General features: G+C 39.3%; 2 pseudogenes; one reads left to right on the forward strand and one right to left on the reverse strand.

The window, feature by feature from the left end:
• Positions 1 to 50376: 50376 nt before the first annotated feature.
• On the reverse strand, positions 50377 to 52384 carry LOC149139639 (nibrin homolog; annotated as a pseudogene).
• Positions 52385 to 52669: 285 nt separating this feature from the next.
• Positions 52670 to 101283, forward strand: LOC149139640 (nibrin homolog; annotated as a pseudogene).
• Positions 101284 to 144179: the final 42896 nt, after the last annotated feature.

Genomic DNA, 144179 nt, shown 5'->3' on the forward strand with positions numbered 1-144179 from the left:
CCACTTAACGCACCCTGGTAGTGCATTTAGGTGCGTTGCAACGCACCTAGCTAGTGGATTTAGGTGCTATGCAATGCACTTAGCTAGTGGAGCAGCTGAAATGATCCTGTCTTGACTTATTCTGAGCAGTTTCTGGTGGAGAACTTCTGGGAGAAGCTGTAATTTGTTGACCTTGTTCCTTTAGGGGTTAGAAAAACACTTTTAGGGACTTAGGAGCCCTTGGTTTATGGACATTTCATGCTTGGAGCTGCAAGGCACAAAAATGTCTATAACACTAGGGTCAAGAGCGGATGACTAAAGATCTTTGGTTATGGGGCTTTGGTCGTGAGTTTTGGCCTGGAGATGGTTCCTATGCTGATCCCACAACACCTTACTATTGGAGTTGGGCTTCCTCGAGAGCCCACACTGATGCGATGGGTCGCAGTCATGGCCCGTCACCTGGACGAGAGGACAGAGGTTGCTCGGTTCAAACCTAAGTATTTCCAATGGTTGGAAAACCAGGTCTTTTCCATTCAGGATTTCCCTTACGCTGGGATAGATTTTCGTGGTGACCCAGACATGGCTCTTCCACTAGGAGAGCAGTGGGACGAGTCAGGTAAAATCCTTTTCAACTTTTTCCTATTTTTTATTTTTTATTTTTCCATCGTCTCAAAACTTATAGTAAAAATTTTAAATCCAGATGTGGGTCCACAGCGACCAGCCGCTCTCCGGCCTTTCAATAGGAAGCAACCAGTCGCGACCGTGCCAGCCCTGCAGGATGAATTAGCAGAGGTTTTGGCCGAGTTGGAGGGTCATCTTGAGCGCTTGACAGGGGATATTCCTGAGACCACTATAGACGACATTCCTCGTCGACTTTAGCGCTATGTGATTGGAGTCCCGGGACCTTTTAGGAGCTTCCTTTGCAAGGTGGCCCGGGCAGTGGTTTCTTATAGAGATCATCACCAGTGATAGGATGATCACCCATTGTGGGCACATGTGACATTTTTGTTTTTTGTACCTATCATTTTTGCCGATCATAAGGTGTTTTTCAACCTATGATCGAGGACGATGTATTTTTTGACACACTCCTATATATATATCACTATTACCGGCTTATCTTGTAAATCATGTTATGAAATGGTTTTAAATTTACATGTATGATTATTGCAAATGTCTATTTAACATTCGAGAAGTAATTACATCTGCTAATGTATTTAAAGACCTTGGAATATGCTGATATTCAATGTAATCAAGTTCATGTTCCAAGAGATGCACTCTCAAAAATAATCTCAATAACATTGGATTTCTAATGGCATACTCTCTATTAAGCTGTAATACAACGAGTTCAAAATCTAACCTCACTATCAAACTCCGAATCCCAAATGAAATAGATTCAGATAATAACTCAATCACTGCACTATACTCTGCAATGTTGTTTGTTGTTTGACCAAGGCTTACCCCATGCATAGAAACTAACTCGTCAGAGGGCGAATAGATAACCCAAGCTGTGGAAGAGATGTTCCGTGTATTACGACAAGCACCATCAGCAAATCCAATGTATGTTTGGAGAGGCATCGACATCTGCAATATCAAGAGTAAAACCAAGATAAGCAAGAATAATGACAGAAAAATACTCTCTAAGCTAAGCACACTTTTTAAACTAAAACACACTAGCTAGAAAGAAAAACTAACCTAACTAACAAATCTCCATACCCATTGTTTTAAGCATAATACCTCTTCAGGTAAAGACCATTTTTGGGTTTACCTAAAGAGTCCCCGTCAAAGTCTACCAATTCATAGGCCCCTTTTGCTAGCTTTCGCTTGACAATATAGGGACCATGCCACATAGGAACGAATTTTCCAGCGCCTAATTTATCATTGGCTTCATCATATAATAACACTAGGTCTCCTTCCGAAAAATTTCGAGGGGTCACATCTCGATCATACTGAGCTTTCATACGTTTTGCGTGAGTCTCAATTGCCAATGCAGCATCACATCGATTCTCATCTAATTGAGCTAAGTATAACAAACGCTTTTCCTCTTCGGAAGTGGCTGGAAGTAACTCGATGGCCATTTTCAATGACGGGATTTCGCATTCAATGGGTAACACAGCTTCCAAACCATAGACTAGTTGGAAAGGAGTGAACCCTGTTGATGTTTTTACTGAAGTTCGGTACGCCCAAAGCGCTGAAAATAGCATGTTGTGCCAATTCGACCGATGAATCCGAATGATTCGTCGGATCATGATAACTAAAACTTTGTTGATGGATTCAACCAGACCATTCGCTTGTGGATAATAAGGGGTTGAACTACCGTGACGTAAACCAAGCTGGCTTGTAAGTTCGGTCATCATAACGTTTCGAAAATGATGCCCATGATCAGTGATTATCGCTTGTGGGACACCAAACCTAGCAATTATATGATTGAACACGAAAATTGCAGCTATTTTGTCGTCTGCCTCAAATGTAGGCATCGCCTCGGCCCACTTAGTAAAATAATCTACCGCAAGGATGATATACGCATGCCCCCCGGCCAAGTGAGGGTTACATGTAATAAAATCGATACCCCATTTGGCAAAAGGACCAATGGCAATTATAGGGTGGAGAGGAGCAGGTGGAGCACGCATCTTACGATCAAAAATCTGGCAGTTGTGGCATTTTCAGACCACCGTAATATAATCTTTAAACAAGGACGGCCAGAAATAGCCAGCGTGCAATATCTTTTGGGCTGTGGCATACCCAGACCTATGACCGCCACACGCTCCAGAGTGACTTTCATTTAGAACCCTTTCAACCTCTTCGTGAGTTAAGCAACGTCGAAAAATAGAGTCGCCCCACGGCGATAAAGAGTATCTCCAATAATTTTGAATTGTTGGGACTGGAATCGAATTTTCCGACGTTCCAACCTTGAAATTTCTAGCGAAAGGATTGGGTCTAGAGATAGATGATGATATCCCCATACCACGGATCTAAAGTGATGATTAGAAACAAAGATTCGTCCGCAATGGGCTCCTCTGCCACAGTTTCCGTGTCAGCACGCGGGAAGTCACACATTAACTCCACAAAAACTAAAGATTTCTTAGACTTCGATTTCTCAAACTCCAAGTCGAACTCATGCAGGATAACGATCCATTTAGAGTACTTGCCCCCTAGCAATTGCTTGGTCAAAATGTAGATCATAGGGTTGCAATCCGAAATTACCGTAGTTTTACGTAGTAAAATGTAGTGATGAAAACGTTGGATAGCTTGAACGGCTGCCAATGCCAATTTCTCCACATGTGAGTATTTTAGTTCAATTGGATTTAACATTCGACTAAGGTAATATATCACATGTTCCGTTCCGAATTCATCTTCCTGAACTAAGACCATTCCAATGGTGGAATGGGAGGCGGCGAGATACAAGAATTAATCCTGGTTGTAGTTGGGAGGATGCAACAACGGTGCATGGGTCAACGCGTGTTTGAGTGCATCAAAAGATTTCTGAGCTATCTCATCCCAAGAGAATTGAGTGTTTTGCTTCAACAACCGGGTAAAACCCTTTGTAACCTTGGCATAGTTTGGAATGAATCGTCATAAAAAGTTTGCTTTCCCCTGCAAGCTTTGGAGTTGGCGAAGAATCGAAGGAGGAGGCAATTTGATGATAGCTTCGACCTTTGAGGGATTGACGTGAATGCCGGCTTTCGAAACTACAAATCCCAACAATCGACCCATTTCTATACAGAAGACACATTTGTGTGGGTTCAACTAAATACGACAATGCCTACACCTCATAAAGATTGCTCGTAAATGGACAAGGTGATCAACTCGATGTAAAGAGTAAGCAGGAAAATCATCGAGATACGGTTGCACAATGTGTTTGATGTCATGAAACGCATAAGACATCGCCCTTTGAAAAGTTGCTCCGGCATTCTTAAGCCCAAAAGGCAATTTGCAATAAGAAAATGTCCCCCATGGACAAATGAAAGCCGTTTTTGGTTGATCGGCAGGTAGAAAGTTGATTTGATCATATCCGGAAAAACTGTCCATAAAGGAAAATATTTCACTGTCGGCACAATCATCAATGATTTGATCGATATAGGGAGTTGGGTAATTGTCCTTTGGACAGGCTCGATTAATGTCCCTATAATCGATGCATATTCTTATTGTTCCCTGCTTTTTGTTAACCGGAACAATATTCGATACCCAATCCGTTAACGGGATCGGATAAATGAAACCTGCTTTCAACAGTTTTTCAACTTCTGCTTTAATTGCAACAGCTTTTCGTTGGTGAATCTAACACAAACGTTGTCGGATGGGTTTAGCATCCGGGTAAGTCGTGATCTCATGAACAACAATCACGGGATCAATTCCTGGCATTTCCTCATAGGACCAGGCAAACACATTGCGAAATTCTTGAAATAGGGCCTTATATAATTGAATTTCGTCATCTGTACACGAGGCACCTATATGAATGTTTTCAACAATTCCGGGCTTAACCGAAATGTCAATAGGAATAGTTCGAGAGATGTTTCCCAAATTTAACTCTGAATCGGGATGTTTCATTGGATTCTGAGGTTCCTTGACATATTCAGTTGTAAAAATTGATGAGAAATCATTTTCAAAATGATCATCCTCAAGTAAAAACGAAGATCTGTGATGGAGATCTTCCCATGGTAAATCATCTACACATAGGATTTCACGAATTTTCTCATCAGAGTGAACAAGTTCAGAAAACGTAGTTAGATCCGAGGTTGATGTGAAAAGTGATTCCTCACGGACCACATTCATTAAGTCAATTTCGGTTGAACCCAGGTCGGCAAAAGACTGCACGGATTCATAGGAAATTTCATATGGACTCAAAGGCATGGAATCACCCAATGAGTCTATCTCAGATTCAGAAGGGATGATCCAAGGATCATCATAAACAATGGTATCTAATATAATCATATGAATGGTCGCAAATGAAGATGATGCGTTGATTGGAGGAAAAGGAAAAGTTCCCAGTAAACCTGCATCTTTAACTAATCCTACTCCAACATCCTTATATGGGATAGTCGTTTTACGAACATGCTGAATACTCTTCGAAGAGGCTGGGTCGGATGAAAAGTAAGCTAGTTGGTCTATTGTTATGATCTTTCCATTATGTGGAAACTTTATTACTCGAAAGACCGATGAAACGACCGCTGTCATAGCGTAAGACCAACTTCGACCCAAGAGAAGGTTGTAGTCTAGAGGGGCATCAACCACCTCCACATCTAGACTAACGGTTTTTCCTTCAACCCCTATAGGCAAATCCTGTAGAATGCCAAAAGGATGAAACCCACGGCCATCAAAGGCCTTAAGAATCATCGGGGATTGATTTAGTGAAGGAGAACCAAGCGATCTCCAACACTGTATCGACATAATACACGTTGAGGCTCCCTCATCAACTACAATCCGATGAATAGGCCTGTTTTTTACTATCACTGGGATCTGGAAAGCCATTTGATGAGGGAGACATGGTGTACTATTTTCTAGATCAAAAATTATTAGGTTCGGGTCCTGAACATCAACAGCTCCTATAGCCGACAAAAGTAATTTACGATGTGCTGGACATGATTACAGCACTTCCAAAGCCGACATTGTCGAGGGTGAAATAGGTAAATCCTCAACAATGTTATAGTTCTGAGCCGCTCTCGCATGTGGATTGAAACTTGACTTTCGAAGTATACCCTTGGCGGGCGGTTTGATTACCAAGTCCGGGTTAGGTTTCTCGATCTGTAGTGGATCGGAACCGGGAGCTGAGGTTGATGGATTAGAATGAGAAGATTCTGCTTCTTTGCCATCAACAAGACTTTTACTACCACAATCTTGCGATCGAGTCACAATCCTAACATGGGACAGCATCAATATGGGTTCTTCATTGGCACTCGAGGAAGAACCTATCATTTTGTTGTCTTGACTTGGAAATGGATCCTTCAAAATAGCAGGAGTTTGGGAACCTTTGACGATCTTCGCAACCTCTGCACGATGAGGGTAGTCTCTTGTAAAATGTTCTTCGTCACAAATGAGACATGGATAATGAGTTTTACGCTTTTCATCATTAGATTCCCTTTTCAGGTTTCTCCTTTGAACTAATGTCCATTTTATTCTTCTTCTTTCCTTTCTTCTTCCCACCGGATTTTGATTTAGCTGTAGATGACTCTACAACGTGAATATCAGCGGAAATCTCTGCAGAAGAATCTCCTGTTGGAGAATGAAGCAAGGTTATAATAAGAGAAGAATGCTTGGAGGATTTCTTCTTACCTTTAGTGTTAACCGTGCCAATCATACCATCAGCGGCATGAGATCCTGAAAGAGCTGCAGCGATTTGGTTTGACTTGGGAAGATCGGGGATTTTTTCGTGTAATGTACCTGACTGAGTATAAACTAAGTCAAGGTACTATGCTTGATCAATGACTTGCTCCTCAGTAACCACTCCGGCTTTAGCAACATTTTCTGTGATCTTTGGCAACGAAGATTTTACAAACCACTCACCAAGATTTGATCTGGAATAAATACCTTCACTAAACGACGTCGATGTCTCCACTCATGAATATGATTTGAAATGTATGTGGATGTCGACTGTTTTAGCGAAGTTAAAAATTTCGTGCCATTGTCATATCAGAGTGGCAACTGGAAATGAGTTAAAAACGAGGTAGCTAACTGACTAAAATTATAAAAAGTGCCTCGCGGTAACTCAATGTACCACTTGGCCGCGAGACCGACTAGAGTGCGCTGGAAAAGTCTAAGACAGATCGAATCATCTGTGATGGAGTTAGACACACACCAGAGGTGGTAATTCATCACATGGTTCGACGGGTCCTCTCCTGATTTACCTTCGAACTTGGGAATGTCACTTGGCAATTTATTCGACATTGGCGGCCAAAACGGAAGATAATTAATGGGATCATTCGTTAGGCGCGACAAGTCTGGTAAGTCCAAAGTTATGATAAACGGTAACTACCGATTAGGATCCCTAAAACTCTGGGTCATGAGACCAGCCCCAGGAGGAGGATATCCGGGATAACTAGGAATAGGAATCGCGTTCGGGATATTGTATCCTCCTGGAAAACCAGGATTAACCGGACCGTACTGGGGTTGTTGAGGTTGTTGATAAGTGTACCGAGGATACGGTTGATACTGATAAACTCGCTGCTGGACAGCAGGACCGAATTGGTACTGTCCCTGGTACAGTTGATAGGTGAATTGTGGTTGACTTGTGACAATCGTAATTAAACCAGGTTGTCCTACAGGCATCTGAACCGTAGTTTGAATCGTGGATCTAGACGGTGTTAAAGATGTCTGAGGAGTAGATACAGGAACAGTAGAAACCGGAGCTGTCGATACTATAGAAGTAGGTGGGGTAGATTGAACAGATGTTGCGGCAGTTGTAGCAGTCGTTTGAGATGGAGTACGAGGCGTAGTAGGCCCTGACTGAGAAACTACCGAAGGTACAGAAGTTTGAATGTTAGACTGGATTGGTTGCTGGGGTGTACCAGAAACTAAGGGTTGTCTAGTTTGAGATGAAAACTGTACACTTGGCTGCAACACCTGTTGGCTTTGCGATGGATCCCACACTATGTTCATTCCGGGGTACTGACCCATAACAGGTTGGGAATATTGTGGACCATAACCGGGTTGAGGGTAGGATTGATAATTGAAAGGTACATTTCTCATTCCTTGAACATAAGATTGACCTTGGGGTGGTTGGAAACCTTGGTTTGAGTACTGACCTTGGGGTAGATACCCTTGAGGCACGTACTGATATTGGGGTTGACCTTGAGGGATAAATTGATACTGGGGTTGACCTTGGGGTAAAATTGAGTCTGGGGTTGACCTTGAGGAACGTACTGTACCGTAGGTACGTACTGTCCTTGAGGTTACCCCCCAGATGCAAATTGTGTACTTTGAGGTTGCCCCCAGGCGGTAACTGGCCACCCTGAGGTTGAGAATTGGGAATAGAACCTGACATCATGAGAATGTCTTCTACGCTCAACAGCTTTGTACCATTTCTTCCAATTAATAACCCTTGCTCAATGGGTTGAGGAGATGCTCCCGAAAAAGTACCAGAAAGTGACTGATACCCAGAGGGAACAGAAGGAACGCCGTACAAAACAGATTTAGGCGATTGAGTAAACATGGACGACTGACCTAACATATTTACGAGAGTATAAAAACCTCTAGGATGATAAGGAGCACGAGGTGGTGAAAAACTTAACCCTGGGTTTTCTAAATAATTAGTCGAAGAAAGATACCAAGTAGTACTCCTAGGCGGATTGTAAAAAATTGATTCACGCTCCCTTAGATCAAGAACAGGCTGATTTTCAGGGATAGGGATGCCTACTTCTTCTTCCGGAGCAAATTCTTCAATAGCAATAAGTCCAGAAGGAAGATCTTGGGTAATTACTCTTTCTACCCTAGGTGAATCAGGACCACTAGAAGTTGGAGAGACAAACCCCGATGTTGAAGTAACAGGTTCATATATCTCAGGTTCTTCACCTATATCACTAGTAGATGAAAAGATACCAGCAAGTTCGGAAACTAAAATCGATTGCGGATCGCAACCTGTTACTAGAGTTTGGTAATCAGGATGTGCAACCAGTGAAGACTCTCCTTCTTCAGGTGACCCAACTTTACTACCACTAGGAGTTACGAGGACTTTCAAGCCTTCAAGCTGGCTCGGGACTTCTTTAGGAGCTTGGCCCCGAAGTCTACGGGACTTCCTCTGTAAATCAGCCACGGTTACAAACTCAGGAGACTGGCCCCGAAGTCTACGGGACTGTCTTGGTAATTCAGCCATAGTTAAAAACTTTTAACTACTTCACACGCAAACAAAGTAAAATCTCAATGAAAAAGACCTAAAGCCTCTAAAGAACCAAACAAATTCGAATCACACGCCTAAAGAATCTAGAGATCAAACACACACAAACAGTAACTTTCCGGACCGAAAACACTAGTTGGTGATGAAATCCAACGTCGCAAATTTCAGTACAGAAATGGCGGTTGTAACAGTTACCCCGACAACCTGCTTAATGAATAGACTGGACCAAGTTCCTCCACTTAACTGTCTCGAGTGAAGTGAACCCCCCAGAAAATCCAAGTGAGTCTAGCCGACGTCTGCTCCAGGTACAGTGGGATCTTCCCACCACTGTCACCTCAGGAAGAATCCTAAAGAATATGGCCACTAAGGTTACCAACTGAGATAAATACACCTGGGGTAACAGTCTACGATCTGATATGCACGCAAGGGCAGAGTAGCAAGCTCAATCCCCTTGAAGGCTCCTTGACATAATCCAAGGTTTACCAACAAGTGACCCCAGGCTCCTCGACAATGGTTAGTCCGAGGTTTACCGTTTTTAATACGTGAATATCTGGCGTCGTTCCCAATGAGGAAGGATTGATTCCCACACTGGTTCAGACACGATCTCGTGCTTCTCATTTAAGAGGAGCTTTGCTAGAGCATAAATGCAACAATTGGATTTCTTCCTACCACAAGATACAACTACTTGTTTGTTTTTACTGTCTTGGAGAGTTAATTACTCTCCTACTCCAAGACACTAGCCTAAGCTAAGTTGGTGTATCAGAGCCCTAGAAATAAAATGTTACTAGGTGAATTTTACTTTAAGCATTAATTTTAGTGGTTGTTGTTTAAGTCAAGAGATGGCGGAGATGAAACTCGTGGTGTAAAGACTCGACTCGAAATCACTAAAAAGATGCACCTAAGATGATTTAAACAATCTTTTCTCTTCGATGAACTTCTAAAGTAAGAAAGAGTTTGAGAATGCAAATACTTTGTAAACACAAATCTTTCTCAATTAAACAAATTAAAAGAAGAGCTTTTTCCTTTCCAAAGCACTCAAAACGAGACAACTAGTTATTTCACAAAAAATTCCCTTTTCTTTTCAAAGCACTCAACCACTACAAAAAAAACTTTTTCCAAAAGAGATTTTTTTTTATTTTTCTTATGACACTCAAAACTATGAAAATGACTAATCTTGAGTTCTACAAACTAGAAAAACCTATTTGAAGTTAAAGCTTACAAAGTGTCTTTTTGAGGATGTTTTACTTAGCTAAATGTGAGCTAAGGACTAATTTATGCAGAATCACAATTAGTAAAAAAACAACCAATCTTTCGTTTTCTTTTTAAAAATGAAAAATCCAAACTTTCAAATGAAAGTTTTTTGAAATTTTGAAATGAGAAAACACAAAGCGGATTCCTCAACAAGGGGAGATTTCATAAATGGTCAGACTCATAAGAAGACTGGTAGACACCAATGTGATCTGAGGTCCCTACAGCTTCTAAGCTTAGAGCCACTACACAACCAAATTGAAAAAAAAACCCAACAAGCAAAACTCCTAGGAATTCCACCTAAAACCCTAACACTAATGAAATTAAAATGAAATTAAACCAAGGAAAGTTTTTGACAGGGCACAAGTAGGTCTGGGCAATGGCTAAAACCTATAAACAAATTCTAAACTGATAAAAAAGAAAAAATTTAAAATTTCTCAAATTTTTGACAGGGTACGCAGGCAACCTGTTTACACAGGTACGTCCACGCTCTGTGTACAAAGAAAAAGTGCGTACAGGTACGCACTGTGCCTAACTCAGAGGGTGCGTACTTCTCCCAAAACTATGAAAAATAAAAACTGACTCAAAATTAACTAAATTCACCCAATCCCAAAATCATCAAGTCAGAAACAGAAACAGAAATACAGTTTCTCAGGTCAAAGTATAAACAAGGAAAATAATCAAGTCCCCAGTATGGTCGCCATTTTGTCGCACGGAATGAGTCGATCTTGCGGACAAGATAGACCTTCCTAGAATCTAACGAAAACCTAATGACAAGCAAACCAACCAGACACTATCTTTCTCTAAATATGCTTTAATAAACAATATCAAACAAGTGTTTTTAGGGCCTACCTTTGGTCCAGCGCAAGCCTGTGGATGCCCTCGCTCCTTTGCTCCAAATGAGCTCCTTTTCGCGAATCTGCAAACACAAACAAGGCAAAGAAATTAAATAGCACCTGAAAAACCAATTGCATAAAACATATTTAACATGAAAGTCAAGGAGTCCATGAAACAAATAACATAAGGTACTTGTTGAGAAAAATGAGTTTGATTGTATTCATTCAAAAGAAGAAGAACCTTACAACCTTTGCCTTGACGTTGTACAAGCTCCTCCCAGGGTCCAACAAGAAGTCTCCTCTACTTTGACAAGTTTCACTCACTCCCTAATGAAGCCAAAAAGGTATGTGATCTCTCCTCTTAAGCTCAACTAGGAAGTCTTAATTTCACCAGCATTTACCCTCAAAATGTTCAGCTTCTAACCTCTCTAGTCCTCACCCCAATGCTTGTATTTATAGTGCAATGGAGATAGGTTACTAGGTCCTCCTCCAAAGGGATAAAGCCCTCCTTCAAAGGGATAGCTCCTTTAGTCAAGGGATTAGCTCCTTCTCTTTTGGGATGCATGAACCACCTCAGAGCGAACAATCCACGTCAAAATTCCTTCTAGAAAACTCTAGAATTAATCCAAAGTGAGTTTTTTAAGATAAAACTTGCGCCTTTTGACTTTCACAGGGGTCCGCACCTACACTGTTAGGGACAGAGCGGGTAGGTACGCAGCTTTTGTACACAGAAGGTGCGGGACCGCAGGTGACCATGAGAGAAAGTGTGGAACCAGAGTTACATTGATTTTTAATGTCTTTCTCCCATTTCCAAAGCTTGATTTGGAGAGCTGAGGTCTTAGACTTACTTAGGAGGATAGTACAAGTGATGATAGACCCATACTGAATGCAAATAATCATGGTGATGATATTTTTGTGTAACATTTACTCCAAACTTAATTAGCACTAGCACAACATTAACACTTCAACACTAACACTAGCCTGTGCTTGGGAAAAAGGGATGTTTATATAGCATGAATGGATGGGAGATGTTTCCTCTTTTCATGGGAGAAGGTCTTATCTCTTGAGGTAGTTACATCCTTATAGGGAAAGGAGCCGAAACTGACATCCTCGACTCCATCCAGCTCAACCATTTACCATAATTCCGTTACGAAGCTTCTAGAGTTGTAAGCTTCAGCTCCTTATTTAAAAAACCTTCCAAAATAGGATCGGCGTGACTGGAATAGGGCTTAGTTTCTCTGGTCGGTGCTAGGGATAGTGTTAATCCCTGCATATCGATACGAGGAGGAAAAAGGTCATTAGCACTGTTCTTGTAAACTAGGAAAAACATAAGATTCTTGGGAAATGGTGTAAAAGGGAATCATTCTACTCATGAAGAGGGACACAATGGGAGTTTCTTCATGAAGGGAAAGCATATAGGGTTCACTGTAGAGGTCCTTCAGGATCAAGGAACGGGGATTACAGGGATAGTGACAAAATGTTGTGTAACACCAATGCATAGACATTGTTGTTGTGGACATACCGGAAGTGTATGGCTTACTACTCAGCAGAGACTGGTCTAGCAACGTGAACAAATAATTTTCTACAGACTGGTCACACATGTGGCTTCCATACAAAGGAAAAAGAAATCAGTTTTGGGTGTTATTCGAGAGATACATGAGGCACAATGTCACTCCCATCAATGGCAATCACAAACCATTGGCCTTTACAGAGCTCATGTTCAGAAACTACCTCTTGGAAAGAATATTGGGATGTTATCTCGCATACACAACTCTGACCCCCCCATACACCCAGTTGGATCTCCTCCACTACCTAACTAATGGAAATAAAACCTGCACAGTGCATTGTAACATTAGTACCAGTAGCAGTAGAAACAACAGTAGCAGTAGTACAAGCGTGTCGAACGGTCCATGTATAGATGATTTGTTGACCACATACTTCAATAGATCAAATACATAGGATGGATCTGGAGCTACGTGTGTCTAGGTCAACCCAAGAAAAAGGAAACATTTGATTTCAAACCTCTTGGAGTTTGAGTGCACAAACAATATTGTTGAATATGAAGCACTCATGTTGGGCTTGCAAAAATCCATTAGCCTCGATGTGGTCGCGCTCAAAGTGGTAGGTGATTCGAAAATAGTGTTACACATGTACATAACACCATGCAATGTTTATCACCTCATCTCAAAAGTTATCGGCAAGAGGTATGATGATTGATCTCTAACTTCCAAGATGCGCTCAAAGTGGTAGGTGATTCGAAAATAGTGGTACGACACATACATAACACCATACAATGTTTATCACCTCATCTCAAAAGTTACTGGAAATAGGTGGGACAACTGATCTCTAACTTCCAAGCAATTAATATCACTATTGTACCAAGAACGCGTAATGTCGTTGCCAATGCTTTAGCAAACACAACTTCTAGAATGTCATCGCTTAGGGATAGATTTGCTGTTAAAATTTTTTATAGGCCTTCTATCCCGGATAACATAACTAATTTATGGATGTTTGATGATGATCAATAGATACTGCATTTCATGGCCAACAATGATGTCTTTAAAGATGCAACGATTGATGAAGACGAGCACGAACAATCTCTGCAAGCCAGGGATGATGATAAGAAATGCAACCTCATCCCCAAGGGTGTGGTATCTTTGGAAGAGCTCTATGACTTGCAAGAACTCTTTCAGGGGTCAAGGAACAACAAAAGATAGAGCTCTACCATGATGGATGAACTGATTAACTTTGGAAGAGAACAAGATTTTAAGTTTGTCAATATCGGTATGTGTTGCACGGAGCAAGAGCGGCAAGCCTTTATCTACTTGTTCAAACAATACCGAGATGTGTTCGCGTGGACATAAGATGATCTAAAAAATTACGACACGTGAATACTCCAACACATCATTCAGATCAAATAAGGGTTCAAGCCATATCAACAAAAGCTGAGGAAATTACATTCATCACTTGAACCCATCATACAGAAAGAGCTCACTAAGCTATTGGATGCACAGATCATATACGGAGTTTGTCATTCAACATGGGTTTCAAATCTTGTTCCTGTATGCAATAAGTCCAGGGAAATCCACTCGTGTGTTGATTTCCAAAACTTAAACTGTGCCTCGGACAAAGATAATTACCTCATGCCATCTATGGAGCACATTTTGCAAACAGTATCTGGGGCACAAATTTTTTCCTTACTTGATGGGTTTTCAAGATATAATCAGGTCCTGGTAGCGAAACCTAATCGACTCAAAAATACCTTCCATACCAAGTGGGGTATGTTTGCATGTAGAGAAATGTCGCTTGGGCTTGTGAATGTAGGCATAACCTTTCAGTGTGCCATGTACATCACCTTCCGTGGACTCATTGGACAGAGTGTAGTGGTGTACCTCAATGATGTGACTATGTTTTAAAGAAAACGGGAAGACCACATACGCCATTTGAAGAAAATTTTGACCGATGAGGGAAATATGGGATATCCTTGAATCCAAAAAAGAGCATCTTTTCAGTGTCTTAGGGGAACATCCTTGGGCACATCCTTTCGAAAACCGAGATCAAGGTTGATCCAGACCAGGTAGAGACTATTACAGAGATCCCTCACTTATCCAACAAGAAAGCAATGCAATCCTTCTTGGGAAAGATAAACTTCCTCCCGAAGTTCATCTTGGACTATGCAGAGATAGTAAAACCAATGCAAGACATGATCAAGAAGGATGCTGCATACAGTTGGGGCAAGAGGGAAAAGTATGCATTCACCCATATCAAGTAGGATATTGCAGAAGTGCCTACACTCTATCGGCTAGATTTTAACAAAGACTTCCTCGTATACACCTTTGCCTTCATCAACTCGCTTGCTCTAGTAATCACTTAAAAGGATGAACAGAATGAAGAACGTCCCATATCCTTCATGAGCGCTAGCATGGAGGGGCCCAAACTCAAACTCCCCATCATTGACAAACAAGCATATGCAGTATACAAGGAGGTCAAACACTTCAACCCCTACTTGTTGAAGAACCATTGCATAGTGTATGTGCCTCACCCAACAGTCCACTCATTGTTCATACAACAAGAGCTGGGTGAACGATGTGTAGATCGGATGACAGGCTTGCAAGAGTATGATCTTGACATCAAGCCAGTTGACACTGTCAAGGGTCATGGTCTCTTCGAATTCGCAGCTGAGATAGTACATGCACAGGAGGAAGAAGCAGAGCTCGTCGACTAGGAGTAGGAAATTAAAATGTATCATCTAGTGTGAGCACCACCCACTACAAGAGGAAACTCTTGGTACAAATATGTGCACTAGTACGTTGAGTATAACACCATACCCTCTCACTTCTCCATTAGACACAAGAGGGCACTCCACCTTAAAGCTTTAGCCTATCAGTTCATGCACAAAGTTCTTTAGAGAAAGGATAGTAATGAAATCTTTCTCAGGTGCCCGGAGGCACATGAATCAGAGAAGGTTTTTCAAGATTTGCATCACAGACCAGCCGGGGGTCACTTTATGGGAAATACCATTGAACACAAAGTTATCCGAGTTGGATTCTACTGGTCCACATTATTCAGGGACACACATGCTTAAACCCACAAGTGCTCGATCTGTCAATGATGCGCCAGCAGAACGCAAAGGTCAGCGGCCCCATTGCACCCTGTTGTAGTGACTGAACTATTCCAACAATCAGGCCTGGACGTTGTCAATGAAATTTTTCCACATTCTTCAAAACAACACCACTACATTTTGATAGCAACTGATTACTTCATGCATTGGACATAAGCAGTTCTGCTCAAGTAAGTGAATGACCAGGAGGTCATCAGCTTCCTCCAACAGAACATCATCTCACACTTTGGCATCTTGATATCACTTTTGTTTTACAATGTAACTTACTTTTCATCTTTAAGCTTTATTATTTTGTGTTGCATTATGGTATTGTGTTGAAATACTCATCTAACTACTACCTATAGGGAAATGTTCTTGTAGAATCCACGAACAAAAACCTTATCCATATAATGAAAAAGATCGTTTACTCTGAGCAGCGTAACTGGCACTTTAGCTTCACGAATGCCTTATGGGCTGACCACGCAACACCCAAAACCTCTCTGAATACCTCACCATACTTCCTAGTCTACGAGAAAGAAGAAATCCTACTGCCCAACATCTACTTGCCTGCGCTTCAATTGTCTCAAGAATCCCAAGGAAATCCTTGTCTGCTAGTTCAGCATAGGACGGATACATTACACAAATTACACGAAGAAAGGATGAAAGAAAAAGAAAAGTTTACACTCCACTAGAAGTGTATGAAGAGATGGTTCAACAAGAAGTCTGCAGGGAAATCTAACTTCAATGTTGGTGACTTAGTATTCAAATGGGATAGACCCCATGAAGACAAAGGAAAGCATACAAAGTTCCAGTCCCTATGGATTGGTCTGTACATAGTCCACGAGAATATTTTTGCTTACACTTACCATCTGCAATCACTTGACGAGAGGATTTTCAATCTTCCTATCAACGACCAAGATATAAACATTATTTTCAGTAAGTTGGGGTTGTGTTTCGCGCTATGTACATAGTTGGTTTATTGCTTATTGTTTTTCTTTTTCACTTTTGTTTACTATTTTTTTTTTTTAGTTTTGTTTTTTCTCTTTAGTATCCTTATATTTTTGGTTTTTGTAAATAAGTGTTGCCATTACTGAGTTTTGGATTATCAATGAGTATGTGCTTGAGATCTAAAGAATCTTGTGACATTGCAGCACTTGGCCTGTCCTATGTCTATCTTCTCTTTGCATGGTTTTAATCTTTGGTTGATGAAGTCTTGAAGAAAAATACGAGCCCCCTTTAAGGGAAGCTTGGGTCCAACCATGAACCTATTTCCAAACTAGGAAACCCCATGCCTGTACTCATCGTTCTACTCTATGTGTTCAGGCTCATCCAACTAGTAGAAATGGAGAAGGGGAAAATCTAAATGACAAAACCTATGTCAGATGTCTTACATTCTTCTCTGAAGGAACAACCTCTTCTGCTCTCAATAAGTCAGGATGCCCCTTCCACACCAAAAATAAATAAGTGCCTATGCATAGACCTCTTAAAAAATACAAAGGAAAAAGAAGAGAAGAGCTTCCTATGCAGAGAGGTGAAGCATGCAACTCCATCAGGATACTGATCAGGCTCACTCGCAGTGGAGTAATGTGTGTGTTTTTGCATGACTCCATTGGAGTATTTTCCAGGCCTACTGGTAGGGGAGCAACAGTAGTAATGAAAACTTGTACTCTGAAATTTTTTAACTCGCGAGCGAAACTAGCCTTCCCGATTTAGAAACACTGTGATGAAGCTAAAACTTGTTGTTGTGTTCGACTGAATTGGAAAAAGGTGAACTGTGTATGTCCATGCGATAAGTGGGGAAGCTGAAGTAACCTAAACAATGATTCAATACTCCTTGAAAGACCAAGGGCTTGTGCTGTCAATGGACCAAAACAAAGAATCTAGAATTCAAACAGTGTGTCGGCAAGTGTTGTAGCAGCCAAAACATCCTCCAAAATTTTGGCCTACATTCAATTTTGGGGTGTTCCTTAGATTTATCTGTTATGTTTACAAGCCCTTGGGCTCATCCTGTGAGCTCTTAGTGAGCCTTTTCACCCTCCTCGCTTGACCGTTCAATGAACATATATTTTTCATGTTGGTCACAATTGCATGCCTGCAGTCATGTTCTGGCCACACAAAAGGTCCCACTTCATGTGGACAAGTTGTATTCGATATGTAAACATACATCACACTCACACACAAAGTTGTATGCAATATCATGAAAACATCATCGCGATCGTTCAAAGATCTATCAAAAGTGTCGCGCTTGTTTTTTGCATCGTTGGTCAGTCACACTGAGTATATGTTGTCTTGATGGTTTGAGGCATCATGTCATTGAGTCATGTTGAGTGTGTGTTCACAAGGTTGCGTATGCACAATCTCACTCGCTCACACACTTAGTCATTTTGTTGAAATTCTGCCAAATGGATCACCTTCCAACAACTAGCCTTCCACCCTAGAATTGAATCAACCGACTGCCACCTAGAACAACACGGAAGTGTCCCAACAAGCCATTCCAATATGCACTGCCCACAAGCACATCAACGAAGCCTCCAACTGGTCAACCAGAGAGTTTGATGAAGGAGTGACCACGGGAATCACTCCCCTAAAATTTGCACAAAATATGCCAAGCATGCCCACTTTGATGACTAAAGAAACTGCATAGACATGTCGGTCAGACACCTAGTGTCTTTCACTGTCTCCTTAAAACAATTACGCAGTTTTTCCAGCTATTCACCTAGTTAGCCGGCCTGCTGCTTACCCAGAAAATTGTGCAGATTTCATGAGTAGTCCCCAAGCTGCTCAACATTCATCTTAGCCTAGAAACTGCACAAGGATTTTCAGCAGGCCATCCTCCCAACAATTGCGCATTTTTTGTCACCAGCACTCTCGCAGGCTACTACCAAATCCTTGAAAAAAAAGTCCATTTTTTCCGGGAAAGCCTCCTGTAGCCTGCTACCAGCTTGATCTGAAATCACCCGTAAATGACCTCAGAGAATTAATGAAGGTATTACAGACTCATGTGCTGGGATGGCCAATGTTATTTTATGCAACAGATCGATAGGATTGCGAAATACACAGACATTGAAATAGTAAGAGAAACATAGTAAGAAAACACATAAAACACAACAAGCTTAATAAGGAGTTCACCCAATCCTCCTGGGCTATGTCTCCTAGTCCAGCCTTCAGTGGTGGCCTGTCTATTGTGACTTAAAAATAATGAGCTCAATTTCAGTCTCACTTAACAGATGATGATCCGTAGGATTGTATTTGGATCCCCCAAGTCTCTAGAGTACACAGACTCCCCTTACTGAATCTCAACCTCAACTGGTTTCAGTGGTATGAGTCCCATCTGGTACTCAATACCTAATAGGTATACACAGAAGAGTTGCTTGAACCTATCAAGCCTTCTCTGGAGTTCACAGACTCTTGGACTCTCTCTGTGTCTATATACTCGATGCTTCTTTTGCTCTGCAGGTTAGCTCAGATTCTCTGTTCTCTGCAATTTTGCTTCTCTCTCTTTCTGCCTCCTCTGTGTTAATCTTTGTCTGTTCATGGCTTAAAGCCAATCCACTCTCCGACTATTCGTTTCCGCTTCCCAACTCTCTGGACCTCTTGCCTATGTCTGCTTGACTTCCCCTGCTAAGCGTCATCATCACTGTGTAACGCTTCATAGAGAGGTGGCCATCTGTTTCCTCACGAAATAAGTGTCAGTTCTCTTTCAATGGCCATTATTTTCATTGCTCCAAGATTTCCCATGAAACTGATTCCTCTTCCAACTCATCGATCATACCTTACCTCAAATCTCATATGACTTAGCCTATTTCCCTGTCGAATCCAGTCATCCATTAGATCATTTCTCCACCATTGATCTGGAGCCTCCAGATCCTATGGTCTCTGTCCATATCGGGTGGGTAAGTAGCATGACCTTTACCCATCCGATGTGAGTGGTTTTATCTCTCATTCACCGGACACATGTCACCCAGTGTATGGCATCGGGCGAGACTCGGTCGAACTTTCTTATCACTTGAAGCCCTTCTGATATCCTACCGATTTTAGCGTGTGACCCGCCTTCTAACATAATCAATGATTTCTGTATGGTTTTCTGCTTTCCTCATGACCGAGCGCTTGGGGGCTTTCCTTCACTGAGGGGGATTCCCTACTATACACGATTAGCGCTAATCACATATCATAAACTACCTTTGTTTCTAGATTTGACCTCCCATTTGTCAATTTGTGCCAGCGCGTGGTTACCATGGGCCAATTGTCTGCGCACTTTGACTGAGGGTCCTTATTGCTCTGTGTTGAACAAAAATCACCATTGTTTAGAGGTTATTTATGATAATCTTGACATCCATAAGACTTTGAAACTTCAGCATGAGTTTTTATAGAGTTCGGGAAACTTTAAGAGAGTTTAAGGATCCAATTTGGATCACGGCCTTCCCACTGAAAAAGCTTTTGGACCACCAAAAGTTGGTTTTCAAGCATCGACTAAGTGAGGGTATAGCTATCTCACTTGTCCAATCTCTATCCACTTTGCACTTCTTGGCTTTGAACCCTTGAGTCCAATCCTGAGGTACTCAACATCTCCCCTACGCATCGTCCGCACCTTCCTGTCCAAAATTATGTCTTTCCGCAATTCATTGAGATATTCAGGTAACAGATCATCAATAGAAGGCAATTGACTCTACTCTTTGGGATATTCAATTAATGAAGGTTCGAATAGTCTCAAGCTGTCTGCATTAATGACTAAGTAGATGTGCATGTAAGGTGGTAAATCAAGGCGAAAAACATTCTCACCAATTTTCTCAAGTATCTTGAAATTTCCATACCTTATTGGCTTTAGCTTTTTACCTTCACCTTGCATTCTATCTTTGCTGATATACAGCTAGACTTGATCACCTACTTGGGAGCTATGCTCCATCCGATGCTTGTCATGCCTTGCCTTGTATTTTGCTTGGCTCTTTTCCAGTTGTTCTTGTACTGCCTGGTGAATCTCTTGGATTTGTTCAATAAACTTGGTTGCCTTGCCAACATCACTGTGTCCATCAATTGCTATGTCATTACCAAATAAAAAATCCAAGGGAGACCTTGGTGTGAAACCAAAATAGGTCTCAAAAGGAGATCTTTGTGTAGAAGAATGTTTAGCTCGGTTGTAAGCATGTTGTACATAACATAAATGTTCATCCCAAAGTTTGGGATGTTTGCTGCAATAGCCTCTGAGCAACTGGATCACTGTCCTTTTGACCACTTTTGTTTGGCCATTTGTATGTGGATGAAGGTTGTGCTCTGCTTCAGTTTGGTGTCCATCAATTCCCACAAACTCAACAAAAACTTCCCAACAAATATGGTGTCTCGATCAAATATAATGGAAGTGGGTAGTCTGAAATGAACCCATACATGCTGAAAGAACAAATTTGCAGTTTGTTCAACTGTAATCTATTTTTTACAAGGTATAAAAATACACATTTTGTTTAACCTATCCACAACAACATATAAATAATCATGACCATTCCTAGATTTAGGCAGTCCTCCAACAAAGTCCATGGAAACACTTTCCCAAGGATGTGAAGGAACTGGTAGTGGAGTGTACAAGCCTAGTTTTTTATTGTTGGGCTTGCTTTTAGCACACATGGTACATCCTCTTACATATCTAGAAACTTTCTCATTCATTTTTGGCCAATAAAAAAATATTTGCAGCTGTGCAATTGTTTTACTTACACCAAAGTGACCAAATATTAGAGAATTATGTGCTTCTCGAACTATCTTTACTCTTTCAGTTTGTGGAATGCATAGCTTCCCAAAATGATACAGGAGTCGGTCCTTAACATGATAATCCAATTCTTCTACTCATTTGCCTTGACTTAAAGTTGCTTATACATCTTTAAAATCTATATCTTGAGCATATTGTTCAATGTAGCTCTCATGCAATACTAAATTATGCTTAGGTATAGCAGATGCATTTATAATTAGTCTAGACAACATATCTGCAACTTTAGTGTGTATGCCCTTTTTATATCTGATGACTAAATGAAACTGTTGTAGAAAACCCATCCGTCTATAATGTCTTGATTTTTGCAACTTAGTTTGGGAGTGTAGATATTGAAGTGGTTGATGATCAATATGTATAACTGTCTCTTTTCCCATTAAATAATGTTTCCACTTTTTCACACTCTGTACTAATGCATACAATTCTTTATCATACATGGGATAGTTAACTACTGCAGAATTAAATGTCTCAGAATGATAACATATGGGTTTACCGTGTTGTGTCAACACTACTCCCATGGCATAGTCACTGGCATCCATTTGAATCTCAAATGGTATTTGAAGATCAGGAAGGGCTAGTACAGGTGCTGTACTCATATTTTCTTTCAAGGTGTCGAAAGCTTTCTGTTATTTGCCTCCCCACTGAAACACCTTGTTCAATCCTGTTAAAGCATGTAAGGGAGCTGCAATTGAGGAAATGTTAGAAATGAACTTTCTCCAATATTTTGCTACTCCTAAGAAGCTCCTAACTTCTATAGCATATTTGGGTTTAGGCCAGTTTACAATGACTACAACCTTAGAGGGATCTATCTTCAACTCACCACCCCCTACTATTTGTCCCAAATAATTCAAAGATGTTTTACCAAATTCAGATTTCGAGAGTTTAACATAAAGAATTTCTCTTTTAAAAATATCTACGGTATGCTTAATATGCTTTAAATGTTCTTCCCATGTTTTGATGAATATAAGAATGTCATCAAAATATACAATAACAAAATCATCAAGAAAAGGTCTGAGTACATCATTCATTACTCTCATTAAAGTAGCAGGAGCATTAGTTAAGCCAAAAGGCATAACCAGCCACTCTTACAATCCCTGCTTTGTTTTGAAAGCAGTCTTCCAAGCATCTTACTCTGCAAATCTGACCTGATGATATCCACTATTCAAGTCTAACTTGGAAAAATAAACAACTTCTTTCAATTGATCTAATAGATCATTTATGCGAGGAAGAGGATAACAATTTTTTATCGTTATCTTATTCAGTGCTCGGTAATCAATGCACATTCTCCACGAGCCATCTTTCTTTCTCACCAAGACAATTGGAGACCCACATGGTGATGTGCTAGGTCTGATGAACCACTTCTTGAGCAACTGCTATACTTGCTATTTGATTTCTGCATTCTCTAAAGTGGGCAATTTGTACATTCTGATGTTAGGCAATGGAGCATCTTGCTGCAAATTAATATCATGCACTATTTCCTTTTTGGGTAGCAGACCTTTAGGTTCTTGAAACAAGATATCATATTCTGAAACAACTTTTTCTAAATAAGCTTCTTGTTTAGCATCATAGCCCTCAAATACATTGGTTTTATCAGGTTTCTTTTTCTTTACAACCATTAGTAAAAAAAATTTGCATGAATTTACAATTCGTTTCATCTGCCCTGAGTTTATGAGATTATAATTATTCTTGAGCTTATGAGCCCTTATAATATATTCGATTCCATCTTTAACGAGTAGATATTTGTTCTCATCTCTATAGAAAATATCTTTTCTATCATACAAGTAAGGACTTCCTAAAACAATTCCACATATATCCAGAGGAACTATATCTATCTCAACCTCATCTACAAATGCTGACCCAAAAGAAAACTTAAGTTTACATTGTCTAGTCACTTGTAGTTGTGCTTTATCACATAACCAACCTAATGGATATGGCTTCTTGTGAGGTGTAGTCAGTAATACCAACTTCTTTACAATTGCTTCAAAAATTAAATTTACTTGTGAGCCACTATCAAACAAAGTATCTATCTTTTGATGCTTGGAAATGACTCGAATATGGAAAAGCTCATGTCTTTTTCTCTCATTTTCACCATTATCAGTAGGTTGTGCAACATTACTAGTAGACACTTCAGAATTTTTACCTTTTATACCTGTGGCTGCGGTTGTTGCTTCATCTCCTGAGTCTGACCCCAAATGTTTTTGAATAGCTACTGTAGTCTTCTTCTTCTTGCCCTCGAACTTCTTAGGTCTCAGGTCTAGATGCAAAATCCAAAAATGCTCATCATCATGCCCATCCTTCTTATAGTGAGTGCATGACCACTTTCTCTTCTATATAGTTTTTGTCTTCCTTTCTTTCCATTTCTATTTTCTTTTCTCCTTATTTTTGCTTGCAGTGGGTTTGGATGATTCCCCAACTTTTGGGTTCCCATTCTTACCTCTAGCTTCTAGATGTGTAGCTTGAATGGACACCTCATCTATACTAGTGGGATTAAACATGAGGATGGTGTGCCTCATGTAGCTGTGTAGACCACCTATGTACTTCAACAGAGTCTCAAGTGAGTCTAATGAAATTCCTAGAATCAAAGCTCTTTTCCTCATTTCTTGGGTGTAACCTTGTACACTTTGCCCTTTCAATTAGCAAAGATTTTGCTAGCTCATCATGGCTTGCCGCATGTAAGCTAGTGGATAGAACTAATTTTCAATTACAGAAAAAAAAAATCACTCTAGACAGAAAGAATCTTACCATTTTTCTTCATGTCAGCGTGCGTCCTGCCTTCCCACCATACCAAGGTAGTGCCTCCCAAGTGTAGGCTAGCCAACTAAATCTTGATTTTGTCTGAGTCAATGCTTTACACTTTGCAATAAACATCAATTTGTCTGATCCAATTATCCAGTTTCTCTGCATTCAACTCTCCATCATATATTGGTAAATCAAATTTAACATCTAATTTAATCAAAGATGTCTTCTTTTTACTTTTAGGGCTATTAGGATGTGTGAGAAATTTTTCTTCTTTCCCTTTGCCTTTAGAGTTTTCATGGAGGAGAGATTCCTTTACTCCTTTGTCTTGTTTGGAGCTTGATGAATCTTCATCTTTATGTTTCCTAAAGTCCCTATACATTTCCACCACCATTGACTTCAGGGTCATAAAACTATCCATGAACTGGGAATCTGATTCCAAGGGATTTTCTTCTGACATTTTCTTCTTGGAATAGACTCTTCCAATTTCTAGGTTTGTTTCAACCAACTCTCTTTCTCCTAATTTAAGCTTTGATCTAGTTAGCATTCAACAATAAAATCCAGCACAAGTTTGTCTAACCTTAATAACCTAGGAGCTTTAATACCACTTGATTTGAAATCACCCGTAAATGACCTTAGAGAATTGATGAAGGTACTACAGACTCATGTGCTGGGGTGTGCCTATGTTATTTTATGCAACAGATTGATAAGATTGCGAAATACACAGACACTAAAATAGTAAGAGAAACACAGTAAGCAAACACATAAAACACAACAAGTTTAATAAGGAGTTCGCCCAATCCTCCTAGGCTATGTCTCCTGGTCTAGCCTTTAGTGGTTGCCTATCTATTATGTCTTAAAAGTAGATTTTTTATAATAATGAGCTCAATTTGAGTCTCACTTAACAGATGATGATCAATAGGATTGTACTTAGATCCCCCAAGTCTCTAGAGTACACAGACTCCACTTACTAAATATCGACCTCAACTGGTGTCAGCGATATGAGTCCCATCTGGTACTCAATACCTGACAGGTATACACAGAAGAGTTGCTTAAACCTCTCAAGCCTTTTCTGGAGTTCACAGACTCTCGGACTCTCTCTTTCTCTATTTGCTCGATGCTACCTTTGCTCTGTAGGTCAGCTCAGCTTCTCTATTCTCTGCAATTTTGCTTCTCTCTCTTTCTGCCTCCTCTCTCTTACTCTCTGTTTGTTTGTGGCTTAAAGCCAATCTACTCCCCGAATATTCGTTTGTGCTTCGCGGCTCCCTGGACCTCCTGCCTTTGTCTGCTTGAATTCCCTTGCTCCGTGTCATCATCGCTGTGTAACGCTTCACAGAGAGGTGTCCACCTATTTCCTCATGAATTGAGTGTCAGTTCTCTTTGAACAGTCGCTATTTTCATTGCTCCAAGATTTCCCACGAAACTTATTCCTCTGCCAACTCATCGATCATACTAGACCTCAAATCTCATATGACTCAGCCTATTTCCTCGTTGAATCTGGTCATCCATCAAATTATTTCTCTGTCATTGATCTAGAGCCTCCAGATCCTATTGTCTCCATCCATATTGGGTGGGTAAGTAGCATGACCTTTACCCATCTGATGTGAGTGGTTTTCTCTCTCATCCATCGGATGCATGTCACCCAGTGTATGGCATCGTGCTGGACTCGGTTGAACTCGCTCACCACTTGAAGCCCTTCTGATATCTTGGCAGTTTTAGGGCGGGACCTGCCTTCTAATGGAATCGGTGATTTCTATACGATTTTATGCTTTCCTCGTGACCGAGCGCTTGGGGGCTTTCCCTCACTGAGGGGGATGCCCTGCGATACGTGATTAGTGCTTTAGAAATAATCACGTATCAGAAACTACCTCTGTTTTTGGATTTGACCTCCCGTTTGTCAATTTGTGCCAGCGCGCAGTTACCATGGGCCAACGGTCTGTGCGCTTTGACTGAGGGTCCTCGTTGCTCCGCGCTAACCACAAATCACCATTGTTTAGAGGTTATTTCTGATAAGCTCAAACATCCATTAGACTTTGAAAATTTGGCATGATTTTTTACAGAGTTCAGGAAACTTGAAGAGAGTTTAAGGATCCAATTCGGACCACAGCTCCTCAGAGGAATTGTGCAGTTTTTGTTAACAACCGCCTTCTGCTGCCTGCACTACTTGCCTTAAGAAATTGTATAGATATTTCCTCCATCTGAGCCAGATCCAGTGGATAGTCACTACTGATCCGGATTGTCCATCTCAATCTCCCAATGAATTATGCGCAATTTTCATTGGCAGTGCCCAGAGCCTGTATCCCATCTTGAAATCTACCTTGTTTAGTTTCATATCCTTGTCATCTCTCCCGGTCACCAGCATCCAAAATCAAATGACAATGCATCATGGTAGATTAGGCTATTTATGGATTTGATGTCATCTTGTCATGAGTGATTGTAGATATAGGTACATGGATAAGACATGACATGACGATGAATGAGATGATCAAGGAGAGCACATGCAAGGAGATTTGTTCACGAATGAATGAATGAAGAATTCATGTGAGGAGAATTTTTCGCGAACGGACGAAGATGCGAAGCATGCAAAAGTACAAGTGATGAAGGACGTGCACATGTGACATCAAGTGAACATGTAGAGGTGAAGCTATGATACACCAAGAGCGCATCCATCACTCAGTAGCACTGCAACTCGACATGGACACCATCACCAACATGAACATACCAGCGCGGTCATGTTGAGTCATGTCATCAGTCATCGCGACCACATCACTACTGTGAGCCATATTATTGTAAATCAATGTAATGTAACATGGAAGTCCAAGATACCCACATGTAATATGAAGAGTCATGTAAAGTCGAAGAGTCAAATAAGTCAAACAATCATGAGGGAAGTCGAACGGTCACAAGGGCCAGTCTTACCCTTGGCTAAAAATACCCCTCATTGTACATGAAAAATACTTTTCACCTTGGTTCCTCCCAGATAGCCTTGAGAGTATGTAGTCTTTTCTTTGAGGAGAGAGCAGTGACTCCAACTCCCCTCTTACGCGGTTAGTGATGTATAGTGTACCGATGTGTCTTGGAACTTTCGCTTAATTCAGAAGCCTGATAACAAGCCAACACTTTTTCACGTGTATTGTAATTGTTTGTAAGACTAATCTTGGAAGACTTGTAATGCATGTTGCTTTAACCTATGTTAAAATAGTTGAACCTTTCGGTTGTTCTAATACATATGTTTATGAAAATGTGTTGTATAAGTTGTTAATGTTACCTTGCCTATGTGGGCTACCTCGTTGGACATCAGAAAGAACCTTTCCCATAAACTTGTTATAACAACTGTCACACTCACACGAACTACTCTATTGGGTGTTATACGTGTTATCCCTTATTGTGTGTTTGTGATAGCCACATCTGTGTGGACTACTCCTCTGGAAGTTGTGCATGGCCTGTTGTGTTGTGTGTCTCTCACAGAGTTGGGACTCTTCCCTTTCAACTGGAGACTCACTTCCACCCTCTCTCTCTATGGTGAAAGAATGTTGACACAAGTAACAATAGCACTCACGAGGCACATGAACCTCATTGTTTGAAGGCAAAGAAGACCACTTTCATGTTCTGACAAGAAAGAGCTAAGGAAAACATTTAAGATAATGGTAATTGGGACATCATATTGGATGGGACTCATACACAAAACGATGTGAGGTCTAGTTTGGAATTCATACCAGGGAGATCCCTTGAATGTTGGCGGGTCCAACATCGTCAACATTTTGAAAACACTGATATTGCTCACAGTATGAAGAAGAATCATTATTATTCATAAAATTTATTGATTGATGCTCTTCATTTATTTGTAAAAGACTAAATAATAATTGAATGTCATCAAAGACTTCATTATCATTATTTATCCAAAATTCACTTTCTACTTCAGTTATTGTGTTTGTAGGTGGGTACAATGTGAATTTTTTAGTAGAGCTACCATAAAAATGATACATATCACCATATCTATAACTTATGAATGCATTAGCTATAGCGAGCCAAGGTCTACCAAGGATAAATTGATGGCCTCCTACATTATTCTTGGGGGGTAAAATCATAAAATCAATAGGATACTTCCATGAATCTAAAGATACTAACACATCTTCTAATATACCATCCGATTTGATAACAAATCTGTCTGTTAATTGTGGTAAAGTTGGGGTATATTGAAGATTATAAAGCTTTAATTTATCCATAGCTTTCTTGCTCATAATATTAATGTCTACTCATAAATCAATCAAAGTGTTTGGAATTTCAATACCATTAATGTGGATTTTTACAATAGGGCTACTAGGATCTAGATATTTGTTGACTATCTTTTCTCCATCATAATATCTGCAACCTATTAATTTTTCATAGGGCTATATTGTTCTTTTCTTAGATAATTGCATTTATTCATTAACACATTAACTGCACCCCAAAACATCATAACATTATTCAGATTCACATCATTATTCATCATCATATGCAACTATGTGGAAAGAACAATATCATCATCATCAATGCAGCAAAGCATAAAGGAACCATAGAAGAAAATAATTCACACATAAAGACACCAAGATTGGTCGGAGACCAGGGAAAAACCCACTATAGGGAAAACCCTTGCAAGTTATTCTTCTTAGATTCTCATCAAATATTTTAGAAGAGAAAAGTATAATGATGGTATCTTCATGTATGCAACTAACCAAAAAAAAAACTACAACATCCATTAAATGAACCCAAGAATGTATATGCTCAACACTCTAATACTGAGGACTGTAATGATATTTGACTATTTGCATTCAAGTGTTGAACCCTGCGATCAATGAGTGAAATCTTTGGAAGGCTGATATTTCATTTTTTAGATCCTGGTTACATAGACGAGGTGTCATGTGAATGACTATAGCTTTCCCATTCACTCCCTTAAGCCTGACATGCGAGCGACTAGGGTCAGATTTGTACTGTGGAAACCATAAATGCCCCAGTTGCATGGATTGAGAGTTGTTTGCATGACTGGAAGCATAAAATCACATGGATGGGCCTCTACGCATGCGACTACAGTCAAATCCTTCATGTTCTATTCCTACAATTGTGGCCCAAAACCCTAAATAGATATGTGAACTTTAGACCCTACATTTCACCTTAGAGCAAACCCGATCCTCTGTCGATGAGCCTTCGACTTGTGCAAGCCAAAAACAAGGTCGAAGAGTCTCTCATCATTGTGTCCACCTGATCTTCTTTCTCTAGCACCTGTTGTTTTAAAACCTGTATTTTTTCCGTTGCCTGTGACTCCTTTTCTTGTAGATGTTTTGTCAGCATCTCAACATCAACTTGCAGCTTTTCCTCTCTCTGTTGTTCTTCAGTTGTTTCTTTGTCTGCTAGAGGTCCTTCTTGCTGCTACTGTTCTCCCAAAATGGACGGACTCTCTTCCTTATGGCCTTCTTGTAGCTACAACTGCCTTTTCAGCAGCTCATTCTCCTCCTGTAATTTGGCTTTTTGACTGCTTTCCATATGCCTCACCATGGCCAACTCTTTTCTTTATTCTTTTAGTTGTTCTTCCAAGTGGCCTATCTCTGCAACACCCTTGGATTTGGCAATTCTCATCCAAGTGTGAGTCCGAACCCGTTCTTGTTCCAATGCAAAGAAAAGTGGTCAGGAAACTTCTGTGGGATGATCTTCCCACTTTCTAACAAGTTGTAATATGAGCCCAAGCTAGGCTGAGGGCTTGGTTCCAGTATGTCCCCAGTCTTTTCTTCTCCCTATGATTGTTTGGCTACCTTCTACTCCAATTTCTCAGTCTCTTTTAACTTAGCTAGAGTTTCCTATAGAGATGTTTCAGCTTCCTGTAGAGCTGCCTTTGAGTCCATCATCCTAATTTTTTCTCTCCAGGTGGAGGTTTTTGGGCTTCCTCTTTCATAGGTGATAGATATCTTTGAAGGAGACTCTTCTTTCGGTTTAGTGGTTGTGTCCACAATGACAATTGGTTCCTTTGATTATGGTTGGGGTTTACCCACTTTGATCCTTGTCCTCTTCCTGACTTTAAAGAACATGGAGGTTTGCTTCTTTCTCTTTCCTTTTCCTTTTTGTTTTGTAGCTGTGCTTAATGAAGCAAGCACAACTATTGCCTCCCTTGCCAATGTCTTAGGGGATTTCTCTTCCTGCTATTCTTTTTCTTTGCTTCCTGTAGAAATCTCTGTGTCCATTGTTTCTGTTTGTGTTACTGATATCTCAGGGTGTGTCCTTCCCTTTCCTTTCTCGGTGCCTGCTTGGGCTGTGGTAGCCTTCATTTGGGCTTTCTCGGCCTTCTCCCTTCTAATCTGTGTCCTCTTTTCCCTTATTGTTTTTGTTGTTGTTTCTTCCTCTATTTTAGGCTTAACAGTCTTGCCAAACTCTTCTTTTTCTTTCTATTCTTCCTCTGTTTTGCCCTCTGCTTGAATGTCTTGTGCTCCCTCATCATTGTTATTCTCAATTTCTTTAGTTTGCTCCCCCTCCTCACTTCTGGATGGGCTGATTTTCTCAACCAAAGTTCTAATTTTATCATCCCTGGACATGTTTCTGAAGGTTTCCCAAGATATGGGGACAGTATAGGTGTGTAAAGCATCCTCCACCAATAGTTTTATGAGCCCATGATGGGCCAAATAATTTGGGATTCCTTCGTTTAGCTTTGTACCACATTCAATTAAGGACTAAAGAAGAAAATATGGGATGCTCAGTTTCTTGGCTGGAGGCAAGTCAATCCCATGCCTTAATTCATGTAACAACCCGAAATGATATCCATAAATGATGCTAAACCTCCCTTCACATATGATATACTTCATAATTTTATAACTAACTTTACTCCAGAGAGGAGGCAAGCTAGTTCTTCTAACCCTGTTTTCGTCTTCTACAGGATGCTCCTCAGGCAGAAAAAACGTTTTCTTAGCAACTTGGCCCAATGACCTCTCCTCTTTGCTCCAAGGGAGCCGCAATGGTAGACCAGTAACTCTATTGATGAGCTTAGGGGTAAGTTCTAGGGTCAAACCCCCAAAACTAACTGTGGCATGTGTCTTTGAATGTGGTCTCAGGGACATTAAAAACACTTCAGTTATCTCCTCATCATAACCTTGAATTTTTTCAAAGAAGGATATCCAATTTGCTCAAGTGAAAAGGTCCACCACCTGAGGATGCTCGTGCAACTTGCTAGAGTCTGAGGGTTCTTTCTTTATGAATCCTCCTGGCATGGTGTTGAGTGCTCTTTTTATGTTTTAACCAGAAAAGAAAATGCTCAGGCAAACAAACAGTCAATCACTGAAACAGAGGATAGTTGAATTCGGTTTCTTCTGAACCCAAGAAGGAATTTCTCATGTGTTCCTTACAATATCAAATAGCAATAATTCTCCTGTTTTAAGACTGTTGTCACCCAGAATTTGACTGTCTATTTATGAAAAGGACAATTTTGTTTTTACAGAATAGAGCATAAGGACACAGGTTCTCTTCTCAGCACATAGATAGATAAGTAAATTCAGTTTTTCCCCACACACAGGCTAGCCTCTACTGCTGCATGTCTCTTCCTTACAGGAGAATTTAAAAAGAAAACATGGAGATTTCCGATGCAGAAAAAGAACTGGGAAAACTTAATGAAATATCTAGGCAAACTTTTCACTTTTTTCTCAATGTTGTTGGAAATAATACTGAGAGGGGGGCTGAATCAGTATTATCAAATTCTTTTCAATATATCTTCCTTATTTATACTTTGAATAATTCTTCAAATATTGATCATTACTTTGTATGTCAGTATCATAAAATAATGAGCAGGAACAAGAAAAGAAAATAGTCACACAAAAGAACACCAGATATAAGGTGGAAACCCAATGTGGGTGAAAACCACCTGCTGCAATATGTCTCTATCTTATTTTAATAAGAAACTCCTTTTACAATGATTTTGTACTGGTGCAGTCCTTTACCAGTACGCAGGCTACAACCTACAGAGAGCTACAACTCTCTCTCTCGTTTTCCAGTCTCTCCTGGAAGGGAGCTACAACCCCCTACTTCTTTTCTTTCAAGGACCACTTTTTCATTAATTTTCAGACTGGATCCAAGAACATCAAAAACTCATCAACTACACTTGCTTCATCAATCTATGATTTATCCAATACTGAATCAATGCTTTCACCAAAGCCAACCCGCATACAGATCTACAAATATTTCCTTATAACTTTGCAGTATACCCAGATCATAACATGTGTACAATAAAACATGCATCAATAATTCAGATCTATAAATTCATTCTTTCAAATATTTAGATATTAGTTAACCCATATTATTAGATTTATAGATCAAGCGTGTGCCACATATCACAGATCAAAATCATATAGAGATACCACTATTCCAGCCTTAAGATTTTGACCCATCAATAGAACTTATCCTTCTCCTTACGCTCAGGTTCCTTCCTCATTCAGATCCAGATCTGCACCATAACCCAATCACCATATTCCAGATCTAGCACTTTATCAGATATTCAATAATTTAGATGATGCTTTGCCAAATGATTTCCTTCCTCTTTTATAGTCTTAGGCCTTTCACAATACCATGGTCCAAAACCATAATAAAACAATACCACAGACCCAATACTTGGGATCAACACTTTTGGATGCAATACCACGGACCAAAACCATAGGATAAAAAATTGTCAGACTATTACCATGAACCAATCATGAAAGTGCGTGAACTTTTCTCTTGCATGAAGGGAACTTTTCTCTGCATGAAAGTGCGTGATATTTTCTCTACATTAAATAAACTTTTCTCTGCATAAAAGTGCGTGAACTTTTCTCTACATGGAATAAACTTTTCTCTGCATAAAAGTGCGTGAAATTTTCTCTACATGGAATAAACTTTTCTCTGCATAAAAGTGCGTGAACTTTTCTGTACATGGAATAAACTTTTCTCTGCATAAAAGTGCGTGAACTTTTCTCTACATGAAGGAAACTTTGTTTCACTATAATTTATCAAATAAATTTGCTGCACTATAATTTATCATTTGTGTGATTTTCCATCAAGGACAACACTTGTCTCATAATGCCAACAATGTCCCCCTTATACTGAGAATTTTCATCTGATATCTCTTCCGTAGATTCATCTAGATATATATAAGTGAGTTGATCTTCTATGAGTTGTTTGCCATCAAGTACAACACATGCATCATAATGCCAACAATCTCGCCCTTTGGACTTGATGGCAACAATACCAAATCACTCTCCCCCTTTGATATCAAGGGCAAAGGGCGAACCAAGATATTCTCTTTCCTAGAAAGGCATTCCGTTGTTCATACTCCCCCTGAGTACCTATTGAAATCTCTGAATGAGCTCCCCCTTTGTATATGCCAAGGTGCACCAATCTGTTCATGCTACATGCTGAAAGCTCTGCTCTTTCTGAATTGTGTTGTTCATGCTCCCCCTGACTATAGGAAAGATCTGCAAAAGATGTTCTCCAAGAAAGAGATAGAGACGTATTGCAGCAATATTTAGACCAGCATCCATGATCTCCTTCTGTACTTCCTCCATAATGCCAACAATGCATGATATGCTCCCCATGAACCTGTGCCATTCGATCTTCGACCAATGTACGCATATACTTTAGATGAACCTTGCGTACAACCAACAATCAGAAGAGATTCAACAACAAGATGATACATCAACAACCCCCAGCTTTTTCCTGAGGTATTCAAAGGTCTCCCTAGGCAATGGTTTGGTGAGTATATCAGCAACCTGTTCCTTAGAAGGAACATACTCCAACTTGACCTTTTGTTCAAGCACTTGTTCCTGGAGAAAGTGATACTTGATTGATATGTGCTTGGTTTTTAAGTGCATGACTGGGTTCTTTGAAATGTTGATTGCACTTGTATTATCACATAAGATGGAGATAGGTGGTGTACAAGTGATTTGAAAATCCTGCAGGGTCTGCATCATCCAAAGGAGTTGAGTTCAGCAAGATGTAGCAACAACATATTCTGCTTCAGCTGTAGACAAGGCAATCGAACTCTGTTTCTTGCTGAACCAAGATACTAATCTGGAACCCATAAAGAATGCACCACCACTTGTGCTCTTCCTGTCATCCACGCTTCCGGCCCAATCTGCATCAGAATAAGCATGAAGTGTGAGATCTATATCTCTAGGATACCATAAGCCATAATTTTGAGTCCCTTGAAGATATTTGAAGATTCTCTTTACTGCCTGAAGATGAGTTTCCTTTGGATTTGCCTGAAATCTTCCAACTATTCCCACTGCATGCATGATGTCTAGTCGGGTACCTGTCAAATAAAGTAGACTTCCAATCATAGATCTGTAGGTTGGTTGATGTACTGCTGCTGATTCATCATTTGCATTGAGGCTACTTCCTGTGACCATGGGTGTACATACTGGTTTTGCATCTTCCATGCCATATTTCTTCAAAATCTGCTTGAGATACTTGGTTTGAGACAAGAAGATCCCTCCTTCCTTTTGTTGGATTTGCAGGCCAAGAAAATATGTCAATTCTCCAAGCAAGGACATTTCGAATTCTTTTTGCATCACCAAGGCAAAGCTTTGACTCATAGATTCTTCATTGCTGCCAAAGATAATGTCATCTACATACACAACAAGTATTAGCAATTTGTCATTTTCAATTTTTATATAAAGATTGCTATCTGCTGATCCTTTTGAAAAACCTTGTTGATGAAGATATTTGTCCAAACGATAGTACCAAGCCCTTGGAGCTTGTTTAAGACCATAGAGAGCCATTTTCAGTCTGCATGCAAGATTTGGATCATTTCCAAGAATGAACGCATCTGGCTGCTCAATGTATACTTCTTCTTCTAAGTCTCCATTCAAAAAGGTTGATTTGACGTCCATTTGAAATACTTTGAACTTTTGAAAGCTTGAGAGAGAAAGGAACATTCAGATGGCCTCAAGTCTTGCAACAGGAGCAAAAGTTTCCTCAAAATCTATTCCTTCTTGCTGCGCGTACCCTTTACAAACAAGTCTTGCCTTGTTTCTAATTACTTCCCCATTTTCATTCAACTTATTTTTGAAGACCCATTTTGTCCCTATAACATTCTTATCCTTTGGTCTAGGAACCAACTCCCAAGTGTTGTTCTTTTCGATCTGCTCAAGTTCTTCATCCATTGCTTTGACCCAACATTCATCTTTGCATGCCTCTTTTACATTTTGTGGTTCAGTGGAGGAGAGTAATGCCAAATAGCTTGAAGCTTCTGCAATTGTTCTTCTTGTTTGTACACCTGCTTCTTTCTGCCCCAAAATCTGAGATTCTGGATGATTCTTCTGAACGTACCGGGATGGAGTCTTCTCTTCTATTCTTATCTATTCCTTTGGTGATCCTTGAGGTTCTTCTTCTTCATCATTCTATCTTTGAGGGTAGTCTTCATCTTCTTCGATATTTTCATGATTTACTTGCCTAGGAATGTATCCCTTTTCATCAACCACTACATCAATGCTGTCAACAATTCTTCCAAGTCTTTTATTGTAGCACTTATATGCTTTGCTGTGTGGAGAATAACCAAGAAGAATGCCTTCATTTGCTCTAGGTTCAAGTTTGCCAAGTTTCTCATCAGTATTCTTAATATAGCATTTTCTCCCAAAGATTTTGAAGTGCTTTACCGAAGGAGTCTCACCATACCAGAGCTCATGAGGAGTTTGAGTGTTGTTTACTCAGACATTTTTTTTGTTGAGAATAACAACCGCAGCATATGCGGCTTCACCCCATAAAGTTGCAGGAGTTCTAGACTCATCCAGCATAACACGAGCCATTTGTTGGACTGTTCTGTTCATCCTTTCCACCACTCCATTTTGCTGAGGAGTTATAGCTGTAGAGAATTCTCTTCTTATCCCATGTTCTTCACAAAAATCGAAAAATTCATTTGAGGTAAACTCCCCACCTCTGTCAGACCTGAGGCACTTAATTTTGTAACCTAATTCATTTTCAACCAAGGCTTTGAAGGATTTGAATTTCTCGAATGCTTCGTCTTTGTGCTTCATAAGTCCTAACCAAACAAACCTGGAGAAATCGTCAATGAATAATATCAAGTATTCTTCTCCTCGAGGTGTCCTTTTCCTAAATGGACCACATACATCTGTATGGACTAGCTCAAGAGGCATGCTAGCTGATCCTTCCTTCTCTGGAAAGTTAGTTCTGGTTAGCTTTCCAAACTGACATGATTTGCATATGGTGTTGTCTGGAATTTTGATATCTGGAAGACCACGAACTGCCTGATATTTGCATGCTTTTCTTATTTGTGAAAAGCTTAGATGCCCCAACCTCCGGTGCCATAACCAGTGTTCATCATCCTTGCTCAAATAGCATTGTTTTTGTCCTTCTTCAAATATGTATAGATTATTTGGAGTTCTTCTACCTTTGATCACTGTTTCACATGTATCAAGATCACAAACACGACATCCGTTTGATCTAAATATCACCTCGGTTCCTTGATCACACATCCGGCTGACACTTAGAAGATTATGCTTCAATCCATCAACATACAAAACATTTCTAGCTTTGACCTTTTCTTTTAACTGAGCAGTGCCTTTTCCTTTTATAGCTGCAGGAGTATCATTTCCAAAAGAAACTTTCTTTCCCTTTTCTAAAGCAGAATATGATTCAATTTTTTCTTTATCACCTGTCATATGTTTCGAACATCCACTGTCAATGTACCATAGATTTTCTTGTCCTTCTGCATAAAATGTTATCCCACATCTTTCTGTTTGTGGTTCCTTTATTCTCCATGTTTTGGTGCTTGAGGCTTGTTCCTTTGTCTGCTGAAACCTGCTCCTGCATTCAGAATCTTCATGACCAAAGTTATTGCAAATAGAACATTCAACTTCATTTTCAAGAGCCAAAAAGTTGTTATAGGTCCTTTTTGTAATCTCGATCATACTTCTTTGTTTTTGAGCTTCTCTAGTCATGATTATTTTATATGCAACACATTGAGCTGCTTTGTGACTGAAGTTATGGCAAGAGAAACATTGCCCATTGAAGAAACTTCTTCGATTATCAAATCTACCGGCCAAATGATTGTAATTTCTATTGTCATCCATTCTTGAAGCAAATTGAGAAGATTTTACCTGTGGCTAGTTGTAGCTTTTGTTCATCCTTAAGACAGATTGCCCCTGGTTTACCTGATAGTCTTTGTTCGTTCTTGATGTAATTCGTCCCTGCTTTACCTGGTGATCTCCATTGTGCTTTTGCTCATTCCTTCTTGCTGCAGCAAGATAACTCTTTGAGGTGGATGCTTGAGATGTTTCTCCATTATACCCCAGACCTGTCTTGTTTAGCGAAGAACGCTGTACATTGATGATCTCATCCAGAGTTTCAGATCCTTTGACAAACTTAAGATTAATAGCCTTTGTTTTCTCAATTTCTTTTCTAAGGTCAACAATTTCACCTTCTAACTTTTCAAGATATTTTTCTTTTTCATCAATTTGAAATTGTAGAGTATCAATGATCATATTCTTTTCTTCTATACATGTCTTAAGTCTAGAAATCTCTTCATAAAAACTATCCACATCTATAGCATCCATGTAATCATCATCTTCAAATGCCATTAAAAGTTTATAGTCATTACCTCGTTCATCTTCATCACTATTTGATAGACCATCACTGTCTTCATGAGTGTAGTAGCTTTTCTTATTTGCATTCTGTTTCTTGTTCCATCTAGCAGGTTCCCTTCCTTTGTCAATCTTATCCTTATGAGGACATTTGGCAGCATAATGACCTACTCTTCCATAAGCAAAACATTTAAAAGGTAGATTATCTCTGAACCTTCCAGTACCCCGTTGAAGATTTCTGACAAAATTTGATTCTTCTTCTTCTTCTGGCACGTGACTTGACTCATAGTAGTCTCCTTTGCCTGAAGCCTTAAAAGCAGCTTCTCTCCTGTCTGATGGACCTCCTTTTCTCATTTCATAAGCAGTTAGAATTCCGTGTAGCTGAGACATAGTAAGAGTTCATAGATTTTCCTTTTCTTCTATTGCAGATACTTTAGATTCAAACTTGGGGGACAATGATCTTAGGACTTTTTCAACCACAACAGCCTCTTTTATTTCTTCACCTAAGTTTTTCATACAATTAACAATCTCATCTACCCGAAGGAAATAGTTAGCCACACTTTCATCATTATACATTCTGAGATTCTCATAATGAATCCTGAGGGTTTGAAGTTTTGCACGTTTTACCTGTTCATCTCCTTCGTAGCTCAAAACAATCTTGTCCCATATTTCTTTTGCGGATTTATATTGCATAACCTTCACGAATTCAGATTGAGATAGACATCCTAGAAGAGTATTAACTGCCTTTGCATTTGTTTCATATTTCTTCTTCTCAGCTGAATCTGTAGGAGTAGGTGATGGAAAAGTATACCCTGTTTCTATAATGTCCCACACTTCTGTACCCAAAGATTGAAGATAGGCAGTAACTCTTACCTTCCAATATAGGAAGTTTTTCCCATCAAAAATTGGTGGCCTGATTGATGCTTCCCTCTCGTAGTTGCTCATGATGTTAGATCTTCCTTCAAGCGATCAAGCTTCTTCAGAAGGACCTGCTCTGATACCAATTGTTGGAAATAATACTGAGAGGGGGGGTGAATCAGTATTATCAAATTCTTTTCAATATATCTTCCTTATTTATACTTTGAATAATTCTTCAAATATTGATCATTACTTTGTATGTCAGTATCTTAAAATAATGAGCAGGAACAAGAAAAGCAAATAGTCACACAAAAGAACACCAGATATAAGGTGGAAACCCAATGTGGGTGAAAACCACCTGCTACAATATGTCTCTATCTTCTTTTAATAAGAAACTCCTTTTACAATGATTTTGTACTGGTGCAGTCCTTTACCAGTACGCAGGCTACAACCTGCAGAGAGCTACAACTCTCTCTCTCGTTTTCCAGTCTCTCCTGGAAGGGAGCTACAACCCCCTACTTCTTTTCTTTCAAGGACCACTTTTCATTAATTTTCAGACTGGATCCAAGAACATCAAAAACTCATCAACTACACTTGCATCATCAATCTCTGATTTATCCAATAATGAATCAATGCTTTCACCAAAGCCAACCCGCATACAGATCTGCAAATATTTCCTTATAACTTTGCAGTATACCCAGATCATAACATGTGTACAATAAAACATGCATCAATAATTCAGATCTATAAATTCATTCTTTCAAATATTTAGATATTAGTTAACCCAGATTATTAGATTTATAGATCAAGTGTGTGCCACATATCACAGATCAAAATCATATAGAGATACCATTATTCCAGACTTAAGATTTTGACCCATCAATAGAACTTATCCTTCTCCTTACGCTCAGGTTCCTTCTTCATTCAGATCCAGATCTGCACCATAACCCAACCACCATATTCCAGATCTAGCACTTTATCAGATATTCAATAATTCAGATGATGCTTTGCCAAATGATTTCCTTCCTCTTTTATAGTGTTAGGCCTTTCACAATACCATGGTCCAAAACCATAATAACACAATACCACGGACCCAATACTTGGGATCAACACTTTTGGATGCAATACCACGGACCAAAACCATAGTATCAAAAACTGTCGGACTAATACCATGAACCAATCATGAAAGTGCATGAACTTTTCTCTTGCATGAAGGGAACTTTTCTCTGCATGAAAGTGCGTGATCTTTTCTCTACATGAAATAAACTTTTCTCTGCATAAAAGTGCGTGAACTTTTCTCTACATGGAATAAACCTTTCTCTGCATAAAAGTGCGTGAACTTTTCTCCACATGGAATAAACTTTTCTCTGCATAAAAGTGCGTGAACTTTTCTCTACATGGAATAAACTTTTCTCTGCATAAAAGTGCGTGAACTTTTCTCTACATGAAGGAAACTTTGTTGCACTATAATTTATCAAATAAATTTGTTGCACTATAATTTATCATTTGTGTGATTTGCCATCAAGGACAACACTTGTCTCATAATGCCAACAATCTCCCCCTTATGCTGAGAATTGTCATCTGATATCTCTTCCGTAGATTCATCTAGATATATATAAGTGAGTTGATCTTCTATGAGTTGTTTGCCATCAAGTACAACACATGCATCATAATGCCAACAAATTCACAAGCAGACTTTTACTCTTGTTTTTCAATCTGATGTCGTTCAATTCAGCACCTTGCACAAAAAAATCATACATAGAGGATTTTTCCCCAGCCTACCTCGTTTGGAGCTTGAAATTCGATGAAAATTCCAGGTTTCCTCTCCGCGGAGTTGTTCTCTACCTTTCCTGTAGAACCCTTCTTGTAGAAGGCTCCCGCTTCCTATAGAATGAAACTGTGCTTTTGGTAGAGCCCGATAGGCGGGAGATTTTCGAAAATACGTAGAAAAACTGGTGGAGGACGACTGGTTAACTGCTCTGGAAGTAGTGGATACGTACTCGAGTCGATAACGTTGTGAGTGCAGAATGAATAGAGGGTGGTGCATGTTTCAACTGATCATATTTTAACTGCGGCATGATTCGTGGTGAGGGGATGAGGTGGTCGGACCAGACTGTTGATCTAACATCACAACCATAATGTTTCTGCATGTTTCTGACCACCGTCACCTCCGTTCTGCCATTATCTACCGCCACCACTACCAGTCCCGACGATTCCTCCCTGAATGGACACTCCACACGTGCTGGCTACACATCTAATCGGCAATTTTGAATGTAATGGGCCCGTTTGGATTCCACGAGGATATGTAACTGGCCGAGGCAGGCCAGTTGATTGGCTACCAATTCCACTCAATTCGAACCATTCCCATATTCATGCAGATTTAAAATATGATTTATGCAATTGAAGAACGAGTTTAGGCACTTACCTGCGCGGTCGCGGCTGTGTTATGCAGATTTCGGGTTTTGAAACCCATTCCTTCATTTGTTGTTGCTGCATGCACACTGCATGCTTGGCCTCGACTGTTGCTGATGTTCATACTTTCAAGTAGAGCTCCATGCATGTTTCTTCTGCCCTACTTTGTTGTCCCTGTCTCTGGAGTATGTATTTCAGAGGGATCAGCTGCTACAGGATTCTTGTAGGATGTCCTGTAGCTGCTTCTCCTCCTAGAATGCAAGCTAGAATGAGCAGGGCTATAATGCTGATGAGGGTCTCAGCTGATGAGGAGTCTAGATGGAGGGTAACAGGTATGGTGAATGAAGAACTGCTGCTTATTTTTTCACTAAAAGGTTTTTGCTGGCAGTATGAAGAAAATAGGATTTCTGTGTGTGACTATGCAGGAACATAAAAAATGAGTGCAATGGAGGTGTACAGAGATGGAAAAAGGCGACATATGGTGATGGATGGAAACAGAGATGTTTACAGGCCTCATAGGCAGATTCCCAACCTTCGGGTCCTCTTCTGAGATCGATTTTAGCTTGTCTACAGGTTCTATAGGATCTTCCTATAGAAGACACAAAATTTCTGTAGAAGACACAGAACTTCCTGTAGAAGGTGAAATCTTAGCCCGAATGAGACCAAATTTTAGGAAAAGGTAGTGGTCATGGAGGAATGGATTGAGAGGGATGCTTGCAACATGGTGATGAGCTTTGTCTTTGTATTGTGCGATCCTCCTAACTTGCAATGTCCTTCCTGCAACCTGCAAGTATTCAACAAAAATTAGGTTTATTTTCTTTTTCTTTTTTCTTTTTTCTGTTTTCCCTTTTTTTTTTTTAGTTTGAGATAGCTGGGGTGCCTCCAAGAGGTTCTCACCCTCACCGTCTGCCTTGGGCACCTCCAAGAGGTTTTCACCCTCATTGTTTGCCTTGAGCGCCTACAAGAGGTTTTCACCCAAGGATCATCATCTTCTTCTTCTTCTTCTTTTTATTTGTTCAAGGTGTGGGTGGAGTGGAGACAAGGGCCTGCTCCACTACCAACACTGATTTATCCAGAGTTTCAATGAACTCCTACTTAGAAAGGGGCTTCCTGTAGATTTTCAATCAATGCCCATTGACGAGCATGGGGATGGCTTCTTCATCAATGGTCTTGATAAGGACTGAACCATTGTCATTGCATTTCTCCAGTGTATATGGTCCCAACCATCTTGTCCTCAGCTTCCCTTTGAAATCCTTGTATCTTGAATCATGTAACAGCACCCAATCTCCTGGTTGAAATTGTTTTTCTTTGAGGTGCCAGTCATGCCATATCTTCCTTTGAAGTTGGACCACCTCTGAGTGGAGAAGGGCCTGCATTCTCTCTTCATCTAGTCCATTCAGCTGAAGTGATCTTTCCTATTGTGCATGGCTGAGATCTAGGTCCAGTTGAGCTACCAGCATCAATGTGTTATATTCAAATGCTATGGACAGTAAAGCCTTCTTCCCGTAGACCAGGTCATAAGGTGTGAAACCTGTTGTAGTTTTCCAAGTAATGTTGTAGGCCCAGGTGGCCTCAACCAAGCGATTTGCCCAATCTTTTCTGCTGCTGCTCACCAATTTAGTCAAAATCTCTTCCAAAGCTCTGTTATTGATTTCCACCTGTCCATTTGCTTGTGGATGATAAGGGGTTGGAGTTCTATGCTTAATCTTGTGATGAGCGAGCAGGTCTTCAATTGGGTTAGAGGTAAACTGACTTCCTTGATCTATGACTAACTCTCTTGGGTAGCCAAACTTGTAGAAGATATTTTCCCTCAAAAACTTAGCCACTTTTTCTTTTGTTGCTACCTTGATTGCCTTTGTTTTTGCCCACTTTGTCAGGTAGTCCATACACACAATGATGTAAGACTTTTGTTTTGAAGGAGGGTTGATAGGACCCACAAATCCATGCCCAACTTCTAAAATGGCTTGAAAGTCACTTGAGGTTGGAGGAGCATTTCATCCCTTGGAGTCGGTTTCCCCATCCTTTGACATCAGTCACATTGGCTGATGTATCTCCTAACATCTTGATGGAGAGTGGGCCAATAGTAACCTGCCTATAGAATTTTGAAGGGGGTTCTTTTTGTTGCAAAGTGGCCTCCGCAGAGCCCATCATGAAGGGTTAGGAGGATGTCAAAAAATTCCTCCTACCTAACACAATGCCTCAAAATTTGATCTAGGCCAAGTTTGAACAGGTTGCCCCCAATCCAAGTGAATGAGGTGCTTCTCCTCACGATCTTACTCTTCTCTTTTGAGGATAGGTGTGGTAGGAACTGTGTTGAAACCAAGTAATTTTCTATATTAGCAAACCATGGAGAGAGTACTGAAATAGAAAATAGGTGTTCATCTGGCATTTGATCATCCACCATCCCTTCTTCACCTACAAGCAAATCTAGTCTAGACAGAAAATCAGCAACGACATTTTCCTTACCTGGCTTATCAACAATGGTCAAATCAAATTGCTGCAATAAAAGTAACGATCTAATGATACGAGCATTCACATCAGGTTTATTCATCAAATACCTAATTGCAGCATGATCAGTGTGTAGAAATGTTTGATAACCAGTGATGTAGTGTCTGAACTTGTTTAGGTAATGGACTACAGCCAGGAGCTCTTTCTTGGTTACAGTATAGTTTAACTCTACCTTGGACAAGTTTTTACTAACAAAATATATGGCATATTGTAGATTCTCTTCAACTTGTCCTAAAGCTACTCCTATGGCTTTTTTCGAGGCGTCTATGTGAATGTGGAAAGGTAGGGCCCAGTTTGGACCTCTCAAGATTGAGGCAGTTACTAGCTTACCTTTCAACGCATCCAAAGCCTCTTGACAGTTGTCAGTCCATATAAACTCAACATCTTTCCCCAAAAGACCAAACAATGGAGAGGCTAGCTTACTAAAATATTTAATGAATCTTCTATAATATCCTGCTAAGCCTAGAAAACTCTGAACATCTCTTACCTTTTGAGGAGGTGGAACCCTTTCGATGATAGCAATCTTGTTGGGATCCACCTGTAATCCTTGCTGAGAAATTGTATGACCTAGCACGATCCCTTCAGTCATCAAGAATTCACATTTTTCAGGATTGAGGGACAGGTTCATTTCAATACACTTGGTTCAAACTTTTCCTAGGTTAGTCAATGCTTCTTGGAAGTTGGACCCATAAGGAGTAAAGTCATCCATATAGATTTCCACCGAATCATGGATGAGCTTAGAAAATATGCTCAGCACTACTCTCTGGAAAGTGGCAGGAGCGTTACATCACCCAAAGGGAAGGACCCGGTAGGCAAAGGTACCCCATGGAAAATTGAAAGTGGTCTTATCTTGGTTTTCCGGGCTGATTTGGATCTGATTATACCCATTAAACCCATCTAGGAAGGAAACGAACTTCTTCCCTGCCAGTCCATCTAACACTTGATCTATGAAAGGCAAAGGGAAATGGTTCTTCTTGGTAGCTTTGTTAAGTTCTCTTTAATCTACATAGATTCTCCACTTCCCGTTTTTCTTGGGCACAAGCACTAGAGGAGAAACCCACTCGCTGTCAGAGATGGGGTAGATGAATCCTGCATCCAAAAAATTTTGCAGTTCTTCTTTGACAATGTCCTTAAGGGCTAGATTCATTCTCCTTTGAGGTTGCCTGACTGGTTTATAGTCCTCTTTAATGTAAATGTGATGGGTACAGACTAAAGGGTGGACTCCTTTCATCTCCTTATAGCTCCAAGCAAAAGCATCCAAATGGCTGTTCAATAAGCTACACAACTCCTTCTCCTGAGATGGGGATAGGGACGAGTTGATCTTCAAGGTTCTTTCAGGGCCAAATTCCACATTCTTAACTCGAGAAGAGGTCAGATCAGCCACACAAAGATCCACTAAAGCACTAGCTTGGGTGTCTTCTACCAACTCTTCTAATGGCAGAACACTGGGAGGTGGATTTTGAATGAAATTCTCAATAAGATCATCCTTAGTTTGAGGACCTCCCCTGGTGGCTACCACTGTGCACAATGGTGCAAAGTAGACTTCATCCTCATCTTCCTCCTCCAACCAGAGAGGTAAGTCATGTTCTAGCAGAGGTTGGGCAAGAGGATATAGGACTAGCTGTTTGGACATAGGCCCATTCTTGATGGTCATGCTCCCAACTTGACCAGTGATGTAAGCATCTGCAGTAGCTAACCAAGGCCTTCCCAAAATGAGGGGGTATCTAGTGAGTTTCGCCTTTGGCTGAAGGACCAAGAAGTCCGCAGGGTACGCCCAAGAATCAAAAGAGACCATAACATCTTCCACAATCCCTTCGGGGGTCACAGTGGAGCGGTCTGCTAACTGCAATATTGTCGAGGTCTTTCTTAGGGAACTCTGAAGGTTGAATTTGAGCATAGTTTCCCTGGTCATCACATTAATGGCAGCCCGTAGATCAATCAGGGTGTGGGGCATTATGGTGCCATTGATGTGGACGGCTACAGGACTCCTAGGGTCCAGATATTTTGGATAGATTACTTGTCTCAACATCAGGTCGGATAGTTGTCCTATGAAATTGATAGTTGGGGCATCTCTCTTGTGCCTGCCTGGGTGCTTAAAACACTTCTCTTTGATCAATTTGTTGTAGATTGGTACATCTTTGATGGCCTGGAGAAGTGGTATTTTTACACACAACTGTTTGATTTTTCCTAGAAGTTCAGTCTCTTCTGGGTTTGGTTGCATGGTTCCAGTTAGTGTCTCAAGAAAGGGTGGAATGGCTTTGGCTTCGCTTTCCTGTTTCTCTTCCTCATCCTCCTTAGGAGGAGGTTGGGTATCTGGAAGGACCTTCTCAGATTGTAGGTTGATCTCTTGAATCTCCATAGCGTAGGTAGGGCATGTTGTCTCTCCAATATATACCTGTTGGCCTATCTGTTATTGGGGTTCGGGTTCGATTGAGCAGACATATGGGGTTGTCTTGGAGGAGCAGGAGATAAGGTTTGTGGTTGAGCAGGTGGTAGAGGCAAAATGGTGGGAGGAGAGTTGTACTGGGGCCTCCACCCATGTTGAGGTGCATTCCATTGAGGTTATGGCTGAACATAAGAATGAAACGAATGAGCAGCAGGTTGAGTATGGTATTGAGATGGATATTACCAAGGAGGGGTTGCAGACCAGGAAGGATGAGCAGGGGGGCCCCAAGAAGATATGTCAATGGATTGGTTGGGGTTGTAATAAGTCTGAGATGTCCCTTGCATCCGCTGCTGGTAAAGTATCGATCCATGTGGCCTCCTTTGGTTCAGAAGTAGAGTGGTCCAATGGCTCCTTCAGCCCCTTGGTACATAGCTTTGAGTCTGGATAAGGTTTGGCACTGGTTTGTAGGGTGGTCTTCCTCACAAATGAAACTTACCTCTACGGAGTGCAATGGACGCTCGTTCCTAGGATGCTTCCTTGTACATCTGGGACAAAAGATGGCCAAAGCCCTTTCAGCTTCCTCTTTCTTCTTTTGGATTCGGAAAGTATCCTGTTGCATGGCAATGGTCTGTCTCATCTCACTTTTGAGGTCTTCCATTTTATTTTCAAACTCATGTTTGGAGAAGGTGGCACTAGCTGAAAGTTGACTCCCCCTACCTCTTTTCTGGGCTACCCTAGAATGGTTTCTAAACACAGTCTTTATGTCATCATAAGGTAGCTGGTAGATGTCTCCTCCAGCCAGCAAATGGATGGTATTTAGAAGGTCTTCAGGGACTCCTCGGAGAAAAACCAGCTTCAGAGATTTGGAGTCAAGTGTGCACCTGGCCCTTTTATAACTGAGTTGGAACCTTTCTTTATAGTTTTCTAAAGATTCATCACTTCCCATGGTCATCCGAAAGATTTCTCCCTTCGTTTCCTTTGACCTACAGTAATCCTGGTATTTGTTGTTAAAGGCTTCCTGCATCTTACCCAATTTGTGATACTGTTTCCTGGTAACCCCATGAACCAGTGTAGTGCTACATCCTTGAGGGTAGAGGGAAAGAGTTTCAACTTTTGTCCGTCTTCTGCATAGTCATAAGTTCAATGAAGGACATAAAACTCAAACAGGAAGGTATCAGGGTCTTCAGTGGTCAATCCATGGAAGTGAAGTAAGGCTGAGGGACTTATGTTTTTCATTTTTGTGTCCCCATTGGTCTCTCGGATGGGAAAGGCACCTTCTATTCTCTCCTCATCTCCTATACCGTTTCTATGTTCAGCCATAGTCTTAGGAGGAATGTTTTCTTGCTCTTCTTCTGTTATATGATCTTCGTATATCTCTGGAGGTTCACCTATAGGTTCTTCTGGATAACAGCCACCAAAGAAGAGAGAAGGGTGACTCAGTGATGTGGTGGGGGTGTTGGGTAAGAATTTTCCTGAATTGTCTCTGTTTCTACGAGGCATGAAATGAAATATTTTTTGTTGTTTTCTGTGTTTTTCTCTGCTTGTACCAACAAAACTGAAATTGATTGAACAAAAAATTGCAATGAACTAAAATAAACCTCGCTGGAATGAAAATTACAGAATTGAAATGAAAGAAGGAAATGAGTAATTTATATTGTAGAAATGAAATGCTAAGCTACACTTGCATAATTGAAATTGCGGAATTGAAATGCTAATCTATGCTTGCAAAATTGAAATTGTGAAATTAGAATGCTAATCTACACTTGCAGAATTGAAATGCTAGTCTAGGAAAGTAGGAATTGTCTAATCTACTTTTGTGGAAATGAAATTGTAGAATGGAAATGAAACAACTACTCTACTTTCGCTGAAATAAACTATTTAGCAAAAGGTTGTAGTAGAAGATAGAAGAAAAATAGCAATCACAAATACTCTGACACTTCCCCTGCAACAGTGCCAAAAAGGATGGTGAGCCCCAGTATTGCAGCAATGATGCTGCAACTCCCGGGACTCCTTCTTTACTTTTATCAACCCGGTTGTTTGTAACAAACTTGGAAGTGACGGTGCTATATGCACAAGTACTAACTCTTGCCGCAGGCTGTCACTTGATCAGCGGGCACAAGTCTGCTAGGAGCTTAAACCAACTTCTATGAGCTCTTAGAAGAAGATTTTAATTAGGATGGATGAAAGCTAACTCAAAAGAGGGTAGTCTACTTGCAGAAAGAAAACTGAAAGCTGGAAGGAAATTTAAACCCTAGCAAACCCTAGTTTTACCGACTAACCCTACTGGTGCAAGAAGAGAGATGAAAGCAGTGGAAATGGATGACATTGACCCTTGGAAAGGTAAAATGCATGTGACTAAGCTACTTCTGAAGTGAAATCTGGAAAAAACATCTTTTTGTATTTTTGAGTAATTTTACAGAATTATTATGCATGTGCTTTAACTGTTTTTTATTGTGCAAAGGTTGATTGGAGAAAGGAAATGGAGTGGGCACTTGCAAGAGGTTGGGAAGGTGAGAAGAGGGCATAAGGCATCCCTATCACCCTTCCAGAGAGTTTCACAGTGATAAAATCTTGAAAAACTGCTCACGTGAACTTCTACAAGAAGTCTGCAGGGGTTCTACAGGATGTTCTACAGGAAGAGCTGAAAGAGGATTTTAGAGGGTTGATAGTGGAAAAATGATGGGAAAGTGGAAATGGAGGATGGATGAGGATGTGAAGGGGTCTAGGACCCAATAAATGAAGCTAAGGAGTGATGAAGATGGTTGGATTTGTTCAAGGATGGGGAGAGCAATGTTGCACAAAAATGTAGAAATTAGGGCAAGTTGGGAAAGTGTGGCAAATGGAGGGAAGAAATCTTGAATTAGGGGTTGGAGTAGGTTGTATGTGTTAGCTCTGGAATCTACCTTAGGTTGAAGAAGGCGAGGTTCAAGGCAACATCAAACCAAGCTCAACCTCGTAGCTAGCCCTACGAGGACAGAAGAGGGCTCTCTCCAGTCAATCTCGAGAAAATGAGCAATAGGATCGCGAAAGCCAGACTCCGTTTGCTGCCCCAAATCTGCAATACATACTTCTAGCTGCACACTGCCAATGCAAACATCTAGAGGCAACTCTATTATTTTTTGTTTCGAAGGAGGAAGAGTTTCCAAGAACTTTTTAGGGTCTCAGAAATCATATGACTGGATCTGCTCATTCAAATACTGAATCTCCTTCTCAATTCTTTCAACAACTAACTCACAGACACCAGTTTTAGCTTCAAGAGGAAGTTTCGGAGATTTCAAACATTGAAGCAAGGCATTGAAAAAACTTCATTAATTTCAAAATCTGCTAACTGATTTCTTACTTCTTTTACAGCTTCACACAGTGCAGGGTTTGCCACATACCCTACCATTGCATGAATGGATCAGCGAGCACTGGAATGTTTGGATCGAGTTGGAGTCACCAGGTGAATGTTTCAGCCTTCATATGTGTCTGACTGCTGTCCACCGTCGGCATCAGATTTGCAACTTGATTTCATGTACTGGGGCAAGACAATCTTCAAGTTTAGTGTCACATCAATAGCAAACCATCTTCCCCAATATGGTCGCCACTATGTTAGCGCTGGAATCTGCCTCAAGCTAAAGAAGGAAAGGTTCAAGGCAACATCAAACCAAGCTCAGCCTCGTAGCTAGCCCTAGGAGGATAGGAGAGGGTTCTCTCCAGTCGATCTCGAGAAAATGAGCAATAGGATGCGGGATGACTTTCAAACTGGAATTGATTTTAGGCTAGTAAATAGATATGAATGAGGTTTTTAATAAATGATGGGGTTTTCTGGACTGTATGGGATCAAGAACAGCATCAGCAGGGAAATTAAATGAAAGATGCAGATTATTACATAAGGCAAGATAGGCAAAAGCTTAAAAATTCAATTTGAATTTATATGGAATGTGAAGAATGTTTGAGAATGCTGAAAAGGGCATGGATTCATGAATCCTTTTCAGACGGAGGAAAACATAGAACTTGAATACTTTCCCAAGGTAGAGCAGCAAGCTGAATTCTGCCCTTCACACTTAAAAGTATTCAACAGGCAATGATTATGAATGAAACAATAAACATCACAAAAAACATAAGAAAATAGAGAAAAACATAATGCTAAGTTGTTACCACAGGGATCTTACGAAATAGAGCTGCAAACTTTCAATTAAATATTTGTCAACTGTACAATAAAACTCTGTATTTCTCCTCACACCTCTGCCAGAACTCTCCTCCCCAACATTTTACAAGTGATTTTCTAATACAACATATAAGCCTAGAGGTGGGATAACAAATCGACCTAAATAAGGAATGGTTTAATTATCATTTAACAAACAAGGCTGGAAAGCCAATCATTTGTTCTGAAAGGAAACATCATATAATATGAAATCTGTTCGATGACCAATGAATAGGCAGAATCTGGAGCGTAGACCATCTGAAATGCAACTGAGGTCAAAAATAGGCAAATCGACCCTATTTCTCTGCTTATGGTTGGTATTCTGTGTTTAATTTGGGTTTGACAGTCTATTCACTTTCGTTACTGTTATACCACCCTCCCAAAATTTCACGACATGTGTCTCTACTGAAGGCACGTTTCCATGCTACCACATAGATACCCATTGTTCCAGATCACAACCCTGAAGATGTACATTCACCTTCCAAGTTTCATCCTTTGCAAATGCATTACTTTAAAGTTTCCCCAATCTATAGTTAATACCTCAAGACTCTTAAGAGTACGTAATGCTTCACGAACAGGAACATCCAAAAGAGAACCTGGAAAATGTAGTTCTACAACCTTTATATACCTACGACACCGTTTAGCCACTTGCTCTGCAATAATTCGACAATTCTCAAAATTCAAACATCTCCAGAAGTCTTCATGAACACTAGCAGCATGCCAATGTCTACACACTAGACCAGCTTTAAAACGCAGTCCAAATCATCATAGTTAAGCATTTCCACATTATCCATATCATCGTCGACATTCTCAATATCCTTTCAGTTTGCAGGCAAATGCAGTAATTTGGCACGAATCTGGGTGAATAAGAGAAATTTATTTGGCTCTGAGACTGTATGGGTAGCGTGCCTACCCAACGCGTAGCGCACAGCAAGTGCGTAGCGCACTTGATATTTAACACGGGCTGTGGGTGTTATATGCGTAGCGCCCCTTATATGGGTAGCGCGCCTCCTCTGTGTCGTTTACCTTTTTGAAACGCTGGCGTTACTGCGCTGGATTTATAAAACAAGTTCTGTTCCCGCATAGAATCGACCTCATGCTTAAATCTTTTTATTTCAGTTGTATCTGAAACAATTTGTCTTTCCTTACAAATTGGCAGCAACTGCACACAATTACCACTCAAGATTGTATTGCTGCTATCTATGACCTTAGAATGTTGATGTCTTGTGGTAACCTCCTCTTCATTTTCAGAATCAACCACATTTCTGTTTCTTTAGTTGAAGATGATGAAGGGCACAAGGTCGTTTCGAAGGTAAATGCACTACAGTCTCCAGCTACAATCGCTTCAACTACTTTATCTTCACTCAATCTAGCGATTTCCTTAATGTAACTAAATCCATTAGAGTCAAGTCCTAAGTTCTCTTTTGTGCCCTCTGCTGGAACTATCAAAACTTCACGTTCTCTTGATACACCTACCTGTGTACTTGAAAACCTTTTGGAAATTTGAATAACAGTAGCCCCAACAACTTCCAGCAGAAGCTGCAATTTCTCCTTGTAATGGTACAAATGAAATGGCCCAACAACAAATGTGGTTCCACATAAGCATGCTTCTCGATGTTTTGGATCTGCAATCTTGACTTGTACAGAAACTCACCCACATTTTAGTGTCGTGGAAGGAGGAAAGCTCAAGCAGTTTAGAATCTTTGAAGGTAAAGATGTTTGCCCCACCATGGCTTGAATAGCTTCCATCACATCATTTGTTATAGGAGAAGAATCTTCAACAATAAGATGTGTACACTCTGACATCCATTTCTCTGTTGCGTAGGCTCCCATTGATGACACAATGGTACATAAACCATGTTTCCGGTTCAATTTTTCTAGAGCTGGTATACAGAATAAGAATGGAACGAAGTTCAACCTAAAAGTTGAATTATTTGTTCCAAACGTTATCAAGTCCCCGTTACTTAGGATTGTCTCCTTATTTGCTAAAAAAAACACGAGCTTTGAGAAAATTTCCTTGTTGACAAATGTGCCAAACTTTGAAAGATCCTTCAGGTGAATTTCTGGTGAAGGGACGCTTGAAAAGCACTACAAGGCCTTCTAAGAAGAGGCTGCCTCAACTATGATCTCCGCATGCACACTTGAGATAGTTTTATCAATCTGAATTGCCACTGCAAAATCTTTCTGACCAACTTTGTATGTTCCTTGAGATACCAAATAATAATTAAAACAGTAGACCCATCAAACACTATAATGGCCAAAATCAGCTTAGACAGATTTTTCTAAACAATGCCCCACACAGGCAGAGTTTGCTAGCTTTCAATTTCACATACCATTTCAATAGCTTTTAAGGTAATTTCTCTACAAAAGCAATGTCAAAATCTTATATATGTGAATTATAATTTGAATCTAGCATGAATTGAAACTACTCCGCTTGAAAGGTCTCATATTCAACTTTCTCAAAGCCTGCTTCCTTAATCATTTCAGCGAACTTTTCCTGAGATGGAAACTTGCGTACGCTCTCCACTAAATATTGGTAAGACACACAATCCCCAGCAACAATTTCTCCAATAGATGGAATAACTAAAAATGAGTAAAACTCATATAATTCTTGGAAACTAGGGATGTTGACATGGCTCAACTCAAGACACAGAAATCTTCCACCCCGCCTTAAGACTCTGTATGCTGCGCTCAGAGCTTTTTCTATATGTGTTTTCAAATCATGTTTAAAAGACCGATAGTACCCTAGAAAAGATGATGTTTCACAATGCTACGCCAGGGGCTTCTAATACCTTCAAAGTGCAAGATTTTGAAACAAATGTTTCCCTCTAAAAGTGAAGTTTCTTTCTATGGAAATCCTTTAGATATTCCAAGTTTATTTATCTCCAGAGGTATCTGCTCTTCAAGTTTTCTCCAAGCAACATACAGTAGCTATGTCATCCTCCGTTGAATAAGCCACATGGTACATTCTCTAACTTCATATAAAGGAAACACTATATTCTAATCAGTGGAGTTCTTCTTAGTTCTGTCCTTCCAACATCTGACATGGCTACAGCATTATCCTGTAGATCTCCAGCTTCAGCAAAATCAAGAATATGCCATATTATTTATGGAACTTTCAATACTTATGATAAGTCCTCCTGTTTACATAGACTGATGGGGCTATTGAACCTAGCAAGATGACCAGGGCCTGTATTTCGAAGTACTCCATGATGGAAGGCTTTAAAATGCAAATTTATTACAAAATCAAAGTTGTCGATTTCTTCTCCAAAACAAGATGGAGTCCATGTACATTGAGAATGTACATGGAAATGTTTTTCAATTTGACTGACAAATCAAACTGTCTTTTACGTGATCAGACTCATTATGTGCATGTAGGGCTACCAGTAATTGCATCTATGATCGGGTTGAAACACTCTCAAGCAGCATTCTTCTCAGATTTACTTGAATGGTTGATTTGGCATTTCAGTATTACCTGATCTATTATTTTTGCAGCAAAGTAGGGTAAATTTTGTAAATAAATAAGTAGCCAAAAGGCAGCATTTTGTTCCAATTTCATTACAGTTTAGTTAGAAGTTTGCCGAGTCAATTTTTCAATCATTTCAGTTAGTTTCCAGTGAATAAATTAATCGTGTTGCTTCTTCGCAATAATGACTCCATTGCCCAATGGATAGAGGCATTGTCTGCTCTCCCAAAGCTCTGTGGTTCTTGGCCCCTCCAAAAAGTGGCAGCTACCATCCCCATTGGAGCCAATGTTAGACTCCATCTTGTCAGCCCGCTGCAGTCAAATTCTCCAAAGTTCATTCCTTGTTATGCGCAGTCACTGATGTTACTGTGGTCCAAAAGAGAGTCATTTTACTTCTTGAGTCTAGGGTTTTGTCCCCAGAAATGTGAAATAACACTTGCAAGCCAGAGGTAGGTTGAATAAGTCTCTTACCTCAAGAGTTTATCATCAGTAATGCTCGAAAATGATCCTTCTCCAAAACTCTGTTTTGGAGAAGAAATCGACAACTTTGTTTTTGTAATAAATTTGCATTTTAAGGCCTTCCATCATGGAGTACTTCGAAATACAGGCCCTGGTCATCTTGCTAGGTTCAATAGCCCCATCAGTCTATCTAAACAGGAGGACTTATCATAAGTATTGAAAGCTCCATAAATAAGATGGCATATTCTTGATTCTGCTGAAGCTGGAGATCTACAGGATAATGCTGCAGCCATGTCAGATGTTGGAAGGACAGAACTAAGAAGAACTCCACCGATTAGAATATAGTGTTTCCTTTATATGAAGTCAAAGAATGTACCATGTGGCTTATTCAACGGAGGATGACATAGCTACTGTATGTTGCTTGGAGAAAACTTGAAGAGCAGATACCTCTAGAGATAAATAAACTTGGAATATCTAAAGGATTTCCATAGAAAGAAACTTCACTTTTAGAGGGAAACATTTGTTTCAAAATCTTGCACTTTGAAGGTATTAGAAGCCCCTGGCGTAGCATTGTGAAACATCATCTTTTCTAGGGTACTATCGGTCTTTTAAACATGATTCGAAAACACATATAGAAAAAGCTCTGAGCGCAACATACAGAGTCTTAAGGTGGGGTGGAAGATTTCTGTGTCTTGAGTTGAGCCATGTCAACATCCCTGGTTTCCAAGAATTATATGAGTTTTACTCATTTTCAGTTATTCCATCTATTGGAGAAATTGTTGCTGGGGATCGTGTGTCTTACCAATATTTAGTGGAGAGCGTACGCAAGTTTCCATCTCAGGAAAAGTTCGCTGAAATGATTAAGGAAGCAGGCTTTGAGAAAGTTGAATATGAGACCTTTCAGGCGGAGTAGTCGCAATTCATGCTGGATTCAAATTATAATTCACATATATAAGATTTTGACATTGCTTTTGTAGAGAAATTACATTAAAATCTATTGAAATGGTATGTGAAATCGAAAGCTAGCAAACTCTACGTGTGTGGGGCATTGTTTAGAAAAACTGTCTAAGCTGATTTTGGCCATTATAGTGTTTGATGGGTCTACTGTTTTAATTACTATTTGTTATCTCAAGGAACATACAAAGTTGGTCGGAAAGATTGTGCAGTGGCAATTCAAACTGATAAAACTATCTCAAGTGTGCATGCAAATATCATAGTTGAGGCACCCTCTTCTTACAAGGCCTTGCAGTGCTTTTCAAGCGTCCCTTCACCAGAAATTCACCTGAAGGATCTTTCAAAGTTTGGCACATTTGTCAACAAGGAAATTTGCTCAAAGATTGTGTTTTTTTTAGCAAATAAGGGGACAATCCTAAGTAATGGGGACTTGATAACGTTTGGAACAAATAATTCAACTTTCAGGTTGAACTTCGTTCCATTCTTATTCTGTATACCAGCTCTAGAAAAATTGAACCGGAAACATGGTTTATGTACCATTGTGTCATCAATGGGAGCCTACGCAACAGAGAAATGGATGTCAGAGTGTACACATCTTATTGTTGAAGATTCTTCTCCTATAACAAATGATGTGATGGAAGCTATTCAAGCCATGGTGGGGCAAACATCTTTACCTTCAGAGATTCCGAACTGCTTGAGCTTTCCTCCTTCCATGGCACTAAAATGTGGGCGAGTTTCTGTACAAGTCAAGATTGCAGATCCAAAACATCGAGAAGCATGCTTATGTGGAACCACATTTGTTGTTGGGCCATTTCATTTGTACCATTACAAGGAGAAATTGCAGCTTCTGCTGGAAGTTGCTGGGGCTACTATTATTCAAATTTCCAAAAGGTTTTCAAGTACACAGGCAGGTGTATCAAGAGAACGTGAAGTTTTGATAGTTCCAGCAGAGGGCACAAAAGAGAACTTAGGACTTGACTCTAATGGATTCAGTTACATTAAGGAAATCGCTAGATTGAGTGAAGATAAAGTAGTTGAAGCGATTGTAGCTGGAGACTGTAGTGCATTTACCTTCGAAACGACCTTGTGCCCTTCATCATCTTCAACTAAAGAAACAGAAATGTGGCTGATTCTGAAAATGAAGAGGAGGTTACCACAAGACATCAACATTCTAAGGTCATAGATAGCAGCAAGACAAGCTTGAGTGGTAATTGTGTGCAGTTGCCGCCAATTTGTAAGGAAAGACAAATTGTTTCAGATACAACTGAAATAAAAAGATTTAAGCATGAGGTCGATTCTATGTGGGAACAGAACTTGTTTTATAAATCCAGCGCAGTAACGCCAGCGTTTCAAAAAGGTAAATGACACAGAGGAGGTACGCTACCCATATAAGGGGCGCTACGCATATAACGCCCACAGCCCGTGTTAAATATCAAGTGCGCTACGCACTTGCTGCGCGCTACGCGTTGGGTAGGCGCGCTACCCATACAGTCTCAGAGCCAAAGAAATTTCTCTTATTCACCCAGATTCGTGCCAAATTACTGCATTTGCCTGCAAACTGAAAGGATATTGAGAATGTCAACGATGATATGGATAATGTGGAAATGCTTAACTATGATGATTTGGACTGCGTTTTAAAGCTGGTCTAGTGTGTAGACATTGGCATGCTGCTAGTGTTCATGAAGACTTCTGGAGATGTTTGAATTTTGAGAATTGTCGAATTATTGCAGAGCAAGTGGCTAAACGGTGTCGTAGGTATATAAAGGCTGTAGAACTACATTTTCTAGGTTCTCTTTTGGATGTTCCTATCCGTGAAGCATTACGTACTCTTAGGAGTCTTGAGGTGTTAACTATAGATTGGGGAAACTTTAAAGTAATGCATTTGCAAAGGATGAAACTTGGAAGGTGAATGTACATCTTTAGGGTTGTGATCTGGAACAATGGGTATCTATGTGGTAGCATGGAAACGTGCCTTCAGCAGAGACACATGTCGTGACATTTTGGGAGGGTGGTATAACAGTAATGGAAGTGAATAGACAGTCAAACCCAAATTAAACGCAGAATACCAACCATAAGCAGAGAAATAGGGTCGATTTGCCTATTTTTGACCTCAGTTGCATTTCAGATGGTCTACGCTCCAGATTCTACCTATTCATTAGTCATTGAATAGATTTCATATTATATGTTGTTTCCTTTCAGAACAAATGATTGGCTTTCCAGCCTTGTTTGTTAAATGATAATTAAACCATTCCTTATTTAGGTCGATTTGTTATCCCACCTCTAGGCTTATATGTTTTATTAAAAAATCACTTGTAAAAGGTTGGGGAGGAGAGTTCTGGCAGAGGTGTGAGGAGAAATACAGATTTTTATTGTACAGTTGACAAAGATTTCAATGAAAGTTTGCAGCTCTGTTTCATAAGATCCATGTGGTAACAACTTAGCATTATGTTTTTCTCTGTTTTCATATGTTTTTTGTGATGTTTATTGTTTCATTCATAATCATTTCCTGTTGAATACTTTTAAGTGTGAAGGGCAGAATTCAGCTTACTGCTCTGCCTTGGGAAAGTATTCAAGTTCTATGTTTTCCTCCGTCTGAAAAGGATTCATGAATCCATGCCCTTTCCAGCATTCTCAAACATTCTTCACATTCCATATAAATTCAAATTGAATGTTTAAGCTTTTGCCTATCTTGCCTTATGTAATAATCTGCATCTTTCATTTAATTTCCCTACTCACGCTATTCTTGATCCCATACAGTCCAGAAAACCCCGTCATTTATTAAAAACCTCATTCATATCTATTTAATAGCCTAAAATCAGTTCCAGTTTGAAATTCATCCCGTATCCTATTGCTCATTTTCTCGAGATCGAATGGAGAGAGCCCTCTCCTGTCCTCATAGGGCTAGCTACGAGGCTGAGCTTGGTTTGATGTTGCCTTGAACCTTGCCTTCTTTAGCCTGAGGCAGATTCTAGCGCTAAAAGTATGATGGAGGAAGGGTAGGTGGGGATGTATTACAAGTTCTCTGTGCACTATTTTCCAAAACTGATCGAATACAGACTGAAAAACAAAGATCTATCTATTTTGACCAAATCTGACCTAAGAACTAGAAACATGATTGGCAGAAGTTTATAGATAGGAGATCATGCGAGATAACTATGGAAACTAAACAAGAACAGATCCAAACATGCAAGTACAACTAGTAGTAGCTTTTCGAACCAAAAATCTAACACTAGCAATTGTATGGAAAGGCAAAAATAGTGTTTTTGTGGCAGCAAGTATGCCTTGGTCTCAACTCATGGTCCCAAGGAGGGAGAGGTGAGATCAAGGATTGCTTGATGGCATTTTTATAGATATTTTCTGTTACCAAACTGTTAAATCAACCTGAAGCATGAAAATCTATTTTAATCATCAAAACAACCTAAGTAGCAAAGCAATATCTTAACCTAAATAATAGACATTATTCTATGAATGCAAGGAAAACACATAAAAGTACACAAAGGAGGTAGTGGCACTTGGGTTGGGCCCAAACCCAAAATCTACAGCCTCCTAATAAAGCTCAGAGCTGGTGCAAAGTGAAATTTATCTCCATTACTCAAAAAATAATCATGTTACAAAACTATTTACAGCAAGAGCTCGAAAATGAGTTGAAATGCAGAGCTACACCCAAGTGTGAAAAACTATTGTTCAATAGCTAAACTACCAATAATTGAAGCCTTCCTACTTATGCACCACGAGGACTCCCAACAGCCCTCCTTAACTTTAGGAGCTTGGCTGCTCAAAACTGCAGTTAATCAGCCACTTAACAAAATCTGCTCGGCTGCTCCTTGAAATCATCTTTGGTGGGTTGTTGAACTCTGAGCTAATGGTGGAGAACTCAAGGAAGGGTAATTTAGTGTAGGATACACCCTTCCTACAAATCCTCAACCTTGTTCCTTCATTTTTGGCTGTCAACTTGCTCATAAATGCTTGACCTTGGTCCAAAAGATGTCCAAAAGTCTGCAATAAGGACATATTAGACTTTGTGACCAAGTGACTATTCTCATTCATTCAATTAACATAAATATATTCAAAAGCATGCATAAAACTATAAATAATGGTGAATTAATCAAGAATAATAGGCAAATTGAGCCCAATAAGTTACCCATTTTTGGGGCTCATCGTACTGCATGACCAACATTCCTATGGAGGATCTCGCACGAATCTGGAGTTCCACGTGTTAATATGTGGCATGCCCATCTCTGCAAAAGTCCTTTTTGCACACCATCATATTCACGAAGCTATGAAGGCCCCAATCAAACACAGATTCTAGCCCATAGCAGTGTACATGCGGAAAAATGTTATGGTTGAACATGGATTCTCGCCCGTAGGAGTGTACACATGGACAACTTTCATTGTTGTACATTGGGACAGAGGTCAAACTAAGATGAAAGGGGTAGACAATGCTTAACCTAAAAAATTTAAAAAACGGACACCTTGGCTGTAAATATAATAAATTGAATTTTATCATTTTTATTATTTTTAACTTTTATTATTAATTGAGTCAATATTTAAATCTTCACATTTATTTATGAACACCATGACATGTCTCTCTAATTACCTCTATATTTACAAACATTTACATCACTACAACATAGCATATTAATTTTAACCTTTTATTATTTTTAAATGAACCGACATACAAATATTTAAATCACTACAACATAGCATCGTAGAAAGTTGGCTTTACACAAATATTCTTTTACCGAAGCCCTAGGGATTAAGGAAGTTCCCCCGTCTTACTCTTTCCATTCAAAGGAAATCATTCAACATAAGTGAATCCACCCCGTCATACCGATGTTCATGAGCTTTTGTATGATGTTCATTGTAATGAATGGGCATTGCTACACTCATCATCACAGAATACATAAACATGATGAGAGAAAAACATTTATGATCCATTTCTCTCTCACTAACTCCAATTTCCTTCGAAGCCAAAGGCTGTGAGTTCTATTGTTACTCAACATCTACGGTCATTTGAGTCAGAAAATTAGGAGAGGGAAAATTGCGGTTTCTTGACTTGATTGATTCACCGGGGGCAAGAAACTAGCGATGCATTGATTTGATTCAATGGGAGGAAAGTGGCGGAAAATCTTTCCAAGACGTTAGTTGTTCCATTCATATAAAATTCAATTCTAAATACTTTGAAAAAGGTGACGAAAACAGGCCTCTCGACATGAGTGGGTAAAGAGTTTGGGTTAAACTGGAAAATCTTTGGTAACTTCTTTGAAATTTTGTTTGATTATTAGAAAATCAATCCTACAAATATGGGGAAAACAAAGAAATTAGCTGCGTGGAGACTAGATTTTCGAGATATTATTAGACTCTTGTCGATAGATATAATTATACATATTTGTATAAAGGGTGAAATGTATTTGTATATTGTGTAAAGGGTTAACGGTGGACCAAAACCCCGACCCAACTCTATTTTTTTCCTTTCTTTGATAATAGATTTTGGGACCTTCTTTGATAATAGATTTTGGGACCGACTCGTATTTCTGTTAAGAGGGCTTTAGACTCCAGCTTACAGTTCTCGTTTTTGCCATTTTCTTAATTATCTATAAACCTCTTATGGGTAGTGTATTGTTTCAGTAATCGCTTCATTATTTTCGCCAGGATAGAAGTCGAAATGCTCAACTATGTTCAAGTTGAAACTATAAAATATTGAGCAATTGTGGTTTATCAGGTAGAGGTTACTATTATCTGACGTGGCCCGCAAGGGAGGAATTTTGGTTATGTATGGTATAAAGGATGTATACCTGTAATTCATTTGCCGCAGTCTATAAATTCAACTAATTTCATTCTTAATTTTTTATGTTAACATCGGAAGGTCCGCACTACTAAATGTTTCCCTTGTTACATGGTACGAATGTTTATTATTTGTTCATATATTTATATTTGTTCCTTCTATCCCTAGTGATCAAGGCTTTCCTTTACCTAATAAAAGGATCATGTGCGTACTAGATCTTTGTATGAATATATATATTATGTATAGAATTTTTGGCATTTATCCTCTTCTTGTTTTTTGGTTCTATTGTTATAATGTTTACATATCTACACTCTGTCAGCTCCTTTTGTCATTTTCCACCATATTTGAGTGTGCATTTCTATGGGTATTAGGAAAGTAATTCTACTTCTCATCTAGATACATAAAGATTGCTATGATCTATTCTACACAAGATACCCCAAGTTAACCATTCTATCCCTAATATCTACTAACAAAGATCATAAATACATTTATTATATAAATATACATATCATATCTCTAACTATTTAATATGAAAATTTCACTTATCTGGATCTCGTTGTCTTCCAGATTTGGTCTGCAACTAGACCTTCCCAACTTTCAGAATACTATGTCAGCTAGTCTCCCCCTGAGTTGTTCCTGGATACAAGAACCTTCTTTTATTTTTAGAACCCACGGATGAGCCCCAAAAATGGATAATTATTTGGGCTCATTCAACCTCCTAATTCAACTTAATCCACAATTCTCATTAGTTTATTGCATGTTTTTTTATTATATTTATGCTAATAGAGTGAATTGGGTTAGTCATTATGCCAACAAGTCTAATGGGTGCTTTGTGTAGCCTTTTTGGTCAATTTGGAGACAAAATTGAAGGTTTTAATGAGCACTTGGCAGCCAAATTCGTGGGAGAACAAGGGAGAGGATTTGTAGGAAGGTGTCCCCTTCATTTATGGGCCCTTACCTCGAATTCTCCACCATCAGCTCGGAGTTCAAGGGCCACCAAATAAATTAACACAAGGGCAACCACGCAAGTGAAGTAGGACTGCTGTTAACTACAAGTTTTGGGCAGCCGAGTCCCTAAAGTTTAGGAGGACTGTTGGGGTCCTCAATTTGTATAAATAAGAAGGCTTAGGGCCTCATTTATGTTAGCTAGTGGTTAGTCATTTTGTAGCCAGTAGTTAGTCACTTTATAGTCATTTTGTAGTTTGATTTTTAGGCAGTAGACTAGCTTTGCTTTCAACACATTTTCAAGTTCTCCTTGTGGACAGTTTTTGGAATGTAACATTTCTTGATCAATAAAGATGAATCCAGCTTTGCACCAGCTCTAAATCTCTCTTAGGAGGCTACAACTCTTGGGTTTGGGCCCATCTCAAGTGCCCAATACCTCCTTTGTTTATCTTTATGTGTTTTTGCTGCATTCTTAGAATAAAATCTGCTATTTAGATTTGAATCTTGCTTTGTTATTTAGATTGCTTTTGAGGGTTAAAGTAGCTTTTCATGTTTAGAATAGATTGGTAGGATAATAACAGGAAAAAGGCTCTAAAAAAGGGTCAGCAAACACTTTTGGTTTCACCTCTTCCTTATTGGATCAGGGGCTCGAGTTGAAGTAACCGTGTTGTCCCAAACAAAAACACTAGTTTGCTTTACCATGCAATCCTTAGTGTGTTGTTTTCATTTGCAGAGGTTTTTTACATGTTCAGATCTTTGAATGCTTCATTTCATAGTTAATATACATGGTTTCCTTGCAAATAAAGCTGTTGTCCATTCTCGTTACTGTTAGCCAAATCATATTAGGGTAGCATAACTAGATCTTTGTTTTCTTGCATGTCTTTGTTGGTTCAGTTGGAAACACAAATTGCAGAGCACCTGTACCACTTCTTTATCTGCCCAGACTCCCTCAAACCCATCTTCTCCATCTCCTAACTTGGTTTCTTGCCTCACATTGCCATATTGCCCTCATAACCCTACCTTTTTTGCAGCATTAGTCCAGTCTTCTTAGAACAAGTCCAGCCATCTACACCTTCTCCTCAACTCCATCCTCCAAGTCTTGAACTCCCCTACACCCCTATTTCACCTCCATACTCATTCCTCCACCTTTTTCCCGCCATCTATGCTCCAAAATTCCATTTCTAAACATCTTGTAGAAAAATTACAGAACATCCTGTAGAAATCCCAAAACATCCTATAGAACCCCTGCAGACTTCCTGTAGAAGCTCACGAATGAGGTTTCTTGATAGCCAAACTCTATGAAACTCTCTGGAAGGGTGCTAGGGACACCTTAGGCCCTCTCTGTACCTTCCCAACCTTTTCCAAGAATTTCTCCTCCTTGATCCACCTCTGCACAGTAAAAAGCTAGTTAAAAGCACATGCATGATAATTCTAATAACTGATTCAAAAATACAAAAAGATGTTTTCTTCAGGTAGAGGTAGTCTAGACACATGTATTTTACCTTCATAGAAGTAACGTCATCTCTTTTAGTAGTTTTCATTCTCATCTTTGCATCAGTAGGACTAGCTGGTAGAATTAGGGTTTGCTAGGGTTTACGTTACTTTTTGGCTTTCAGTTTCTTTCCGCAAGTAGATTAGCTTCCTTTGAGTTAGCTTTCATCCATCAGTTAAAATGCTTCTTCTAAGAGCTCATAGAAGTTGGCTTAAGCCCATAGAAAACTTGTGCCAGCTGACCAAGTGACAGCTGCGGCAAGAGCTAGTACTTGTGCATACAGCACCATCGCTTCCAAGTTTTTTACGAACTATCGGGTTGATACAATTAAAGAAGGGAGTTCCAGGAGTTGCAGCATTATTGCTGCAATACTGGGGCCCACCATCTTTTTGGCGTCGTTGCCGGCAAAGCGTCAGAGTATCGGTGATTGCTTCTTCTATTTTCCACTACAATCTTCTGCTAAGTAGTTTATTTCATTTCCATTATGCAATTTCATTTATGCAAAAGTAGATTAGCATTTCCCGCTTTCATAGATTAGCATTTCAATTCTGCAAGCGTAGACTAGCATTTCATTCCTGCAATTTCATTTGGCAAGATAGATTAGTCCTTTCCTGCTTTCATTTCAATTCCGCATTTTCATTTTTGCAAGATAGTTAGTTGCAGTTCAATCTATTTCAGTTTTGCAGGTAGAAGTAGAAAAAAGCAAAAATCAACCAAAAAGATTTCATTTCATGCCTTGTAGGAGTAGAGATAAGTTAGAAAAATGATTGCACAACACCCCCACTACTTCACACAAGCAACATTCTCTATTCTTCGATCTCTATGATTAAAGAACCCTTAGGTGGATAGCAAGACATATTTGAAGAACCTCAAGGGAAGAAGAAGAAGAAACCATTCCTCTGGAGCAAATGGCTACAAGCAGAAATGTTGGGAGCAGCACCTTGTCCAAAGACGAATTTTAAAATCAGATCGAAGATTTCAAGAGTGATATGAGGCAGTTTCTTGCCATGCAACTGGATACCTTGCGGATCCAAAAGAAGCAAGAAGAAGCCAAGAGGGCTTTGTCCATTTTTTGTCCTAGGTGCACTAGAAAGCATCCTAGGAATGAATGTCCATTATACTCCATAGAAGTGTGTTTTGTATGTGAAGAATACCATCTTACAGATCAGTGCCCTTCCTTACCCAGAATCAAAGCTGCATATCAGAGAGCCAAAGGAGCCACTGAATCACTCTATTATATGAACCAAAGGAGGCCACATGAACCTAGATCTTATCAGCAGGAACTGCAAGGGACATCCGAGACCTATTATGACCCCTATCAAGCCACTTTCATGCCTTCTTGAGGTCCCCCTGCTCATCCTTCCTGGTTCACACCTCCTCCTTGTTCCTTCATAGATCCATATTATGCCCAACCAGTTGCTCATTTGTTTCACTCTTATGCTCAGCCACAGCCTCAGTGGAATGCACCTCATTAGGGGTGGAGGCCCCAGTACAACACTCCTCCCACTTCTTTTCCTCCACCACCTGCTCAACCGAAACCATCACCTCCTCCTCCACCACCTGCTCAACCGCAACAATCACCTCCTCCTCCACCAAGGCAACCCCAAATGCCCACCCAACCCCAACCCCATCTGCATCCATCTCAAATACACACCTTCACTCAACTACCCGTACCACCATTTCTAAAACCATACCATGGAGCAGCTCAACCCAATTGCAAAGCCGAGGCACAACATGTCCAAACAACTACTCTTGAGCTCAATGATCTTCACCATAGCTCAGGAAAAGTATTGCAAAAAAGAGACTATATTGAAAGAATTGAAGGACCACATCAGACAAAAGAAGATTTAGAAGAGGAAATCAAAGAACCATGGGCTTTACTTGATGAAGAGAAGACATCAGAAGCAGAGATAAAGAAAGATCCTTCATGGTTACCATCAAATCTTCCATGTATTCAAGAGAAAGATCAGAAAAAAGAGGAAGATGAGGAAGTCATGTTAGAAGGTGACATGAAACATGATCCAAATCAGCAAAAGAACCAAGGATATCAGAGCTATATTGAGATATGGTTTCAGACGGTCACTAAGTTGCAACGGTACTCTCTTCCTCAGCTATGTTTGATCCCTTCAAAGTCAGATCATTTGGTCTCTAAAATCCGGATAGCTGTCCAAGCATGCATTTCAAGCCTCCACAACATCTTGTCTCTCATCTCGATGTGCACATGGCTCCATTGGAAGTATTCTTACACTTGAAAATGATTTTGTTTTTCAAGTAGGGTAGGGTAGAAAAAAAAAATGAAAATAAGAAGAAAATAAAAATATAAGGTGAAAACCTGCTCAGACGCGCCTTAGATTGGCTCATTGATTGAAAACCTCCATGAGGCAGTCAATGGGTTGGGAAAAAATAGAAAAGAAAATAAGATCTCTGGGTGAAAACCTCCCTTGGAGGCGCCCAGGGCAGGCAATTAGGGTGAAAACCTCCATGAGGCGCCCTAGTTGTTTTTCAAAGAAGAAAAAAGAGAAAAAGAAAAGAAAAATAAAGCTAATTTGCATTGAATAATTGCAAGGTGTAAGAAGGACATTGCAGGTCAGAAGGATCACTCAAAACAAAGACAAAGAAATTTTTGTGCCTTCTAGAGGAAGTTCTATATTTCTACAGAAAACATCCTGTAGAACTTTCAAGCGAGCCAGATTCGATTTTGGAAGGGGATCTAAAGCTTGGAATCTATTGGTTATGCCTACAAGCATCCATGTTTCCATCCCTCACCCTTCTCCATCATTTTTTCCACCTCATTGTGCTTCTTTTATGAAAACTGTGTTTTCTACAGGAAGTTCCTGTAGAAATTACAAGCTAAAAATGGATTGCACAAAGGTGGTTGGGCGAACACAATAGCTTCCGCAAGGGTTCAGAAGTCCTCCTACAATCTTAAAACTCCTCCTCCATCATCTCCATACCTACATCATAGCCCAAGTTCATTTTTCTTACCATGCAACAAAACTACAGAATGCCTTGAAGCAAAAATACATAGAACAGAATCTGTTTTTGTCCTAACTTGAAAACCATGCATCCATTTGAAAAATCGTTTTACAGGGAATCGTATAGGGATGATGTCAACATGCCTGAGAAGTTTCAGCCCATTCCGATGCACGGTTTCGAAGAAATCCGCCTCCATCACCGTCAGCCATTTTTGCATTTTATCCATATCCATGCATCCGTTTCAAAACTTGTTTCATAGAGAGATGCATATGGGCGGTAGTAACCTACCCAAGAAGTTTCAGCTGATTCTGATGCACGGCTTCTGAGAAATTGATCTCTGAAATCTACAGCCATTTTCCATTTTTCTCGAAATTTTTGCATCCATTGATCACAATTTTTCTATGGGAGGTGCATCATGATGATAGGAACATGCTCAACAGGTTTCAGATCAATCCGGTTTACCGTTTGGGAGCAATGGCGAAAACAAGTTCTGGTCTGGTGAAAATTCAGCAACAGCAGCTTGAAGGTGTAGATTTGAACGTGGAAACAAATGCATGTAGCTTAGATTTGGTTAGAGGACACCTGCACAAGGAAAACAACCAAAAATCATCATCCAAGCCCTCATGCAACCAAAGAAACCAGTGCATGCAGCAATGACTAGCCACAGCACCTCACATCAGCCATTTGACTTCAGGTACGTGACTGAAACTTGTTCTTCTATTGCACAAATCTAATTTAAAAACTGCATGAATGAATGGAATGGTGGAATTTAGCCATGAATATAGCAAGATTAAGCCGATATTTCCTTGTCCAATTCTCTATCAATCAGCCAGGAATCATGCAACGTATGTGTTAGACAACTCACATGAAATTAAAAAAAAAAAAAAAAAAAACAGCAAGTGTTAGCCATTTGAACTCTAGTGCAACTGATCAAGAAGAAAACATACAGTTAATAAATAGAACTGCAGTCTGCATGTGGCCAAGTACACCTTGCCACTTCACTCCCTCACCAAGAATCACACCGCAATGTAAAATGCTCGGCTGAAACTCACACCACCTGTTGTCCATTTGCACTTGACTGAAGTATGCATCCTCCACTTCCACAAAATGATGAACTAGTCGTCTTCCACTGGTTTCTACCTATTTTCTAAATTATAGTATCAGGCTCGCTCAGAGGTGCAGGGGCACTCTACAGGCGTTTCTACAGGAAGACGTTCTACAGGAAAGTACAGCAGAGCCTTCCTGAGCCGAAAAGCTTGGATTTTTCTTCGACAAATTGCGAGTCCCGGAAGTGGTAGGCTTGAAAAAACACTCTTCCATGCATGATACATCTGAAAGGTGGCGAATTAAAACTGTTTTTGAATAAGAAAATATGAAACAAATCTTCCTGTGGGTCAAGAATGGTAGTTTTTCTGTGTGATACACGAAATTTTTCAGTTGGTTCTGCATCACATTCCCCTCCACGGTTCCTATTAACAAATTTCTCCTGTACAAAAGTTAAAGCACTATGAGGACTAACATGTGCATGAAGAATGTGAAATTTATGTGGTTGTATGCATGCTGGGGATGAAAATTAAGTTCTACACTTTGTCTGTGGGAGCCTAATTCCCTTCTAACAGTCGAGTATTTGGGCAGCAAAAGTCTTGAAATGAGGGGATTATTGTTCATTGATATCAAACAGCTAAGGAATTCTTCCTTGAGTCTAGGGGGAAACTATAAATAACATTTCTGTTTCTGAAAAAAGAATAAGAAAAAGGGAGCACTCTTACCATGCGAGGGGGATTCGTGATTCAGCATTATCCATGGTTGTCATGTGAACTTACACTTCATCCAGTAGTGAGGAAAAGGAGCATATTGAGGCAAAGAGGCTAACTAAGGGTAAGGAAATTAAGGGTAAGAAGATCCAAGACAAGCCACCATAGGAAAATCAAGAAGAGAAACAAGACAAAGGCCAAGCTACCAAGGCCAAAGCTGTGGGTGGAATAAAGGCACAAATGCCAAGGGAGAAACGGTTGCAAATCAGGGCAGAGAGGACTGAAAAAGTACAAACAAGTAGGGAAACACCCAAGGCAACCACAGCACAGGTCAAGGAGAAGGAACCCCCAGCCAAGCAGACCAAAACAGTTGAAACAATTTATACAGGAAGACAGAAATCAGCTACAGGAATTTCTACAGGAAGTCCTGAAAAAGGGAAGCAGAAGGAGAAATCGGCCGAAATCCTAGCTAGGGAGGCAGCAACTGTGCTGGCCGCACTAAGTACCTCTCCCAAGCTGAAGGAGAAGTGAAAGAGGGAGCTTCCACTATATTTTAAGGCGATAAAGGGCGTGCAGATAAGAACTGCAGACCCCAAACCACAATCAAAGAAGCAAATTGTCATTGAGGACACAAAAGTTAAACAAAAGGAGGAGCCTCCTTCAAGGATGTCCATCACCTATGAATGAGGAAGCCAAAAACCTTCACTGGAAGAGAGAGAATTCAGATAATGGACTTAAAAACAGTTCTACAGGATGTTGAGACAGTTCTACAGGAAGTTGAGAATTCTCTAGGAAAAGAAGCACAGGCAGTGGGAAGAAGCAAAGAGAAAAGCATGGTTTCATGACAGAGAAGAGGGCATCACTTCAGAAGCTTGGCATGACAGGGAGGCCATTAGGGCCATCAAAGATGAGGAGATAAATTGGTTGCTCAGAGGATGAGCAACACTTTCAGTAGGGGGGTGATGATGAGCCCCAAAAATGGATAATTATTTGGGCTCATTCAACCTCCTAATTCGACTTAATCCACCATTCTCATTACTTTATTGCATGTTTTTTATTATAGTTATGCTAATAGAGTGAATTGGGTTAGTCATTATGCCAACAAGTCTAATGGGTGCTTTGTGTAGCCTTTTTGGTCAATTTGGAGACAAAATTGAAGGTTTTAATGAGCACTTGGCAGCCAAATTCGTGGGAGAACAAGGGAGAGGATTTGTAGGAAGGTGTCCCCTTCATTTATGGGCCCTCACCTCGAATTCTCCACCATCAGCTCGGAGTTCAAGGGCCACCAAATCAATTAACACAAGGGCAGCAAAGCAAGTTGTTGTGGGGAAAAATGCCTATGCAGGACGATCCTATCCACCTAAGGTGTGACAGTACCTTAGCAACAAACAGAGACAGCTATTCTAGTATTCTTCCTTTATGAATTAAGAATGAAGAGAGATGGATGGACTAACCGGTGTCTTCCGTTTGTCCCTCGATCCAGTTTCTTTTCTCTTTGGGTGTTCCCAGCTACTTGCCTTCTCGCTCGCCCAGCTTCAACAGGTCTCTGCAAGATCACAAGAGAAGAACACTACACAAAGACATAGATTCATAATCATAACTAGTTCAGGATTAGAAGTAAACTAAACATACTAATGCAATCATACATCAAAGACACATCAGTATATAACAGAAACCAAGATAGCTTTATTGATGAATAACAAGGTTCAGGAAGAGATACAACCCAGAGGGCTCCAATCCAGCATCTCCTTCCCAACAGAATGGAATTCCTATCTTCACCTCCCTTCAAAGCATTAAGCACCCAATAATTCCAATCTCAAACCAACAGCAATTCTTTGCAATAACAAAATTCCAGCCTCTAGATCTCATGGAGGAGAGATCCATATATAGATGTTTGGAGAGAGGATGAATCAGCTTGAGATCTGACTAGTGTCCTCTCCCTCTATCAGTTCTTGATTCCACTTGGAGGTTCTTGCTTCCACTTGGAGATTTGGAACCACTTACTCATCACCAGTCGAATTCCCTGAGGCAAGTGTCATTTTGGAATCTTCCTGGGTCTTGACACCTTGAAGAATGAACTTGCCACATGTCCACTCTCGCTCAACGCAGGTAGCCAGTGTTGGCTTTGACATTCAGCGTAGGTAGCCAGTGTTGGCTTTGACATTCAGCGCAGACAGCTAGTGGAGCCACTGAATTGACCCTGAATTGACTTGTTTTTGAGCAGTTTCTGGTGGAGAACTTCTGTGAATTGATGTGGTTTGTTGGCCTTGTTCCTCTAGGGGTAGGAACAACATGTTTAGGGACTTTGGATCCCTTAGATTATGGACATTTCATGCTCAATGCTGTAAGGCACAAAAATGTCTATAACAGTTGCCCCCTAAAGTATGAGGCCGTTTATCGGGTGAAATTCTTTATCCAGGAGGATCCGAAGTTCATCCAATGCTGGGAGGAGACCTGTAATAAGATACAATACAATACATTATTTTTCATACTGCTTTCATGACCTAGCTGAGGCGGGCATTCCCATGCTCAGCTTTATAAATTCATTTCTTTGTACATAGAACAGACAATCGTCTGATGGTAGACTGATAATTTTGATGAAATTATCATCCTTTGAGTAGGATGATCATCTGCTGCAATGATGTACATGTCAAATGTCTTTATCTTTCCTGAATATATATCGCAGCCCGGATGGATGAAACTAGATCCGGGGTCTTCAAACTCGTTCGATCTTCACTCTAAGTACAAGTCGATCCATGTGAGAATTGTTCTGAAGTCGAACATGGAAAGACATCACTTGATTACCGGTCAATGAGGTAAACCGTTAACAAGCGCGAGAGGAATCACCGATAATGATAATGACCCTCAAGGTACTGCAGTACAATTCACGTGGTGTGAATAAAGGACTTGGCGTCGAACACCACGCAAAATCTTTCGGTCGAAGGTCATTGATGTATACCTGTCGCCGGAAGTGAGAAACTTGCCATTGAGGCATGCAAGCTTCAAAGTACTGAAGGGGTTGTTCCTAGATCAACTTCTTGGATAATGAGCTGATGTCGACAAGAAGCGATCCGTCAAAGGAGGGCCTTAATGTATCCCACATCAGTGACACGGAACGGAGCTAATGATTTTGATGGAGGTGAAAACGATCTGTGACATATGATTCAGGGTGGCGGTCATGAAAGGATGAAGGATAATGTATGGTAGTGGATGGGACACGGTTGACTTTTTCTGAACGACTTCTCTTGAACATATGGCGACACTGATGCGATGGATCGGTAGCATTACCCCAAATATGGATGGTATGGCGAGACCATGGTGATGCGACCGGTGAATGAAACAACCCAACCCGATTGTGGTACGGAGGAAAAGTGTCATGTTCAAGAGCGACTTGCTACCATCAAAGTTTTCTTTAGTTTCTCCCAATTTTTCCCCAGTCATTGTTGACCAGTACCTCTTTATTTTTGTCAAGCTTGAGGAGGATAACATATGCTTGTTCTATAACCTGCCCTTCGGGCAAGCCCATCGCTATGTTTTAACGAGCCTAGCGATAGTCAAACTCGTTCTCGTCTAAAGACAAGTTTGTCGCTATTTAATGATTTTAACGAGTCTAACGACAAGGATAACTCGGTCCTTTTCATTTTTAGAGAGTCTGAAAAGGTACATAAAGTTAACTCCAAAATTCCTTTTTCGTCATCTAATCCCTTAAGTCCGAAAAAGTATAAAACAATACAGAAGGGATGAGCTTTCGATAGTTTTAATGAGCCGAACAAAACAAGCGCTCGATCTTTTTGTGCAATAATCCCTCAGGTCCAAAAAGATTAAAATCTAGAGGAGGGATAGCACTTCCTGTTACTTTAACGAGCTGGAAGGCCAAGGACTCGGCAATCTTTTCATATTTTACGAGTCAGTTGAAAAGAGCTTAAAGAAGACTCGTCTTTTGAGGAACGAGTGATAAACAGGGTTAGAAGCTGATTCCAGGTACAGGTTGGAATTTTCCAATCACGGCAGTGTCACAAGGATGGCTAGGTGAAATCACTCTTCGCAGTTGTTCCCCAAAATGGGTAAACAATCAAATGGAGGTGAACGATCGGCCAAATGAAAAGTGGAGGTGACGGTGCAAACATGACCAAGGCTTTAATGGCTGATAAGGTTACACTCACAATGGTTATTTACCGGGTGGTGTTTCATTTTTTATTTTAAAATGAGCTTAAATGCTGGCGGAAACACTTGCTCATTGCTTATGTTTATTTTTTAACGAGCATGAAGTCCGCGTTAAAACTGCTCGGATCTTGCGTTTATTTTTTAACGAGCATGAACTGTGTGCTAAAACTGCTCAATTATACCAGTCATATGATAAGAGTGTCTCATTGAAGATGCTATTTTTTAGGGAGCTTAGATCTTACGTAAGCTTTGCTCCGGATCCTTTCGTTATGCAAGTTCGGAAACGACTAATCGTACGAGTTTAAAGGGTTAGACCTACAGGTTTAAAGGGAGGACCTAAAAATTTGAAAAATAAATAGCCGCCCCTTGCTTGCACTCCAAAAGGTTTGCATGCCCCCATGCATAAAGTACGATTTCAAGGTTACCTCTACTTCACTTCCGCCAAAACATTTGTTTTAACGAGAGAGGCTTACCTCTTTCAGGTTACCCAAAGATTGTCTCGTTAATCTTTCAAACAAAACACTTCCTCGGCAATGTCTACCGAAATAGACAAAGGTGAGCGACGTAGCCTGCCAACTCACATAACTTTGACAAAAGAATCTTATTCTAGAACAACCCTCTTCCTAGACGAACGGGGTACGGACTAGTCATATTCTCCCGCGGAAACCTACCCTATACCCAAAGTTTCCCTGCCGAAGCAGACCACGATGCATGCCCCCTGGGTTCCAGTCATATCCTCCTGGATTACTCGCGCTCATCAGGAGGAAAGACCATGGGTTGAGACACTTCTTGCGTGAATAGACCATTTAGGGATGGTATATGACTATTTGCGATGCGTGATCCGGGAAATGAAAGTTGGTCCACGAGCTTGACCATTCTTCCTTCATGCGGAAAACACATTACTCTAAAGAGTGAGGAGACGATGGCTCCCATGCAATATATATAGTCTCGTCCAAGGAGTAGGTTATAATCCAAGGGTCCTTGAACAACCATCACGTTCATTTGAACGGTCTTCCCTTTCAATGTTATGGGCACATTGGGGAGGATCCCTAAAGGTCGACTGGTTCCTTTATCAAAGCCTGATAGATTTCTCATTTCAGGCAAAAGCGCTGGTGAACCAAGCGCTTTCCAAGCAATAGAGGAAAGGATACTCACAGATGTCCCCTCATCAATAACTCTGCCAGCCATTACCATTCTGTATATTTGAACAATAATTCTGAATGGTATGCTAGCTGGCAAGCGGGGTCTGCCTAGTTGGTTCCAGTCGAAGGACCCAACCAGATTGCTCGGTGGTGGGACCGAATAGACGTCCGGGTATGACCCTGACGAAGTTCCTTCCTGCGATAAAGGAATGGGCAAATTGCCCCCTTGTTCGTCAGAGTCTGTGTTGATGAAGAGAATTTGGACGGTGTCGTCTTTACTCTCCTCTGTGATGGTATCATTCGAAGATAGAGCCTCTGAAGGAAAAACCGGGTCAACTGCCGCCTCAGCCTTTAGACTTTCGTCAGGTATGGATTCAGACGGTTCGTCTTCAATGATAGGTGCTTCGGCTGACCACCTGAGCGGGCCAACCGGGTTCTCAACTAGTGAAGGACTTGGCAGGAGTTTTTGATATCCAGGAGGAAGTTGCGCTCGTAAAATCGGGCAATCTTCCAAAACTCTTTTTGCCTTGTCTAAGAAGGGACAACGGTGGATGGCATGATCGCCTTCACACAGTTTTCAGGGAAATGTAGCTTTCCCTCTCTGTCCTGGGGCTTCACTTCCACTAGTTGACGGTGAGTAGTCAACATGGCTATCAGAGGTCAACACTACCGAATTGTGCAAATGGGGAGACCAGTCCCTTAGTATCCGAGGGATGCAGGGACAATCTCTGTGGAGATGGTCTCCCTTGCATATGACACATGGTGATTTAGGCATGGTCAGTGCTGTGTGTGGATTTTTGTCAGACGACACTTGTTTGCCCCCAGTCGCCTTTGGCTCCTTCTTCTTCTTCTCCTTTTTCTTCTTCTCCTTCTTCTCCTTAGGAACTCGGTTTTTTGTTCTACCAGTTCCGTCAAGCGAAGAGGAAGGAGGAGAGGACAAATTATATGAAGTCGAAGGCTGGTGGGCAACTCTGGTCTAGTCTAACTGTTGACTCGACTGTTCAGGAATAGTGGTGTTCTGAACGACATTGGTTGAAAAGAGCCAGACCGGCAGGCCAATTGTCAGTCCTGGAAGCGACAATGTGGCCATGTGGGGCGCACCAACATCTCCCCGAGAGGAGCAGGGACTAGGATTTCCACCAAGGGGAATTCCTTGGTTGGTGGGCTCCATCTTTTCAACCTAAAGATCAACGCGGGAATAAAGGGTGATTGTTCCATTTAAAATAAATTGTTAACGACGCTTTAGACACAACTTGCTTTTTCAATTTTAAAGAGTCGAGAAAAAGTTAAAGATGACTCTAGTCTCCTTCGATGTTTTAACGAGCCCGAAGTGACAAATGCTCGGATGGACTTTTTCTGTTATAGAGTCTGAAAAAGGCCAAAAGAAACTGCTCTGGAGTTCTAGGCAGAGGGTGTGCCAAACTTTTCGCAAAACCGCAGAATACTTTTTAAGGTACGGGCGGTCGATCTTCCTGAATGATGTGTTCAGTGCATTGCGATCAGTAGGGCGGCCGACACGGCTTCCTAAGGATAAAGGTTTTATGCCTATAGGGGTCTCCCAATATATACGCGACGGTACGTGGGAGCACAATCTGTACTGGCGCTATCGTCCCTCAGGAGGAATCACCCACCTTCAACGAGATCGGCAGTCACCAGGCTTTACGACGCCGGAACACGTCTCTAGCCTAGACCTCTATGTTGTGCGTTACGTTGCAAAGCGTTGTTAAGTTAATTCAGTTTATTTTAAGTTGATCTTTTTAGAAGTTTGCCTTTCTGGATCACCACGAGATGTATGATACAATTCCTAAATGCAGTCTAAAGATGATAAGCAAGCTTTATATCTTTTCAACTTTGAAAATCCTAGCTACTAAGGGAAAAGAAAGACACATTCTTCTCTCAAAGAGCAATCAGCACACTCTAATGCACTTTTCCTAAATCAAACATGCAAACTATCAAGATGCAAATGCACAATGCAGGTGTTTGTTTTCTGCTTTCTTAGTATTGATGCCTACAAAGAAATCTTTTTGTACAACTTTGAATTTGATTTTAAATGACAAATACAAACAAGTTTACTTTTTCGAAATCAGAAAGGGTAGAAGAGAAAACAACACTTTACGACATTCGAAATGAACACTTGTTTCGACACTTAAAAGAGACAAACTCAAACCAATAAGCAAAAGCAAATGTATAATCAACTGTAAACAGCCAATGAACTCTCTCCTAAGATCACAATCAACAGATCTGAATCAAGGGCTACACGATGATTATTTCACTCTTGCAAAGGAAAACTATGAATGACGCCACAAACACATAAAAACACTCACAGTCGTTTTGTACAAAAGGAGGCGTAATTTAAGCAGAGAAAAGGAGTTATCAGACTGGTACCTATGCTAGTTACAGGCTGCAAAAATCAGAGATCAAAACAGGGCAACACAGAGGAGAGAACCCCAGCAGCACAAGGCCAAACTAGATTAGCGCAACCTCAACACTGGGGTTTTGACATTCAGCGCAGGTGGCCTTCATGGTACCTGCGTTGAAATGCAGAATCCCTTCACAGGGGTCGCGCTGAAGGAGAAACGAGAGTTTCTCACTGGGTTCTGGGTCACAGATTGCTGATTAATCAACGGTTTCAGGCCAAATAAAAGCAAAAAGCAAGGTACAATCAAAAGGATGCTTTGAGCGGGTACTAAGATCTATCACAAAGGATCATCAAATCATTTGTGAGTCCATTGTTCAGATCATAGACAAATCCAGTGGTTGGATCAAAGCAGCAACTGTCTACTTTGCATCTGAGAATAGCAGAAGCAGTTCGATTGTTGCTGTTGAGTCTATGAAACAGACAATGATAGAAACACAAATAAAATGACTAAACAGATGTCCCCAGTGGAGTCACCAATTTGTTGTGGGGAAAAATTCCTATGCAGGACAATCCTATCTACCTAAGGTGTGACAATGCCTTAGCAACAAACAGAGACAGCTATTCTAGTATTCTTCCTTTATGAATTAAGAATGAAGAGAGATGGATGGACTAACCGGTGTCTTCCATTTGTCCCTCGATCCAGTTTCTCTTCTCTTTGGGTGTTCCCAGCTACTTTCCTTCTCGCTCGCCCAGCTTCAACAGGTCTCTGCAAGATCACAAGAGAAGAGCACTACACAAAGACATAGATTCATAATCATAACTAGTTCAGGATTAGAAGTAAACTAAACATACTAATGCAATCATACATCAAAGACACATCAGTATATAGGAGAAACCAAGATAGCTTTATTGATGAATAACAAGGTTCATGAAGAGATACAACCCAGAGGGCTCCAATCCAGCATCTCCTTCCCAGCAGAATGGAATTCCTATCTTCACCTCCCTTCAAAGCATTAAGCACCCAATAATTCCAATCTCAAACCAACAGCAATTCTTTGCAATAACAAAATTCCAGCCTCTAGATCTCATGGAGGAGAGATCCATATATAGATGTTTGGAGAGAGGATGAGTCAGCTTGAGATCTGACTAGTGTCCTCTCCCTCTGTCAGTTCTTGATTCCACTTGGAGGTTCTTACTTCCACTTGGAGATTTGGAACCTCTTACTCATCACCAGTCGAATTCCCTGAGGCAAGTGTCATTTTGGAAGCTTCCTGGGTCTTGACACCTTGAAGAATGAACTTGCCACATGTCCACTCTCGCTCAGCGCAGGTAGCCAGTGTTGGCTTTGACATTCAGCATAGGTAGCCAGTGTTGGCTTTGACATTCAGCGTAGGTAGCCAGTGTTGGCTTTGACATTCAGGGCAGACAGCTAGTGGAGCCACTGAATTGACCCTGAATTGACTTGTTTTTGAGCAGTTTCTGGTGGAGAACTTCTATGAATTGTTGTGGTTTGTTGGCCTTGTTCCTCTAGGGGTAGGAACAACATGTTTAGGGACTTTGGATCCCTTAGATTGTGGACATTTCATGCTCAATTTGTAAGGCACAAAAATGTCTATAACACAAGTCAAGTAGGATTGTTGTTAACTACAAGTTTTGGGCAACCGAGTCCCTAAATTTTAGGAGGAATGTTGGGGTCCTTAATTTGTATAAATAAGAAGGCTTAGGGCCTCATCTTGGTTAGCTAGTGGTTAGTCATTTTGTAGCCAGTAGTTAGTCACTTTATAGTCATTTTGTAGTTCGATTTTTAGGCAGTAGACTAGCTTTGCTTTCAGCACATTTTCAAGTTCTCATTGTGGAGAGTTTTTGGAATGTAACATTTCTTGATCAATAAAGATGAATCCAACTTTTCACCAGCTTTAAATATCTCTTAGGAGGCTACAGCTCTTGGGGTTGGGCCCATCTCAAGCGCCCAGTACCTCCTTTGTTTATCTTTATGTGTTTTTGCTGCATTCTTAGAATAAAATCTGTTATTTAGATTTAAATCTTGCTTTGTTATTTAGATTGCTTTTGATGGTTAAAGTAGCTTTTCATGTTTAGAATAGATTTGTAGGATAATAATAGGAAAAAGGCTCCAAAAAAGAGTCAGCAAACAATTTTGGTTTCACCTCTTCCTTATTGGATCAAGGGCTCGAGTTGAAGTAACCGTGCTGTCCCAAACAAAAACACTAGTTTGCTTTACCATGCAATCCTTAGTGTGTTGTTTTCATTTGCAGAGGTTGGTTACATTTCAAATCTTTGAATGCTTCATTTCATAGTTAATATACATGGTTTCCTTGCAAATAAAGCTGCTGTCCATTCTTGTTACTGTTAGCCAGATCATATTAGGGTAGCATAACTAGATCTTTGTTTTCTTGCATGTCTTTGTTGGTTCAGTTGGAAACAAAAATTGCAGAGGACCTGTACCACTTCTCTGTCTGCCCAGACTCCCTCAAACCCATTTTCTCCATCTCCTAACTTGGTTTCTTGCCTTACGTTGCCATATTTCCCTCATAACCCTACCTTTTTTGTAGCATTAGTCCAGTCTTCTTAGAACAAGTCCAGCCATCTACACCTTCTCCTCAACTCCATCCTCCAAGTCTTGAACTCCCCTACACCCGTATTTCACCTCCATACTCATTCCTCCACCTTTTTCCCGCCATCTATGCTCCAAAATTCCATTTCTAAACATCCTGTAGAAAAATTACAAAACATCCTGTAGAAATCCCAAAACATCCTGTAGAACCCCTGCAGACTTCCTGTAGAAGCTCACGAATGAGTTTTCCTGATAGCCAAACTCTGTGAAACTCTCTGGAAGGGTGCTAGGGACCCCTTAGGCCCTCTCTGTACCTTCCCAACCTTTTCCAAGCATTTCTCCTCCTTGATCCACCTCTGCACAGTAAAACGCTAGTTAAAAGCACATGCATGATAATTCTAATAACTGATTCAAAAATACAAAAAGATGTTTTCTTTAGGTAGAGGTAGTCTAGACACATGTATTTTACCTTCATAGAAGTAACGGCATATCTTTTAGTAGTTTGCATTCTCATCTTTGCATCAGTGGGACTAGCTGGTAGAATTAGGGTTTGCGTTACCTTTTGGCTTTCAGTTTCTTTCCGCAAGTAGATTAGCTTCCTTTGAGTTAGCTTTCATCCATCAATTAAAAAGCTTCTTCTAAGAGCTCATAGAAGTTTTCTTAAGCCCATAGCGGACTTGTGCCAGCTGACCAAGTGACAGCTGCGGCAAGAGCTAGTACTTGTGCATACAGCACCGTCGCTTCCAAGTTTGTTACGAACTACCGGGTTGATAAAATTAAAGAAGGGAGTTCCAAGAGTTGCAGCATTATTGCTGCAATACTGGGGCCCACCACCCACTCTCTCACAGCCATCTGGTCCAAACTAGACGTAGTTACAGAAAACTGTCTGATATCTCAGCACAGATTTTCTTCCTTTTCCTTTTCTTTCCTGTTAACTTTCACTCCTGATCTCAAATACCTCTATCATCTTGATCTTTCTTGAATAAATCCTCAAGAAATTAGTTAGGGATAGATAATTGTCAATCCTAACTACTTTAACAAGTAAAACAATATTTACAGGTAAGTTCTATTTCAGTTCTGCATAATTAAATTCAAGAAATAGTTTTTATAACTTAGATTAATAAACAGTTTGACCCAATATACATAATATGCACCAACCATAACAAAACAACAATATAAAAATATACCATATAACAAAATTACATATCTCATGGGAGCCTACGCATACTAACCATCACAAAGACAACAATATAAAAATATACTATATAACAAAATTACATATCTCATGGGAAGCCCAAGGATACTAAGAAGTTGGAAGATGCCTTGAGTCTTAAGTGGTCTCTTGAGGCTTTTTTTAGATAATACATCTATAATATTGTCCTATGCTCTATAAATATGTCCAAAATTTATGTCTTTTAAATGATCTATAATTACCTTAAATTTCTTTATCCACTTTTATTTATTTTAAAAACTTATAAAATCCAAAAAAAAATTGTTTTTGTACCCTGTCCAATACCAGAAAACCACTTTGGAATCTCCAAACACCATCAATAATTCGACATGGAGTCACTTCTCAGAGTAGAAGACCCCATAGTGCAAGCGCCTCCTCATGTGTATTTGTGCTATTACCACCATTCTAGTGAAAATGATAAAAGGTGCATGAGTGCAAGACCATATATGCTCCATTTTGACAATAACCATTGCAAGTCTTCCCATCAAAAAACCTTATAGTGAATCTATCCCAAATCTATTTAAACTGAATCATCTATCAGTCCTTGTGTCCACCATCGAACCAATCTCACTTAATATAAGAATCCTAAAGCATGTCCTATAGATGTTCATTAGGACCCCTCAAAGATACAAGGGTTCTTTTATGGAATAAACTTTATATGAATTAAACATCTTTTTATTATCCTAAATTAGAAACATATAAAAATAATTAATTTTTTTGTTTTTCTTTTTTTTTTTGAATTATTTTTTCTTTAGATTTATATCTTATCAGATGATTATTCTTTTATGTAAAGTGAGATTTTTCTTATTTTATGTAAAGTGAGAATTTTATTTTTGATCAACATTAAAATATTTTTTCTAGATTTCTATTTTTTTCAAGGGAAATCATCTCTTATTAACATTTATTTAAATATTAATTAATATTTATATTCCTATGTTTTATTTAAGTTGAGATCTGAAATATGAAAAAATTACATATCTAATTCATGTTAAAAAGTATATATATATATATATATATATATATATATATATATATATATATAATACTTCTAGTTTCCATATATCTTAATATATAAAGTTATATGTTACTAGATATGGAAATTGAAATATGTTTTTTTGTTATTAATATTTTTGTTTGAAATATCGCATATTAATTCTATATTGAGAATGGAATGTAGAATTTCCTACAAATTCTCTACAAATCTACTTCTTAGATCTATGTAGAAAATCTGACTGTAGATTAACTCGATAATGAAATATACCAAAGCAAAATACTATAATCTACTTCTACTATCAAACTCACAGAAGCTTAAAGATAGAGAAAGAATCGAGCTAAACACATATAACCAGAAGAAGAAGAATCAATGCACATGAAACATAGAAAATACTCAAGGGAAAGCCTCAACTAAAAACCCCATTATCTATATTATCATAGAAGGTGGAAATACATCAAAATTATACAAAGCCTTAGCTCTCACAGCTAGCCAACTCTCAGTACAATCCTCCTGGACGCTCACAGGAAAACAAAGCTTCTCACATGCCTTCTCCTCTACCCTCCAAGCCTCCTATTTCCTTGCGTAGTTTCTCCTCAGTGATCCTCTTATTACCAAGTGTAACATTGATCTCTCGCACTGATCTCACATGCTGCAAAACTGTGCAATCCTCAAGGAACCTTATTCCTTCCGCATGGATGAGTTTCATTTATAGGAAAACTCATGCAACTGATAGTAACCTGTCCTTGGCATTTAGCTCAACTGGATCTTTCTCTAAATAGACATGCATGAGTTACTGATGAGAGAATCTTTAGTTATCTGGAGTGCACTGGTTTGATGCATACATGCATTAACTGACTGAATTCACAATTAGTTCCTCAAATTGTTTGGAACTAATTTAACTGAACATAATTGAGTTAACTAAGCTAACTAATTACAATTCAAATACAACTCATCCTTGTCTCCTTAATTAAGGGATAATCTCCTTAATTTAAGGGATAACTGTTGCATGACTTCACAAAGGCTTCTAGCTTGAATTTCTACAACTAGTTAATCCAAGATGAATTAATTAATTATTTTTCAAGCAGCTGTTGAGACTAAATTCAAATTTTAATTCTCAATTTTAATTCAAGGACAATTTAAAATTAAAATATTTTGAATGCTATTTTTAGCATTTCTTGTTTCTATTCTCAACACTCCCTCTCAACAAGAAAGGAATTCAACTCAATCCTGATCCTGAACCTTTGGAATGTTCTGCATGCAACACTTCTCTCTAGTGTTGTTGCTCTAGCAACTCCAGAAAAAAAAAATACATCCAACCTAAATCAGAATGATGCCTCTATCATCAAAGTCTCTGACTGTTATTGCCTTTGTCAACCGAAAACTCTATGCTTCTGCTAACTCGGCATTTCTGCACTGTTGTCAATCATTCTCTATGATCTTCAGTATCTGACTGCTCTAGCCTCTGTCACTCTGATCTTTGACTGCATCAATTCCACTGATTCCTCCCACTACTCTGTACTTTGGGCTCCCATAGCAAGGTATGATCCATGAGGTAAAACCTCTCAATGGACCCTACCCAATTTCAGCCTTCTTGAGACTATCACTTCACATCGCCCCACCTCACACCTAGAGGTATGGCTGCATGTGATCCATCTACCCACTTGGCTTGAAATTTCCCCCTACTGGAGATCTCTGCATGAGTGGATGCATCCACTCGATCTCCTCTCAGTATCTCCAATTGTGGCTCCTCCATAATTGTTTGAGACTTCTTCTGGGGCTGCATGTTGAGAGGTAATTTACTCTCCCTCTCAACCACCAAGTCTCTAACATTTGCCTTGATCCTCAAGGATTTGCATGCATCTTGTACCTCAAGTGCATACAGGTTCTTGGCTAGCACACCAATATGTTTCATCCTTCCCCCCGTCACGAAATTTTCTGGAAAAAGAACTGATTTTAAATACATGATATCTCCCTCATCCAAACTCTGATTCAGCTGATTTGTTTTTTGAATTTGGGTATTTTTTCGCAAGGAATCCATATCCGTTATTTGTTTTTGAAAATTTTACAAAAAAAAAATCATATATGCTTTGCAAACTCAGAACCCAATTTATTTATTTATGTATTTACTTTTTTTTCAAATTCTCTTCTTCATATTCTATTCACTGCTCTGATAAACTTGGCTCTCATACCATGTAGAATTTCCTACAAATTCTTTACAAATCTACCTCTGAGATCTATGTAGAAAATCTGACTATATATTAACTCGACAATGCAATATACCAAAACAAAATACTATAATATACTTCTACTATCAAACTTGCAGAAGCTTAAAGATAAAGAAAGAATCGAGCTGAACACATATAACCAAAAGAAGAATCAATACACATGAAACACAGAAAATACTCAGGGGAAAGCCTCAGCTAAAAACCCCACTATCTGTATTATCATACAAGGTGGAAATACAGCAGAATTATACAAAGCATTAGCTCTCACACCTAGCCAGCTCTCAGTACAATCCTCCTGGATGCTCACAGGAAAATAAAGCTTCTCACAAGCCTTCTCCTCTGGCCTCTAAGCCTCCTATTTCCTTGCACAGTTTCTCCTCGATGATCCTCATGTTACCAAGTGTAACACTGATCTCTCACACTGATCGTACACCCTGTAAAATTGCACAATCCCCAAGGAACCTTATTCCTTTTGCATGGATGAGTTTCCTTTATAGGAAAACTCATGCAACTAATAGTAACTTTTCCTTGACATTTAGCTCAACTAGGTCTTTCTCTAAATAGACATGCATGAGTTACTGATGATCTGGAGTACACTAGTTTGATGCATGCATGCTTAACTGACTGAACTCACAATTAGTTCCTCAAACTGTTTGGAACTAATTTAACTGGACATAACTCAGTTAACTGAGCTAACTAATTACAACTCAAATACAACTCATCCTTATCTCCTTAATTAAGGGATAATCTCCTTAATTTAAGGGATAACTGTTGCATGACTTCACAAAGACTTTTAGCTTGAATTTCTCCAACTAATTAATCCAGGATGAATTAATTAATTAATGATTTTTCAAGTAGCTGGTGAGACTAAATTTGAATTTTAATTCTCAATTTTAATTGAAGGACAAATTGAAATTAGAATATTCTGAATGCTATATTTAGCATTTCTATAGTAGGTGGTAATATCAATATCATTTTAAATGTTTTATGTAAACTCTACATTGAGTAGCAAAAGAATAGCACTACTCCTTTGAAAAAAATAAAAAATAAAAAAACAAATAAAATTTTTATTATTATCAATTATTTTATTTCATTTTTAAAAGATGTAAAATTATGTATTTTATTTATGGATGACATTAAAAGAATTTTTTTTAATATTTACGTTGGATATTGAAAAAATAATTTATTATTAACTTTTTTAGTTTTTAACCTAAATATTGTTTTATTATTTTGATATAAGATTAGAAGAATAAGGTCTAATATTATTTAATTTAAATTATAAAAAAAATTATACTTTATTTATTATTTAATTTAAAATAGATTCTATAAATTCTATTGAAGTTTGAAAAAATTAAATATTAAACTTAATATTTTGAAAATTAAAAATCTATTTTTAAATTTTATAAATTTAAATTCTTATTTTTTTATTGATTCATATAGATGAAGTGACTAATTTTATGAGGTTATACAACCAAGTATCATCATAATACACATACCAATGTCAATATTTATGACCAATTTTCAATCAAATCTAGTGAGTGGTGAATATTTTATTTCACATGTTATTATTAAAATGTCATTTACAACTTGTATTGATTTGACATGCTATCATTAAACTATTTTATAGATGAAATGAATTAGTTTATATTTTTTTTTGTCAAAATGTATTTTTTACAAATCAATATGAAAGATATATGTAACTTTTATATTCACATAAAGTCTACATATAATATTAAAAGAAATTAATAACAATAGAATATTTTAATATTTATTAAATGTAAATTATTTTAATATCTATCTTAAATAAAATATTCTAAAATCAACTTTATCTAAATAATGAAAAGAAGGTAATTGAAAACAACTATTTTTTATTTAAATTTCTTTTAAAATTATTTTTATATCTTAATATTATGGAGATATATCATTTTTTAAATATATAATATAGAATTGTAACATGACATTTAAAAAATTGTTTCAATGTTAATCATAAATTTTATATATTATATATATTAATTATTGGGGTGTTGTTTCATATGTGTGAGGTGTAATTTTTATCATGTTCAACAAGGAGCTAGTTGTGTTTACATATATGTATAGACTCACATTCTAAGAATTAATGGAAATCTGTTTTAACTTTGAGACTACTTTAGTAGTTTTACTAACACATTTGTGGAATTAACTTTTGATCTTTGTGAAGGAAAAATCATTAAAAAAATGCTAAATTTATACAAAATAATTCTAAAAAATATTAAATTTACACAAAATTACTTGACTTATATGTATTTATATGATGGTTAAACGTATATGTATTTATTTATAAATAAATATTATTAAGAGAATTCTTCGGCTAAAAGCACATGATAGAAACATAATATCCCCTCTACCTTTAGACCCATTAACACCATTCTTAAGGATCCTATCAACCCTAAGGACATGAAAGGGGTCTATATTATTCCTTGTTCCTGTGAGACCCCCTATATTGGTAAAACTGGGTGCTCCATTAATCAAAGAATCAGTGAGCACGCAATTGATCTTAAGCACGAGTCTTCCGCACTAGCTAAGCATGCGGAGAAGACCAAGCATCATTTTTGTATTGAGGAGGCCAATGTCATTGCTAGAATTTCGCAGTTCCACCACTGTAAATTTAGGGTGGGTGCTCCATTAATCAAAGAATCAGTGAGCACGTAATTGATCTTAAGCACGGGTCTTCCGCACTAGCTAAGCATGCGGAGAAGACCAAGCATCATTTTTTTATTGAGGAGGCCAATGTCATTGCTAGAATTTCGCAGTTCCACCACTGTAAATTTAGGGAAGCCATTGAGATCGAAAGGAGGCAAAGCAACCTCAAGAGAGATGACCACTGGAAGATCAGCAGATGCTGGATCCTGGTCCTCACCTCCTAGTCGTTTCCTCCGCCTCCCTCTTTTAGTAGCTGGTTCTAGAATTTTTCCCTTGTTATCCTTTATCCTTCCTTCTTTAGCCTTCTTCCTTGTTTGATTTAATCATTTTCTTTCCTTCAGGGTTAAATTATATGGTTTAAGATATTTAAATAACTAATTTATATTCTAATGGATTTATGTTAATTAGTTACTTATCCCTTAAATTAATTCTAAAACTATAATAGATTCATCTCATTTACTAATTCCGTAAATCTAGTAACTAATGTTCCTAGTGGATTACTAAGATATTAATATCCTATCCATTGGTAGGAAGATACCACTATTATTTTACTTTTAACACTAATAGTAATAATAATTATAGTAGGGTTCTAGTATAAGATCATATTAATAATATCCTTAAATTTATTTAAAATAAGGTTAACACAATTAACTTCATTAGATTAATAATATATTAATTGTTATTAGCTATTATTAAATCAATTATTGTCCCTAAATACATTATTTCTAGCACGTGAATTACATAAGGTAAGTAATAGTATAAGTAACTATTTATCTAATAATTCAACTTAATTAATATAAGAAAAATAATTTCTTTAAATCATGGTTTATTAATTAAACAATTAAATAATTTTTTTGAAAGCAATTCAATTAAAATATTATATATTAATTCTTATTATATAATACTTAAATCAGTATATATTAAAATAAATATACCTTTTATGTAAACTTACTTTTAATTTAATAATAGTATAAGTAACTATTAATTTAATAATAACCAACTTAATTTATAATTTGGTTTTGCTCCCTTTTCCCTGTGTCTCATCCAACTAGCCCTTTCTTTGTCTAATATAGCCGTTAATTATTCAATTTAAACGTTGCCTAGTCAAAAATTATCTGACCATTTAACATGCATTCTAGATCTGATTCTTCATCTTGTCGTGACGATGAAGCACACTGGCTAATTCAAAACCTGTAGACAAATATTCTATCATGTGATTTAAGCCGAAGAATTCTCTTAATCTTGACATGGATCACAGAAGCCTCAATTCAACTAATAAATATTATTTTTATGATGGTTAAACATATATGTATTTATTTAAAAATGAACATATGTATGTAAACATATTTTTATTTTTTGTAATTAATTAAGTAATTAAAGGTTAATATTTTTTATTTTTGAATTTTATATACAATAATGTTTTAATTTTATAATTAGTTAATTTTTTATATTAAGATTAAAAAATAATTTCACAATTTTTTTTTTTTTAAACAATATTAAAATTTACGGTATATATCAGAATTTAATTTTAAAAAATAATATATCTAAAATACTTTTACAATCAAAATCAATGGAATTATATAATTATTAATCATATAAAAAATTATTATTACAGATCACACAATCTCTTTTTTGATATTCTTCAAAAAAACATTTTTAATATAATAAAAATCGATTGTATTATGAAGTACTCAATCACATATTAAGTTGGTTGATCAAATTCACTTGTTGATATTTCCAATGGAATAAAAAAATATCTTTTATGTTATTTTGATTACAATTTCTAGACAAAATTGATTGAGAAATGTACCTCTAAAAGACCAAAACATCCAATAAATCAACTAAACTTCGTCTATTTATTTATTATTATATATATCCCATATACACTCATATTAAATAATAATTTGAAAATATTTATTGTTATACCAACTTCTAAACTTTTAAGCTCATAAAAAATTTGAATGATTTATAATTAGATTTATTAAAAAAAATCAAATATATAAATATTTTTATAAAGAAAATCAAACCATTCTTTTACCTTTGAAAAAATTCCATTAATCAAATTTAATCTTATTAACATCATTATGTGTGAATTATGGCTGAATAAGACAACTCTTAAATTACAAGTAACCAACAAAATACAAACAATTTTAATGTGTCATCCATACACATCCAATATCTTTATGAAATTAATAAATAAAAAATTAATAATATTATTAGTTTTTTGAAATATGATAACATTAGTTTTAGTTTTGAAACCGTTATTAAACAGCAACCGTGCACATTTATCTTATTAAATTAAAAGCATATCACTCCTACGTCTATATCTACTATATGGCCAATTTTAAAGCCCATTCGAGGCACTCGCTATGTTTATTTATCTTATTAGATTAAAAACATATCAATACTACATCTACTATATAGCAAAAATTAAAGCCCATTCCAGGCAATCGCTACCTTTGAACGTCATTGGTCTCCATCCTTTTTACCAACTCAGAGGGTTGGAATAATGAGGCGGAGATATCATCCCCACAGCCCCTAGGCAATCCTATCATTTGCTTGGACATGGACGCCTTTTGCCATCTTTATAGAGATAGTGTAACGGTAACACATCTGCATGGAAATTTCGTTCCATCTTCACGGAACATTCACATTTAAAAGTTGATTCAGTCACATCAGCACATTTAAAAGGCGGAGGTTGTTTGGAAAAGTAAGAGACTAAATATCAGATACTACATCTAGTATATAGAAAAAATAAAAGCCCATTCCAGGCAATCGCTATCACTGAACGTCATTAGTCTCTTTATCAACTCAGAGGGTTGGAAAAATGAGGTGGAGATATCATCCGCGCGCCTTCTAGGCAATCTTATCATGAGCTTAGACATGGACGCCTTTTGTCATCTTTATAGAGATAGTCTAACGGTACCACACATGTGCATTGAAATTTCGTTCCATCTTCACAGAGCATTCACATTTAAAAGTTAATTCAGTCACATCAGCGCATCGAAAAGGCGTAGGTTTTTCGGAAGAGTAAATGACGACAAATCACAGAGTGCAGACCACACTATTGATCTCAATCCTTTCAGTATCTCGCAGTGTAAGAGCCGCACATTTTCATTCAAATTGCTTCCATTTTCATCGAACATTCAAAGTTTGGAAAAGTAAAAGATCCATATGGAAAACCATAGTGCAGCTCATAGTTACCAAATTCGGGCGACTTGGCCCAAAAAAATCCTAATATTCGTGGGTTCTGCTAATTCGTGAAGTTCAATACGGTACGGGTTTAGCTTCCTCTCGCTATCGCTATCGCTCAGTTTCGTCAATCTTGGAAAGAATGATTTAGCGGCCAACTAAGGGGTTAGGTTAAGGATCAGGTAGGAAGGAGGAATCTTTCCTTAGGTTAAGGATCAGGTACGAAGGAGGAATCTTTCCTTATGAACAATATTGCTCTTCTTTTTTTAAGGGTGTCTCGCACAAAAATAAAGCCATTTATCCGGTGAAAAGCAGAAATTTCTATATTACAGTACCGAAAGTAAATTTTGTATTTAAAAATATCTAAAATATATCCGAAATTTCTATATTACAGAATTTGAAATAGAGTAAATTTTATATTAAAAAAAAAATAAACAATGACGGTTATCGAATTTAAATAAAGGATTTTTCTACAATTTATAATAAAAAATTATTTTATTAATATTATTCACTATTATTGTTGAATAAATTTGGTTTTGTTAGAGATCAGTTAAATGAAGTTGAAGTTTTAAATTTGTTTAGAAAATCTCATAATTCTAGCTTCAAATCCGTGTATAATTATCTAAATTTTGAATTTAATATTTTCATATTTCATTGTATTTAGAACTTCATTTATTAGTTGATCATTTTCATTAATGAGGATGTTTTTTACATTTTCAAAAGTTATATGGATTTGTTGGAGAGAGACATAAATTTACTAGTATGTAGAGATCACTTAAACTTATTTTTAATATTTAGTGTTCTATTTTTTATATAGAATTTAGTTTTGAGTTTCCATTTGTAGAAATTTTGAATAATATGACACATATTCAACAGAGATTATCCCGATCATACAATTTAAGCGGAACATGTATAATACATAATCTCCTCTACGTTGATCATCAAATTACAGAAGCAGAAACATCCACAGGCACACATAGAAGCATCAATCAAACTCATAAACACAGTATGTATCCCGGGGAAAGCATCTCGCTAAAAACCCCACACTATCTGTATATTATATTGATTGAATCATGTAACAATACAAAGCATAATACTTCTCACAAGTATCTCCACCTGTTACACACAATACATCTCAGATTTGATCTCCAAATCTATCCCACTGCTTGCCTGCCTCCACTGCTCAATACCTGCTCAAGAACTGATGAGAATAGCTTCCCAAACTCGATTTTACACTGCAAAATAGTCACCCACACTATGTTGGACGTGAGCAACAGCTATAATATCATGAAGATACGTGAGCAAACTCATTGGCATACTCAATCCTTTGATTGTGCAAATCATCATGCACAACTATAGTCACAACTGATAGCAATCTGATCCTCTAACACCTGTCCCTGCTGAACTGAACATGCAACTGAGTTAACTGATGTATTCTATAGTTGCATTATGAGTTAATAACTTGTGAATTAATTAATAACTAATTCACCCAACTCATCTTTAGTCTATTGATCAGTTAGACTAAATACAACCAGTTTAACAAAGCTAAACTGAACACAACTCCATCAACTGTACCTCCAGTCCACTAAACTCAACTCACTTGAGTTCTAACTGAAGTCATGCATGCAACAACTCAACTGACTCATAAGAAAAACGAATTTCCTTCTGACAGCTGCATGTGCCACTTCCGTAGCTCAAACTGAAGTGCTCCAAGAGAATAAGATTAAGTTTATAGTCCACATATTATTGTGAGATAATAATATTTGACTTTTCTATTTTTGACTTTGATCACTCACACTGTGATCACTCACACTGTAATCACTCACACTGTGATCACTCACACTTTCATAAAAAATAGAAGTCCATCTATTTTTCCCAACTTGATCAATCATCCATAGACATGATCCATATGTCTAAAAATAGACATAGTCTAAAAATAGACTTGCGCCAAAAATAGCCTGCGGGCCCACTTAGTGAAGGCGACTCTTTTCACTAAGCTCCATCATCTTGTTGCACTCTCAACAAGCATTTCTTGTTGCACACTTTTCAACACTCCCTCTCAACAAGAAAGGCTTCCTCTCAAACCCGATCCTGTAACTCTGGAATGTTCTCCATGCAACACATTTGGCCGGTCCACTTGCTCTGTCATCAAAGTCTCTGACTGCTATTGCCTCTGTCAACTGAAACTCTGCATCTCCGTGCTCTTCAGTATCTGACTGCTCTAGCCTCTGTCACTTTGATCTCTGACTGCATCCGTGCTGCTGCTGGTTCTATCTCCCAGCATTGCATCCGCACTGCACCTCCCAACTGACCTCCCTGTTGGGATAGAAACACCCTCTGATGCTGAAGCTCTACATGCTGCTGACAAGTGCTCCCTCTCTGACATCTGCGCTACTGCAACATCTCCATGCATCTCGCACCATTGCACACCTCTCTGTGCCACCTAGCACTGTGCAAAACACTTGTGCCTCTCGCATTGCTACAGCCTGCTAACTATGCGCTGTCATGGGATTCCCTGCACTGTCGCTCTCTCTGCCGCTCCATCCACATCTGTCTCTACCCAATCAGTCAGTTCCTGCTACTACACATCGGGGCTCCCGTAGCAAGCTCTCATCCAAGAGGTTGGGTACCTCAAGGATCTTGCCCCTCCTCCTTGGGACAATCAAACCACATCACCCCACCTCCTACCTGGAGGTATGGATGCATGCGATCCCTCAACCCACCTGGCTTGAAGTTTCCCCCTACTGGAGGTCTCTGGATGAGTAGATGTCTCTACTCGATCTCCTCTCAGCTTCCCTTGTTGTGGCTGCTCCACAACCTCCTGAAGCTGCTGCACCAATCGTGGCTCCTCCACAATCGTCTGAGACTTCTTCTGGCTCTGCATGTTGAGAGGTAATATACGCTCCCTCTCAACCACCAAGTCTCCATCAGTTGCCTCGCTGCTCAAGGCTTTGCATGCATCTTGAACCTCAAGAGCATACAGGTTCCTGACCCATGAACCAATCTCATGACAACGAAAGCATCTCACCTTCGACTTGTCAACCTTATTCCCATGATTGGAAGAACAAGATTCGAAAAGAGAAACCTTCTCCTTCCCCTTCTTCGCCTTACTCGCTAAGGCACAGTTCTCCTCATCATGCATAGATGAAGAACTGTCTCTGGTGCGCCGTCTAATCTCCTCCTGCATCAAATCCGACCATGGTCGTTCCAAATTTGGCAGTTTCTCCCTTCCATTCACCGAGTCCTGGTAGCTATGCCAACTCTTAGGAAGGTCAAGGAGTGCTAGACTCACCATCCTCATCCGACAATCACCCCCACACTTCCCAACTCATCCCGGCATTGGGTGAACTTCATGAGATACTGGGGCATACTGTCTCCATTCTCACACTGAATGTTTCTGAGTTTATCTCTTGCTTTGGAATTAAATTCGAATTCCACCAGCACAAAACTCAATTGCTTCCGATCTAGAATTCGTGAGAACAAAGTATTTCTTGTACAGAGATCGACTGTATGGGCATTCACCGGATATCTCACCTTCCAAAAGAAGGATGAATCCAGAGGCTACCTGGCCCGATTACAGACTCTGCGTGAAGAAATAAAATGTAAACACTTCCTGAATAATAGATCCAATGATCAATCCTCGCTTGATATCCTGTAAAAATCTCTTCTACAAATCAAGCTGCTCCGATACCATGTAGAAATTTTTTCTACAAATCATCTAGCTCCGATACCATGTAGAAATTTTGAATAATATGACACATATTCAACAGAGATTATCCCGATCATACAATTTAAGCGGAACATGTATAATACATAATCTCCTCTACGTTGATCATCAAATTACAGAAGCAGAAACATCCACAGGCACACATAGAAGCATCAATCAAACTCATAAACACAGTATGTATCCCGGGGAAAGCATCTCGCTAAAAACCCCACACTATCTGTATATTATATTGATTGAATCATGTAACAATACAAAGCATAATACTTCTCACAAGTATCTCCACCTGTTACACACAATACAGCTCAGATTTGATCTCCAAATCTATCCCACTGCTTGCCTGCCTCCACTGCTCAATACATGCTCAAGAACTGATGAGAATAGCTTCCCAAACTCGATTTTACACTGCAAAATAGTCACCCACACTATGTTGGACGTGAGCAACAGCTATAATATCATGAAGATACGTGAGCAAACTCATTGGCATACTCAATCCTTTGATTGTGCAAATCATCATGCACAGCTATAGTCACAACTGATAGCAATCTGATCCTCTAACACCTGTCCCTGCTGAACTGAACATGCACTGACATGAAACTGAGTTAACTGATGTATTCTATAGTTGCATTATGAGTTAATAACTTGTGAATTAATTAATAACTAATTCACCCAACTCATCTTTAGTCTATTGATGAGTTAGACTAAATACAATCAGTTTAACAAAGCTAAATTGAACACAACTCCATCAACTGTACCTCCAGTCCACTAAACTCAACTCACTTGAGTTCTAACTGAAGTCATGCATGCAACAACTCAACTGACTCATAAGAAAAACGAATTTCCTTCTGACAGCTGCATGTGCCACTTCCGTAGCTCAAACTGAAGTGCTCCAAGAGAATAAGATTAAGTTTATAGTCCACATATTATTGTGAGATAATAATATTTGACTTTTCTATTTTTGACTTTGATCACTCACACTGTGATCACTCACACTGTAATCACTCACACTGTGATCACTCACACTTTCATCAAAAATAGAAGTCCATCTATTTTTCCCAACTTGATCAATCATCCATAGACATGATCCATATGTCTAAAAATAGACATAGTCTAAAAATAGACTTGCGCCAAAAATAGCCTGCGGGCCCACTTAGTGAAGGCGACTCTTTTCACTAAGCTCCATCATCTTGTTGCACTCTCAACAAGCATTTCTTGTTGCACACTTTTCAAGACCATTCCTAAATTTTACTTTACATGTTTTAGTTTGTCCCTCATTTGTTTTTGAAAATCTTAAATAAGAGGGGTTGTAACATCTTAGACAAGAGAGGTCATTGTTAGAGATAAGTAAACATGACTATTTTTGCGAGAAAAGATTCTAATAACTCCTCTTTAAAGATTTGAATATAATTATTGTTTCTTTCCATTTTTAAAATTAAAAAAAAAAAAAATATCTCTATGATGTATACTCTGGAATTTTTTCAGCATCTTATCCAACTCGACTTCCAATTTGGTAACTATGGTGCAGCCGACTGGTCTTGGTCGTTGACAACACTTATATATTATATAGACTAGTTTTAAATGGGAGTTACAAGTATATGGTTTTGTGTTGGAGATGAGCTGATTGGTCTTCGTCATTGACAACACTTATATATTATATAGACAAGTTTTAAATGGGAGTTATAATTATATGGTTTTGTTTTGGAGAATGTAATTTTAACCACATGTTATGTGTTATAATTATTTATTTAAATATCACACAACTTCTATCCAAGTGTTAGAGTCAGCCCACTTCAATTGAGTTGTAGTTATAATTCTATTTAAATAATCTTGCAAATTGAAAAAAGCATCTTTGCTCCAGGTTTAACTACTGCTCCACATTTTTCATTCTTTAACTAGTATGCTCAGTCTGCATAAGACTCCTTGAGGGAGCAACAGAAAGAAAAGGCGAAGTTGCTTAAGACTCCCAGGAAAGCCGCATTTCAATATTTCATTTTCTTTCTGTGCTCACAGAGAAACTGTTAGACTAAACAAAGCGCAGCTGAAATAATAGAAACATACACAACACAAACAAAAAACCTCACAAAACCATAACACAGAGATTTAACGTGGTTCACCCAACCAATCTGGGCTACGTCCACCAGAACAGAGGCATCGACAATCTTATTATTCAAAGGAGATTACAACAAATCTAATAATTCACACATGCTCTCAGCTCTCCCCTATTTTCTCTATTTTCTCTACACACTCCTACAATCCTTTACGGATTACATTTCTATATAGCTGGAGCATAAAACTAAATCATAAATTCCCTCACAACAAATATAGGATGCATTAACTCCTCCTCAAAAAATACTGGAGCTAATATAGAAACTAATCATATTGTTGTCACAAACATGAGATTTTCCCAAATTTAATAAAACAGAAAATCTTAACAATGTCCACCTTGACAACAATTAGCCTGATGCCTTGTTCATTTATTATTTTTATCTTCTCTGCAAGCCAAGAGAAGCGAGACACCAACGCAGCTTCTCTAACAAAACTGGTTTCGTGAACATGTCTGCATAGTTTTCCTTCATATGCACCTTTTCAAGAGAAACACCCCTTTCAGTGATAACCTGTCTTACGAAATGGTACTTGATTGGTATATGCTTTGATTTACAATGATAGGCTGGATTCTTAGCCAAGTGAATTGCACTTTGATTATCACAAAATAACTTGATGTTGTCCTGTAGCCTCCCAAACTCACCAATCAAACCTTTCAACCAAATCGCTTCTTTGCAAGCATGTGAAGCAGTGATGTATTCTACTTCAGTAGTGGATAAAGCAACAATATTCTGTAGCTTTGACATCCAGCTAATAGCTCCACCTGCAAGAGTAAAGACATACCCTGAAGTTGACCTTGTCTTATCCAAATCACCTGCAAAATCGGAATCAACATATCCACAAACAAATTCACTACTTTTATTATAATTGATAAAATAATCACTTGTGCCTCTTAAATACCGAAGCACCCATTTCACTGCTGACCAGTGTTCATTACCTGGATTTGCCATATACCTGCTGACAACCCCAACCACATGCGAAATATCTGGTCGAGTACAAACCATCGCATACATCAAACATCCTACTACATTGGCATATGGAATTCGAGACATATAATCATTTTCTTCATTTGTTTTAGGACATAAACTTGAAGAAAGCTTAAAATGGGAAGCTAAAGGGACTGACACAGGCTTCACATTGTTCATACCAAACCTCAAGAGTATTTTCTCAATATACCTCTGTTGTGATAGCCACAACTTACCATTGCTCCTGTCTCTGAAAATCTCCATGCCCAAAATTTGTCTTGCTGCTCCCAGATCTTTCATATCAAATGTCCTTGCCATCTGAGCCTTTAACCTGTTGATCTCCAATATGCTTTTGCTTGCTAAAAGCATATCGTCAACATATAACACTAAGATAATGAATATGCCATCATTTAATTGTTTAAAATAAACACAATGATCATATTCACTTCTTATATATTTCTGACTCAACATGAAAGAATCAAACTTCTTGTACCATTGCCGAGGCGACTGCTTCAGGCCATACAATGATTTCTTGAACCTGCAGAAAAATTTCTTATTGCGATGCTGAACAAACCCTTCCAGTTGTTCCATATAAATTTCCTCATCTAAGTCTCCATGTAAAAATGTAGTCTTAACATCTAGTTGCTGCAATTCTAAATTAAGCAAAGCGACTAATGCTAACACAATTCTAATTGAAACTATTTTAACAACTGGTGAAAAAATGTCATGAAAGTCAATGCCTGCTTTCTGAGAAAAACCTTTTGCAACCAGCTGCGCTTTGTACCTGTCCTCAGTATCATTCACACCCCATTTCAACTTAAAAACCCATTTACATCCCATAATTTTCCTGTCTTTCGGAAGTTCAACCAGATCCCATGTGCCATTCTTGTGTAATGCCATCATCTCATCCTTCATAGCTTCTTTCCACTTTTCACTTTTTGAACCTTCTACAGCTTCCTGATAACACAAACGTTCATCATCATTAGCGGTTAAAGCAACTGAAGTAACATAATCATCATACCTTCTAGGAGGACGTTTAATTCTCGTGGACCTCCTTAAAGATGTTTCTGGTGCTTCCACAATTGGCTGACTACCATCTGTAGGAACTTCTTCATGATTAGCATCTGAGACCTGTTCATGATTTACATCTGAACCCTATTCATGATCTGATTCTGAAACTTGTTCATGACTAGTATCTGAACTATGGTCATCATGATTATCATTAGAAGTGCTTTCAAACTGAATGTGCTGAAAATCAGATACATCATCCTGTTTCAATTTATTATCTACATCTAACTGTACAAGAGAGGATTCATTAAACTTTACATCTCTGTTGATGATGATCTTGCGGGTAGTAGGATCCCACAATCTATCCCTTTGTTCCATCACCATATCCAACAAAGATATACCTTTTTGACTTTGGATCTAATTTAGTTCGATGATGTTTAGGCACTAGAGCATATGCATCACAACCAAACACTCTGAGTTTAGGATAATCACAAGGGTGACCTTTCCATACTTCTTGAGGAATCTTGCAACCTATTACCGTGGCTGGTAATCGATTTATCACATAACAAGCTGTAGCCACCGCTTCTGTCCATAATTCCTTCTGCAAACTGGCGTTACTCAGCATACTCTTTGCTCTCTCTAAAAGAGTCCTATTCATGCGTTCAGCAACTCCATTTTGCTGAGGAGTATAAATAGTAGTCTTATGTCTCTCGATCCCTGCATCCTTGCAATAGTTTTCAAACTCCTTGGAAGTAAACTCACCACCATTGTCAGTTCTTAAACATTTTATAGTTCTACCAGTGATGTTATCTACCAATTCTCTAAACTGTTTGAAAACTGTAAACACATCAGACTTCTTCTTTAACATGTAGACCCACACTTTCCAAGAGAAATCATCAATAAACGATACAAAATATGATGAGCCACCATATGAAGTTTTAGGGGTTGGACCCCAAACATCTGAATGGATATACTCAAGTATTCCTTTACTAGTATGTTTGTCTATTTTAAACTCTTGCTTACTTTGTTTTCCAAACAGACAATGTTTACAGAAATCTAACTTTCTAGACTTTAGATTAGGAAGTAACTTGCGATCAGCCAAAATTTTTAACCCTCTTTCGCTCATATGGCCCAACCTTTGATGCCATAAGCGAATGGAACTATTGTCATGTTCAGACACTGTAGACACATGATCTCACCCTATTCTTCCTTCTAACTGAAATAGATTTCCTACCTTCTTAGCTTTCATTACTAGTAAAATACCTTTGTAAATTTTCATTACTCCACCTTGAATTACAGTTTTATATCCATTTGTGTCAAGTGCTCCTAGTGAAATTAGATTTTTCCTTAAATCTGGTACATGTCTTACATCCGTTGACATTTTGGTTGTCCCATCAAACATTGGCAGCTGTATACTCCCTATTCCCACAATATTACATGTGACATCATTACCCATGTACACGACTCCATCATTAATTGATCTATACGTCTTAAACCATTCTCTATGAATACACATGTGGTTTGATGCACCGGAATCTAACAACCAATGTTGATCATGATTTGACAAATTAACTGATAACACTTCATCACTCATACCTGAACCAGATGCCAAACCTGTATCTGTCGTGTTTTCCTCTTGTTTCGTTGTCAAAGAGTCTTCTTTGGATGCTTGTTGTCTCTTCCAACAGTCCTTCTTCAAATGTCCCGATTTGCCACAAAACGAGCACTTTACCTTACTCTTCTTCCCTTTCGATTTTGATCGTGAGTCGTTGTGCTTACCAGAGCGTCTTTCTCTCGAACGACCTCTAGCCATCATCGCTTCTGATGTAGAGGTGTCGGCATTTGACCTCTTCCTTGTCTTTTCGGACAACAAAGCTCCAACAATATCATCAAATTCAACGGTTTCTGATGTACTTAGGCTTATAGAAGTAACAAAATGATCCCATGACTCGGGCAACGAGCACAATAAAGTTATAGCTTTATCTTCTGATTCAAATTTTACTTCTATGCTTTCTAATTGCACCAGCAGAGTATTAAAGACATTCAAATGATCAGTAATAGATGTACCTTCCTTCATGCACACACTGTATAATTGTCGCTTCAGAAGAATCCTATTGGTCAAGGATTTTGTCATGTATAGCTTCTCCAGCTTTGTCCACAAACCGGCAGCAGTTTTTTCTAACACGATGTTAAACAAAACATGATCCCCCAAACACAGTCGAATACCGCTCAGAGCTCTTCCATCCAATTCATTCCATTCATCATATATCATGGGGTAAGGCTGTTTGGATCTTCCCAATAGCGCCTTCGCCACGCCTTGCTGCACAAGCAAATCGTGCATCTTCACTTTCCAGATCTCTAAGTTATTTTTGCCATTAAACTTCTTGATCTAAAAACGAGCACTTTGAGTTTTTGCCATGTTGTATCAAACAAACAATCTCCAATTCTGAATTAAAAAATGCCTCTGTCGTACCGTGTAATCACAATTTTAAAAGAAAAAACCAAAATTGCAAGTTTACCAGAGGGAAAATCTGCCAGGCGCTCCTTGACAGCGAAAAAACCGCGCCTAAAACACATCCACTGCCTGGCGCTCCGCTGACAGCCGATCAACCGCGCCAGAGCAAAATCCATTTAAGTGTCGCAAAATTGGCGCGCTTAATCCCGTCGATTCCGCGCCAATCTGAATATTGAATCTCTGGTGCGAGTATCAGACTCGGATCCGCGCCAATTGGCGCGTCTGTTCCAAAATAAACCGCACCAACCCGTTCTGCTAGAAATTGGTGTGACTGTCTCTGCTAAAACCGCGCCAATCGCTGAAACTCCACCTTCAGCCGATCTCTCATGCGCACCAGCTCCACAACCAGAGACTTGTAGATTATGGGCCCTCCACGCTCCACTGCGCCGCTCTGATACCACTTGTTAGACTAAACAAAGCGCAACTGAAATAATAGAAACATACACAACACAAACAAAAAACCTCACAAAACCATAACACAGAGATTTAACATGGTTCACCCAACCAATCTGGGCTACGTCCCCCAGAACAGAGGCATCGGCAATCTTATTATTCAAAGGAGATTACAACAAATCTAATAATTCACACATGCTCTCAGCTCTCCCCTATTTTCTCTATTTTCTCTACACACTCCTACAATCCTTTACGGATTACATTTCTATGTAACTGGAGCATAAAACAGAATCATAAATTCCCTCACAACAAATATAAAATGCACTAACTCCTCCTCAAAAAACACTGGAGCTAATATAGCAACTAATCCTATTGTTGTCACAAACATGAGATTTTTCCCAAATTTAATAAAACAGAAAATCTCAACAACAACAGCAAAAATCGATCGAGGAGGAAAAGAAACCAGTGGCTACGTAGCTAGTGAATGAAGGCCAAGAAACGAGAGCGAAAGAGACAGATTGTTTCCTTCCTCTGAGTGTAACCCACCAAAGTTTATCGCGCTGCGTTACTCACGCATCCCGTTGCATCAACAAATCACGTTCCCTATCCTCACCATTTCCCTCTGCCGTGGGCTGGCTTCACCAACGCCAACTGAGCGTTAGCAAAAAAAGAATAAAAATTAACAAAAAGAAAGGGCTTCAATAGAAGTGCACGAAATTTTGTTTGAAATTCCAACGCAAGCATGAATATTTGGAGCACGAAGTCAGCTAACATGCAAAGACAACCAAAACATGTTCCATGCTCGTCCATCTTTCATTCGACTCATATGAAACGTACGTAACCATGTCTAAAGTGAATTGAAAAGACACGTTCATAACGTGAAAACTCAATAATTTTTTTAAAGAGGGCTTCCTTCATATTAAGATGTTTTACAGAAGAGCTTATATGGATGTCGTATAAAAGAGATTATTTGAGGGCTGGGAAGTCGTATATAAAATGCAAAAAAACATATTAAAATATATATATATTCTTAAAAAAAATATGGTTTATATTTGAAAGTATTTTTTATTTAAAACAAAGGGTTACGTTTTAATTATTTTTCAAAAAGACATTTAGGAAAATATTACTTTTATAGAGAATTTGTTGACACCTCTTTTATGTAAAAGTTGAGCAACACAAAAGCCACCACAACGATATTTTTATTGGAGGCAACCACTATGTATGTAGGTCGATTTACTTGTTGAGCCACAATGAACCAATGCTCAACAAATGGGAAAAGCCAAGCGGTTGAGAAGGTCAAAGAGATGACATGGAATGTTCAAAATATTTTTCAAATATTTGGAAACCATAAAGAAAAAGAACGCCTTCGAATTGAAATGCATAAAAGAATTGTAGAAGACAACATTCTGCCCCTAATGCAGAGGCCCAGACAACGAAGGAGGCTTGGGATACCATTGAAAGGAATTTTGATGAAAATGGGAGTAATTGGGTTGAAAATGAAGAGTTTGGTAAATCCCACTGTGATCAGCCACAAGTGGATGATGATTGTAAATAATTTGTAGAAGCACCAGAGAAGGAGCACATAGTTTTTCATGAACCCCATTGTGCACAACCACAAGTGGACGAAGATTTGGTGAATCCAACAACAAAGCTTGCTGATGAAAATGACGCTGCCATTGAAGCAACCAACATTATGCTGAATCCAACAATTCAATTTGCTGATGTTAAATTTGATGAAAACTTGTTTCCTAATGATGAATGGTTGCAGATGATGCAACAAAAACATGATATGGACATGATGCTATTTGGTGAGAGAATCTCACTTGAGTCTGAAAACCAAGTGGAAGAAAACCTCTTTGAAGAAATTAAAAAAACACAGGTAGACAAGGAAGCACAAAGAGAAAAAGATCTCATTACAAAGCAAAAAGAACATAACCAATATGGTTCTGCAAATATTTTTAATCCTAACATTGATTTCCAATGTGCAGGTAAACAAGACAATTATAAAGAAGAGTTAAATTTCCTTGAAGCATGGCTTGCAACACCATGTCTTGATAAAGTCTGCATAGAAGTTGCAGAAATGAATGTTGAAGACAACATGGATGATGAAAACATTCATGATATTTTTAGGTATTGGAGTTTTGAAGAGATAAAATTTTATTCTCATCTTATGTTGCAGCAAATTAATGTTCAAAAAATTGTTGAAGATCACACTACAAATTATGCATGGACAACGTGGAACAATGGAAAAGTTGCACCAACAAATAAAGAAACTAAATATTGAAACGTGTCATGAAAAGACAAAGCTGAAGCAATTTAAAGGATACAAGATATGGAAGAAAATAAAAAGAAAAGGAAATTTGACTATGTAATTTGTTTAATTTACACTTAGACCAGCATGTACCTTTTGTTTGTGGAGAAAAGGAAATTTGACTATGTAATTTGTTTAATTTAGACTTAGACCAGCATGTACCTTTTGTTTGTGGTTGTAATCAAGGGGGAGTGTTGGATATTCTAATTCCAACCACTTGCTAGGTGTCATAATTGTCCATCCAAGTGTCACAGTCAGTTAGAGTTCAGTTCAATTCAGTTGAATTGTAGCTTAGTCTCATTGTAGTCATTTATTACTAATGGCTCTTATGAAATTATATTTAACTAATTTTGAAGAGCATCTCTGCTCCACGTTTAACCACTGCTCCACATTTTTTATCCTTTAACATTCAGTTGCTTATAGTTTTGTCAAAAGTATGTCAAGGTTTCATGAGCATGACTAGGAGCAGTGAACCCTTACCATACTTTCAACATACAGAATGTGAAAAATAGCTCGCATTAATGGCCATTTTATATAATATAAAAGTAGTCCAACGAGGCCAAAATTTTGTTTGGAAAATAGTGGAAATTTTGGCAAGATTTTGGCTAAAATCTTGCAGGAATTTTGACAAATATGGGTTACATACTTTGGGTGCCTCCGTAGTTTTTTATGGTGATGAATCTATTTCCACCATAAACAAAAATGATTTAAAAACTTCTATGATTGGATTTTAAAAAATTGCCAGATGAAAAATGACTTCCTAAGCAAAATTGTGACCTCAATAAACAACGCCTATAAGCATTGCTGTATTCAGTGTCTTACACTACAAAAGCCATATATTTTCATTGGAATTGATTCCATTTTCATCGAACACAACAATTTGAAAAAGTAGAAGGCGCGTATGAAAAATCAGACTGCAAGCCACACTGATTGGTCTTAATCCTTTCACTTTCTCACGCTGGGGAACTTGTACATAATACTTACCACGTTAGAGAAAAGAAACCTGTTCATGAAAACTTACTTCTCTTGTAGCTTATTTGCTTCCCTTGTGGATACTTTTTTTGCAAGTGATTTGGTTATTTATGAGTTATGTTCAATGATCAGCAACATGTGGTTTTGATCTTTTCCAAGCTTATTGTGCTGTAACTTTACATATTCTTAGTAATTTGATTATTGGATTTACCTTTTTTATAACAAAGAGTACCCTGATTTTGGTCCATTTCTTGAACCAAGCCATTTATAAACATTGAATGCTATTATTTAGCTTTACAAGGAATTCCTTGTTTTTCTATCGCACTCGTAGACAACGTCATAATTAGGTTTATCCGCATCATCTCGTTTGTATCTTAGAAATTTAATTTATTTATTTATTTTTCAATCTATATCCCAATATAACTCATGGAATGGATGTTTTTACCTTATCAATAGTGGACTTTGAGACCCTCTAGAGAAGCTAATGGCACCTAGACTTAAACTTCATAAATGGAAGTACCTGGAAAGACAAGTTTATGTACTAAATTATACTCATTTGTTTAGTGTTATTGGCGTAAATGGTGTGTGAGAATGTGTACTAAAATACTTCCAACGTCAATGCACATAAATAAGGAAAGGTAAGGAAACATAGTTCAAGAGGTAAGAAGAAAATGAATGCAAGATACACTCATCGAAAGAGAAAATTTTGTTAATTCAACACCAAATTCCTTTGAGCCACCATTCATGGCATCTACAAGATATTTTAAGCCATTTGGATAAAAAAATAACCTGCTTTACCATATATTAATCTAAAACAACAAAACATTGAAGAAATATTAGTAGCCATTAGAGCGAAATGGGGTAGATGATGCAATTTATGATATTTTCATTGGCTACAAAAATACTTTTAATACTATTAAAAGCTAATTGTTTGAGGACATATTAAGAAAGGTTAGTTGTCATATTTGATTATTCATATCTTTCAATATTGCCAAATTTGAAAGTCTTTGTACCAAAGGAGTTGAGAGGAACAAACATGGAATGGAGGAAATATTCATATATGAACTCTTGTTAATAACGGTTAGACCAATCATTATTCTATAGCTCTTTTTAACACTCTTCCTTGTTGTCCTTAGGGAGTGATTCATTTCTCTACCATTTATTATAGGTAAAAAACAAAGATTCCCGAATATTTATTGAAATATTGAGTGACATTATCTTCTTCACAAGAGAGCATAATGTAGCCCAAGTTGTCACTAATAATTTATTTACTTGTGTCCATGTTAGTGAGCTATTAATGAATCATTTTCCTAAGTTGTTTTAGATATATTGTGTAACACATTGTATTGATCTAGCCCCCCATGGCATGGTTAAAACAGTTCAGGTGTAGGTAAGCAGGACAAATGTTGAAACTATTGTTAATCATTGACCAAGTTTGACTATATTTAGAAAATTTGAAACTAGAAATCTACTAAAACCTTGTGACAATGGGTTCACCACTTATTTCATTGCATTAGAAAGGGTGGTAGAGAAAAAATTTACATTGAGATCATTTGTATGAAATGAAAATTGGGTAAATACTCTTTTGTCAAGGTTAAAAGTTGGTAAACTAGTAGAGTATACAATCTTCAATAAGTAGTTTGGTCACGTGTAATGAAAGGTACGTCTATTTGCAATCTGAATGTATAAAGTTTGAGGATAGTTGAATATAATTTTGCATGCATGAGTTTTATATATGAGATCATGAATAGGGTAAAAGAAAAAATATCATCAAATATGTAATAATGATTTATCAATATATCATACCAATATGGGTCATTATGGGCAAAAGGTGGTATTTTTTGCATAGGGGTTTTGCATCCTACAACGATTTTCCTAGCACCTAATTACTTTCATGTACCTAAGGATATAGATATGATGCAAGGATTTTATAATTGTATGGAGAGGATGTATCTTGATCTTGAGATACAAGATTAGAAACAAGTACAAGCAATATCATATAGTTAATTAACTAGTCATTCTTTTAGTACAATTAGGGAAAATGAGCTATGGACTATCTATAGATCACCCATAATCGTTGATGGTTCATCTATCAATGTGAGAGTTGACATACCTCACTTGAAAACATTTTCAATCATAATATTGAGTGAAGTTTGTAGGGAAACACTATTAGTTTAAACTTTTATGTACTTTTTCAAAATGTGACACGTAAATTATTTTACTAACATAATATTATTTTCATGTAAAAACAACATGTGAGAGGACTTGGAGCACACATTAGTTTATCCATAAAAAGAAGATAAATCATGTTGGAACATAGGGGTGATCGAGGATTTACAGTTAAGCCAACAAAAACCAGTTAGGCACAAAATATTTTCCACACCTAAGTACATGTGAGGTATCACTCGAGGTATGTTGATGGGTTTGCAAGAACCTTTGAAGGTTTCCAGGGAAAAGGGGCAATAAATACAACCTCAGTTCCAAAAAATCCACCTCAAACTATGGTGTTCGTCATATGTTACTAAAAAAGTAGTCACAACACATGCTATAATATTCCCAATTAACTATGACACGCATTATTTAAATATAAATTCATTTCATAATCAACAAAGTAACCATTCAACATGAGTTCAATGTACTAGCACAAAAATAACTCTAACACAGAATAGGGGAACATAGTTTCATTCATACATCAACACCATTAGTGGTATTACTACTCAAAATAAAATATCAATAGAAGAGATTCACCAAAGGCTCTACAATGACTTCATATTTCATTCATTCATATAACTATTTATACAATGGGCATATACAGTAGAATGATGACAAAATAGTGAAAAATTCTCGAATACTTCATATTAGCAGCAAAGATTAGTTACACATACACAAGGGGTATCATATGCTTGAATGGAAAAAATTAGGCCGTCATGACAAACCATCATAATTAATTTCATAACATCCAACTAGACCCCATTACAATTACTAAAATGAGTATTCAAAAAAGAATTAAGAAGCCAACAAAATAGAAGTGACGATAGTTATTTACATAATCTAATCTCTAGCATCTCACTCCTCGGAATATTTGATTAGATCACCTAATTAGCTCACCTTAAAGAGTTTTCCATTCTTTTGATGAATCACAATCAATTGCTTGACCCTAATAAGCCAAATCACAGCCAAATCTCACCATAATTAGTTGACCCATAATGTTGGAGAGTGTGATGTTGAAAACCACATATTCCTATTATGTTGTGGCCTTCGCTGCTTTTGGCATACAACTGTGTGGTATGTCAAACATATGCACGATATGCGTTCACATTTCTATGTTATGCATGGTATCCACCAACCTATACTACATGTGGTATTCCCTTTTTCCTCCTTACCACGCGTTTTCTCCATACTTAGAGCCAAAATTTCAAAACAATTCCCCTTTTCCATCTTGGCCGCAACAGGCCCCCAACACTATTCATGGCTTGCCCCCCAAGCCACTTTGGTTTGTTTTCCCACCTTCAGAACAGAGTATGTCTATAGTTTTCTTCGTAAATATTTTAAATGTTTTCTTGGTTGTTAGCATCGTAGCCTTGACTTCTTCTACTAGACTGATAATTTTTTATGCTACCTCAATAGGCATAGCAAGAGACAACAACATAGATTGGTTGTCTACAAGTACATGGTGTGTTTTGGTCTATGTTGTAGTAATGTTCTCAATGATTTGCATTGCTTCACCTTGCAAGTGTACAAATTTTTGGGTAAGTTATTCCTTCTCCACTCTTTACTGATTTTTTTCTTTCCCGGTGTCGTACTTTCTACCATCACGACTCAATGTTTTCGTGTTGGTAGGGTGATCATATTTTCGCGTATAAACTTAGTTCATTTCTTTTCATTTTGAATTTGGTGTCGATCTCCTTTAATTCTGTACTATCCTACAACTTATTCCAAAAATCTCGGCTAACTTCATATAACTTAGTGCATCCATTCTCAAGCTCTTATGCATTATCAAATGAATCAAAAGCTACTTGTACATTTTCTTATCTTTCTATTTCCTTTGGTGAGGTAAAAGGCTTCATTTGCAACAACATTTCCTCAACATTTTCCCTTATATTATTTCTTGAATTTTCAACAATTTCTCCTTTGCAGGAGTGTTAATATCCATGGGAACACCCAAAAGTTTTCTACACACTTCCTCAACTACCTATCTCAATGTCTTTTATCTCCCTTCATATTTTTGTCACACTTCCACCAACTGCGTGTGATTAGCTTGAAAATCCTCATGCTCACTGATGAGCTGAATCAATTTTTTTGATGTAGCATGTGCATGAAACTGCACCTCCTATGTAATACTTTATTGTAACTGATGTGAGATATTGAAATGAAATTGTGAAAAAATAAGGTCTGCCTGTGGTAAATCTTGGGCCCACTAATGTATGTGAGTGTCTAGAAAGTACATTATGATGGGTGGAATAGGCAAGGTATGAATATATGTTAAGGATGTATAAGGCTACGACTATTGTGGTTGACTTTCTATCATAGGTGGTGCACTAGTTACCTCTATTGTAGTAGTGTGCTCTGTTGCACTCAATGGGGTTATTGCCCTAGATGATACAAACAAAATAAAAATTTGTTTTAATTGTTGTTGTGTCCAATTCTACAAATATTTATATTCTTATTCCGTTTTTTAAATAGTAGCGATGAGAGGGGAAATTCCCTACTCAGACATCTTTCTTATCTGCTCAACATTTCTCTATAAATCCTCCTCTAAGAGAGAAGGTGGCTTAGTGACAATTAGACTTTTAGCCTTTTGTTTATTCCTTTCCCCTCGTTGATGACCTTGTAATCATCTCTTTTTAGTTACTAGTGTTGTTTCTTCTTCTCCAAAGTCCCACCGCGGTGTGTTAGGATGCTCTTCTTCATGTTCCTATTATTGTTTCTTGGGATTTTCGTCCTCTGGTGAGGTTGATTTATTTTTTGTTTAGAATATTTGTGCTCCTCCTCCTCGCCATTTTTAATGTTCTCTACCTCTAGCTATTGTTCAGTAGGAAAAGTGTATCATTCTTGCAGACATTCATTGAAAATTTGTGACAAAATTTTCTCATTTAGACTATATGTGTACTTCAACCATTGCTTAGTTAGGTGTACATGGGCATATATATATATGGTGTAGTGTGGCATGAAACTTCACCATTACCTTGTAAGCCTCAACAACTTGTACCTTCATGGGTGATACCTTTATTATAGATTGGATGATAACATATTTCCAATTGTAAAATTTAACATTGGTATTAGTTTGGTGCTTCTTATCTAAGTTTCCAAATCCTTCAAGATTTTTCTTGGCTCTAAATGTCAGCAAAAGAGAGTGATGCAATGGTATATTTGAAAAGCAAGGGGAGTATGCCTAGTGAGTGTGCAGTGAAATTGCGTCGAGGTTCTTCTACTGTAAAGGGGGAGAGAAAAGTGAGCCTCTAAGTGAGAGGTAATAGTACCACCTAGGAAGGGACACACATGAACCATAAGGATCTATCCAACATCCATTGGAATATTCCATAGTGGATGTGATAGTAATTACTACCAAAAAACAAGGGAAGGTTCATATAACATCCAGCGTAATAGTCCGCAGCGGATGCCACAGTCGTGATAACCAATAAATAAGGAAAGATATGTTTAGTATCCTGGAGAATAATCCACAAGGATGGGACAATGGTAAGAACCATTAGAACAAATTCTCAACAAGATAAGCACTAAAATAACCGAAATAGTTCAACTATCTTAGTACATGTGAAAGAAAACACGAAATAAAAACATCTATAGAATAGTCTTACAAGCATCCATAGTTCATGTGTGAAGAACGTGTTGGCCTTAAAAGGCTTCTATTATTAAGTAAAAGTTCGAAGACACATATTTACATGGTACATCACTAGCCCCAATAGTGGGACATTGGAGTCACTCCTTGCACTTCAAAGAACTAGATAATATCTCTAATTCCTTGCGGGAGGAGCCAAGGTGAAAAATCATTTACTCATATAATGAGCGGGTATATATAACCAAAGGGGTGATGTTTCCCCCTTGTGCGCCTTTGACTACCCTCATGATTGTTCAACTTCCTATGAATTTTCAACTTACATGACTCTTTGTATTCATGTGTGTCCTTTGGAATTCCACTTTACAATACATTTGATTACAATATACATGGTCCACACTAGTGATGTGGCATATGAAAATTCATGACACGACTTGACATGACACTACTGACATGGACTGGCTTGATGATGTGGCAATGTCAAGTCACTATTGTTGTTGAATGTTAGATGTGTTCTTGGATGTGCTTTCTCTTCTCCTCCACATAGCTTGATCATGAGGGGCGTTCAATGATCATTGGTCTTAGAAGGTGGTTGCAAACTTCTGTCACTTTGCTTTCTCTTGATAGGTCCGCTTGTAAGTTCAACTACAAGTGAGTCTTTAAGCATGATTTCCTTATTCTTATTCTTCTTCATGATTTTTGCATGACTTGATAGTGTACTTGTTCCTGCAATTCACTCATGACAAGACGACATCAATCTGAAAACTCCCTAGTCTAAGATGATGCATTATTATTCATGAACTGAGCCCAGGACAAGTCACAGACTAGGAGGAAGGGCTCAATGACTACGCATTGCGTATTCCAGTTAATAGGGAGAGAGATTGATCACTAAGACTACACAGAGCACAACTTAAGCTTGATTGGGGAACTTTTCTGCACAATCCTCACACAGTAGAAAAATTGCGTAACTCCCACTAAGGGTCTGAATAACGAAGTGGATGCCGTGGGATGAGACTCTCGGAGGACAGAATGCACAGTTTTAAGAGGCAAGGGAGAATGGGTAGCGAGAGGCCTGAAGGGAAAATATGTGCAGTTTCTAGGGGCAGTGAGCTCCGATGGAGAGAAGGGAACTGGAGGAAGCATACACACAGGTTTGGAGGCCAAGGGAGGCTAGCATCTCTGTGCATTACGTAGTTCCAACATGAAAGGGAGAATATTGAGGGCTGAAGGTGTGAAGTGTGCAGTTCAAGGAACAGTGGGAGGCACAACTGTGCAATTATGGAGGTCATGGGAGGTTGTTGGAATCTGAAATTGTGTAGAGCCATAGCCATAGCTCTAGAGGATAGTGAGGATAGTGACTATGTCATGGGAGATTGTTGGAATCTAAGTCCTAGGGTCTAATATGCTTGTTCAGCCGTTTCAATATTTGGGGTCTGTTGGTCAGGGTTTTGGCTATACTGACATTTCGCATATGTGCCTAATAGATGGAAAGCTACTGGTATTACTGTTACTGTTTTATTTCTTTTGTTGAAGGCGAGGAACCCTCATATAATCTGGCTGTACATTTTGATAATTGGAATGCATTGTACACAAATTTTCCTTATGCTTTTTGTGGAAATTTCCTACTGTATTCACTAATTTTCCATGTGTTACTGTTGTAATATCAATGAGTGGTTTATGTGGGAGGTCTTATGCATTACCTATCATATATATATGAAATCTTCAGGAACACTGTTTTTTTCAATTTTCCGAAAAAGGGTTAATTTTTTATTTATGGAATATCAAAGCTGAACTCTTCTCTTTTTTATAAAGATATGTATTTACAGAGCCGTGTACATCTTTTCTCTTAAGGCCTGTATAAATCTGTTAAGTTTTTGTGTTCACTCTTTAAATTCTATTAATGTATCTTGTAATTTATAATTTTTGTTTCATGCTCTGAGATTTTACTTATTACCTGAAGAAATAATGGCTATTTATCTGTATTTACCGCTATGTTCAAAACCAAGAGATAAAAATCAGATTTGAATTAAAAAGAAGGAGATATAGCTCACAGGTGAGTACTGCACCTAAGATTCTATGCTCACCCTTTTAGAGGCCCATTTTCCTCACCTTTTTCAAGGTCTTTAGAATTGAATTTTATATGAATGGCACAATTAACGTTTTGGAAAGATTTTCCGTCACTTTTCTCCCGCTGAATCAATTCAATACATCGCCAGTTTCTTGCCCACGGTAAATCAATCAAGTCAAGAAACCGCTATTTGCCCTCTCCTAATTTTCTGACTCAGACGACCTTATCTTCTTCATTTTTCTCGTGAGCAGTACATGACAACTGCTGCTGTATCCACCATCTTTTTTTTCCGCGGGCTGCAGGATTAAATTTCAATGAACACCTGGAAGTGAAATTTCGGTCTCTATTCACTTTTTCGCGAGTCAAAATCAGTAAGTAAGCAGCTAACAAAATTTCAATGAATTTCGAATGAATTTCGGGTACAATATTTTCTCATTTCCCAAATCAACAGTCCCATTACTCCCTCTCTTGTATTATTCCTGAGCATGTAGAATTAAATGTTTGTAAAAAAATGTCAGAAAGAAAAGTATTAAAGAAAAGTATTATATTTATATTAAGGCAATATATACATCATAATTTTGATGGGTCTCATGAAACAAGACCGCCACTGAAAGGAGACATATTTTAGGAGAAAAACAGCATAGCATCTAGAAAAGGAAGAGCTGTAGCATCACATAGGAACATATTGAAAACTTGAGGAAAAAGTCATCACCACCATTGACACACTGTACTTCAGGAATGGGAGAAGAAACCCACAGTATTTCTGAATACAACCTTCAGGATCAAAAATATAAACTCTATACCCTCCAAGACGTGCTGCAGTCATGAGATAGGAGGATAGAGTGCTGAGACAGAAGACAACACATATTTGAAGGAAATGTTTGAATCCTCAAAAAATTTTAAATTCCTCCATTTCCAGAGGTACCAGATTGTTGTGGGAAGGATTGGGCGTTTGTTAGCATCTTGTCTTCCCCACCATGCAAAAGCTGCATCAACAGAAGTGAAGTTAGGGTGCTGAAAAGAAAAATACGAAGCAAGATCATACCAGATTTGTTGGGAGGCCATGCAATTGAAGAACATATGGAAGTTCATTTCCTCCTCCATTTTGCATAACACACATCTGCTGGGACCATGCCAAGATCGCTTCCTCAAGTTTTCCCAAGTTAAATTCTTGTTGTAAAAGACAAGCCAAGAGAATATGATCACTTTGAGGGGGCAGGCGAGCTTCCACCATAACACTGGGAAAATCTTTCTAGCCGGCTTAATTTTCTTAGACATGAGATCCGAGTAGATGTCCTTGGCAGTTGCTTGTGAGTTTGAGAGAGATGACGACCATACCATATGGTCATCAATCCCGGCCTGCTTGAGACCTGCTCGATCAATGGATAATTTGAGGTTATCCCAGAGGAAAGACAATGCCTGAGGGATACCAAGATCAGCAGCATTCTTAAGCAGAGGATAGGGACCTTCCCATTTATCAATAATCCTGTTCCAAGTGAAAATACCAGACCTGTGGAGGTGAAAAAGAAGAGGATCTGGAACCTGTAGATTTCCTTTGAAACCAGCAAAAGAGTCGAGACCAATGAAGATCTTCCTACCAGAAAAAATTCTCCATTTAAGATTGTCAAGAAAGTAATGCTCAATTCTCTTGAAACTAAGCCAAATAGCAGACCCTTGTTTGATACCAATAGAGCCAAACCTGAACCAGAACTCCAAGCTCCTTCATTTTTGATATTTATGGCGGATAATTGCACTCCATGGATTTGTGTCAAAAATGCCCCTCCATAAGGATTTGCAGACAAGGGCTTTTCCAAAAATCCTAATATCCTTCAGACCCCAACCACCCAATTTTTTTGGCATAGATAAGAAGTCCAATTTTGAAAGATGGATTTTGCCTCTTTCCGCTTTTGCCCCCCATATAAAATTGGCAGAGATTCTGTTCATGGCCTGAATAATGCTAGCCGGAAGAAGAAAGAGATGGGCCCAGTAGACCGACAGCTGCATCAATACTGCTTGGGCAAGAACTACCCTTCCACCCAGAGATAAGGACCTGAATTCCCATAACGAAATCTTGCTATGAAAACGTTCAATAAGCCACCTCCAATCATCCTTTGAATATGCCTTAGGTTTAAGGCGGAAACCGAGATACTTGATTCCATCAGACAGCGGCCTGGAGATAATCCCAAAGAGCTGGGAGATCCAATTTATGAAGACCTCATCTGTATCATTGTGGAAGAGGACCGATTTTGACTTGTTGATGGCAAGCCCAGAGGCCTTTTGAAACCGGTCAAGAATAGACTTGATGCATATCCAAGAGACTTTAGAAAGCATAGCAAATAGCAGAACGTCGTCTACGAAGAGGTTATGAGATATATGTATATGCTTGCAAATTCTGACCGGAACATAATCTTTTGCCTCCACTGCGCGGTTGATATGCAAGCTCAGAGGATTGATGGCCAAAATGAAAAGAAGAGGCGACAGTGGGCATCCCTGTCGCAGGCCCCTTTCCGCCCGAAAGAAGGGAGAGGGAAAACCGTTAACCAAAACAGCATAGTTAACATTTTCAAAACAAGCCATAATCCACCGAATCGGGCCCTGCTCCAAGCCGATTTTTGCAAGAAGACTTTGCAGATATCCCCAATCCAGAACATCGTATGCTTTTTGAAGGTCAATTGTGAATTCCACATAATTCCAATTAACTTTTGGAAAGATTGACTTAACTGAATCAAGTCAATACACCGCCATTTTTGCTTCTATTTGAAGTTTCTCATTTCATTACAGTTTTCACACACAGGTCTTTATATGAAAACTGCACCTGTGATTGTAGATATATGTATGTAGATGTTGAGTAACAATAGAACTCACACCCTTTGGCTTTGAAGGAAATTGGAGTTATTGAGAGAGAAATGGATCATAAATTTCATTATGCGATGATGGGTGTACCAATGCCTATTCATTACAATGAACATCATACAAAAGCTCATGAACATCGGTATGACGCGGGCGTATTCACTTATTTTGAACGTTTTCCTTTGAATGGACGGAGTAAGATGGGGAACTTCCTTAATCCCTAGGGCTTCTTTTTTTTTTTCTCGGTAAAAGACTATCTATTATATTAAATGGTATTTACATGTGAGCTATACATACTGAGAGACATGACCAGGGCCAACTATGGCGCCTGGGAGAGCATGTTTTGACATGAAATACTCCCTCGCAGGGGCGTCTACATGACTCGCCAAACATACTGACACAAAAGACCAAAAGAGCATGACTGTAGGCTAACATAGAGCAACAAAGAGTTAGACCGTGACTACATGACCCTCGTAGGGGATTCCCTCCATCAAACTTGCAGCGAAACTTGTCCCAACTAGAGAAAGACAATTACATAACAAAACAACGAGAGAAAGACAGTAACATGACAAAATGAAGAACTGCAGATGGACATAAACAATAGTAGACATAGTAATAAACAGTATGCAGATACCCGCTGAAACTATTGGATAAAACCGATGCCGAGAGAAAAAGGCGTATTCCGGAGGTCGCGTCTGGGGCTTAGTCCTCGGGCTCTGCCTCGTAGATGTAGCTCCATCCTTGACCTTCCGGCATCCCATCCCACAGATCCATTGGATGCTTAGCAACGTTCGGGGGGGCCTGTTCCGGAGGGATGGGGGGGGATTGCTGGATTTCTTTACCTGAGGTGCTGGCTTCAATAGGTGACTGCAGCACTGGACCCTCCTCCCCTTTGCCTTCTTGCGGTAGCTCAGCCTTCTCTGGCTGCTTCCCTCCGTCACTCCCTTCAGGAGCCTTGGTGAAGAGCACCGAGATATGGGCATTGATGCCCGCATTCTCCCTCGAACCACCCAAGGTGAAGACGACAGAGCCAAATGCTGGCAGCCCTGACTCTCCCTCACTCGAGCTTCCAACCTCCAAGAATTGCCCGACCTGGACTGGTGTTGCTTTCGCCCTCCGATGGCAGTAGCAACAGCAACAATGATGATGCTCCTCTGCTGCTGGGCGTCGTGAAGACGTTCCTCTCCCTGGACCTCTCCTGCTCGTCTGCCGCTCTCGAATCTTGACCATGGTGCCCCTACCGCGTTCTTCTTGTTCCCAGACCACTGTCGAAGAGATGAGGACCCCGCAGAGCCCGGTGAGGGAGTACTGTAACTGAATTGTGACAGAAGAACAATCACCAAGTGGATTTTGCCACAGACCTCGCTCAGGAGACCACAGACCACGAATTTGGCAAGACTCTGCCACAGACCAGGCCCAAAGTGACCGTCTTGCTTCGAATTTATCCTGGTTGTGCTCAGCGTGCCTTTCCCCCTCGAGACATTCCCCTGAGTGGCAGCTACAGAGTGCTGAGACTGCCCTGCAAGGTGGTTGATCGTCCACCCTGTTATAGACAATTTTGTGCCTTGCAGCATCAGGCATGAATTGTCAATAATCCAAGGGATCCAAAGTCCCTAAACATGATGTTCCTACCCCTAGAGGAACAAGGTCAGCAAACCAACAGCTCTCAGATCAGTTCTCCACCTGAAAACACTCAAAAACAAGCAATCCTGAAATCAAAGCAGGTGCTCCACTAGGCTTCTGTGCTGAAACTCAACTCCTCCATGGTGTACCTGCGTTGCAAAGCAGGTAGAACAAAGGCCACCTGCGCTAAGCGAGATGGGACAAGTGGCACACTGAGTCATTGCTCTGGAATCTTCCAAAAATGACACTTGGATCAGGGATTTCGCCTTGTGATGAGTCAGAGGCTCTGTTTCTCCAAGTGGAAGCAAGGTTCTCCAAGTGGACTCAAGAACTGAAGATCAACTGAAGAGAGAGAGGACACAAGGCAGCTACACATCAGTTGCAAGCTGACTCATCCTTTCTCAATTCATCTATATATTGAGCTCTCTCCTATGAGCTCAGGAGGCTGGAATTTTGTGCAAAGTAATGATATGCTGTTGGTTTCACTATAGAGCTATTGGGTGATTGCTTGAAGGAGGTGAAGAGGAGAAATTCTTTCTGCTGGGAGGTGTTGCTGGATTGGGGCCTTCAATGGTTGTAACACTCTCAGAACTTTACTTCTTCTATTAATAAAAGCTATTGAGGTTCTTCTATATGCACTTGTTTCAATGATGTGTTGTGATAATTGTATATTTGATTTATGCTAATCCTTGAATCAGCTATGATTGCATGCTTCTTGTAGTTTCCTTCTTTGTTATTTTGCAGGATCTCATTGTAGCTGGGCCAGCAAAAGAGCAAGGAGCTGGGAGCAAGCAAGCAAAGAGAAGAGTTTGGATTCGACATTAAGCGCAAGGCAACGGTTAGTGTATTTCTTCATTCTCTCTTGCTTTCATAAAGAAGTAAACCTTAAGTAGTTTTCTTTACAGTTGTTGCTGAGGTACTATCACCCTTAGAGTGGGATAGGGTCATCCGAGTCGGATACTTTTCCCTACAACAAACTGGCGACTCCACTGGGGATCGTATCTGTTTGATTGTTTGTAGTATTTTGCTATTCATTTCCTGAACAAAAGAGTACCAAATCGAAAAGCTTTTGACTATATCAAAAGCGAAGTAGAGGGCAGCTACTCTAGCTCACTCCTGAGCATGTTCATGATTTGAAGAGCTGATCTACAAGGATCCTTGTAAGCTCTTAGTGATAGCTTTTCATCTTCCTTGTCATCCCTTAGTGTGTGCTTGACTGATAGCTTCTGATTTGAGCAAAAACTGTGAATTTTTGAGAAAATTGTGACCCGGAAACTGTGAAAACGCAACTTTCGTTTTCCAAAGCAGGTAGTACACAGGCTACCTGCTTTGCAACGCAGGTCCCGAAGGGGCTACCTGCGCTGAGAGCCAGACTGGCTGTGCAGCACCTGCGTTGGCCCAATTTTGCCTTGTGCAGTTGGGGTTTCCTCCCTTTTTCCTGCCTGTTTTCACTATAGTTTTGCAGTCAGTTGTCAGTCTTAGTACCTATCTGAAACCAACCTTACTTGCCATCATTCCGCCTCTGTTATATAACAAAATTGTACTTGTTCTTTTGTATTTCTTCCATCATTTACAATTTCCCATAACGAAAGTGAACAATCTTGCTTTGGCCTCTTAGATCTGAACCTGTGTTAGGCATTTTGCTGGTCTAAAGAGTTAGCTTGTTTGCTGTCCATAGCTGATTAGTCTTTTTACTTTCGTCATTATGGTTTGATTTCATGTATTTCCAGTGATTAAACAAGTAAATCTTAAGGTGTCTTTTGATTTTGGACTAGCTTGTTTACTTTCGCTTTAAATCGAAATCAAAGTTATATAACAACTTTCTTTTTGTAATACATCAACATTAAGAAAGGGAAAAGAAAATACATGCATTGTGCATTTTGCATTTGAAAAAAGTTTGCATGATGATTTAGGAGAAAGTGCATTAGTTTGTGCTGTATGAATTGTGTGAAAAGATATGCCTTTCTTCTCCCTCAGTAGTTAATATTTTCATCAGTCAAAAAGATTTGAAAAAGCTTGCTTCTCATCTTAGGCTGCATTTAGGAATTTGTCATATACATCTCGTGGTGAACCTTGAAAGGAAAACTTTAAAAAGATCAACTTAAAATATACTGAATGAACCTAACAACGCATTGAAACATAACGCAAACACATAGAGGTCTAATCTAGAGACGTGTTCCGGCATCGTTAAACGTAGTGACTGTCGATCTCTACGAAGGTGGGTGATTCCTCCTGAGAGTCGGTGGCACTAATACGGACTTGTGCTCCCACGTACCGTCGAGTATATATTGGGAGACCCCTATAGGCATATATCCTTTATCCTTAGGAAGCCGTGTCGGCCGCCCTACTGATCGCAATGCAGTGAACACAGCATTCACGAAGATTGACCACACATACCCTAAAACGTATTCCGTGGTTTTGCGAAAGGTTTGGCACACCCTCTGCCTAAATCTCCAGAGCAGTTTCTTTTGGCCTTTTTCAAACTCTATAACTCAAAAAGTCCAACCGAGCATTTGTGACTTCGGGCTCGTTAATACATCGAAGGAGACTAGAGTCATCTTTAGCTTTTTCTCGACTCTTAAAACATGAAAAAGCAAAATTATGTCTAAAAGCGTCTAATAAAATTCATTCAAATCGGAACCACAAATTTTCCCCTTTATATTTTAGTTGATCGAGTAATCCGCAATCGTGGAAGAAAGTCAATTGAATATCCGTCGTTCGCGGAGGCTTGCAAGTCAACCGTCTTTGTCTCCGGAGTCGAAAACAATCCGGGCAAAGCGAGCTCGTCGAACCAGTTCAAAATCTCCTTTAAAAGTTAGAACAAGTGTTCCAACAAGATCTGAGATTCTGGTGACTCCAAACATTTCCGGAAACCCTGCCTCTATAGAAGAAGTTCAACCGCAGCAGAAGGACAGTAATACTGATCCTAGTCTGGGGGCAAATACTTGTATAACTGAACCAGTTCCACCTGTAACTGGTCCAGAGAGTTTTGTTCCTCAAACATCTGTCGCTGTCGATACAACCCCTTCTTCGGCACCGGAAATATTTTACGGACCTGACGGTCTTCCTCTTCCACCTGGTCTGATTGCGATAGAGGAAATTATAGAGGAACCGCAAGTATCCACTCCAACTCATTTTGGAGTAGGGGTCACTCTATTTCCTACTACAACAGAAGTTTGTCCATCACCAGTGGAAGTTCCTGTAGAATCACTAGGCAATCAATTGGATAAACTCAAAATGTCTGAACAACCGTCGACATCTAGGACTGTGTCAAATGACACGACGACAGCAGAATTACCTGCTACAAATCCGACAATGTTCGCCGGCATACCATATGTCCCAACTAGCTCTCAACCGCTAGAAGGAGTCCACCCGGGGACTATCGCGACGGTATGGTCTGTTCCTGTTTGTTCTTCCGGAGTAATATCTGGTAACTCCTATGGTGAGACTCAACAAATTGACCCCTTTGGAGGTCAATTTAGGCCATCCAGTCCTCCAGGACAATCAATTGCCTTGAGTTCTGGATTACCACCGTATGGGGGGCAGTATGCCCTTTCATTACCCCCTCCGGGAGGGTACCCATACGGGAGTTCTCAACCTTATTCAAGTTATGGTGGAATTGCAACAAGTAGTTGGGTACCCATGCTATCCCAGCAACCAAGAGTTGTATATTCTATGCAACAGTGTGTACCTGTGACGAACATCCCAACTACACCGGCTATTGTAACCGTGTCGCAAGTTCAAACGATGCCTGTTGTATGTCAACCTCAGATTTCTCAGGTTCTCATGCAACAGCCCCTTGACCCTGCGACCCAACCACAATCGCCTACTGGTGGGGCGACACAAGTACAATCGGGTACAATTACCCCACATCTTGGTCCAATGGTTAGTATAGCACAACAACCCATGGTCTCGCAACCGTGGCTAGTGCAGTACCAACAACCACAATTCCAACAAGTGTACCAAGGTTCTGAACAACAAATCTTTGCGAATAGTGGACAACCATATATCCAAAATGGTCAAAATCAACCACTTTATAGTGGTAGTGTCCACCAACCGTATCAGTCATACCAGCATCAACTCCATTATGCTGGCATGCAAAGACCAATTGTTCAAGCGATTCCATCGTATCCTGGTTACGCTTCACCTAACTTGAATCAACAGTTACCATTCGTGGCGACTTTAGAGTTGCCTGATCTACATCGGTTAACCAACGATCCAATTGCTTACGCCCCATGGTGGCCAGTGATACCGCACAAACTTCCATCCGACATTCCTAAATTCAATGGAAATCCAGGTGAAGACCCGTCGAATCATGTGATGACATTTCATCTATGGTGTTCATCGAACACCTTAAATGACGATTCGATAAGACTTCGCCTCTTTCAGAGGTCATTGACAGGTCCAGCGGCAAAATGGTATATAGAATTGCCAAGAGCTTCGTTCGACAATTTTAGCTACCTTGCCACGACATTCTTAACCCACTTTCAATTACCAATAAGGTATGAAACGGGAACAGAGATATTGACTAACTTCAAACAGACAACCGCAACTCATATATCAGATCATATACATGAGTGGCGACGTCGACGAAGAATGGTTAAAACATACATTCCTGATCAGCTTCTAGCTGAGTGGTTTATAAAGTCGTTACTTCCGGCCATAACGGAAGATGTGGCAAAAGGGGGAGTCGTAACAGAAGAGCAGGTTATTGCTCGTGCGCAATATTTGGACTTAGTATATACTCAATCCGTCACGCTCTATGACAAGATACCAGACGCCCCTAGACCAGAGTTTTCAATCCCTCCTCCTCCTAAATCGAACAATGACTCTCATGCCGGCGATGGCGTGATTGGCACAGCAAACTCGAATCCGAAAAAGGCCAATCAAAAGAAGGCCCGTAAGGATTCGAATCAAAATGCGCATGAGGAAATTCTTGCTTCGGAAGTAAATGCCGTATCGACAGATAAGGGCAAAGAAACCAATCAACCAGTAAGCAGGAAGAATCAAAACAAAGGGAAGAAAGATCGAAGAAAGTCATCTCCTCGAAAAACTCCTCATAGAGAGGAGAAACCACCTGGGAGGTGTCACATATGTGACGAGGATCATTGGACGGCAGATTGCCCATACAAAGCTGAGTTTAAAAGATTCGTAAAGAATTCGCATACTCCAGCTGTGTTGACTGATCCATTTCCCGACCCAAGTCAGAATCTGGTTGATAGTGGAAATGCTTCCCCATCACAAGTTATGATGTTGTCAAGTTTTAAGCGCCAAGATGATGCTTTAATTTCAACATTAAACAAAAGCCATGGGAATTCACAGTTGTTGAATGGCGAGAGAAAAGGTCGATCAGGCAGTTCGACAACAACTTCGACAGAAGTTGTGCCGCCATCCAATACAAGAAGCATTCCAACGATCCATGGAGGCAATCATCCTCTCCAATATATCGGAGTAATTTTCCTAAAAGGCCCTTCTTTAATGGGCACTTTTGCCCCACCACCACCGAGTAATCTTACGAAGATGGGTGCAACGGAATATGAAGCCTTCTATTTTTAATGGATCTAAAGGTTTCGAGGATAGTTCCTATCTCAAGTCAACCTCGTTTAAAAAATGAAATAAAGAGTAAAGAGGATAGTTCTTTACGATGTCAACCTCATTAAAAAATGAAATGTCCCCTTAAGGTTTAGAGGACATATGCCTCATCTGCATTTTTATGCTGGGGGCATCAAGATTGAGCAAGGTTTGATCGCTTTCAAGCTCGTCAAAAAATGAAGCCATCATCGAGAAGTTTTAGCATTGTTCATGCTCGTTAAAAAATAAACACAAGATCCGAGCAGTTTTAGCACATAGTTCATGCTCGTTAAAAAATAAACATAAGTTGTGAGCAATCTTCCCCTAGAGTTCGAGCTCACCCAGAAAAAATGAACCGGTAAATAGCCTTGGTAAATGTAACCTTTGACAGCCATATTAAAGCCCTTGGTCGTGTTCTTGCAGTCTCACCTCCATCCGTTCATTTGGCCAATCGTTCATCTCCATATGTTTGTTTACCCATTTTGAGGAACAGCTGCGAAGAGTGATTTCGCTAAGCCATCCTTGTGACACTGCCGTGATTGGAAAATTCCAACCTGTACCTGGAATCTACTGCTGCCCTGTTCATCACTCGTTCCTCAAAAGACGAGTCTTCTTTGAGCTCTTTTCACTGACTCGTAAAATATGAAAAGTTTGCCGAGTTTTGGCCTTCCAGCTCGTTAAACGACCGGAAGAGCTATCCCTCCTCTAGATTTTAATCTTTTTGGACCTGAGGGATTATTGCACAAAAAGATCGAGCGCTTGTTTTGTTCGGCTCGTTAAAAGTACCGAAAACTCATCCCTTCTGTATTGTTTTATACTTTTTCGGACTTAAGGGATTAGATGACGAAAAAGGAATTCTGGAGTTGACTTTATGTACCTTTTCAGACTCTCTAAAAATGAAAAGGACCGAGTTATCCTTGTCGTTAGACACGTTAAATTCATTAAATAGCGACAAACTTGTCTTTAGACGAGAACGAGTTTCCCTATCGCTAGGCTCGTTAAAACATAGCGATGGGCTTGCCCGAAGGGCAGGTTATAGAACAAGCATATGTTATCCTCCTCAAGCTTGACAAAAATAAAGAGGTACTGGTCAGCAATGACTGGGGAAAAATTGGGAGAACCTCACAGCTTTAATGGTAGCAAGTCGCTCTTGAACATGACACTTTGTCCTCCGTATCACATCGGGTTGGGTTGTTTCATTCACCGGTCTCATCACCATGGTCCTCGCCACACCATCCACAGTTGGGGTAATGCTACCGATCCATCACATCAGTGTCGTTATATGTTCAAGAGATGTTGTTCTACAAAGAATCAACCGTGTCCCATCCACTGCCATACATTGTCCTTCATCCATTTCATGACCGCCACCCTGAATCATACATCACAGTTTGTTTTCACCTCATCACAATCACTAGCTCCGTTCCGTGTCACTGATGTGGGATTCATTAAGGCCCTCCTTTGACGGATCGCTCCTTGTCGACATCAGCTCATTATCCAAGGAGTTGATCTAGGAACAACCCCTTCAGTACTTTGAAGCTTGCATGCCTCAATGGCAAGTTTCTCACTTCCGGCGACAGGTATACATCAATGACCTTCGACCAGAGGATTTTGCACGGTGGTCGACACCAAGTCCTTTATTGCCACCATGTTAATTGTACTGCTGTACCTTGAGGGTCATCATCCTTATCGGTGATTCCTCTCGCGCTTGTTAACGGTTTACATCATTGACCGATAATCAAGCGATGTCTTTCCATGTTCGACTTCAAGAAATTCTCACATGGATCGACTTGTACATCGAGTGAAGATCGGAAGAGATTGAAGACCCCGGATCTAGTTTCATCCATCCGGGCTGTGATATATATTCAGGATATAAAGACATTTGATATGTACATCATTGCAGCAGATGATCATCCTTCTCAAAGGATGATAATTTCAGCAGAGAATTATCAGTCTACCATCAGACGATCGTCTGTTCTATGTACGAAAATGAATTTATAAAGCTGAGCATGGGAATGCCCGCCTCAGCTAGATCATGAAAAAGTATGAAAAATAATGTATTGTATTGTATCTTATTACAGGACACTTCTCAACAGATTGAATGAACTTCGGATCCTCCTAATAAAGCATTTCACCCGATAAACGACCTCATACTTTAGGGGGCATCTGTTATAGAAAATTTTGTGCCTTGCAACATCAGGCATGAATTGTCAATAATCCAAGGGATCCAAAGTCCCTAAACATGATGTTCCTACCCCTAGAGGAACAAGGTCAGCAAACCAACAGCTCTCAGATCAGTTCTCCACCTGAAAACACTCAAAAACAAGCAATCCTGAAATCAAAGCAGGTGCTCCACTAGGCTTCTGTGCTGAAACTCAACTCCTCCATGGTGTACCTGCGTTGCAAAGCAGGTAGAACAAAGGCCACCTGCGCTGAGCGAGATGGGACAAGTGGCACACTGAGTCATTGCTCTGGAATCTTCCAAAAATGACACTTGGATCAGGGATTTCGCCTTGTGATGAGTCAGAGGCTCTGTTTCTCCAAGTGGAAGCAAGGTTCTCCAAGTGGACTCAAGAACTGAAGATCAACTGAAGAGAGAGAGGACACAAGGCAGCTACACATCAGTTGCAAGCTGACTCATCCTTTCTCAATTCATCTATATATTGAGCTCTCTCCTATGAGCTCAGGAGGCTGGAATTTTGTGCAAAGTAATGATATGCTGTTGGTTTCACTATAGAGCTATTGGGTGATTGCTTGAAGTAGGTGAAGAGGAGAAATTCTTTCTGCTAGGAGGTGTTGCTGGATTGGGGCCTTCAATGGTTGTAACACTCTCAGAACTTTACTTCTTCTATTAATAAAAGCTATTGAGGTTCTTCTATATGCACTTGTTTCAATGATGTGTTGTGATAATTGTATATTTGATTTATGCTAATCCTTGAATCAGTTATGATTGCATGCTTCTTGTAGTTTCCTTCTTTGTTATTTTGCAGGATCTCATTGTAGCTGGGCCAGCAAAAGAGCAAGGAGCTGGGAGCAAGCAAGCAAAGAGAAGAGTTTGGATTCGACATTAAGCGCAAGGCAACGGTTAGTGTATTTCTTCATTCTCTCTTGCTTTCATAAAGAAGTAAACCTTAAGTAGTTTTCTTTACAGTTGTTGCTGAGGTACTATCACCCTTAGAGTGGGATAGGGTCATCCGAGTCGGATACTTTTCCCTACAACAAACTGGCGACTCCACTGGGGATCGTATCTGTTTGATTGTTTGTAGTATTTTGCTATTCATTTCCTGAACAAAAGAGTACCAAATCGAAAAGCTTTTGACTATATCAAAAGCGAAGTAGAGGGCAGCTACTCTAGCTCATTCCTGAGCATGTTCATGATTTGAAGAGCTGATCTACAAGGATCCTTGTAAGCTCTTAGTGATAGCTTTTCATCTTCCTTGTCATCCCTTAGTGTGTGCTTGACTGATAGCTTCTGATTTGAGCAAAAACTGTGAATTTTTGAGAAAATTGTGACCCGGAAACTGTGAAAACGCAACTTTCGTTTTCCAAAGCAGGTAGTACACAGGCTACCTGCTTTGCAACGCAGGTCCCGAAGGGGCTACCTGCGCTGAGAGCCAGACTGGCTGTGCAGCACCTGCGTTGGCCCAATTTTGCCTTGTGCAGTTGGGGTTTCCTCCCTTTTTCCTGCCTGTTTTCACTATAGTTTTGCAGTCAGTTGTCAGTCTTAGTACCTATCTGAAACCAACCTTACTTGCCATCATTCCGCCTCTGTTATATAACGAAATTGTACTTGTTCTTTTGTATTTCTTCCATCATTTACAATTTCCCATAACGAAAGTGAACTAATCTTGCTTTGGCCTCTTAGATCTGAACCTGTGTTAGGCATTTTGCTGGTCTAAAGAGTTAGCTTGTTTGCTGTCCATAGTTGATTAGTGTTTTTACTTTCGTCATTATGGTTTGATTTCATGTATTTCCAGTGATTAAACAAGTAAATCTTAAGGTGTCTTTTGATTTTGGACTAGCTTGTTTACTTTCGCTTTAAATCGAAATCAAAGTTATATAACAACTTTCTTTTTGTAATACATCAACATTAAGAAAGGGAAAAGAAAATACATGCATTGTGCATTTTGCATTTGAAAAAAGTTTGCATGATGATTTAGGAGAAAGTGCATTAGTTTGTGCTGTATGAACTGTGTGAAAAGATATGCCTTTCTTCTCCCTCAGTAGTTAAGATTTTCATCAGTCAAAAAGATTTGAAAAAGCTTGCTTCTCATCTTAGGCTGCATTTAGGAATTTGTCATATACATCTCGTGGTGAACCTTGAAAGGAAAACTTTAAAAAGATCAACTTAAAATATACTGAATGAACCTAACAACGCATTGAAACATAACGCAAACACATAGAGGTCTAAGCTAGAGACGTGTTCCGGCGTCGTTAAACGTAGTGACTGTCGATCTCTACGAAGGTGGGTGATTCCTCCTGAGAGTCGGTGGCACTAATACGGACTTGTGCTCCCACGTACCGTCCAGTATATATTGGGAGACCCCTATAGGCATATATCCTTTATCCTTAGGAAGCCGTGTCGGCCGCCCTACTGATCGCAATGCAGTGAACACAGCATTCACGAAGATTGACCACACATACCGTAAAACGTATTCCGTGGTTTTGCGAAAGGTTTGGCACACCCTCTACCTAGATCTCCAGAGCAGTTTCTTTTGGCCTTTTTCAAACTCTATAACTGAAAAAGTCCAACCGAGCATTTGTCACTTCAGGCTCGTTAATACATCGAAGGAGACTAGAGTCATCTTTAGCTTTTTCTCGACTCTTAAAACATGAAAAAGCAAAGTTATGTCTAAAAGCGTCTAATAAAATTCATTCAAATCGGAAACACAAATTTTCCCCTTTATATTTTAGTTGATCGAGTAATCCGCAATCGTGGAAGAAAGTCAATTGAATATCCGTCGTTCGCGGAGGCTTGCAAGTCAACCATCTTTGTCTCCGGAGTCGAAAACAATCCGGGCAAAGCGAGCTCGTCGAACCAGTTCAAAATCTCCTTTAAAAGTTAGAACAAGTGTTCCAACAACATCTGAGATTCTGGTGACTCCAAACATTTCCGGAAACCCTGCCTCTATAGAAGAAGTTCAACCGCAGCAGAAGGACAGTAATACTGATCCTAGTCTGGGGGCAAATACTTGTATAACTGAACCAGTTCCACCTGTAACCGGTCCAGAGAGTTTTGTTCCTCAAACCTCTGTCGCTGTCGATACAACCCCTTCTTCGGCACCGGAAATATTTTACGGACCTGACGGTCTTCCTCTTCCACCTGGTCTGATTGCGATAGAGGAAATTATAGAGGAACCGCAAGTATCCACTCCAACTCATTTTGGAGTAGGGGTCACTCTATTTCCTACTACAACAGAAGTTTGTCCATCACCAGTGGAAGTTCCTGTAGAATCACTAGGAAATCAATTGGATAGACTCAAAATGTCTGAACAACCGTCGACATCTAGGACTGTGTCAAATGACACGACGACAGCAGAATTACCTGCTACAAATCCGACAATGTTCGCCGGCATACCATCTGTCCCAACTAGCTCTCAACCGCTAGAAGGAGTCCACCCAGGGACTATCGTGACGGTATGGTCTGTTCCTGTTTGTTCTTCCGGAGTAATATCTGGTAACTCCTATGGTGAGACTCAACAAATTGACCCCTTTGGAGGTCAATTTAGGCCATCCAGTCCTCCAGGACAATCAATTGCCTTGAGTTCTGGATTACCACCGTATGGGGAGCAGTATGCCCTTTCATTACCCCCTTCGGGAGGATACCCATACGGGAGTTCTCAACCTTATTCAAGTTATGGTGGAATTGCAACAAGTAGTTGGGTACCCATGCTATCCCAGCAACCAAGCGTTGTATATTCTATGCAACAGTGTGTACCTGTGACGAACATCCCAACTACACCGGCTATTGTAACCATGTCGCAAGTTCAAACGATGCCTGTTGTATGTCAACCTCAGATTTCTCAGGTTCTCATGCAACAGCCCCTTGACCCTGCGACCCAACCACAATCGCCTACTGGTGGGGCGACACAAGTACAATCGGGTACAATTACCCCACATCTTGGTCCAATGGTTAGTATAGCACAACAACCCATGGTCTCGCAACCATGGCTAGTGCAGTACCAACAACCACAATTCCAACAAGTGTACCAAGGTTCTGAACAGCAAATCTTTGCGAATAGTGGACAACCATATATCCAAAATGGTCAAAATCAACCACTTTATAGTGGTAGTGTCCACCAACCGTATCAGTCATACCAGCATCAACTCCATTATGCTGGCATGCAAAGACCAATTGTTCAAGCGATTCCATCGTATCCTGGTTACGCTTCACCTAACTTGAATCAACAGTTACCATTCGTGGCGACTTTAGAGTTGCCTGATCTACATCGGTTAACCAACGATCCAATTGCTTATGCCCCATGGTGGCCAGTGATACCGCACAAACTTCCATCCGACATTCCTAAATTCAATGGAAATCCAGGTGAAGACCCGTCGAATCATGTGATGACATTTCATCTATGGTGTTCATCGAACACCTTAAATGACGATTCGATAAGACTTCGCCTCTTTCAGAGGTCATTGACAGGTCCAGCGGTAAAATGGTATATAGAATTGCCAAGAGCTTCGTTCGACAATTTTAGCTCCCTTGCCACGACATTCTTAACCCACTTTCAATTACCAATAAGGTATGAAACGGGAACAGAGATATTGACTAACTTCAAACAGACAACCGCAACTCATATATCAGATCATATACATGAGTGGCGACGTCGACGAAGAATGGTTAAAACATACATTCCTGATCAGCTTCTAGCTGAGTGGTTTATAAAGTCGTTACTTCCGGCCATAACGGAAGATGTGGCGAAAGGGGGAGTCGTAACAGAAGAGCAGGTTATTGCTCGTGCGCAATATTTGGACTTAGTATATACTTAGTCTGGCACGCTCTATGACAAGATACCAGACGCCCCTAGACCAGAGTTTTCAATCCCTCCTCCTCCTAAATCGAACAATGACTCTCATGCCGGCGATGGCGTGATTGGCACAGCAAACTCGAATCCGAAAAAGGCCAATCAAAAGAAGGCCCGTAAGGATTCGAATCAAAATGCGCATGAGGAAATTCTTGCTTCGGAAGTAAATGCCGTATCGGCAGATAAGGGCAAAGAAACCAATCAACCAGTAAGAAGGAAGAATCAAAACAAAGGGAAGAAAGATCGAAGAAAGTCATCTCCTCGAAAAACTCCTCATAGAGAGGAGAAACCACCTGGGAGGTGTCACATATGTGACGAGGATCATTGGACGGCAGATTGCCCATACAAAGCTGAGTTTAAAAAATTCGTAAAGAATTTGCATACTCCAGCTGTGTTGACTGATCCATTTCCCGACCCAAGTCAGAATCTGGTTGATAGTGGAAATGCTTCCCCATCACAAGTTATGATGTTGTCAAGTTTTAAGCGCCAAGATGATGCTTTAATTTCAACATTAAACAAAAGCCATGGGAATTCACAGTTGTTGAATGGCGAGAGAAAAGGTCGATTAGGCAGTTCGACAACAACTTCGACAGAAGTTGTGCCGCCATCCAATACAAGAAGCATTCCAACGATCCATGGAGGCAATCATCCTCTCCAATATATCGGAGTAATTTTCCTAAAAGGCCCTTCTTTAATGGGCACTTTTGCCCCACCACCACCGAGTAATCTTACGGAGATGGGTGCAACGGAATATGAAGCCTTCTATTTTTAATGGATCTAAAAGTTTCGAGGATAGTTCCTATCTCAAGTCAACCTCGTTTAAAAAATGAAATAAAGAGTAAAGAGGATAGTTCTTTACGATGTCAACCTCATTAAAAAATGAAATGTCCCCTTAAGGTTTAGAGGACATATGCCTCATCTGCATTTTTATGCTGGGGGCATCAAGATTGAGCAAGGTTTGATCGCTTTCAAGCTCGTCAAAAAATGAAGCCATCATCGAGCAGTTTTAGCATTGTTCATGCTCGTTAAAAAATAAACACAAGATCCGAGCAGTTTTAGCACATAGTTCATGCTCGTTAAAAAATAAACATAAGTTGTGAGCAATCTTCCCCTAGAGTTCGAGCTCACCCAGAAAAAATGAACCGGTAAATAGCCTTGGTAAATGTAACCTTTGACAGCGATATTAAAGCCCTTGGTCGTGTTCTTGCAGTCTCACCTCCATCCGTTCATTTGGCCAATCGTTCATCTCCATATGTTTGTTTACCCATTTTGAGGAACAGCTGCGAAGAGTGATTTCGCTAAGCCATCCTTGTGACACTGCCGTGATTGGAAAATTCCAACCTGTACCTAGAATCTACTGTTGCCCTGTTCATCACTCGTTCCTCAAAAGACGAGTCTTCTTTGAGCTCTTTTCACTGACTCGTAAAATATGAAAAGTTTGCCGAGTTTTGGCCTTCCAGCTCGTTAAACGACCGGAAGAGCTATCCCTCCTCTAGATTTTAATCTTTTTGGACCTGAGGGATTATTGCACAAAAAGATCGAGCGCTTGTTTTGTTCGGCTCGTTAAAAGTACCAAAAACTCATCCCTTCTGTATTGTTTTATACTTTTTCGGACTTAAGGGATTAGATGACGAAAAAGGAATTCTGGAGTTGACTTTATGTACCTTTTCAGACTCTCTAAAAATGAAAAGGACCGAGTTATCCTTGTCGTTAGACTCGTTAAATTCATTAAATAGCGACAAACTTGTCTTTAGACGAGAACGAGTTTCCCTATCGCTAGGCTCGTTAAAACATAGCGATGGGCTTGCCCGAAGGGCAGGTTATAGAACAAGCATATGTTATCCTCCTCAAGCTTGACAAAAATAAAGAGGTACTGGTCAGCAATGACTGGGGAAAAATTGGGAGAACCTCACAGCTTTAATGGTAGCAAGTCGCTCTTGAACATGACACTTTGTCCTCCGTATCACATCGGGTTAGGTTGTTTCATTCACCGGTCTCATCACCATGGTCCTCGCCACACCATCCACAGTTGGGGTAATGCTACCGATCCATCAAATCAGTGTCGTTATATGTTCAAGAGATGTTGTTCTGCAAAGAATCAACCGTGTCCCATCCACTGCCATACATTGTCCTTCATCCATTTCATGACCGCCACCCTGAATCATACATCACAGTTTGTTTTCACCTCATCACAATCACTAGCTCCGTTCCGTGTCACTGATGTGGGATTCATTAAGGCCCTCCTTTGACGGATCGCTCCTTGTCGACATCAGCTCATTATCCAAGGAGTTGATCTAGGAACAACCCCTTCAGTACTTTGAAGCTTGCATGCCTCAATGGCAAGTTTCTCACTTCCGGCGACAGGTATACATCAATGACCTTCGACCAGAGGATTTTGCATGGTGGTCGACACCAAGTCCTTTATTGCCACCTTGTTAATTGTACTGCTGTACCTTGAGGGTCATCATCCTTATCGGTGATTCCTCTCGCGCTTGTTAACGGTTTACATCATTGACCGGTAATCAAGCGATGTCTTTCCATGTTCGACTTCAAGAAATTCTCACATGGATCGACTTGTACATCGAGTGAAGATCGGAAGAGATTGAAGACCCCGGATCTAGTTTCATCCATCCGGGCTGCGATATATATTCAGGATATAAAGACATTTGATATGTACATCATTGCAGCAGATGATCATCCTTCTCAAAGGATGATAATTTCAGCAGAGAATTATCAGTCTACCATCAGACGATCATCTGTTCTATGTACCAAAATGAATTTATAAAGCTGAGCATGGGAATGCCCGCCTCAGCTAGATCATGAAAAAGTATGAAAAATAATGTATTGTATTGTATCTTATTACAGGACACTTCTCAGCAGATTGAATGAACTTCGGATCCTCCTAATAAAGCATTTCACCCGATAAACGACCTCATACTTTAGGGGGCATCTGTTATAGAAAATTTTGTGCCTTGCAGCATCAGGCATGAATTGTCAATAATCCAAGGGATCGAAAGTCCATAAACATGATGTTCCTACCCCTAGAGGAACAAGGTCAGCAAACCAACAGCTCTCAGATCAGTTCTCCACCTGAAAACACTCAAAAACAAGCAATCCTGAAATCAAAGCAGGTGCTCCACTAGGCTTCTGCGCTGAAACTCAACTCCTCCATGGTGTACCTGTGTTGCAAAGCAGGTAGAACAAAGGCCACCTGCGCTGAGCGAGATGGGACAAGTGGCACACTGAGTCATTGCTCTGGAATCTTCCAAAAATGACACTTGGATCAGGGATTTCGCCTTGTGATGAGTCAGAGGCTCTGTTTCTCCAAGTGGAAGCAAGGTTCTCCAAGTGGACTCAAGAACTGAAGATCAACTGAAGAGAGAGAGGACACAAGGCAGCTACACATCAGTTGCAAGCTGACTCATCCTTTATCAATTCATCTATATATTGAGCTCTCTCCTATGAGCTCAGGAGGCTGGAATTTTGTGCAAAGTAATGATATGCTGTTGGTTTCACTATAGAGCTATTGGGTGATTGCTTGAAGGAGGTGAAGAGGAGAAATTCTTTCTGCTGGGAGGTGTTGCTGGATTGGGGCCTTCAATGGTTGTAACACTCTCAGAACTTTACTTCTTCTATTAATAAAAGCTATTGAGGTTCTTCTATATGCACTTGTTTCAATGATGTGTTGTGATAATTGTATATTTGATTTATGCTAATCCTTGAATTAGTTATGATTGCATGCTTCTTGTAGTTTCCTTCTTTGTTATTTTGCAGGATCTCATTGTAGCTGGGCCAGCAAAAGAGCAAGGATCTGGGAGCAAGCAAGCAAAGAGAAGAGTTTGGATTCGACATTAAGCGCAAGGCAACGGTTAGTGTATTTCTTCATTCTCTCTTGCTTTCATAAAGAAGTAAACCTTAAGTAGTTTTCTCTACAGTTGTTGCTGAGGTACTATCACCCTTAGAGTGGGATAAAGGGTGAGCATATTTGAGGAGCGTCTATTATGTCAAAATTATATGGTACTTACACCTAGGCTCATCAATCCTTAACATGTTATCTGGTGTGACAAACCAAACAAAAATAAAACCTCAACTCAGAACTTGACACTCCACGCAACACACCAGTGAATCAAGAAACCTTGCAAACCATGTCCATCTTAACATTGCAACATGTCAAATAATCATAAGGCTTTAGAATGAGCATAATAAAAATACCTCATTGTGATATTTTTCTCAAATTAACCATGTTTCTTTATATTCCTTTAAACTCAAGGGAAACATTATTGCACTCAAGAGAATCATGTTGAGAACTCGATCACAAACTCTACCACTTAAGCAAAAATATTCCATCAAGTAAACCCAATACCTATCCCTATAACATTACTATTCCATCAAGTTCCCCCAATACCTAGACATGGCCTAAAACACTTGTTCTTCGTTGGTGTAATTGAATTTTGGCGAGAGACAAAAAAAAGAGAGTGTGCCACCACTACTGAACAATAACCCCATTGACCAATAACCACATAATAAATCGAAAAATCCTTAATTAGATGTTATTATTTGACTTCAACGAAGCAGTGCTCCGTAAATGGACAAAATTCTTTGCAATCACCAAATCTGCAACATTGAGAACTAGATACTTTGTATCTTGGATGACATTCAACGTGACGGCCAATTTGTTGTCAAATTTAGAGACATTGAAATCAGGCCTAAGCTCCAGATCATAATGGCGCAAAATTGCAAACTTATGCAATCTCGGTTCATGAAAGCAAGCATTCTCTCAAGAAAGAGGTGCATGGTCTAAAGGCCTCTTGCCAAAAGCACTCTAAACTGGACAAGTGCAGCTTGATGCTAAGGCAAATAAAATAGAAGTTGTTGGCGACCCCAACGAGTGGGAATTCAAGCAAGGTTCAGTTCCTAGGACAAGAAATTTTAAATGAATCCATGGTGATGATGATATTCGTCTATGGTGGTCTCATAGATTCTTTGTCATTCAAATCGAAACGCTGCATATAGTCCATTCTTCATCTGCGTTGATGCTTCATATTTTTCATCGTACACTGAAGGAAAAGATTGATGCAAGAGGAAGCCTGATTGATGTCTCACTGCATGAGCAACATTCCTATGGAGGATCTCGCACGAATCTAGAGTTCCATGTGTTAATATGTGGCATGCCCATATCTACAAAAGTCCTTTTTGCACGCCATCATATTTGCAGAGCTATGAAGGCCCCAATCTAACACAGATTCTATCCCGTAGCATTGTACATGCGGAAAAATGTCATGGGTGAGCATGGTTTCTAGCCCGTAGGAGTGTACACATGGACAACTTTCATTGGTGTACATTGGGACAGAGGTCAAACTAAGATGAAAAGGGTAGACAATGCTTAGCCTGACCAATTTAAAAAATAGACACCTTCGTTGTAAATACAATAAATTGAATTTTATCATTTTTATTATTTTTAACTTTCATTATTAATTGAGTCAATATTTATATCTTTACACTTATTTATGAACACCATGACATGTCTCTTTAATTGCCTCTATATTTACAAACATTTACATCACTACAATATAAAATATTAATTTTAACCTTTTATTATTTTTTAAATAAACCCACTTATAAATATTTACAAATATATACATCACCACAACATAGCATTGTAAAATGCTCTCTATACAATAATAATAAAAATATGATAAATTGATAATAAAAAAATAATAACTTTTGCTTTACACATATATTCTTTGACTTGCTCCATTAAAGAAGCCCTAGGGATTTCCCCGGATGCGGGTGAGGGCACATCACAAAGGGACGAGCCACATGCCAAGCATGTGCCGCCCCGTGCCAGCATTGAAGATTAATGGAAATTCGCCGTCGGGAATTAAGGTCTGAATGCCCAAGCTCTTGGCATTCAATGCCGAGCAGGGTGATACGATGGAGGGTCAGAGAGGAGTTAAGGCGGGCTCGCTTCGAGGTCCTGCAGCGTCTCATCAAAGGGAAGCCAGCGCATTACAATTTCATAAGAATGATGAGCAAGGAATGTTGCAGATTCAGAAGGAATTGGATTGGGTGTGTTGTAGGGAAAAGTATCCGACTCGGATGACCCTATCCCACTCTAAGGGTGATAGTACCTCAGAAACAACTGTAAAGAAAACTACTTAAGGTTTACTTCTTTATGAAAGCAAGAGAGAATGAAGGCCTACGCAGGTACACCATGGAGGAGTTGAGTTTCAGCACAGAAGCCTAGTGGAGCACCTGCTTTGATTTCAGGATTGCTTGTTTTTGAGTGTTTTCAGGTGGAGAACTGATCTGAGAGCTGTTGGTTTGCTGACCTTGTTCCTCTAGGGGTAGGAACATCATGTTTAGGGACTTTGGATCCCTTGGATTATTGACAATTCATGCCTGATGCTGCAAGGCACAAAATTGTCTATAACAGGGTGGACGATCAACCACCTTGCAGGGCAGTCTCAGCACTCTGTAGCTGCCACTCAGGGGAATGTCTCGAGGGGGAAAGGCACGCTAAGCACAACCAGGATAAATTCGAAGCAAGACGGTCACTTTCGGCCTGGTCTGTGGCAGAGTCTTGCCAAATTCGTGGTCTGTGGTCTCCTGAGCGAGGTCTGTGGCAAAATCCACTTAGTGATTGTTCTTCTGTCACAATTCAGTTACAGTACTCCCTCACCGGGCTCTGCGGGGTCCTCATCTCTTCGACAACGGTCTGGGAACAAGAAGAACGCGGTAGGGGCACCATGGTCAAGATACGAGAGCGGCAGACGAGCAGGAGAGGTCCGGGGAGAGGAATGTCCTCACGACGACCAGCAGCAGAGGAGCATCATCATTATTGCTGTTGCTACTGCCATCGGAGGGCGAAAGCAACACCAGTCCAGGTCAGGCAATTCTTGGAGGTTGGTAGCTCGAATGAGGGAGAGTCAGGGCTCCCAGCATTTGGCTCTGTCGTCTTCACCTTGGGTGGTTTGAGGGAGAATGCGGGCATCAATGCCCATATCTCGGTGCTCTTCACCAAGGCTCCTGAAGGGAGTGACGGAGGGAAGCAGCCAGAGAAGGCTGAGCTACCTCAAGAAGGCAAAGGGGAGGAGGGTCCAGTGCTGCAGTCACCTATTGAAGCCAGCACCTTAGGTAAAGGAATTCAGCAATCCCCCCCCATCCCTCCGGAACAGGCCCCCCCGAACGTTGCTAAGTATCCAATGGATCTGTGGGATGGGATGCCGGAAGGTCAAGGATGGAGCTACAACTACGAGGCAGAGCCCGAGGACTAAGCCCCAGACGCGACCTCCGGAATACGCCTTTTTCTCTCGGCATCGGTTTTATCCAATAGTTTCAGCGGGTATCTGCATACTGTTTATTACTATGTCTACTACTGTTTATGTCCATCTGCAGTTCTTCATTTTGTCATGTTACTGTCTTTCTCTCGTTGTTTTGTTATGTAATTGTCTTTCTCTCGTTGGGACAAGTTTCGCTGCAAGTTTGATGAAGGGAAGCCCCTGCGAGGGACATGTAGTCACGGTCTAACTCTTTGCTGCTCTATGTTAGCCTACAGTCATGTTCTTTTGGTCTTTTGTGTCAGTATGTTTGGCGAGTCATGTAGACGCCCCTGCGAGGGAATATTTCATGTCAAAACATGCTCTCCCAGGCGCCATAGTTGGCCCTGGTCCTGTCTCTCAGTATGTAAAGCTCACATGTAAATACCATTTAATATAATAGATAGTCTTTTACCGAGAAAAAAAAAAAGAAGCCCTAGGGATTAAGGAAGTTCCCCATCTTACTCCGTCCATTCAAAGGAAAACGTTCAAAATAAGTGAATACGCCCGCGTCATACCGATGTTCATGAGCTTTTGTATGATGTTCATTGTAATGAATAGGCATTGGTACACCCATCATCGCATAATGAAATTTATGATCCATTTCTCTCTCAATAACTCCAATTTCCTTCGAAGCCAAAGGGTGTGAGTTCTATTGTTACTCAACATCTACATACATATATCTACAATCACAGGTGCAGTTTTCATATAAAGACCTGTGTGTGAAAACTGTAATGAAATGAGAAACTTCAAATAGAAGCAAAAATGGCGGTGTATTGACTTGATTCAGTTAAGTAAATCTTTCCAAAAGTTAATTGGAATTATGTGGAATTCACAATTGACCTTCAAAAAGCATACGATGTTCTGGACTGAGGATATCTGCAAAGTCTTCTTGCAAAAATCGGCCTGGAGCAGGGCCCAATTCGGTGGATTATGGCTTGTTTTGAAAATGTTAACTATGCTGTTTTGGTTAACGGTTTTCACTCTCCCTTCTTTCGGGCGGAAAGTGGCCTGCGACAGGGATGCCCACTGTCGCCTCTTCTTTTCATTTTGGCCATCAATCCTCTGAGCTTGCATATCAACCGCGCAGTGGAGGCAAAAGATTATGTTTTGGTCAGAATTTGCAAGAATATACATATATCTCATAACCTCTTCGTAGACGACATTCTACTATTTGCTATGCTTTCCAAAGTCTCTTGGATATGCATCAAGTCTATTCTTGACCGGTTTCAAAAGGCCTCTGGTCTTGCCATCAACAAGTCAAAATCGATCCTCTTCCACAATGATACAGATGAGGTCTTCATAAATTGGATCTCCCAGCTCTTTGGGATTATCTCCAGGCCGTTGTCTGATGGAATCAAGTATCTCGGTTTCCGCCTTAAACCAAAGGCATATTCAAAGGATGATTGGAGGTGGCTTATTGAACGTTTTCATAAAAAGATTTCGTTATGGGAATTCAGGTCCTTATCTCTGGGTGGAAGGGTAGTTCTTGCCCAAGTAGTATTGATGCAGCTGTCGGTCTACTGGGCCCATCTCTTTCTTCTTCCGGCTAGCATTATTCAGGCCATGAAGAGAATCTCTGCCATATTCCTCACTTTTATCTTATGTGCTCTGTATGGAGGAGCTATCTTTGGTATGTTGAATCCCTTATGTCTATTCTTAGCTGAGATATTTTTTTACTCTAAGACTCTAATGCCTATTCTAAAAAGGCACCAATTGGACAACCATCTATTTTGGAGAATGTCTATTTTTAGAAACTGCTATTTTTATAAAGTGATTTGATTGATAGGATGAGGATGATTACATATTCAGGCACCCCTTTGCAGCAGCAAAATGTGTCTGGTTGCTGAAATTTTGAAGTCGTTAGAATGGTCTGAAAATTTATCTTAATACTCACTTTTATCTTATGTGCTCTGTATGGAGGAGCTATCTTTGGTATGTTGAATCCCTTATGTCTATTCTTAGCTGAGATATTTTTGTACTCTAAGAGTCTAATGCCTATTCTATAAAGGCTAAATAGGTTGGGTGAAGCAAGGTTTGATCTTATTTTTTCAAGGAGTGATTTTTCTTCAATCCCTTGCTTTTATTCCTTTACAATTTGACTGATTGTGAGTGCATAATCTATCAGTGAGAGCTTGAGATTACATTGTGTGCACATCATTGCATCCTTAAACACTATTGTGAGAAGGCACTCCAGAAGTTGTTGGATGCTCCCTGCAGTTCTTGTAGGTGAAGCTAGTTTCCCCCAAACTTTGACCTTACAACTTTGGAAATAAACAGACCATCTATTTGGCTGCTACATCTCACCGATTCATTGTGTCCCTTGATTATCTTTGATCTCTTGAATAGATGAAAGATGGCCAACAGGAAGTACTCACCCTTGGCCAATTTTGTACACGCCATAGGCCATAGGCTTTAGGGCACTAATGTCATTATTCATAATTCTCTTATAAAAACTTGTTGTTGTTTTTTTTTTTTTTCTCAGTTTTCTAAATAGGAACCTTCCTTTCTTGGACAAGTTTTCCTGTTCTTAAAATGGATTTACATGCGTGCCAAGGTAAAAACCATCCTTAGGTGTCACCATACAGTTTTCTTTTTAGTCCAGTGTGTTTAATTGCAGTTTACAACTACAATATTTTGAGTTACAGTGAGCATTTATTGTAGTTTGGTAGCATTGTTCTTTGGAGTTCATACTTTGCATACAATGCATAGAGATTCCCCTATGCTATTAGTGAGCACTAAAATAACGTGATAGTATACACTTTCCCTTACTTCTGCTTGTGTGCAGTTTCCTTTATAATCCACTGTTTAATTGCAGGTTACAGCCAAGCCAAACACTAAATTGGTGTACGAGAACCCCTTGTTTGTGGGGCAATGGACCTGCCTCTGTGCAGTGATTTGAGTGCTAAATATTATAGAGGTGTACACACTCTACCCCTCTGACTTTCAACCTGTGATATTCTACAAGGAAACACATACTCTTAGCATATGGAAGAGATGGTTGGTCCTCCCTCTGACTTTGAACCTGTGATTTTCTATGAGAAAACACATACTCTTAGCATATGCAAGAGATGGTTGGTCCTAAAAGTATAATGATGATGAACCACCACTCTATGCTTCTCTGTTACCTCTAGGTGCTTGAGATGGATGGTGATTGTGCTAGAGTTATTTAATATTGGTTGTTTTTTATGATTATCCCTTTGACCTTAGTCTTCGGAATTTATGATCTCTATAATGTACATGACAGTGGACCAGTTATGTTTAATGCGGATCACATACCCCAATTTTACCTCATTGTAAGCTCCTACTATATACATATTTTAAAAATATGTTTCGTACATTTTTGTTTCATCAATAGTCGGTATATAAGCATATCTCGCAGAAAATAAATCGGGAATCAAATGTGACCAGCATACCTCCTTCACATCATTCAACACAAATTTCATCTTAGGAACATACCCTGCCACATTCATTTCTTATACAATCTCCTCAATTATGCATATATTTTGTGTGATTGTGGGTGTGATTTATCACCTACAAGGAAGGCATGCACTTGCTTCTTGATCTCAATCTAGCTACATGCCGAGGTATTTTTAATGCCTCTATCTTTCATCAATTTCCCAACCTTTTCAATATCACCCCAACTACCAACTGCGGCGTAGATGTTTGAGAGAAGTACAAAGGGGGAAGGATTTGTAGGGGCCAAATTAAAAATATGCTTTTCCACGCATTGTCCTATTTCTACATTGTTATGCATTCTACAAGAAGTAAGAAAACAACTCCAAACAACCACATTAGGTTTTATAGGCATGTTGTCGATGAAGTTTTGTGCTTCCTCTAGACGCCCAACATGGCCTAGAAGGTCAACCATGAAACCATAATTAGATATAATTTTAATGCAAGGAATATACATGCGTTATCCAAAATATTCATATGATAATGTTCTCATTTGGTTGCAGAGCCTTGTTCTGTCCTTAACTTATTCCAAACTCGTATTATATGAGATTTTAGGAGTTACATTCAAAAAAAAAAAATCAGGGTGATAGAACATCTTGTGGTATCATTGTTAGATTTTCCTAATCAACCTCCCAACTTCTATTTTAGCCATTTTCCCATGCATCAAATTCACATGTAGATTGAGAAGCAGGCAAGGGACTTGGAGGACAGTCAAATGGGCACTTTTGTATTTTATTTCAGCAAGTTTTTTGAGTTTCTATCTAGGAAAATTGGTCTTTCTTAGTTGTAGATGATAGTATATTTGAATACCCAATGGAGAGACAGGGTTATGGTCAACATTTCTGACCAATTGGACAACCTGCTATTTTGGAGAATGTCTATTTTTAGAAACTGTTATTTTTATAAAGTGATTTGATTGACAGGATGAGGATGATTACATATTTAGGCATCCCTTTGCGGCAGCAAAAGGTGTCTACTTGCTGAAATTTTGAAGTCGTCAGAATGGTCTGAAAATTTATCTTAATACTCACTTTTATCTTATGTGCTCTATATGGAGGAGCTATCTTATAGAGGTGTATATACTCTACCCCTTTGACTTTGAACCTGTGATATTCTACGAGGAAACACATACTCTTAGCATATGCAATAGATGGTTGGTCCTCCCTCTGACTTTGAACTGGTTATTTTCTATGAGAAAACTCATGCTCTTAGCATATGCAAGAGATGGTTGGTCCTAAAAGTATAATGATGATGAACCACCACTCTATGCTTCTATGTTACCTCTAGGTGCTTGAGATGGATGGTGGTTGTGCTGGAGTTATTTAATATTGGTTGTTGTTTTTTATGATTATCCCTTTGACCGCAATCTTTGGAATTTGTGATCTCTATAATGTATACAATAGTGGACCAGTTATGTTTAATGGGGATCACATACCCCAGTTTTACCTCATTGTAAGCTCCTGCTATATACATATTTTAAAAATATGTTTCGTACATTTTTGTTTCATCAATAGCAGGTATATAAGCATATCTCACAGAAAATAAATTGGGAGTCAAACATGACCAGCATACCTCCTTCACATCATTCAACACAAACACCGTCTCAAGAACATACCCTGCCACCTTCATTTCTTATACAATCTCTTCAACTTTGCATATATTTTGTGTGATTGTGGGTGTGATTTATCACCTACAAGGTTGGCATGCACCTGCTTCTTGATCTCAATCCAGCTACATGCCAGGGTCTTTTTAATGCCTCTATCTTTCATCAATTTCCCAACCTTTTCAATATCACCCCACCTACCAGCTGCGGCGTAGATGTTTGAGAGAAGTACAAAGGGGGCAGGATTTGTAGGGACAAAATTAAAAATATGCTTTTCCACGCATTGTCCTATCTCTACATTGTTATGCATTCTACAAGCAGTAAGCAAACAACTCCAAACAACCGCATCAGGTTTTATAGGCATGTTGTTGATGAAGCTTTGTGCTTCCTCTAGATGCCCAGCACAGCCTCGAAGGTCAACCATGCAGCCATAATTAGATATAGTTTTAATGCAAGGGATATACATGAGTTATCCAAAATATTCACATGCTAATGTTCTCATTTGGTTGCATAGCCTTGTTATGTCGTTGACTTATTCCAAACTTGTATTGTATGAGATTTCAGGAGTTACATTGAAAACAATATTTCAGGGTGATAGAACATCTTTTGGTATCGTTATTAGATTTTCCAAATCAAACTTCCAACTTTCTATTTTAGCCATTTTCCTATGCATCAAACTCACATGTAGATTGAGAAGCAGGCAAGGGACTTAGAGGACAGTCAAATGGGCACTTTTGTATTTTGTTTCAACATGTTTTTTGAGTTTCTATCTAAGAAACTTGGTCTTTCTTAGTTGCAGTTGATAGTATATTTGGATACCCAGTGGAGAGATAGGGTTATGGTCAACATTTCTGACCAATTGGACAACCTACTATTTTGGAGAATGTCTATTTTTAGAAACTGCTATTTTTATAAAGTGATTTGATTGACAGGATGAGGATGATTACATATTCAGGAACCCCTTTTCAGCAGAGAAAGGTGTCTAGTTGCTGAAATTTTGAAGTCGTCAGAATCGTCTGAAAATTTATATTAATAATCACTTTTATCTTATGTGCCCAGTATGGAGGAGCTATCTTTGGTATGTTGAATCCCTTATGTCTATTCTTAGCTGAGATATTTTTGTACTCTAAGAATCTAATGCCTATTCTATAAAGGCTAAAGAGGTTGGGTGAAGCAAGGTTTGATCTTATTTTTTCAAGGAGTGATTTTTATTCAATCCCTTGCTTTTATTCCTTTACAATTTGATTGATTGTGAGTGCATAATCTATCAGTGAGAGCTTGAGATTACATTGTGTGCACATCATTGCATCCTTGAACACTATTGTGAGAAGGCACTCCAGAAGTTGTTGGATGCTCCCTGCAGTTCTTGTAGGTATGGCAGGCCAGATTTTAAACAACTGGAACAATGGAGTCTTCAAGGATTGCACCATAGAGAACTTTTAAGATAAGAAAGGGCTAGAACAATATGTGTGAAAACATGATAAAGGGAACCTAAACCATCGGTTTTACCAGAAAGCATCTTTTTGCAATAGAGAACTTTGTTGTCTGAAAAAAATACCTACAAGATTGTTGCCTGCCTTCTACCACTTGACTCACTGGGCTCATCAACCTTGTGAACTGGAGACCTGCCTTCTTCGAACTTGCTGCTTGCCCAAGTTATTCTCTTGTTGCCTGTGCCCTGGAGATGATGAACTTGCCAACGGTTAATCAAAAGGCAGGGTTGTTGGTAACAGTAAAAGTAAGTAAGCAGCTAAGTAAAGGTAAATATTCAGCACTAACCTAGCTAAAAACTAACACAGTTGACCAATCCTAGCCATTTTTCATTGAGCACCTCAAACCTTCTACAGGTTTTCAAATCCTTGGCTAGTTATGTTAGTTTTTGGTTGCTCCGAAAGTGTTTTCACACTGATTAGGAGAGTTATTTATGGGATGTGAAAGGCATTTTGTTTAATAGCAACTACCTGAAAATTGAAATATCTGGAAACGCTAAAAAATAACCACAAATGAGCTGTGGGCAACATATGTATTTCTAGCTTTTAGGCTTTAGCAGAGATAGCAGGAATCATTACGATATACCTGGTTGATAAGACATTTATTTCCAACATCATCGGAGACCTGCCTTCTTTGAACTTGCTGCTTGCCCAAGTTATTCTCTTGTTGCCTCTGCCCTGGAGATGATGAACTTGCCAACAGTTGATCAAAAGGCAGGGTTGTTGGTAATAGTAAAAGTAAGTAGGCAGCTGAGTAAAGGTAAATAGTCAGCACTAACCTAGCTAACAACTAACACAGTTGACCAATCCTAGCCATTTTTCATTGAGCACCTCAAACCTTCTACAGGTTTTCAAATCCTTGGCTAGTTATGCTAGTTTTTGGTTGCTCCGAAAGTATTTTCACACTTACTAGGAGAGTTATTTATGGGATGTGAAAGGCATTTTGTTCAATAGCAACTACCTGAAAATTGAAATATCTGGGAACACTGAAAAATAACCACAAATGAGCTGTGAGCAACAGATGCATTTCTAGCGTTTAGGCTTTAGGAATCATTACGATATACTTGGTTCATAAGACATTTATTTCCAGCATCATCAAAGCGTGAAAGGAATTGAAAACAATTCATTCAAATGGAAGAAAATATCTTTAAAATGTTACCAGATCCCGTCTTTAACCAGGGAGATGTAGTTGCGCAGGAACAACTCCATTGTTCTGGCGTTCCCTTTGATCAAAACTTACTATCTCTTTTCATCCCTGTGGAAGAAATAAAAAGGGCGGTTGTTTCCTGCAAAAGAAAGAGAGAAGCAGACTCTTCAATCTCAACACTGCGAACGACTTTTTCGACCAATGTCTCCTGTGGATGAAGTATCTGCATGCAAGGTGGCTCAAACCCTTGTTCAGTGCAAATGGACCGTAACCTTTCACTTTCAGAGGCATCACACAGTCTTTGGAATGAGTTAGGTTATGAGATTAATGAGTGAGTCAGCTGACGGGTATCGAGTTAGTTATAAGATTAATGGAGGAAATTGTTCCAATCGTCTAACATTTAATCTGATGGTGTATAGCCAGGACAACAAGGATTAGAGGAGAGTTCATTTCAGAGGGAAACGTCTTATGGTGTAAATATTAGAGTAATTTAAGGGTTAGAAAGAAAATGCTAATATTTTGTTTGAATCTAGATATTTAGGTATGTTTATATATTTAATAATTTTTATAACTAACTAACTAACTATTAATGTATATTAATTTTGGTTATAATTTATTTTTTAATATATATTTATAATTATAAGTGGATAAAAATGGTCCATTTACTTTTGTTCTAATAAGAATTTAACTAACCAATGTTACTTTTTAATTAAATAATGGTTATACCCCTATTCTTGTCCTAACTAACCAGTCAAATCTAGCCGTTATACAGCCGTTGGAGTCTCTGCTCTATCTATTTAACATGCAAACCCTGATCTGCTCATTCAACTTGTCTTGATGATGAACCACACTAGTTGGTTCGAAACGCGTTGACAAATGAAATATCTTGTGATTTATGCTGAAAAATCTCTCATAAAGTTAATATGGATCACAGAAGCCTCAATTCAACAATTGAATCCCTGCATGGAAAAGCCATTGCAACTAAGGTTCACCAATTTGAACAGGCACGCTTGCAGGTTTCGAAGTTGAAGACAGATCTGGAATTTCTTAAAAGATGCAGAGACTCCTCTGTCATCCCGGTCTTCGCCTAGATTAATCATCACCTTCATAATCCCTTGAATCATCGGGTTTTTCCTTAAAGCTAGTTTAGCTTTAATAAGAGCTGAAATCAGTAAGGTCAGAAGATCTCTAAATCTTCTCTCTCGCAATCTTATGGGATTGCATTTATATCTTGCGGGCCTGTTTTCTGCCTCCCTTTGGGCCAGAATCGATGCTTGTTCGGCCATTAAGTCCTTGAGGTTAGAGGAAATTCAGAAGCAGAAACAGTCTTTGAAGTTTCAAAAATTAGCTTCGAAATCTTCTATAGCCTCCCATAGCCGGGTCTCAGCCGGCCAGAAGTCTACGCTCAGGGATTTGTTATCGTGTGAGGTTCCTGATTTATTGCCTCCACTTGAGGTTAATGGAAGCTCTGTAAGAGCCAGCGCAGAAGCTAGCTCCTCTAGCCAGCTCAGTTCGCTTGATTCGTCTTCTATTTTTCTTAGTTCAGGCGTTGCGGAGAGGAGTGAACATTCTGCTCTCTGCTCAGTAGGTAATTAAGAGGTTTGTTCTACCTACAGCTCAAGTGTTCCTCTACATGAGGATGCAGCTAGCTCTTGCCCGCTAGTTCTGGTCGATGGACTGCCTATTGATGCTACGTGTAGTTCCTTTTCCATGAATGGTGAGAAATCGCCATCATCCATTGATGGGTTTCCATCCGCAGACTCTACCCCACGCGCACAGGTCCCGTGTGAAGGAATGCATGGTATCGTGGAGCGTAAAGTCCGTTTACCAGTTTCGATTCACTCTAAACCAATTCGGAGCAGCTTGGTTCCGGTTGACAGTGCACAAGTTACGTTTGAACGCGTGCATGGTAGTGTGGAGCGCGGAGTCAGTTCACTAGTTTTGATTC

Source organism: Pinus tabuliformis, chromosome X (genome assembly GCF_031772625.1).
Source record: "Pinus tabuliformis cultivar Carrire ecotype Pingquan chromosome X, CPIR1, whole genome shotgun sequence".
NCBI classification, from domain to species: domain Eukaryota; kingdom Viridiplantae; phylum Streptophyta; class Pinopsida; order Pinales; family Pinaceae; genus Pinus; species Pinus tabuliformis.